The 130,212-nt window shown below is 43.7% G+C and overlaps 1 protein-coding gene and 2 long non-coding RNA genes across 6 annotated transcripts in view; all 3 read right to left on the bottom strand.

Moving 5' to 3' along the window:
• Window positions 1-13,890: 13,890 nt before the first annotated feature.
• Window positions 13,891-94,667, bottom strand: pbx1b (pre-B-cell leukemia homeobox 1b). Of its 4 annotated transcripts, XM_035414909.1 has the most exons (10): window positions 93,998-94,666; window positions 92,085-92,158; window positions 31,580-31,824; window positions 29,940-29,999; window positions 27,817-28,007; window positions 26,362-26,497; window positions 25,239-25,398; window positions 22,260-22,372; window positions 20,790-20,879; window positions 13,891-18,019 (listed from the first exon to the last, which is right to left on the bottom strand). In XM_035414909.1, the coding sequence occupies exons 1-10, from the start codon at window positions 94,183-94,185 to the stop codon at window positions 17,927-17,929; spliced, it is 1,350 nt and encodes a 449-aa protein (XP_035270800.1). In that variant the 5' UTR covers window positions 94,186-94,666; the 3' UTR covers window positions 13,891-17,926. The 4 variants fall into 4 exon arrangements, with proteins under 4 accessions (XP_035270800.1, XP_035270802.1, XP_035270801.1 ...); XM_035414911.1 differs by lacking the exon at window positions 22,260-22,372 and having other exon boundaries at window positions 93,998-94,667; XM_035414910.1 differs by lacking the exon at window positions 29,940-29,999 and having other exon boundaries at window positions 93,998-94,665.
• Window positions 94,668-101,062: 6,395 nt separating this feature from the next.
• Window positions 101,063-116,168, bottom strand: LOC118225228. Its single transcript, XR_004764787.1, has 3 exons — window positions 115,950-116,168; window positions 111,682-111,759; window positions 101,063-102,212 (listed from the first exon to the last, which is right to left on the bottom strand). It is a non-coding gene; the product is annotated as an uncharacterized LOC118225228 (long non-coding RNA).
• A 10,103-nt stretch (window positions 116,169-126,271) lies between these two features.
• LOC118226560 overlaps window positions 126,272-130,212 on the bottom strand; it is a 4,198-nt gene continuing 257 nt past the window's right edge. Inside the window, exons 2-4 of the long non-coding RNA XR_004765057.1 lie at window positions 128,347-128,817; window positions 127,847-127,903; window positions 126,272-126,406 (exon numbers count right to left, since the gene is read on the bottom strand). This is a non-coding gene — a long non-coding RNA (uncharacterized LOC118226560). The remainder of the gene's footprint in view (window positions 126,407-127,846; window positions 127,904-128,346; window positions 128,818-130,212) is intronic.

Genomic DNA, 130,212 nt, shown 5'->3' with positions numbered 1-130,212 from the left:
TGATTGCTGACAAATCTGCCGTCACATTTAGCCCGAAGAAGTGCCCATTTCCCACGAACATCTGAAAGGCGAACCCCAGTTTGGGTTGAGCAGACATTTCTCTGACAGCTAATGTGTCAGTTTCCTATTGTTTGACGTTCCCTTTCTCCGGCTCCACACAAGCATTTGCTGCATATTTGGATGGAATACAGTCATTACAAGAACAGCCAGCCTGAAAGTTGTAGTCTTGTAAGTCAAGTGTTCTTTCCAGTTCTGTAGACGTTCTGCGGATAATGTCTGTAGTTACTATTTATTAATTTATTTACAAGTTTATTCAACAGGGACCACGCATAATAAAACATTGACTTCAAACTTGAAATCTGATGCACTATACAGAGATATAGCTGAACAGCTAATTTTCACCTCCAGTCCCTGGGCAGGTGAACAAATGTACATTAACACCTACACTACAAATAACAAAATATTTTGCACTATATAGTTAATAGTCAATGCAGTTGTGGCCTATGTAGAATGTTTGCTAAACACAAACTGTATGTGTGAAGAAGAAAAAAATCTTTCTTTCAATTGTAATTCAAGGTTAAGGAATTTGCCAGCAGGTAGATATACAGTCTTTCAGTCTCATTACCGATCAGATTTTGAAGGGCACTCAATTACCTTTAGCGCAGCACTGACAATTATACACGGTGTTATACCGTTGGCGAATTTCAAAAGGAGGCACATGACTTCCGGCTGGATGACGGGTTTTAATGGCCATGACTAATATGATTTAGTGGATAATTGTCTCATTCCGTGGAGCACTCCTTCCTCGGCGTGGGACCGCAGAGTGCAACCGGCGTGTGAGAGTGCGCGGGGAGACACTGATCGGGGCTGACAGGGTGTGATCTGTACTGAGCTGGAGCAGCGAGGTCTCGGCCCATCCTACTAATGAGATCAGCAGGAGCCGCGGAAAAACTCCGGGATATCGCCAGCAAGGCTCGCACCACTTGGTAGGCAGCCCATTTATCTTCGCCCGTTGATGGACCAGTCGGCTGCGCGACCACCGTGCTGGCCATTAACCGCTTTGTAACCAACGAATTGAGAATTCTGCCGTTTCCGCATGAAAGTACACTTCAGATTGTACTTCTGGAAATTTCCACGCAGCGTATTTCACAGTAAAAAGGTACAACGTACATACTTTGAAATGGAGGCTTCTGTATATAGGCCGCCTACATTGTTTGTGAATTCCATTAAACACATCAGCGCAATCTTGACATTGCAAATTTCAAACAGGAGAAAACGATTTATAAATATAAATCTTTCTCTTTCATCGCTAAATGATAATGACTCGTCAAACTCCTAAAAGGCTCCTGCTAATGATAATGTATGGGATATGTCTTGCTCATCAGGTAATTACAGCTAATAAGTCTGCCTTGTACACATTGGATCATTCTGTTGTCCAACCTTCCACTGCAGTTTTATTTTCATGAATAATGACAACAACTACCATTTTCAATTATGTAGTTCAGAATTAAGATAAAACTTGTATTGCACTGCCCTTCTTTAAAAATAGTCTCTCAGTTTGCCAGAATAGAACTGCGATGGGTCTTTCAAAATTATTTTCAGGATGAATTTTGAAATTTAAGCGTACAAAATAATCTTGGACCTTTATGTTTATAATTTTTTTTCTTTCATTTAATTTAATTTTATTGTCATTGTTTGTTGTTTATCTTATTGGATTTCTTATCTTTTATTTATTTTTCCATGTTTGCATTTTCACTTTATTATTCAGTTTCCAGGACATGAAGTTCAGATTTTTGTTTGTATCTAATCAGAGCCTAACTGAGTTCCCCAACATCTACATATTTCTGAGGTTGTATACATTGTATATCTCTTTGTCTTATCTTATTATAAACACAGACAAGGGGACAAGGTCTCTGCTATGTCACTGCGTGTAGTGGGATTTCCACTCCTAATGACTGTTCTTATTTCCTATAGTAAGTGGCTTCCCATATAATTCTTTTCCTCTCAATTTCAAAGCCATTGGTTCTTGAACTTAATAGACTTGGGAACCTTGACATGCCTCTCCAAAGGCTCATATTAAATCTAAGATGTCAAAGCGAGAACCCAAAATGCCACACTAGCATCAATTCTTGCCATGAAAGGGAGGGAGGCTCTAGTCTTTGCCATCAATAAAATGTGACCTTGTAAAGGGTACTGTGACCTTCAAAGCCATTTTTAACATCCTCACGAACCAGTTCTCACAAAACAAACAAGTACAGCAACAGATGAGCACAGCCACCAAGGGGATTGTGTAAGAGCAGAGATAGTCCATGTTTTTTGTTTTTTTTTTAAAGGAAGTTTTTGTTTAAATGTCTCGGTTTTAAGAAGAACGTGAGAAAGGCAAAGACGAAACCCAGTGTAACGACATAAAGATAAAAAATTCTGAACCAAATATTATTATTATTATTAAATTATTATATGTTAAAACATTTAAATTAAAACTGGCTGCTACGTGTTCTTTCCCATTGCTGATATTGTACATTCTGACTGAGACGTCTGTGTCCTGCCACACACTGGTCATTTTAATGATGAGTCTTATCCACAGCACACACCCGATTCAAATTAACATTCATAACCACTACTGGCTTTGTGGCAATGCTGTTTTTCCCTCCTCACTGGGTGGAATAAATACTGCTAGCTATTAATAAACTGAAAATAGCATTATCCATGATTGTCTGAATATAAAATTGCATGAAATTATATATGTAATGAGAGGCCATAGTCCTAACCAGCAGAGGGCAATAAACAGTCTGTAATTAGTTGATTACCAAGCTAGAGTATTTTAGCTGTAGCAGATTTGGCACATTAAACGGCTTCAAACGCAATGCCATTTGAGGCTGTAAAATAATAATGTTTGGGAATAAAGCTTGGCTTTACTGTTTTTTGAAATTTGTCAGTTACAGTACTATGGCCACAAAGATTTAAAAGAATTCCAAATTCTATAATACAAGCAGCACTGCTTTGCAGGTATCTGCTTAACAACAAAATAGTTTTTCATAAGCCATTTCTTCTGCTTAAGCTGTCTCAAAAATACAGAGAGAAATGACTCTGAAAATATTATTATGCCTTTAAAATCGTTCTGGTTTTGTTACTATATCTAAATCTGATACTGAACTGCTCTTAAATCTGCTAACTTATATGCTCATTGTTATATTGGTATAGGCTAAACATGTGTCTACTGCTTTTGTCATGTATTGGAAAAATGCCAGAGAACCGCTTGCTGCCCTTTATTACTTCAGAGTTGAGAATGCAGGCCTAATATAGTACAGTAGGCCAGTGCATCTTTCCCCGTCACTCTGAGAGGCCTTTCATTTGCGGTGGGTTGTGCGGGAGAGGCGCTGCACATAATTAGCCGTAACCCATGACAGGTGGTGCGTTCATACAGGAACGGACGACGAGCGGCGCTGCGTAATTAGCTTCGCGGACGCGAGCCAGACGCGGTCGTCTGACACGGCCTGACGTTGGGATCGCGGCGCGGACGCCCTCCCGGAGCGGCGTGTCCGGGAGCGGGACCGTGGACGGATATGAGCCGCGGCTGGCGCGTGCGGAGAGTGGCCGCGGCGACAGACGCACAGAAAGGGCAGACGCGTGCGGGCAGCTCTCCAATAGGCTGCTGTCCTTAGCGCGTGGTCAACGTATTGACTCAGCGCCATGTGACCCACCTTTAGAATGTCTTCCCGTGCTGTCAGCAGGTGCCGAACTTTCCTTTCCCTTTCCTGTCCCCCCCCCCCCCAACCCCTGAACTGACTCCCTTTTTTCAATTTTTTTCGCAAATGCATACATACACATACATTCATGTGGGAATTCTGAATATTGTCTGGTTAATAACAGGTTAGTGCTTACATATATAACAGATGACAAATTGTCTAGATTATGGCCCACCTAAAATTGCAGCCATGAATCATAAGCTGTGTATTATTTCAAATAAAATATTAAATGAGTATATTTAATATCAGGAGATGTATGTTACAGCATTCAAATGCATACATGTACATTTGCACAGTAATATATACTGTAGATCACATTAGCTTCTAATACAGCAAATGTTTTACAATGAAATCTGCTTTCAGCACACCAATTGATATTCTCACTGTACAGTTACATTTCTGCCTGACAAATCATCAAACTAACAGAACCATAAATAGAAGATAATGTCCCGACCGAAAGTGATTTCTGTTGAAGTTCCCTGAAGCTTCCGCTCTCTGTAATGGCTGATAAATTAGCCAAAGTGACAACTGATAGGGGTACGTGGGTATGCTGCCACAACGCAGTCTCACGCTGTTCTCAGACTGCCTGTAGTTGTCCTGCACCGAATTTCAAAATTAATGAAATATACCAATTGTTGATAAGCCTGAGAAAAGATTAGATTAAAAAGCATTAATATGTCAATGTCCATCTGTCTGTCTGGCTATGTTATGTCTAAAGAATGTCCAGAAGACTGCATACCATGTGAAATGCACCTTTGTTAGTTTGGCTAAAAGTGTCTGTTAAATGAATAAATTGTAAATTGTGTCCTCCAGAATTAAAGCAGTATAATTGTAATAAAACAGCACAGTTAACACCTTAATTTGTTACGTTAAAGAGTTGCCAACAAACACAATGCAATAATGCTTAATGACTTAATGAAGTGCTTTACCTACAGCACTTGTAGTTAAATTTCTGTGAATATTAAGTGGCCTACATTAAAGTGGTATCTAGTTTTGGAGGTATCAGTGTATTATTCAGCAGCTGCTGAGCATTAAAGATGAACTCCCTCGCTTTTCAACGAGTCCATACATTTGGATATCAAAAACAGGTGTCATACATTTTAATACCCAAATGTAGTATAATACATGTTTAATACAACAGACATGCATTTGACAAGGGTTTTAGTTAAACACAACGTGAACTGCATAAGTATAGTAGATGCATTATATTTTAGTTTATGAGTACAGGGATGGGATCACTCCAGGCCACTGGACACAAGGTTGATTGACAGCCAAGAATATTAAACCTGCTGTCGGTAAAAATGAGGTTTTATGAGCCTGGCCATTTCAACTAAGCACACACCTGTCCAGTCTACCTCTTCAGTTAGACAAGGTTTCAGATATTAGCATTGCATTAAATCATGAAGCAGACTGTGATTTAACCAAATTACAAAGAGCGTGCAAAAGGTTAAGCGAAATACCAAGTTTCACAACTGATAGCTTGTGTTCTCGCATATATATTAGCCTGGCTATTGGACTGTTTCAAATCTTAGCATTGTATTAGATACAGTTAAATGAGGTGCAGTAATGATACTAGATGTTAATCTCAGTGGACTGGCCATTTGAAGTGGGCACTTTGCTACACTGGCTAAATACCTTGTAGCTTAGATGAGGTAGCAGGCCTGCCCCTTGGGTGAGGTTGCAGTAGCATTGACTCAAGATATTTCATTTTAAAAGAGTATACAGAAGCTAGGTGTTGTGCCATAACAAAATAGGGCCTGGTCACATACCACTGCCACCTTCCTCTCCTGTGGTTTCAGCAGTCAATGGCTAATGGTATATCCCAGACACTGAGCCTTCTTCTGAGCTAGACAGCACATTGTGGGATTAGCTATGAGCCTGGTGTACTTAGCATACTTGGTTCTCTGAAGTCTGTGAATGGATGACCTGTATAGGTCTTGTCTGTTATGAAAGCGATTTACATTTTTATGTTTTTTTACACTGAAACTCTCACTGCGAAAAGTCAATAGATGATGTGTCAATTTGCACATCCACCTCTTGCAGGAGGTTTATGAAATATTACTAAAAAAAAGTATATTTTGTATAATGACATGTTCTGTACATTAATATGTAGTTTTTCCTCTAAGCCATTTAAAACTGCACCGCTAAAAAAGAAAACAAACTCAAAATTCTTCTGGTGCCGGTCTTGCATACTTTTCCCCGATGAATCTTTTTGGGCAACTAAGAACGAGGACACAAACTGTCAGAGCAGTTAGTGCTAACGAGGGGATTTCTGTCACTTCTACTAAGGTTGAGCTTACAAATGAGGAACTAGAGCTACAACATGAACAGACATAACGCCAAACAGAAAACGTGTTTGCCATATTAATGTCAGTGTTTGGAATACAGTTTGTCCAACATTTATCACTTATGTTGAATACATATCCAAGGATCACAGCAATGTAACAGTTTGATTTTAAGTCTTAAGTTCTAAAATGTTTTCATTTAGGCAATGTAAGTTCTGGTGGCTTCTGAACATTTTCACATGTTGTCCTATTCAATCATTTATTGAAAAACCACTGCGGAAACATTTTTGGTGAGTATTTTAACAACAACAACAACAACAACAAAACTGTACACTACCCACATTTTAATTGCAACCAGGAATTCAAGTGACACAACTTGCCATGTCCAACATTCAAAACCAAAAGAAGAAATAACCAAATTGATTTTACATGAATTGTGGGTTTTGCTCAGACCTTCAGTATAGATTTTTTTGAATAAGTCAAGCTTGCCAATTAAAAATGTCTCTTGAGTATAGAGCATTTAATTTAACATTTAGAATGTTACGTCAATGAAATGGGCAACCACAATAAGTAACTGTTTGGAAATTATTATATTTTAACATACTCCAAAGGCATTGTAGATGAGGTGGCAGTATCTTGGATTTATGATTGCATCTCTGTCAACATAGAGAAAGCTTTAATTGAGCCATGCCAGACCGACTCTCGTTAACAATGGAAACATTTTTTTTTATTTAGAATCAATGCTGTCAACCGCAGAAAGTGTATAGCCACACAATTAACTGTTTCATCTTAAACAAGCATGCATCGGTGGTTTCTCCCAGAATAACATGGGGCTCATATAGATCATTGCTATGTTGTGGGAAATGCAACATTAAAATGTTTCAAGTTGTAACTATAAAGTTTGATTTAATGTTTAAGGGCTAATTGTAGTTCATGTTATACCTTTGTAGTTTATGTTGGACGATTTACTCAAAAACAGCAAGAGGAAAGAAAATGTGAGTCCATGTGTACAATAAAGTACACATGCTCACAAATGCAGACATGCATACATTCATTTAACGGCAATCGGGTACATATAAAAAATGTCACTTCAGGTATGCTTACAAATTTGAAGTTATATGAACACCAAAATAGCATCCTTGTTTCAGTTTTGTCGTCGTGACATAAAAATACACTAAAGTGAGAAGCATGCTTTATTTGAAGTCACTCAAATCAGCTACTCTACCAGAAAAAGCATACTCTCATTTTCTGCTGCGGTTTATCTTTTTAACTGCCTTTGAATCGTTTCTTATTTCTTAGTAATTTTCCAGCCAACAGGTTGCTCTATATTTTATGGATCCTTCAAAGGGAAGATAAAGACTACATTATTCTCGAGAAATTTGAGGAGAGTCTCTTATGTGTAAAAATAATTATGCGTACAAGATAGCACGTGATGATAGTCTTCATCTCGACAGGCAGGGAACAAAGCAAAAATTAAACCGGCAAGGCATGCCTCCCTCTTTTCCCCTGTAGCCTTCCCTGCCAAGGTAATCACATGAGCCATGTGTGTGTTCCCTTTAATATTTATACACAGTTCCAATCATTTTTGGATTTGTGTTCTACGGAGATAACGCGGCGACGCTACTTACTTTCGGCTAGCGTCTCCAGGGGGCCTTTTCTTCCCAATCCAAGAGTTATTTTCTCCGCATTTTAAAATTGGTGTGGAAAATATCCATATCTAGCCCATATCTGGCTCATTAGCACAATCACATGAGCGCTTTGGGCACACGTCATACAGTAAAGCCACATTGTAAATCATGCACAGACACCCACACATGGAAGAAGCAACCTTATTCACTATTGGCAAATATTCCCCACGTTTTTTCCCGTGTTTACGGTTGAAAGCGCATGAAAGGCTAGGGTGACACTGACTGATCTGTGAATTCTCACAATTAGCATATCAAAATGACTCGCTCCTCAAGGACATTTTTTTAAAAATGTCAGTTTGAAACTTAGCGGCAATTTCCAATGCACGTGAGAATCAATTCAGAGAACGCAAGCTCAGGGTCTTGCTTAAATTGCTTTCTTTCAGTGTTGTGTACCCAGCCAGGAGTCACACAGAGGAAGCAACGTTGGCAAGAGTCCGTGGTTTGGTCAAACTGATTGTATCCTATTGGTGTTGAAATCATAAATTGGCAAGCAATGCTAACATTGACAGTTGGGATGTTGTGGAAGTAATATTTGTAATTGATTGCTACTTAATATATTTTTATATATCTAAAAACGGTTGCCCCATCACGTTGAAGGAATGTTAGGATACAATTCATTTGTGGGGCAGCCAATCCCCAAATAAACACAAATTCCTCAGTATGTAACAGAAGGGGGTTGAAGGGAAGAAGTACATTTAATCTCCAATGGGCACTGCTGTCTTGTCGTTGATTGGTTGGAGTCTTTGTGTGAGTTGCTATCGCAGTTCTAATAAGCGGTCCTTCAGAAACGAGTCACAGATTGTACCTTGAGATTGTGTGTCCTTTGCTGTTTCGCCCTGCCCGTCTCCTGTGCTGCGATTCCCCCCTAAGGGGACGCTCACCACTGCCAACTTGAACTGCTTCCAAGTCCTGGACCTGTGGAAACGACACCAGCAACTGTTCTCCTACCCAGGCACAAACCTGTGGTTAACTGGATCTGGTCCCAGAGGTAATTAGAGCTCAGCTACTGTGCGTTGATTAAATGAACCACATTCCCAGATTGCAACAGTGAGCACCACAGAGCTTGTTTATGTACATTTTAAAATAAAATGCCATCAACCACAGGATCTTATGCAGTTGCCTAGAAATAGAGAATTGTGCTCAGTGCCCAAGTAAATGTATGAAAGGGTGATAAAACCTCTTTGAGTTAATTTATTGTATTCTAAAAGTATTCAGATGAACTGAATTCATTTTATATCGATTATCCCAGTCATTATTGATTCTGCATGTACATGAAACAGGCCCTCTTCAAAGATGTGTCATGGCCTGGAATCATTCACAGTTTTAAAAGAGGAGGAATATAACAAAGGTATAAGAACATCCTTGGTTGAATGGGATCTAGGCTATGTTATCTTTCAGTTCAATGAGATGTTGTCCGTTCAATTATTAGCCTAGCGTTGACAAGAGCCCGTCTCACAGAGCTGTTAGCCAGATGCTTTGATTTCCATAACCCTTTGCAGCAAGACCAGTGGGCGACATTGATCCATGTCGAACCTCGAAGAGGCCAAAGAAGAGCTGTTTTTCCCCATCTCTACTGACCTCGATACTCCATATCCCTAGAGAGAAACCAGTACAGTGAACATGCTGAGCTGCTGAGCTGCTGTGGGCAATGCATTATGAAAGTTTTTTGCTCAATGCCTTTGTGAGGAGGAAAAAAACACTATCAATATCAATGCTTGTAAAAAAACGGGCTAATTATCCATTTTGAAATGCAAATAAACTGGTGCTTTTCAAAGAGGCCATGCTGCTCAAGCCCCATTCGCCTGCACTGTTCTGACAGCCCCCCCCCCATTGCATTCTTTGTCTATACCCCCCCCCCACACACACACAAAATAAGTGGAAAAAGGACAGCACATATATTAGAACTGAGCTGCTGCAAGCAGTGTGATATTTGACTGCCATTAGATAGGGAGTGTGGGAGGCAGATAGCCCCACAGGTTTGATAAAACACTGTTTGGTTGCACTGATGTGGGGATTTCTCACGAGATGCAGCATTGGTTCATTTCCTGCACAGATGGGAGGCTTGACCATGCAGATATTACTGTGTTATTTGGACTAGGAAAGGTCAAGTACGAGGATAAATAATAATTGACAAAGAAACTGTGGCTAATGGGCAGTGGGAAACAATCACTGGGGATGAAAGGTTCCCCTGAAGCTGTGAACACGACATTGTTTCTGTTTTAACTACTTACTACTTCCACCCCGATGAGATGGCACGACATATGGCCCTTTCCTGCTTGGTATAATAGATCATTTTACACAAGCATCGAAAACATAAAATTTTTTTAGGAATGTGGTTTTTTCCCGCAGATGTTAAAATATAAGAGAAATACTGTGCACACTTTCATAATATTTAGCTATATTTAAAAAAATGACTTTGTCAGAAAATGGAATACCACCCCCCCCCCCCCCCCCCCGAACCCCACATTCTCCTTGTTTTTCGGTACACATTTTTTAAAAAGAGTTGTTTCCCTGTAACGTAATCGGAGGGCATACGTCCCCCAAACGCTCATGTTTGGAATTCATTTCCAAAGTTCTGCTCGCCGCCAGTGAAAAATGTGCCACTGTGGGAATCCAAATGGCCGCCATCAATAAATATCACCGCTGCAGTTTGCATTTATCTTCCTCACTTAATTTGTTTCCCAGATGCCTTTCCCCTGGCTGCTGACCTTTCCACGGAGCCTCCTGAAACAGCAGATATTGCAAAATACTTTGTTTTGTCGGCAATTTGTTTATGAGTCGCAGACTGTAAAAAGGGTGCACAAGAAGAGCTGTGGAAATGTCAGATCATTTTTAACCAGGGGGGGCCTTCAATCTCCCCACCCCCTGTATGGGGTCAGAATGTATACAAGTATTCCTCTTTACGTGAAGCTTTACATGCTAAGTACTGACTGGGCCGTGCTGAAACAGGACCACTTGGCTTGGCAAAACATATCTGTTTACGGAATCCTCTCCTTCAAAGAGATTCCCCCAAGTCGGTTGGCACCAGTTGGCTTGAAGTCTGAATCACTTCTTGCCCAGATGAAGTTGACGTAGCCATGTCACCATAATCTCTGTGGCTTACTTGAAAACAGGTGTGCATAGCATGCTTGAGAACAACAGGGAAACAATTAGCAAGGCCAAATTAACATTTTCCAGAGTGCCATCTCCTATTTGCGGGGTTAAAAGAATGCACCAAAGGTGATTCCAAGACATGAGGAAATCCGATGAAAGTGCTTGGCTGGTTGCAGAATGCATTTACAAATCAGCCATGTAAGGGCTATTGAGCATTTTGCAGATAACAGCGCTGTTTAAGGATAAAGTAATGACAACGGCACACAATACCTTGCCTTTGTGAGGCAACGGTTAAAATATATTAAATGCACATCCAACGGTTCTCTCCTTTCATCTGTCACTGCAACAGGAAATTCCCTTGATATGAACAAGAAGGCATTCCCATGTAATTACACTTGATCATGTTTGCAACTGTCACTCCCACAGGCTCTGTCACGCTCTACAATTTCACTCGTTGAAACGTTTGGAAAGCATTCCTAATTCCAAAGTTGATGGGGTTTTTTTCACTCTCCTTCCCCCCCCCCCCCCCCCCCCCCCCCCCCCCCCCCCTCTGTCTCCTTTTTTACTTTTAGTTCAAACAGAAGGTGGATTGGAAGCACGGAATCGGAAATCCTTTCTCATTTATCTGGGCGTCAGAGATAAGTGAAGCTCCTCACATCCCTGTGAGTGCCACATAAATTGTGCCTCACAGGGGCTGCCATCTTAGAAGGGTGGGGAAGAAAGAGCATCCTCACACAGACTGGCTTCTTCCTTTTGAAAACATTGAGTCACCTCCCCTCCCCTCCCCACCCCTAAAAAATAAGGAAGATTGTTACAATAGGCGCAAAAGGTATATGGAAGGTGTGGTGTGGTAGAAGCGATGTCTTGGAGGCCAACATGACTGTCTAAATCACGAGCTGTCAAATTGCCTGAAGGCTCACTAATTGTCTGATCTGAGGACAGATTTCTGTCATATTTAATGAAATTCAGCAATTAAGCTATTTTCTTTGTTTGCAGTTACTTATAAATATAATCTTGAAAACAGTTGAAACGTCTATTTTGAAGACAATCTTAAACAAACTAAGGCTAAATTATTCCAGACAAGGAAGTAAAAAAAATGTAAACTGTTTGAAGGGCATCCATAATTGTCATATTTAAAAATAAACCTAATGAAACGTGTATGGTTAGATGTAGTTTGCATTTATTAATCTGCATTCTTGATTGCTTGGATTGTGCTGCATGCTTTCAATCTTACACTTTCCCAGATGTTTTTATAAATACCTACTGACCTTTTCAGATAAACTTCATTCACGTTACAAATGTCATGCTTGAGGTACTGTAGGTCACTTTAGCAAAGTAATCTTAAAATCGCTTGCATTTAACTGGTAAAACCATTAAGCCCACCAGAAAAAAGCCAAAGCACATAATGATCTTTTCCTATGTATTTTTTATTGTAAAAACTATGAATATTCACTTCCTTTATATCACACAATACTAATTCCTACTTCCTGAGGGAATAGCCTTCAAATTTCAAACTTCAAATCTATTTTTTTTTTTTGTTTATCTAAAAAGTACAAGCAGCAACCAAATCAATGGAGTCAAAACAATACATGTACGGACAAGTATTGCTTTGCCATCTGTGCAATATTTGGAATTATTTTTTACCCCCCACAGTCGCATTGTCAGTTTTTGTGTGCCAGTTTGCAATCAGCTAGTTCAGAACTACAGTACTCATCAAATCCTGAATTCCAGCAAATAGTCTTGTCTTGTTTTAGCCGGTACCTAGCTCTATCACGCCCTTAATAAAATGCAGCGAAACTTTCTGCTCGGGCTTTTGAATGTGTCAAATTTTTGGTGGACACATTCAATTGCTAGCCCAGTTACGAGTGTTACAAGGTGAACTTTACTTGGTAAATGAACCGTATTTCTCATCAGGCCTTTGATGGCTACATTGTATGCTTTCAACAGGTAACTTGCTTTATCTTTATCTTGCTTTACATTGTAGAGAGCACGCTCAAAGTTCAGTAGCAATGGTTTGAGTTGTAATGTAAGGAATGAAATTTAAATTGGATGTAATTGATTTTCCTCGCAGAACAAATAAAATGTGAAAAACATAATTCTCTGTGCTTATCTGTTCTTTACCTGTGTCAGCAAACCACAGCATGTACCGCTGAAGTGGTTTTAGGCAGTGAACCAGGAGGGTACTGTTGCAGATACCTGATCACTCAAATACTTATTTCTGTTTGAAATTCTGTCCATGTCACATCCTTTTCCCTCCCGGTGTAGCCTATTAAATCAACAAATTGCTTTTAGGAGAGTCACAATTTATCACTTATTGCATTACGTCAGGTGATTGCAAATTGTACTATTAGTCAGGCGATTGCAACAATCCAATGCCTACAGTGATCCCAAAGGCTGGTAATGCAAGATGAAAACATTTTAGTGCACATATGCCCCAGATAAACTGGTGTCCCTAGCTACACGGGAACTAAATGGGAAAATTCTAGTTTTTTTCAGAAGCATAAGTCACAATTATTCACGCTCATGAAAATAAACAAATTATCCTACCGGATTAACACAAAAGTTTTTCTACATCAAATGAAGGCACTTCATGAGTCATCATAATAAACTTGTTTTCTATATAATGATGCCTCTGTTGAAAGCACTTCATTTGAAACAGATCCCATTTTTTCCTCCTTTCATTCAAATTCAACATTGCGTGGGCACTTTGAAGGTATGCGCCCAACGGCACCTTTAGTTGCTGCACACTGAAATAATATAAATGCAGAACATGTTTATATAGGACACGTGTTAATAGGATTATATGCCTGAAAACTTTGGAAAATATAGTGTTTAAGAATAAAAGCACTGATCGTTTGCAAGAATCTGGTTATATTGGGCAGAGGCTGCCTTCATGAGTAATTATGTATACTTATTAACAATAAAATAGTTATATTTAATTAGTTATAGTTGGAATTTCATGAAAATGTTTTCAGTGAAAAAATGTGAAAAATATTTAAGGATTTTCAAATATATTAACATAATATTAAGAAAACATTTATGACTAATTACAACGTTAAAAAAGACAAAATACATTTATGCAACAAAAGAAACTATTTATTTGGAATATGCATTACCAGTACAAATGAAGAGACCATAAAACCTACACCTTGTTAGTTTTTTTTTCTCCACAGAACACAAGGAGTTTTAAGTCGGAATCAAAAAGACACTAGTTTTGTGTTTCCATTTCATATCTTTTTACATATGCAGAGATCGTAAAAGTTAAAACTGGGCCAGAGAACGGCTCACCGATTTCACACTCTGAAATCTTTATAAAAAGAAGAAACATTCAAAAACACTGCAGTATTTTATGAAAGAACAAAAGACATGCAACAAAGAAAACATTTGATGTTTTAAAAATCGCTCAGCTTTTCTTTTTTCGTTTTTATATATACTTTTTCTCTTTTTCTGCAAAAACTAAAAGCATCATTACATGAAGCTTTTAATAATACCGTGATATTGGACAGGCAATGTGAAAAGTACAGTTCAAAATCAGAAGAATGTATTTCCCCCCTTTACACAAGGACCCTATGATGAAAAACAGTTTTAGGATTTCGTTAGAATACAGATAGGGGGAGGTTGGCAAATACTGGGCAGCAAAATATAATCATTTTATTAGTCTGCTACTTTCTGTGAAAAACTACCTTCCAACATTATACGAATGGAGCAGTACACCCCAAAAGTAAAATCTTAGTCCAAAAAATACAGCTGTACAGAACATCTGAGGATTCAAATTATAAATGCAGCCATTTTGAGGTAAAGGATTTCCTGGATGAATTGTAATATACCTTACTACAGGCTAAAAAATGACTTCTTAATAGAGTACATAATATTTCTGTAATCCAATATTGATTATTTATATTAATGAAATTATTCAGAGCCACAATATGTAAAATGTATTTTTTTAGAACTGTCAACAGACAAATAGAAGTTCTTTACATAGACTCCTCCTTTGACCTCACAACAGCTGTGCTGTGATGTACTAATCACCTAGAGGTGGCAGGTTTCAGTTACCTTCTGATTTTGCATAATAATTATGAGTAGGATTTGGTCTCGTTAAAACACTAATACATGACTAAATGTTGAAACTAACTTTTCACATCACCTTGACAAGACAGTATCCATTTCCAGAAGTTCCGATAGATGCACCAGAATGTACAAAGTAAATCTTGTAGATAATATCCCAAATGTGCAAGCACACCCCCTTTCCCCTTGCCTATAAAATATTTAGCTGCATTTATTTGAAAAATGGATACTGTCCCTTTTCAACAAAGCAAAACAAGGACAAAGGTGCACATCTACATATATAGAGCATTCTTGAGCTAATTCACATATGAGAACAAACAAAATGTAGGTAGTCCTGTACTGTAACAAAGCAAATAAAAACATTAAAAAATAAAATAAAAAGAAATATGTGTTGTCGCTCACAGCATGGTGATGTAAAAAATATATCCAAACAGTTTCTGTACGTGTGCCATACGGGTGTTTTTCCATTATTATTTTTTATTTTTTCTATATAAACACTCAAGAACTCTGGCTGTGTTTTTGGTTTTGAGAATACCAGAACATTCCTAAAAAACGTTCCTCAGTATGACAGATAACAAGACGCTATTTTCAAGCAACGAAGAAAGGTACTGCTAATAAAGCTGGCAATGCCGAGAAATTTAAACTTTTTAACTTTTGCAGTTTTTGGTATCAAAGTAATGGTCTGTATGGATATGCAAAACTGCGCAAGGAGGCAATCTGCAGCTGGGTAAACTCGACAATAGTGTACATAAACGTCAATAAAAAAACATAAGACAAAAAAAGAAAGCGAGAGAAAATGCATTTCACATTTCAGATTTGTTTGCTAAATGGACAGATTTGCTGGGAAGGTTTATTGCAGACTGAATTTCTATTTCTGGTGCTGGAATTGGTTGAATCTGGATCCCTTGTTGGGAAAAAATACAAATAAAGTCTTTTATTTCTTGAAATATTATTTCACGGTTATTGTGTGACAGCTCTGCCTTGTTGGTACCTGAAAAAGGAGAGCTCGGAGGAAAGCTTCAATCTAAAAAGTTTAATCGCTTCTGTAGTTAAACTGACTCTGGTAAAACATGCTGCCGCGGATGAAAAAAGCAAACTTGAATTTCCTGACGTAATCTTCACTTCAAGTTCAGTTCATATGATTTTTCAGTTAATTCATAGCACCAGCACTGACAGTGAACAAAGAGGGATGCACAGAGATTTGCGCAACAACGCAAAACAAGCAGTGTAACTAATGACCACATATCTTGTTCAACGTTTTGTAAAAACCGGAATAAAAACACTTTCTCGCACTTATTACATAATTGTTTTGGTTAACAGCAGCATTTTGGCTATAAATGTCTCTGATGTATAGTGGTAATAATGGATGTTCTTAATACAAATGATTCCCTTTGTGATATTGCATAAGGATTGTATGAAAAACGTGTAGTTTAAATGGTAGCAAAATTGCTTTCTAATCACCGAGATCCATTTAAATTAGTTCATTTCAGTCATTCGTGCCCTGCATCACTGATGTGTACAGCTGAATGGACACGCATCCTTTGATTAGCAAAAGCAAATATTGGATGACTTTCATTTCTGTGAGAATGGTGGTCTCTGTTACGGCAGAGACAAAACTAAAGTCATTTTGCAGGGAGATAAACCGATGCACAATTTCAAGGGAACACTTAGTACTTTTTTTTCCCAACTCAGTGACAGCCCAGCAAAATACATAATTAAGAACGGACATCACAGAACTGGACTGGACTGAGGACTGCAGTTTACAATATGACCAGAATATGTGATTACATAATTAATGGTAATGCTGGCTTTTGGTTTTATAGACAGAAAGACCTTTCAAGGCTACACTGGATTTCTCAAATACCTGCGAAAGGTTTGTAACTCATATTTTGTATGAGCACAGTATACTCTACCAGACATTGGTTGAGAAAGGATACCCACAGGTCACTTTAAATTTTTTGTGATTTTTTAACTGTCGGCTTTTAAGTCAAATGCATTCTGGTATTCATGAACAAACGGAAAAATTAATACGTATATCTATGTGGAAATGTATATGTGCACATATGCAGGGCTCGAAAAAGGTTTCTCAGACTTTTAAGCCAGTGGAATTCAAGTGAGATTCCCGAATTTCAGACTTGAGACTTGTGGTACTAGGTCCCACATTCAGAGAAGAGCACAGGAGAATCCAAACTGTAAGCTGGGTTGGGCTGAATGGCACGTTTTGCTTTTGTATTCTTCCTAGTGGGTTCAGTCTAGCCCTCTGCTTTTCCTCTGAAGCCAATGAGAACTTGTGCAGCTACGTATCCTTTGCTACAATAAGCCATGCAAAATATAGAATTGCCCATCTTTCTTTCTTTCTTTTTTCATTTCACCACTACGTTTTTTCGCTCAGGGGGTGACTATGGTCAAATGCATGTTCAGGGCCAGATATGTAATACAGCTTAACAGAAGAGTGTCCATAAAAAAAAAAAATTGAACATCTGAAAAGATGAGGGTGACCTGGTACTATCTGCTAGTGGTAACAAAAAATTAGAACAGAAAAGTTTAATTTTTTTTTTTGTTTTAGTTTTTTTCTTCTTTTTTTAGCTGAGAGGTAGAGTGAAAGCCTTTAAATCTAAAGATAAGGGTTGTCTGTTTAATTATATCTATAGTTTTGACTGAAATAATTACATCAAGGTAACCTTGATCCTCTGTATGCATGGTGAAAAAAACTGTACAAACGTTTTTTTTTTTGTCGTTCTTGCTGTTGTTGTTGTTGCTGTGAAAAACCCCGGCGGGATTGTAAGTCATGATGAAGGAGGGAGATTTTTTATTTGTTTAGTTTTGTTTGTTTTTTTTTTTTTTTTACCAAGAGACAAGACAATAACCATGAATAACTGTCAGTACTGATGATCATCTCATTTTTCTGCCTATCTACAGTGCTCCCGAAACGGAGGGAAATGCTATTTTCGCTATTGGCGGGTTGACCTCCGGTCTGAAAGGATTGCTGGCGAGGCGGTTGCTGTTTGTCGTTGGGGCGTGTTTTTTTTTGTTGCCGCGTTGAGAGGGATCAGTTGGAGGTGTCGGAGTGAACGCTTCCGGGTCCTTCCGTGGGCGAGGTCACTGACGAGGGGGTCGTTGCGTCTTGCCAGCCGCCGTTCGCCTGCGGAGACGAAGGGAGAGGAGACGGGTTGAGTCCGGGAGCGAACGCCGCTTCGCCCGTTCGACTCATCGCGAATATCGCCCGCGTACTGACATCACGGGGGGGGCGGGGGCTCTCTGCATGCCGTCTTGGTGACTCTCTTTCCATGCTTTGGGGGGGTAGGGGGGGGCTGGACAGTTACAGTTTTTTATTCTACTGCTGTCTCACCCACATGTCATTTTTTAAATGTTAAAATAATAATAAAAATACATCTATTCAATTTCTGAGCGCTAATGGGATGCTAGTGACAATATTGGGCATTCCAAAATATTTTCAATAAATTAACATAACACTCCAGATACGAAAAAAAGTGCAAACAATATTTGTGGTAAGAAATTAAGATTCTGTGTTTTAAAAAAAAAAAAAAAATCATCTTAACCAAAAGAAGACGCTGCGGTCTTACACTGCTGGGAGGACTAGCGCGAGTCATTGTTCGAATGCACTGCGCTAATTATAGGTCTTAAAACGCATCCTCGGAGAGATGCATAATTAAAAGGGGGCATTTAGCCGTCCTGTCAGAGAACGAGTTTCATGAAAGACAAACACAAATTACGAAACTGAGAACGTATCAAGCTCTCTCCAAAACAAAACTCGCACGACAGCCAATGGAAGGGGGGGGGGGTGGGGGGTGGGGGGAATCAAAGATGGCAAATTATCACATTGGAGAATGGAATAAAAGTACAATGGGAAACATGGATGCCATTTCAAATCCCCGAGACAGGCCTGCTAAAGAGCATTTGGGACATTAATAGCAATTTTCATGCCATCAGAAAAAGCCAGAGAATGGCCCTTGGCAGCCTCTTATTTCAAAGCCTGTTATTTAAGGTAGAGGCAGACTGTAATCACAAAATGAGAGGGGAAAAAAATCTTAAAACATCTTCAGCTTTTGTGACACTCTACATTTATTTCAAAGCCATAATTACTGTTCTAAGACAGAGGAAGACCACGTAAATACATTGCACGTTAGCTTGGTCATTACCACCAACAGAACAATGGGAGGGAATAATTTTACAAAAAGCACATACTGAAATCCTTACTCTCTTTCTGTAAATTGGTGGACATAAACGAGGGTCACGACATTCCATTTTAGAGCTGAGTGGTTTCACCAACCCTCATGAATATTTATAGGGCTCGACACCGCGGTGCGTGTTATTTAAAAACAGAAAAAAAAATCTTTTACAGAATCACGAGAGGACAGAATGGCCGATCACGAAAATATATCATGAGGCACTTAATTTTTTTTGACATTTCTAAGACAATAAGCCCGTGTTTCTGTAAGTATTGAATTTTAAAAATACTTTTTTTTGAAGGGTAACTAGTATTGAGGAAAATCTAAATCTGAAAGAATGTCTATGAGGCTTCTTTTCATGACAGGAAGATAATCACCGAATAACATAAAAAAAGGAAAAAAAAAAACACTTCATATTTTATCCAAGGCTTACTACTATAGCCTAATTTAATAATAAAATCAGCCTAAATCATAAACATTACAGATTATCTCCCCTTCAAAAATAACACTGTAATACTGACAACAAAAAATACAAAAAAGTGATGACAATGGTGCCCTTCGTACACGATCATGCAAAAAACACAATCCCGTCATTGTATTTCCCTTAAATGCCCTTTGATAATAGTGAGACATAATTTTCTATATCAAACGCATATCATTTGAATAATCTCGAGGCTTTGTTGCCAAATACATGAGGGTAATTTGAAAGTGCCTAACGTGAAGGGGCTTGCTTACATCTAGGGCTAACAGTATCTATGACGACAGTCGACTGCGGCTAAAGAGCCCGCATACGCTAACTGTTCCCTCAGGTCTATCAAAGGCGGCCTTCTCCTGGACGCAGGGTAACAGAAGCAGAACAGAAAGGTAAAAGAAAAGAATAGGAATACAAGCATATTTTTTTTTTATCCAGGAGAAATCTCCTTTCGTTTTGGTGCAAACGGTCAAAGCGAGCGAAGAGCGGGGCGGGGGGGGGGGGGCGGGCGGGCGGGAACGCATCCCCGTTTGCGGCCGCGCTCTCGCGGCGGCTCGCTGTCAACGCCATTACGACGGCGGGCGCCTGATCTGAGCGATGCGCTGGGATTGCTGTCCCGAGCCCGCGCTCAGATTTCCTTGTGTCTGTCTTATCGATTTCCCTCTCTGCGACACAGCTTGTCGGCGTGAATTTCCATGCTAGCCGCAGCCGCCGGGGTCCCCCCCGGATACACAAACGGGAGGACGCCCCCCCCCCCCCCCAAATCCCCCACCCCACCCCACCCACCTCACCCCCACTCCCCTCCATCCGCCCCCCGTCCCCTTTCCGCTGGATATTTTTTTATCGCCACTCCGAGTTTGTCCTCAGTGCTTCGTAGCCATCGGTCCCCCCCTTCGGAGGGAACCACAGTCTGGCTCTTTGGCGACACGCGCGGGACTGGCGTCGCGCTAGGTGTCACCTGTTTGGCGGCTCCTCCCGGGGCGAGGGGGGCGCGTGGCCGCAGGTGGCGCGCGAACGCTGATTGGCTCTGACAGGCGTGGACGCCAGCTGCCTGCGTTAAAAGGCCGCCCCATCTCCGCGCCGCCCGCGGCGCCACCGAAACAGAAGCAATCAACTAGCCGACCGCCGAGCTAAGACAAGTCCGACTAAGTGGCACTCCGAGCCCTATGGCTTTGAAATAATTGGTAGGATGGGGGGGGACCGGGGAAAAGAAAAAGAAAAAAAAAAAAAAAAAAGCTTATTTTTCTTACGTTGATGCCCTGCGGACTGTACATCTGGCTGGCCGCGAGTCCGTCACTGTATCCGCCTGTCTGACTGATAACATGGCGAAGGGTATCCACCTGAAACACAGAGAAACACCGACAGACTCCCGATTACAAGGGCGTCAGAGAACGAGAAAGGTTGCAGCAGACAGGGAAGGTGACGGAAGATGGTGGATGGCGAGCGGCACCATGAAAACTATACATTTTGTTCCACAGGGGGGAAAAAACGAAGAAAATCACACACAGATCTCACTTGGACCAAGCTTGTTTTTAAATGGCAAGCACATTTTTGTTTTACTGCAGACTCTAATATAAACACAAATAATAATTTTACTCAATATACAATAAGTTTTACAACAAAACTTTTTTGAGGCATCAGTAAAATTGAACAGATTCTTTATGACAATGAATAAGACAATGAGCGTTGTCATTTGCTGCTGCATATATAAACACCTTTGATTTATCCAAAAAAAACCAGAACATGTTTCATTTAGATGCACCTGTATAGTAATGGAACTTGCACCTGCATAGTAATGGAATATCCACTGCTTTCAGACATTTATCTAATTGGAGCAGGAACATCTGTGCAGAAGTGCATGTTTTCCTTTGAGGATAAACATCAAGAGGTCCACCCTATAATGCCTTCATTTAATGTTAAAGCAATGTCAGATGATCAAACCACAGCTGCGGCAAGCGGACCACCTCAATGCACACTCTGTTACATTTTCTTTTTCAAAGTGCGGTTCAAGGTGCTCAATAATTTGTTCTGTATTACAGAACTAGCTTTATTATAAAATAACCCTCATATTCACTATTGAACTATATTCGCTATTGAACCCTATATGGGATAACACTTTTACCAACTGCCTTTGCGGTAGACTCCGCTATTAAAAGCTTATTGCTCCTAAGTTCGTCTCTTTCTGCTAATCTTACATTACTAGCCAACTTAAATGTTTATTTGATTAATGTAATCATGTTACCCTCAGTCATGACTCACATGTTGACTGGGAACTGTGGTCGAGACCATAATGACCAGTTCCCTAACAGGTAATGCACAAACTTTGAAAACATTAAGTCACATTAAAGGCATTATAATTTCACCCTTCACTCAAGCCTGTGACAACAATTCATACAAATGTCTGGCTTGAAATCTACAAACCCTAGTCTTGACCTTGTTCCGTTTGTAAGTTCGCGCCTATTAGCTTGCAGAATTTACTGAGAACTCATGAGATGAAAATACAAGGAGTGTAGCATTTCAAAAACTTCTGGTTTCCTTCAAACATTTGAAGTGGAGCAGCCAAACCTTCCGTTCTCGTGCTTCCATTCATTTGCGTCCTCCACCTGTGATTCAATGGTGAGTCGATGGTGGTTTTTGGGGAGGGGGGGAGAGGCGTTTGTCCGAATGGGGGAGGGAGGCCCGGCCTTGAGCAGAGCAGCTGACCTGCAGCGGATCCCTACCTGCGACTGCACGTTGGCTCCAACCTGGGCCCCTTGGTAGGAGTCCCCATTGAGTGACTGCACGCTCATGAACAAGTCTCCGGAATTTGACATGTTAAAAGAACCAGCAGAACCTGGAAGGAGAGAGAGCGAGCACCGGAATCACAGAGAGAAGGAGGAACAGTCATGTGGCCCCGCCCGAGGGGAGGGAGGGGGGGGCGGGGGGCGCAGGAGGCCGCCATGCACAAGCAAGAGGGTCTGGTGTCAGCGGTTGGCAGGTAGCGGTTAGTGGGAGCAGATCAGAGAGAAGGCCTTGGCCAAGTGAGAAATGGAAGAGGCTAAGAGAGGCACCCACTGCAGGCGCAGGTGAACCTGTGCCGATCTGCACAAAAAGCTAACAGCCATCATGACAAAGATGATAATACGAAATCAATAAAAAATCATAATACTTCCTGAAAATAGATAAATATAGATATGCTACAGTCTGAATAGGTATGATGCATCAATGCAGGGTAATGGTATAAAATACCAAAATAGGAATACAGATGATATTCCTGTTATTAAATGATGCACTATATACTGAGCATCAAAAACTGACGACTAGTTGACGATGGACTAACTGTATTTTGTGAAAAAAAATATATGTATATTCAGAAAGGCAGTTAGGGGCAGGTGAAGTAAGTTCTAAACATTTGACATGATCAGGCGGGAAATATTCAAAATAAAAAAATGACGCAGAAATCAATATACCCTGCTGATAAAGAGAGCCAAACTAGTAACATTGGTGTGTTAATGGCACTTGCTGTCTGGGGGATTCATAGCCAAAAACTGACACAAATTTTAAGTGAAACGCAATCCACCAATGACCAAGGCCACGAGTTATGGCCAATGTTAATGTTAACTTGCGTGGTGAATGAGACTGGTGACAGGTACTCTTCAGATGATCTTACTGACAGTGGAGCTGATAACTCATTAGTGAAGAATCAAGGTTCTGTGTTGGCCTCCTATATAGAGGTCAGTGAGCGTGGTGCAGAAATTCAGAAAAATAAGCCGTTGTGAGCAACACATTAATCAATGGGGAGGTCCAAGTGCGACAGGTTGAGCAGGAGTGGCTACTCGGTACACAACTCCTGTCCTGTGACCTCACATCCTGCCTTTCATGTAGCTCTTCATGGCGTTGGTGTGATAAAAAGCAGTGACTAGCATTGCATGCTGACACGATATGACTGGGCCTTCCAGATTGGGGAGAAAAAGACATTACTTTAAAAAAAAACTTTAAAAAAAACGATGTACCGAGGGACCTAAACCTAAATTTTTCATTTTTATTTTTTATTTTTTATCTTTTTATATTCATTTATTTCAGTTTTTGGAGATTGCTTTGCATTTAACAAGCACATTCCTTTTGATGCTCAGTTTATATTTGCACACTGAAAACAAACAACACAAATAAAGAAAAGCTGACGATCTTAAGAAATTTTACAGAAACATTGAACTCGATTAATAACCAAACTTTAAGTGGAGTGAGGGCCACTTCCACTGCTGGTGGCACAAGTCTTTACTAAGCAGCTGAAAACAATGGAAGTTCACTAATGGTCCAAAAAAAAAAGAAAAATCCACAGGTGCTAAGGAACTGTAGCCAAACCTAACATAAAATGCCAACAAATCCATAATAAAAGGCAGTTTATGTCTCCCCGTATGGCTCGCCATAACACAAAAGGCTCGTGCCTAATCATCAATTTAATGACGTGCGGGAGACGGACTAGACAAAGGGAGTATTTTCCTTACAGACGGCTTCGATGGCGAAGCGCATTACGAGGATGACTGCACACATACGTCTGGGTACGCGCAAAGAGCATCGCAGGAAGTTAAGTCAGCGTTAGAGAAAAGGCTTTATTAGTGAAGAGTGAAGGATTCATTAGAGGCACATGAAAATACAAGAGACTTGTTACTTGGCGCGGGGCCCAGGTTAGCTAATCTTTGATCATAGCGCGTTTTTGATAAGACTACTGAGCCGTGAAGGCAACCGTATAACGAAGTCGGAGCACGACGCGTAGAGCGTAACGGGTTTGAAGCTGTTTTGATCGTAGCGTAAGAACTCCGCTTTTCATTTCGCAGGATTCCGCTGGTTCAGTGTCGATTTCCGTGTGCGCTGTAGAGCGGGAAGCTGTGCGAACGCCAAAGCTAACTCATTTAAAGGTGGACTTGGTTGCTCAGCACACGGATGCCCGTACATGACCAGGCACACAAAGTTATCATTTATCGTACAAATCATTTCTGAGATATCAAAGAACACATGTATCAACGACTGTGAAGTCCTCTCTAGGCAGATATATACATGTTTTTCTTCTTCTGACGATGTAGCATAATATTGTACGAGAGATTATTAAAGTGTTTCACATACACTGACTTTATTTGGGCGGCCAGCCCACACAGATTTGCCTTTGCCCAAATAGACTCTGTTTGGTGTTTTTCTGACCGTAGACATAATTGCCAACCGCCCTGTCAACAGTTTCTAGTTTACCGCAAAGCAAATGCGGTCCTCCCACCATCATTCCCCTCAAGAAGGTCAACTTAAACACAGAAACTCCTGAAGACTGCCATGAGAGCTTCAGCATGGAGCTTTCACACGGTTCGGCAAGGACCTACTGTAGATTAACCATTGTTTTTTTAATTTCACCCGTATTTTCCCTGAGCAGTATGCTCACCAAGAGCTGCTGTCTCTGTTGATTCGGTACAAGACTACTTGTATACATCAGTGAATTTGTCGCCAGTGAAAACACCACCGCCCGCAACCCTAACCCCTAACCCCCCCCCCCCCCCACCACCACCACCCAGCTGGGTAATTCCTCACCAATGGCAATGTAAATCTCTCTGGCTATATTTAAAATTTCTAGCAACACTCACAACTATGAGTTTGAGTGCATTCCCATTTCTCCAATGTATGGAAATACACAGAATTCACTATTATTATGACCGGTCTGTTGTGGTCCTTAGACTCACCGGCAGAATTCGGGGTAGAGGGCGAGTTTGCTTGACTTCCATGTGCAGACACATTCGCAGCGCTGACTGCAGTTTTGGCAGCATACATGTTGGCCTCTTCTTGGAATTTTCCAATGTTTTTCTTGTACCGGATTCTCTTATTTCCAAACCAGTTGGATACCTGTAAACAAGAAAACATGTGAGCTAATTTGTTATTGGTTTCCCAGATATCTTTAGTAATTTGATACAAAATGCTTTGCGCTCAGCTATCTGTGCAGATTTTACACCCAAAATAGAAAAAAGAAAAATCAAAAAATCAAAAGAGTCAAGCGTGGAGATATCCATTCTTAAAATTAAAGGTATCTCTAGTTAATTATCTGGTAGCAGCTAATGAAATAGATGGGTTGTGGTTTTGGATGAGAGAACAAAGTGATGCAACTGCAAAGGTTCCACTCATAAGAATACAGGGGTATGGTACGCCTACACCATATTCAACCTAACCTATCACCTAAAGTCAATGAGTGACATTTGATCAATAATTAAATTGAGCTCAGATGTCATACCTAGCTGATCATCCTAATATTTATAATGCATTTTCCCCCCATAAGACAGACTTTAGGGACTGAATGGAAATGCTACTGTGGATTTAGCATCATGACTCTGGAGTGGCGACATCGTCAAGATGTCTCTGAGCTGAAGAACTGTGGAATTCAGGTAAGCAACCACGAATCACATTTCAGAACTAAAGCTAATACCCACTCCCACATGATGAGGGGACGTTATGAGGAAAACTCCCAAGATTAAATTGATAAACGCCATCAAAATTAGATTAGAAAATGGTGCGACATGCATACTTTCCAGACCAGGAAGGAGGCACACTTTTTAAATGTCTCTCTAATAATATAACAATGGGGCCCGATTTTAATAAATTCTTAATTGCTATTAATACTCAACATGTAATGAGCACTTAAAAATGATGATTCAGAAAGGTCAAATCTGAACTAAAACCGTTTGATTGCTCTGTTTGTGTGCTTTACTCATTTCCTCATTGTGCTGGAAAACTTGTAGCGTGTAAATAAACTAGAGCCCGTTAGCGCATGCTACACAATCAAGGCCTGGCGTCCTAGATGACGTGAAGGCTTACCTGTGAAACGGTAATAGAGCACTTCTTGGCAAGCTCCTCTTTGGCCTCCTCGCTTGGGTACGGGTTGCTGAGGTGGGAGTAGAAGTACTCGTTGAGTATCTCCGTCGCTTGCTTGTTGAAGTTCCGTCTCTTTCGTCTGCGCGGGGAGGACGCGGGAAGACAGAGGAACACCCGTGAGGATCAGAGCAAAAAAATAAATAATAATATAAAAAATTTACATCTTATGGGACCACTCTGTTAAAAACTAGAACCCAGACCTCGAAATGTCATTAGGGCGAGCAGCCGTTTGAAATTTTGACGTCGGCATTTCGAGGACGAAGCGGCGCGGCGGCTGGTGTGATCCTGTTACACCGAGGCGCCGTTACCCAGAATGCATGGCGCACATTCATAATCAAAAAGCCCAAACTCATTTTAATAGCGAAATACGAGGAGGAAAGCGGCATGGACGCCTGCAATAACTCAACGCCCCGTCCGTCTCCAACCGTCCGCTTGGGCAGGGCCGGGGGCGAAGCCACACCTAAATGAGGGCTTTCTACATTGCCCTGGGGGGGGGGGGGAGACACTCCGCTGGCCCTCTCGACGGATCAGCGCGTGGCTGCAGAGCGTCTGTCCCCAGCCCCGAAAGGCAGAACGCTTCAGAAATGCAAATTTGCGCGCGGCGTGGGTTTCCCCCCAGCCAAAGGATTAATCGGCTCGGCTGAGCCAGCCAGCGCTCGTCACACAGGGGAAGCCGTTCCCCGGCATGCTGAAAACACAACAAAACAAAAAAATCCTCCGCGGGAGAATGGGAAGGAAGAGCTGAAAGGAAGCGAGGCCCTCCTTCGAACGCTGCGTCCTCCAGACTAAGACTCCGAGCGAGATTTGCCCGCGCGTAAATTTATGCAAATCCAAAATGTGCGTCAATGGGAACGAGCGACTGCATTTTAAGAAGAGAAAGGTTTTGGCGAAGGCGAAATGGTTTGTGGACTGCAGACGTGGCGCAGGCAGGGTTTCCTGCAGCCAGCGGCAGCGCTAGGTGCTAGCCAGCAGGCCCCGTGTAACCCCGTACCATGAGTCTGCCCTCGCATTCGGATATTATGAACATTAACACGCTGGGACGGACAGACAGACAGACAGATGGACACACATGTGCAAACATATCCACACACAGAGACAGAGTCACACACACAAACCCACACACAGACAGACAGACACACACACAGACAGATACACACAAACACACACACACACACAGACACAAACAGACACACATACACAAACATTGACACGCACAAACACACACACACACACACAGACACAAACAGACACACAAACAGACACACACACACAGTCATAACGAAGCCACAGGAGGCTCACCCCCACCCCATTTCCTTCTGACCGCCAGACGGACAGGCAGGGAGCTGGACCAATCGGAAAGGCAAAGGGCCGGACGGACAGACGGACGGACAGACTGACCTGGCGTCGAGGAAGCGCGAGCGCAGGATCATGACGGCCTCGCAGGTGCTCTGCTTGAGCTGCATCTGGATGGAGCTGAACTTGCGGTGGATGATGCCCACCATGCGCTCGATCTCCTTGGGCGAGATGGGCCGGGTTCGAGACTGCTCCCGCAGCAGGTTCATCACGTGGGTGGTGAACTCGTTGCACGCCTGCGAGACAGAAGCACAACCGCGTCACACATCGGGGGGGGAGCCGCCGGTGGGGGGATGGGGGGTTGGGGGGGGGTGCGGGAGAGGGGTCTGGGATGTGGGGGGGGCGGTTTGGGGGGGGGGCGGTGGCGGTGGCGCAGACTGCCAGGCAAGCTAGAGAAATCCACGCGGGGCTTCCGCTGCGAAACGTTGAGCGGTATCTGGCTCGCGTTAGCGGGCCCATCTGTGGAATTAGCGCCGACGGCCCAGTCATAACAACGTGGAGGTGGCAGCCGCGAGCGCGAGTGCAGCTGGCAACGCTAATAAGATTAGTCGCTTCCAAACGCAGGCGAGCGACACAAACGCGAAAGTCGTCTGTTTGCGCGCGGGAAGGGAAAGCGGTAGATAAATACGGGATTCGGCGAGAATCGCGCGGTGGCGGCGGCGGCGGCGGCGGCGCACCAATCGGACGAGCCGGCATTGAAATGCGGAGCGCGGGGTGCTTTTAGCCAGGCTCGACGTGGGCAGGTTTGAATTCCGCACGCTTATGAAGTGCGCTCCTCCTTGAACTCCGCGAAGCGCGCGCCGCACATAATAAAAACGTGCGGAAGGCGCCGCGCTGGAGCAGACGCAAGGAAGTGACAGGCTTTCATTCCTGACGAGTGCGCCCATTCACGCTTTGAGACTCTCTCTCTCTCTCTCTCTCTCACTCATGCTCTCTCTCTCTCAGACACTCACTCTCTCTCTCCTGTTTCTTTCTCTCTCACGCAGACTCTCTCTCTCTCTCTCTCTCTCTCTCTCACTCATGCTCTCTCTCTCTCAGACACTCACTCTCTCTCTCCTGTTTCTTTCTCTCTCACGCAGACTCTCTCTCTCTCTCTCTCTCTCTCTCACTCATGCTCTCTCTCTCAGACACTCACTCTCTCCTGTTTCTTTCTCTCTCACACAGACTCTCTCTCTCTCTCTCTCTCATGTTCTCTCTCTCTCACTCATACTTTTCTCTTTCTCTTTCACTTAGACCCTCTCTCTCTCTCTCACTCATACTTTTCTCTTTCTCTTTCACTTAGACCCTCTCTCTCTCTCTCTCTCTCTCTCTCTCTCTCTCACTCACTCATACTCTCTCTCTCTCTCCCTCAGAGTCACCAGATGCTTTGGGACAGGGACTCTGTCCTCTGTCAGAACGGAGGTTTCGCCGCGGTTCGGATGCAGAGCCCGACAGCTGGGCGGCGAGTATCGATGTGGCAGACGCGCTGTGACACGTGCGCTTCGACGCACGCGCTCCAAATCAGACAGGTACGCGTGCACACATGCAAAGGCGTGTAATAAAAGCAAGAGGCGTGCAGACATTCTCCCCCCCGTCTGTTGAGGAACCTGTATGACTGTGAAGGATGACTGTGAAGGATTTCTCATAACCGTTGGAATGAAGGAGCGAAGCAGGTGACACAACAGGAAAAGGCCACAGAGAGGGCTTGCATGCACTACACCAGAGCCAATGCCACCTGCACCTGCAGCCTCAATGCCCTTCATTTCATATTAACAGGTAAAACCAATGCTATTCAGAAATGTATACTATGACACAATGAACAAGTTACATAAAATTAGACTTACATTTTTTTTTAAAAAAGCTAACTTATGAACCCTGTAAATCCAGGATTTTTTTCCCGTTTTTCAAGTTTAAAAAAAAAGAATGGCATTCGTATTGTCATTTTTAAGACACTGATAATATGCTGGACACGTGCAAAGATGCGTGTTTTTATTTTGTCTCCTCATGCAACGCTACTGAACGTCACCAGAGTCTGGGTTGCCATCCAGTTCCCTGCCCATTTGCACTGAGCACTTGACAGGGGGGAGTCGTTCCGTTAAAAAAACGACAGAGCAGGCATTTCTGTTTCGCCCGTCGTGAGGGGCGCGCTTTTCTGAGTGTGTGGAGAACGAGTGCGCAGGGAGGAGTACCTGGTTTCCGCTGCCGCGACTCCCTGTGTAACTCTGACTGCCCCTCCATCCGGATACCATCTTAAATACAGTATATACAGTGTCAGCATGTGGCGCCGGCCGGGTCACGTGATCGGTCACGTGACCCTCCGCCTTCATTTAAGTAGCCCTTCTCCACTGACACGGCTGTGAGGGGCGATAAGAGATCGATGGCAACCCTGCCTCCAGACAAATGCCATGTTACTCTCAAAACAGGATATCCAAAGTCAACAGTTAAGAGTTTGCTGTCGCTACTTTTATTTATTTATTTTTTTTTTTACACGCAGGGATTACCAGCCTGAATGCTAACAGTTCTCAGCCGTACACGCTAATTCATATTTCATGAGACAGGGCATGCATTCATGACAAAGCCACAGCATACAGCACAGTTAGTTTCAGCATGCGTTGGGTGGGAGGCACAGCACATATTTGGTGTGTAATCCAGTCATTTAAGGTTTGCTAATGAAGTGGCGGAGGATAAAAAAGCAAGAAAGATCTAAAGGGATTAAGTGCAAAGAGACAACAACGACGACGACAACGGTGGCGTTTCTTTAGATGCACGTCGCGAGAAGGGGGGGGGGGGGGTTTGGGGGGGCTCTCCGGCGGGTGGGCGCACAGCGAAGCCGTAAACACCACTCGCCGTCGCGGCGCGCGATTCGTTCCGGCCGCCGTTCTCTCTCGGCGACGGGCCGCCGCACCTCGCTGTGATTGGCTGCGCTCGTAGCGAGGGCCAGCCAAAGGGAGCTCGTGAAACCTTACGGTCCCGAAGGTCAACGGACCCACCCAAACACACGACCAGTTAAGAAAGCAATAAATAAAAACAACCCTCCCCGTAGGCCGGCGCCCTTTCTCTAAGCTGACAATCCCAGTATCAGGTACAGATCAGGTGCACTCACATAAAGACCCAGCAGCAAAATAATAAATTATATTTTTCCATTAAAGGTAAATTTACTTACCTTTGATGGAAAAATATATCGGTAAATTAACTATCGCATAGGACGGAGCGTGGTTAGACTCAAGGCCTTCGACCGTGCTCCGTCCAGTGAGGATGAAGGGCACGCCGAGTAACTCCAAACGATAATCATCCCAGCTCTTTCAAGACGACGTCCACCCCGAGCGCCGCATCTTTAATCTCCTTCCCCCCGCACAAACACGAAGGGGGGGGGGGGGGGGGGGGGGGACTGCCGCCGCACTTCAATGAAAGGTTAGCGTGCGATAATCTGACAGCTCGGGAGCAGATAAGAAAATGAATACGAGATAGAGCCTGAGAGAAGCGCGAGAGACAGCTCTCCGAGACCGCTACGCAAAGCAATGAGGACGGGCGGAGCAAAGGTGCGTCTGCTCCACGCGGAGGCTTGACTTCTAAAGAATCTTTTAAGACTTTTAAAAATCCGGCCCAAAAAATCGGCATGCAGACACTGCTCGGGTCCCTTCGGACAGGCGGCATACTTTTTGGAATTTTGGGTGGCAAACGAGACGTGGGATTACGAAAGAGGTTTCTAAGTGGAGGAGTGATGGTAGACGAGGGCACGCGTGGGGATGTGATGTCATCAGGGACAGGGTTGGGGTGGGGGTTGGGGGGGGGGAGGCGGGGGTGGTGTGGCGGGCATGGGGACGCTTACCTGCTCGTACTTCTCCAGCTCGGTGTGGTAGATCTGCCGGATCTGGGACAGCTTGGCCCGGTAGTCCGAGTGCTCGGCCGAGTTGTCGGGGCCGACCGCGCCCGAGGCGGCGGCTGCGGCGGCCGCGGCGGCGGACCCGCCCCCCTTCTCTGGCCCGGACACGCCCTCCGCCAGCAGCATGTTGTCCAGCCGCATCAGCTGGGCATCCGGAGGCTCCTCCTCCTGGGCACCGCGGATACTCAGCACTGCAAACGCACAGGGGTCAAAGGTCACGGGGGGGTGAGGGGGGGGCGGCTACGCGCTCATCGATCACAGGCTGCTCAGAGACGCCAGGCACGTGTCGATGCTCTGACCACGCGTGCCTTCTCTTTTCTTTGCACACACTCCAGTTCTGCATCTAGATATATCATGTTCTACCACAGGGTGGCATGCACTTACATGCATACATTGGCTTGCACAGCATTTGCGCTACTGGATTAGCCTGCATCCAATGGAATGCATTAGCCTGCATTCCAATGCGTTCGCCGTATGTTATTTCAATAACCAGTTTGCTATTATTTGTACAAAAAGAATTAGAACAAAGCTACTTTAACAGACCTGCAGGTTAATGATGGTGACAAAATAGTGACCAGATTCAAACAGGGAAACAGTGGGCAGATAGCAAAAATCTAGTTTTAGACAAAATGTGGCCACTGATATATTTCTGAATGACAGCTTCATGTTAAGATGAGTGACATCACACTTACTTCCCCTTCATCCAGGTTTACAAATTCTGTTTGCAGTTATATAGCTACAGGCCTGTTTCATTTAAGCTCAATTCCCTTTCATGACCAAAATCTACCAATTTAGCTTCGAAAGCTGCACAAACTTTTTATTTTATGTGTTGCCATATCGAACTGCTCAAGCGGTGCAAATTTGTGACCAATCAGCACTGCGTACTGCAGCCACGGTATAGCCCTGTTTCCATAGAAACTCCCTCTGTCATGACAAGAGATGGTGCCCGTGGCACAGTGCAGCTCCGGAGACTAAGTCTGCTAATGCAAACTAAACTAATATGAACGCTAACACGATTAAATAAATAAACAATGAATGATTTGTAAGGCTTCTAATATCAGAAATTTGGAATGTTAGAATTGTAAAAAAAAAAAAGAAAAAAACCCAGACAGCATATGCGTGGGGTACGGGACAAAAAAGGTCAAAATGCAGAACGGTCATGAACTTGCCCAATCGTTGTGCAGGGTGATAAACTCCCAGAAGCGAGCAACTGCATTGCACGCTTCGTCCGCTCTGACCACGACTGCGCAACAGCACCGAGCAAAGAGTTCCGGGAGGAAAGTGTGAGGCGGCATTAACGAAAACGTTACAGGCCAGGGCGCGGGCGACCCCTCCGCGAGTGACGACCGCGTTTCGGCAAACGGAAGCACGGCGGCGTGTCGGTATGCAAAAAAGAACCCGGCGGTAATTTAACGCCGCTGCATAAGATACTCCTGGTGTACCGCCCTGGCCTCTCCACAGACACAATAAGAACGAAACGGGGAAAAGAGAACTTATCTGAGAGGAATACGGAGACTCGTAAAGCACGGTTCAGTTTATTTTTATAAATCTTTGAACACCCTTGTCCAGCTCCGACCGGCGCTAATAATATCCCACCGACCTCACACGCTCGGGCCCCATTACTTCATATATCACCGGACCATTTATAGCTCATTTCTGTGCCATAAAACGCTGGGGCTACCATACTGCGGATCTGGCACCCGCGAGATAATGACATCGTACCTTCATCAATTTAAAACATCGTTTAAAATCACGTAATTATCGATGCCAGCCCCGGAGTTCCATTTCTGCTGCCGCTGGACACGTATCGGTACAAAAAAAAGAAAAGCACTGGTATTGTTAAAAAATAAAATGAAATAAAAAATGGACTAAAACAAAAACCAGTACGCGGCCTCATAACTTTGCTCATAGTATGATTGTGACTTCACTGGCAGACATCCACAGAGCCTGTTTCAGGCAGCTTAAAACTTCCATACTTATCTTTACGGAGAAAACAAGAACGTAAATGAAAATGAAAAAAAAAAAAAGGCCAACCACAAGCATCTGATTTTAATGAGCTTAAAATGGCACAGCGTTTTGTGCATCACTGGTGTATGGAACATGCCTTCAAAAGAACAAAGGCTAATCAGATGAGTTTAACCTCAATTCTTCTATCGCGGCTCCCATTTAAAAAAAAAAAGCCCCCAGAATGGAGCACGCATGAATTGCTGAATTATCATTACTGTCTGGACGTTTGCTCCTGCTTATCCTCCCCGGAGCTGTGCGGTCTGAAGCGCGGACGGTTCCCAGCCACGCACCGAGCCCGGCGCTCAGAGCCCCCGGCCCTGTTTCACACGGGCGGCCCCGCCCCGGAAACCCCGCCGCCACTTATACCCCCCCCCCCCCGACCCCGGGCGCCTCCTCCGGGTTTTCGCCGAACGCCGTGATTTTGCGCCCCGATTGGCCGGGGTCTGGAGCTGACATCACCGTGGTTCGGGGTGGGGGGGGGGGGGGAGATGCTCTGCGTGGACGTCTGTCCCCATGGGGACAAGATTGAAGGAGTCCAGATGCACAGAATGCCATCTTACGGGGAGACGTTTGCAGGCAATGGATCCGTTATGGGCACAGTGCATGTAACTGACTGCGGCTCGTAATACACGCGCTAGGTTACTACATTCCCCTGCTGCTACAGGATGTGGTCAGGGTGACGGACACGATGACAAGGAGACCGCCCTGCTACGGTCTCTGCAAGGCTATCGGGGCTTTCCGCGACTGAGAAAGAGGCTTGTCACCGTGCAACACTGCCCCGCAGCCAAAACCCAGAGCAGAGTCGCCAGCACCTCGGCCGAGGTGAGCAGGAAACGGGTACCGTGCCATTTTATCTGCGCCCACTAGAGGGCTCCCTCTGTGTTCTCAGAGAAAAACAGGGACTTCTTTCATTTCAGGGGTCACGCGCCTGGTGCAAATCCAATTCGGCCCCGATGCTAACGGCGGCCGTGATAACAGTGACGGCACTGCATGCGCACACACACACACGCATGCACACACACGGACGCATGCACACGCACGGACGCATGCACACGCACGGACGCATGCACACGCACGGACGCATGCACACGCACGGACGCATGCACACGCACACATGCGCGCATACACGCACACACATACACGCATGCACACACACGGATGCATGCACACACATGCACGCATACACGCACATGCACACACAAGACATTTGCAAATGCCTACATACATGCATGCGCATACACATACACGCGCACACACACGCATGCATACGCACCCATGCACGCACACACGTGCGCATACACGCACGCACGCACACACACACGCATGCATACGCACCCATGCACGCACACACGCGCGCATACACGCACATGCACACACAAGACATTTGCAAATGCCTACATACATGCATGCACACACACACACGCACGCACACACACACACACACACACTTCTCTAGATACTTCTCTAATGCCTGGCCAATGGCCTTATTCAAAAAACTAATAGCCTATATTTTTCATCCGAGCCACGCTCAGTCCAATAACAAACGACGTCCGTGACAGTGACAAACAGCACGAAAGCGATTGTCCCCGGACTTTGAATATTTTTTTATTTTTTTTTTACTCGCTGCGGCTCGCGAGACGATCAAATTCAGATTATGAGTGGTCATAATTGCCTTCCCGTAATTAACGCTCGTTATCAGGTGTCCCGCCGTTCGGCTGGGTGTCAGTCCCGAGTCGGGGGGGGGGGGGTGGAGCGAGGGGAGACCACTTCATTAATGCGCAGACAACGGGAGCGCTTGGCGCATTAACCCCAGGCTGCGGCCGGCCCAGGCCCCCGGACCTCGGTGGCTATGGATGAGAACGAGGCCTGCTGTCGGGCCAGCGGGAGGGCGTCCGGACACTGTACCCCCCCTCCACCCCCCTACCCCCACCCCGCTTCCCTCTCTCTTCGAGCGGAGTCGGAATGCGAACGTCGGGCCCGCCCGCGAGGGGGGGGGGGGTCAGGAGTTCAGGCCGCAGCAGCCAGGTCCCCCTCCTGGGACGGCGGGACCACGTAAACGTCCCGCTTCGTTAGCGCGTAGCCCTCCGCGCCGCTGACGAGGTACGGGGGAGCAGAAATAAAATCATGGCGCTCCCCCCCCCCCCCCCTCGCAGGGCCGTCCTTCTCTTCGCGGCCCCTCGCCCCTGCCCCCTCGCCCCCTCGCCCCCTCCGTCCGCGACCCTGTCCCCTTTTTCCGGGGGATTCTTCCACCGGGACGCCGCGATATTCGGACACGCCGTCCCGGGGGCTCCCGTGATTTACGGAGGCCCCCCCCCCGCTCTCATTCCGCGGAGCCTTCGGATCGGGCGTATAAAACATTCCTCCCGCGGTCGCCACCTCATAAACACCGCAGTCAACGGAGCGTGAAAATAAGTTCGCGGTTCCGCGCGTAAAATTAACAGTGAAACAGCGGCGCCGCGTTTTTAAAAAAAAATTTTTATCACCTGCGACTTTTTCTTTTCTTTTTTTTTTTTTCTCCGAAAAAAAACGGGTCTGCCTTGAACCCTTGCTCCGGGAACGCGTGTAATTTACGCCGGCGAGCCCAGGTGCGCCGCGCTCCGCGATAAAAGCTTTTCTTTTTTTAGTTTTTTTTTTTTTGCGCCTCACGGTGGCGCGGCTGACGTGGGCGTGGCTGCGACGCCGCGTTCGGGGTGAACGCTCCGGGCGGTCGCGGTAATTTTCCCGAAAGGGCCTCGGACGGCCTCGATGAGCGAAACCGTTAAAAAAATCTGCCTGCGTAGACACATTCGCAAAAATCCAATCCCTCTCGTGAAATGTGATAAAATTAAATCAGAGAAAGAAAGAAGAAAAAAAAAAAAAAACGGCATTGACTATTCTGGACACGGGATAACAAAAATAGGTGACCGGGAGGGAGGACGTTCTTTTCGCATTTCTGAGCGGTGACCACAGTAACAAATTGAAGCCTGCATCCCGCCCCCCTCCCCCCACCCCCCACCCCCCACAAGCCATCAAGTGTCTAGACTGTCACATGGAAATTGAACATAAAATCCCCTGGTTTCATGCAACAATTCAATTGTATCTGCCAGGTCCTGGTTTCACATTCTCCAGTGTTTATTTTACTTGGCCTAAGTACCTCCACCATCACTCTTTTAAAGAGAAGCGGTTCTGGCACGAGCAGCGATCCACCACGATTCATTAATTGTAAGTGTGCTTGAGAGGGGGGAAAAAATACAAATTCCATTACACGCTATGCAAGGCCCTAAGTGTTTTTTTTTTGGTGATTTGTAGTAGTAGACGGATCTACAGAGTCGGTAAGTGGATAAGTTCCCATGGAACGTTACAATATATAAAATAAAACCGGAGAAGGACGCTGACAAACTCGCTCGGTCAAACTTTTTGACTGTGATCGACTGCAAACGTAGCAAAATGGAGTCCAAGAGCAACGCTTCGGCTTTAGACAAAGAGAAAGAGAACGCGAACTCCGCCGTGTGGGTAAAAAAGAAAGAGCGGTGGACTGAAATTATTACTGACATTTAACCAAATGCTTCAACGGTGGTGTTAGACCAGCGCACAGTCTACAGCACTGAAATAGTGTTTACAGTGCACGGAGGGTGATTTATTTTTTATTGTTTTGTTTTTTTAAAGAGGCATGCGCAACCCTTCACTGCCCATCGCCATACGCAGCCTCGGCTGCCTCAACGCCTCCTCGTCCGGAAGCCCCGGAAAGCGCCGGAACGAACCGGCGGGAATCATTTCTGAGCAAACGGGAAGCTGTCACCGCTGAGGCGAAACCCCAAAAATCTCTATCGTCTCTCTCTCCGCTCTCTCTCCGACCCCCGGCCTTTCCAGCGCCTTTCCTTTCGAGAAACCGCGGAAGGTTCCGGCGCGTGCCGCCCTTTTTTCCGTTGTGGCGCGTTCCGAACCCGAGCTCTGCCTCGCCGGGGTTCGTCCGGGCCATTTTTAACGGAACATCTGCCGACGGGGGGGGGTGGGCGGGTGGGAACGCACCCAGAAACAACGCGACAGAAAGGAGGCCGTTCGGACGCGCTGTCATCCGCCATTGACAGCAGATCGTTACGCGTCGAGTCTCGTAAGGTCGCTGCCGGTACACAGCTGCTACACGTACGGCTTCCGCTCATAAGAACAGCCCACTCTCCTCAGTCGCCAGTCAAATTTAAATGAGTCTCTTCACAGATCCCGACACCGATTGGATCAACGTTGCATTGTGTTCCACCCCCTCAGCTTCACCACAGTATCGTTTCAAACGGTCTGGTATTGTCGACCATCACCGTTACTACTAAATTACTGATTACAGCAATTATAATATGTAAATTTCAACAGTGTCCTCATCTTAGTTCGATGGACAGGAATGCAATTGGCCGGCTGAGAGATCCAGCCACCCAATCGCCTTCTGTCTTAAACCCACGTGACCCGAAACCGACAGCAAAAACGCGATTAGCGTTGAGCGGCGAGCAAGACGTTCCCAGCAACCTTCAGTCCTCTCGGTCTGGTCCGGAAAGGAAATCAGACGAAGGCAAACGATGATTTATTTATTCTGCCTTTATCCTCGAGCGCACAATTAAAAGCATGAAATGGATTATCTTAAATAAATACAATTAATAAGGAGAGGAAAGGGAGGGGGAGGGGGGGGGGGTTTCTGGCTTCCGTAAAATTCACTTGGCTGTGGGTCATAATTACGCTAACCATCGCAGACCGCTTTATTTTGATTGGGTAATGGCCAGCTAATTGATTTGTCCTAATGTTGCCAGCCTCAGGTCTGTTGAGCTTTCCCATCCGGAGAGCTGCTGAACTTACTTAGCCACCCGCGGACGAGCGCGGGGAGCGGCTCTGAGGGATAAACAATTATCCGCGAGCCGCCCCCCCCCCGTCTCCCCCCCCCCCCCGCCCGCCCCCCCCCCCCCCCCCCCCCCCCCCCCCCGAATTCTGAGAGCGAGACGCTCGTTGGGAAGTCTCTAATGGATGCCTTTTCCCATTTGGAAGCGTTTCAAAGATGACTCGCCGTTGGACGGGGCCTAATCTGCCTCCCCAGCCACTCGAGTGCGATTCCCACTTGGTAGCCGATTACCCAGCCTCTCATCCGGGCGTTCGGAAGCAGAGGGCCCGGTTACGGTTACACGGCGCTGCCGCGGCAACGGTGCCGACGGCGGAAAGAGGCGCCACTCCCGTTGACCGATGCTCAACGGGGCCTCTTTCACCCCCCCCCCCCCCCTTCACTTAGGCGGTAAAAAGCCGGCCCGGTTATCGTCGTGCATTGTATCGCTTTGTCTCCGGAATAGCATGCAGCGACCCAAACCGCGTAAGGATTCGAACCAGCCTCCCGACTCGACCGTCACCGCGCAGAGCTTGAGGAAAACCGTCCCACCACCCGAGCGAAACTCTAAATAAAAACACAATCGTAGATTTGGGGATGAGGGGGGGGGTATGGGGGGGGCTTCACATCACTTCATCCTTTCACCATCTGGCCTTTTCCGAATCAAATCAATATTTAATAAAAAAACCAGGGCCATCGGCTTTTGCGAGAGGCAGATATTTTCCTGTCCGGCCCTGTACCCGAGCATATTCATTTCATTTCCGGGGGGGAGGGGGCTCAGGGAAACACCCGTTTTTAAGGTTAGGCCCCGAGAACGAAGCGGCGGGAGGATTTACGCAGCCCTGCTGAGCGGGCCGCTCTGGATCCGGGCCTCCCCGCGTCCACGGAGAGGCATTCCTCTTGTTTAACATTCGCTGTCGTCTGTGTTTTTCCATTAACCAGACACTGAGTATGCGCCCAGCCGTAATGCAAGGCTACCCCTGGATGCTGAAATATTAATTGAACCGCTATAAACAGCGATAGAGATCATTTCACCTTAACCCTTGGTCCCTGGCACGGTTTAATTGAACAAGGACAAAAGACAAATCTCGCTCCTCTCTCTCCCTCTCTCTCTCTCTCTCTCTTCATGTATAATTGAACCATGTCCAAAAAGATTGGTGGTGGGGGGTTGGAGGGGAGGGGGGTGGACCTCAGAACACGGAGAATTAACAGTCTGCAGAATTAAATATTTAAATTACTTTAGGCCACCCAGCATGTTAATGGCCGATCGGTAAAAACAAGGGAACTCTTCCCCCGTTTTTTTTTTTTTTTCTCGCGATGCGGCAAAGCCCTCCCCCTCCGCACCGACGGTCGCGCCGCCGGGTCACTGGCCGTCGATAGACGAGCGTCCCCCGGTCCAATCTGGAGTATTACCGCGCTACGCAGAAACCGCACGGGAGTCGACGAAAAACCAGGAGCTACGCGGGCGACCAATCGGACTCGGGGACGCCGCCGGGCCGCAGCAGGGTCGGCCAATCGGTCTCGGGTTCCTTCGGCGCGGTCGAACGAGAGCGTGTTTAATTGATGATGCCGGGAGCGTTCCGTCACAATTAAGAAGACGGACGGTCGAACGGTCGAGCGGGCGAACCGCCACCGGAGCTCCTCCGTCTCGGACGGCCGGACGGTCGACTGACACATCGCAAGGCGATCGAGCTCGACACGGGCCGGGGGGAGGGGGAGGTGGGGGAGGGAGGAGGGCAAACAAAACCGATACAGGATGCCGGACAAGCCGATCCCATACAAAAGAAACCTCTTGTCGATTGCATTCGCGCCATGTTTATTTATTGCCACGTTCTTTCAGAAAAAAAAGCGAAAACCCTTCTCTGGTCTTCGACAGTTCCTCACGCATGCACCTTTCAAGTGCTGTGCTGAGGGGGTAGAACTGCACAGTTTGATGCGCACAGTTAAAGCGGCGACTGACAGGGACGCACAGGGGAGCATGCTCTACTGCACCACAGCGCAGCAGCAGTAGCAGCAGCAGCAGCAGCAGCAGCAGCACGGGGAAGCGCTTATAAACCCTTCTCATGCAGTTCCAGTTCCTGGGGCGAAAAGCACACAACACCAGACCACAAAACCACACGGGGAACGTTTAGCATTTTTGGGGGAGATTAGGGTAGGCCTTGCCAAGCTCTCCAACCTAACGGACACACGCCGTTTTGGTAGTCAGCAAGACGACTGGCGAAAATCGCAAGAAGCCTTCTAGAATGTTGTTTTGAAAAAAATATCGCTCCGCTCCTGATCAAAGCTGGCCTGAAATCCTGAAAGGCCGTTTTAAAAAATCCAGTCAAAGCTTTTCAGCGATATTATTTATCTCAGTTCTTATTTAAGCTGCGACTGGAAGAACAAAAAACAAAAAAAATAAAATGCCGAGATAAAGCAAAGCTTTTAGCCTAAATAATTAACCCTTTCTGGCTGGGCTGCGGTCGGCCTGTCTGGCAGAATTTATAGTGACGACGCGAGCGCTGTTTGTTTGCATTGGTGATTCAGTGGGAGCACTTCATTGTGGCTTTAGCAGTTAATAAATCACGGCGGCGGCCCCCGTGCTCGACGCGGGCCGCGTGCGTGACGGTGGGCCTGTCACACACAGCCGGCGCCGGAGCCCGAGCGACAGCCACATGCTAATTCGGCATCAGCGTCATTCATTACGGCGACGCAGCGCGCCCCGAACGGAGGGGGAACCGGAGCGCGCGGAAAAGACACGACGACGCGGATCGACCCGGCCAGATCAGGTCCCTCTCTCTCTCTTTCTCTCTGTCTGTCTATCTCTCTTTCTTTCTCACTCCCTCCCTCCCCCCTTAGTTTCCCTCACAAAAATCAACCACCTAAATTTCCACATTTTACACCAGGGGGTAAGGCAACCCTGGTCCGGGAGTACCAGAGATGTTCCTGTTTTTTTGTCTATTCACACTTAAATGTGTGTGTAAAGCAGGAATAGAAGTGGTGGTGGTGGAGCTAGCTATCCGTTACATTAATAGCCTTCAAATGCAACGGTATTAAAAAAATCTATTTTAAATCTGGACAGGCACACACACTGCGAGGGACTGATAGCGATGCTATGCTAACAAAGGCCGCGGGTGGCTCCTCTGACGGAGGTCTGCGAGCCTCTGTGAGCTCAGCCCCCCCCCCCCCTCCCCCTCTCCCCCCCCCCAGTACTCTGCGACCAAAACAAACAGTCGGTAAACGGAGAGAGCGGTTTAAAAAAAGGCTATAAAACAATTGAGCTGTCCTTTATAAGGCCTCTCTCTCTCTCGCTCGTCCCCGACCGGGAGAGGAAGCATCCTCCGACCGGCTCGCAGCTTGTTAAGACTGACGAGGGGTTGAGGAGGAGGGAGCGGGTGGAGGAGGGGAGGGGGGGAGGGAGGAAGAGAGAAAAGGAACGGAATGAGTAGACTAAAGGTGTCAATTAAAAAAATGAACCCTGGTGCATTTCAGCGGTGACAGCCGGCTGGAGAGGAGCTGACAGGCGTCACATTAGCCTGCTTTGGTGGCTTCTTGTGTTTCGCGGTCCCCTGAGCTCGCGACCAGTAGCTCCGCTAGCGAGTGGGCAGGCGCCAGCGCCTCGTTCGGGGGGAGGGGGGGATGCGGTGGGGGGCGTTAGCGCACCTCCCCCTCCGGCTAGCTCTAATAATGGTAATTACAATCATCGGACGGCTTAAGCAGGCCAAGCCGGGCCTGAGGGCAGCTTGTAATGAAGCAGTCAGCGCTACGGGAAAGACATTTTCTTATCCCCCGCCAATGGTGTTCATTAAAAGAATGGTATCCCTCATTCAAAACAGGCAATATATTAGGCCTAAGGCCATACGTTGTTTCCCCCCCTTTTTAAAGGTGTCTAAAGATATATATGATATTATACAGTTGATCTAATCAAGGGAAGGCTTCCCATCCAGTAGCCAGGGGCTTGATTACATGTGAGGCAGTATACTGGGAGAATTGACACTTTTTTTTTTGTTTTGGTTTACTCCAACCACTGCTCACAATTTCGCAACCTGGTTCAAACACATTTTAAAACGGGCATAAAACTGACCACAAAATTCTGTTAACTGAACGTCACACAGCCCCTCAGCTCTGTTACGCGTGGCGACATAACCGTCTCTGTATTTATACACATCTCGGCGTCAGCGTCGGGCGCAGACGTTCTGTAGCGGTCGAGAAACGCAGCGCGGAGGAACCGGGCGGCGCGTCGTAAACATCGCTGTGCAGCCGGGCTCCAGACCGAGGCCTTCGGGCCCAGGGGGGCGGGGGAGAGTGGGGGGGGGGGAGGCCGTGATTGGACTGTCACGTCATTAACGCCGCCCCCACCTCAATTCCCGGCTCCTTATTAAAGCCATTCATTCAGGAGGCTAAATGAACATGTCACTCGCTTAAGCCCGGCCCGAATATTGAGATGGCCGGCGTCGCCGCCAGTCGGAGGGGATAAAAACAAAAAAGGCGGGGGGGGGGGGAGGGGAGGTGGTGGTGGGGGGGGGGGGGGTTGTCTGACACGCCTCGCCCTGCGGTTCTCCCGCTCCCACTGAAGCGTGCGCTCGTCCCCCTCCGCCCGGCTTGAACCCGAATGACACAGAGTACCCGTCCGTGTCCTGCGTTTTATTTTAATAGGGCTCGACGTGAGATTGACTCGATGTTTTTTTTTTGTTTTTCTTTTTTTTTTGGGGGGGGGGGGGCTGATGAAACCTAACCACAGCGCTATTTGAAAAGATAAAAAGAACTGCGATGCTGAATTATCTGCATTTTTTGCCCGTCTTGTGAGCCCAACATCGCCAAACCCTAAGAACTCTAAGATCTCTGCCGTTCTTCTCAAAACTTCGAGGGGATGCTTACCAAGGGAGGGCTCAATTTGGGTCTCTGTTCCTGGGGATAATCAGATGGGTTTCATCCTCATTGGACCTACGCCTGTGGCAACCAATAACTGAGTCTAAAGTAGCTTCTATGTTATGTGTTTATATAAAACTATGATGCCCCGTTCAGTAATATGCAAGCTACGTTTAATTCATCTATTGCTATTGGCCTTACTTCATATTCTCATTTAAAAAAGAATACACTCAAGTACAATGTTTCTGAAATCTTTGGCCTGAATGGACAAAAACAAAGAGTAACAAGATGGAGGCCTTCAGTAGCTACGGACAGGAAACGGGCCTGAGATACCCCCGCGCGGGGCGTCTCTCTCGGCTCAGCTCTCCGACCGGCGACGAGTTTGTGTAAAAGTAATTAACAGTAATTAATCCGTAATTACAGTAATTAGCCGAGTCGCAGTAAATTAAAGCACATCTGGAGCAGATGAGGGCTCGCGAGCGGCGGTTTTGACGAGGGGGGAGACGCTGAACTCATCTGACAGCGTTTGCTTTGGTCTACCTGTTACGCCCCCGGCCTCATTTGCATAAACGTTGTTTGTTGTTTCGGGGGGGGTTCCGTTTAACCCCTACAGCACTGACTGTACGGGGAAGGGGATGGGGAGGGGGGGGGGGTTGGAAGGGTGCTCTGAGAGAGAGCGCAGATAGGGGAAAGTTTCCCTTAAGCTACGACGCAAAGACACACACCATATGGCAGCTTATAAACAGAGCACACATCGCCTGTAGTGTTCGGCCCCTCGCCCCATTTTTTATTTCTGCTACACGCACGTGTTACGCACGACGTGATCGCGCCCGGTTACTTTGGCTAATCTGTCCCTCGAGATTACCGAAATTTGCCCTCCGTCCGTTTCACGCACGGGGCCTCCAGCTTCAAAACTTCTCGGCCGGCTAAAAAAAAAAAAAAAAAGACAGGAAACGCGTGGACATCGAGCCGTTTGCGTTTCATTTCCTGTTCGTCGCGCGGGGCTAAATCGCTTCACGACGACGCGTAGTTTCGCTATATTGGATCCAAAGAGCAGATACATCAGAGATGTAGGCCAAATTAACCGCCCTGCTCCCACAACAAGCGTAAGCGAGTGCGGGAGTCAGGCGCTCGAAGGCGCGATGCAGTATTAACGACCGGTCTTCGGCCGGAGGACCCGAAGATGCTGCTGCTAGCGCCGGTGTGAAAAGCCCTCCTCTCTCTTTTGAACACCTATGTTTTTTTTTTTATTTCCTCGCTTTTTTTTTTCTTCTCGAAGATAAATAATGCATCAGACGCCGCGCCGCGCCGCAGAGCCGCCTCCGCCGCGGCAGGGGGATCTCCAGCTCTCCCGCCGAACCCGTTCCATCCGCTCAAAACTGAGCCCCGCACTCTGCTCCCTCCCCGTTCTCCAGCTCTGGATTAATTACACACTTTAATGAGATGAATTATTAATGGCGCTCTTACTTGGCAGTTTAAGGAAATGCAGCGGAGCAGTCAGCGGAGAGCAATGGCTTTCCGGGCCCTCATTACGCCGTCGCGCGGCGCCTGTGGGACTGATATCGCACAGCGATAGAAATAATAGGATTTTGAAATTTTACATAATGCGCGCGCGGTAAGCCGACGCGGGTCTAATACACTGGAAAAGAAGCGCCGCGGCGGCGGCGATGAGAGGATGAAACGATGTCGTCTTAATTGCGGGCCAAAGAGAAATTAAAGGAAGCCCGTGATCCGGCGTGCGCGGGAACAAAAAAGCTTCCCCTCGAGCTCGTCCCGCCGAGAGGCGGGCGCGGCGTTCGAGACGGAAGAGCCGCCCGAAAGAACCAACGGGAGACGCTTCGCTCGCTCACTCGCTCGCTCGCTCGCTCCCTTCTGCCGCGCGAGAGAGACGATCGTTTTTTCTCCGCGGGGTAGCTAATGCGGTCGTCTCTCCGTGCGGCACCTCTCATGTAATCCCATACAGTACGTTTCCTCCCCCCCTGACGTTTGCTGCATATAGCTCATCCGCGTATGCGATCCTGAAAAAAATCATTCACAAGCAGGCCGCATTTGGCATCTCACAAGAAAAAAAAAAAAAGACAGGTTCACACTCAAGCTTTGTGTTTACAAAAACAAAAACAAAAAAAACCCATTATCAGCGATATCACTGTTTCAGATGGCAATAAAACATATACAAATTGATGATGCACTGTGCTCCAGACCACAGAGTGTCGCACTTGGTATCAGGAATCAATGAGCGAGAAGTATGGAGAAAAAAAAAAAAAAAACATTAAGACTGGGGAATACAAGTATAAGCCTGGCTATGGCAAGCCAGGCCCAGTGACAAGTGACAGGAAGCGGCGTCTCCTAGGAGACCGCATATTTGTGTCCTACGGGGAGAGACTCGGGGGCTTGTGGAATGGGAGCGCATGACAGCTTACAGGCGCAAATATCATTTCGTAACAGCACACGTACAGTGGACCCAGGGCCTGGGGAGTCCTCCTCAGAGACCGCACTGTTTTACAAGTCAAAGCTTGAGGAAAGGGATAATCGAGTCCCGTGGCTGCTTGTTTTCAAGCAGAGCAAAGGCCTTTTTGGAAATCACAATAAACGTGTAACGGTCAGCATGTACTGAATTGTTACTGTATCCCTGCTGCAACCCATATTGCACTTTAGTCACACGTAATGTTCAGCTGAAATCCCCCGAAGATTTATTTAAGCTTTGTTATCCGAAAAGGACTGTCCTTTCACAAATGAAATGCTTGCACTGCACTGAAAAGACGACTACTGTACATTGAATTATACGCAATCGTAGTACATTCCCAATAATCTATAAAAGGTTTACTGGGTGATGCCACCATAGTTACTTGTCATTGTTTAGAAAGTTTCACGATAAGGCCATAATAATTGCTTTCTGTATTTGCCAGACAACTTTCACAAAAGATCGCAAGGCCAAAACAAACAGTTTGTTTCATGCAGAGTAGCTAAAGTAAGTTTTGCAGCGGCAACTGCAGTGCAGAGATATCCCAAGGGGAGCCTCCATTTGCAAGTCCTCGTGTTCAAAATGCTGTCAGCGCTAACTTCTCTCTTTAGGAAAAAAAAAACAATGCAAGCCATCAAACAAATCAAACTCAATTACAGTTATTCTCCATGTGACACCACACTTTTCCTTTGTGGTTTCCACAATACCCTGGAGAGAAAGGGTAAATGAATTCTAACTTTTTTTTTCAGTACTGTACCTACAAGCATAAAAAATAACTATGTAAGCCTACACTATATTTAAGCATTAAGCAGAAACATGTTTTGAAAATTTTGAAATTATAATACTACAAAGTACCTGACGTAAACTTATGCTGACATAAAATCTATATGTTTTTCTTAAATCAATAATTGCATCATTCATAAACACATATATGCCAATAACGGAAAGGTTACTAAAACATATTTTAAAAGTAGGCTAAATATGGAACATCTACAATAATGGATGTGAGTATGCACTAGTAATGTTCCGATTTGGTTTCTAAGTTAATTTGGCCAAATAAAATTGAAATGAAAGCGACAGACAGGATGGAGAGGGCTGGGCTGACTGCACACGGCGGAAAGGCAGGCGCATGGGAAAGTTTGGCCTTGCAGCAGCAAGTACGCGGACCCCGGGGCGTGAACGCTATCAATAGGCACCGTCCCCTAATAGATGAAACTGACACAAGTGCCCAAAGGCTCGCAAAGAAAGCCACGGACCCCTCATTACTGGACCCCTACAGTATATGGGTCACGCAACATATGCAAATGTAGGTCAAGGAACCCCCCCACCCCCCCCCCCCGTTGTCAATCAAAATGACAAAAAAAGAAGGGTCAGAAATAAGAGGCTGTCTGGCCAATCTCAGAGCACCCCCTTGGAGGGCCCTACAAAAGAAAATTTAGTAAAGCAGGACCCGAAAGAACAAAAGCCACTGTTGGAGGGCCCAGAGCCTCAGGGCGGGTAAACAAACTGCAGGCCGCACTGAGGCGGGCACCGGGGGCACTGCATTCGCATAATCAATTCCTGAAACTTTCTGTCCCGGTCCAGGACCGCTTTATTCTTAAACGTGTGGTCACTGGAAAAAGATTACTAGGATTACTAGGAGAAATTTTCAGTCCTTTGTCCTCTGCCAGGTATTATGGTGACCCACACACAAATGGGAGGTAGTGTGGTTCGGTAATGCAGGCAACAATTCGGATTACAATGTCCAATGTACACCGATCCCTCCATTTGCGCTTATAAGATGAGCACCATCGTGATACAAATGCGTTTTGTTGAAGTCAATGAAACTCCATATAAATGCGTGTTTGTTCGTCTTTATTATAGAAAAAGATAAATAGGCCTGTTTCCATGGATGAGTTACCGTTGGTGATGTGAACCTCCCCCCCACCCCCCCTGCTAGTCGCACTACGCACCTCCAATCCCGCTGAGCCACTGCTCCAGTATAAGTCCCAGCTGCCAGCAGTATTTTTAGACATTGTTTTATTTGAACACCTGCCCGGGCTGAACCGTTTTCACCGATAAGTTTTTGACTTTTTCCACTGGAATATTCGAGTAAATAGAAACGCGTTCGCTAACCCGCCGCCAGCTTGCTGTAACTTTCTCAACTTTCCTGACTTTGCTAACTTGCCTGTGGCTAAATAACTTACAAGATAAGACATTGTCAGACACGGCTAAGGTAGAGAGGGGAACTTCACGTCTTTCTTGACGTCAGCACTTTGCAGGTGCTTTGAAAGTGTGTGTTTTTTTTTTTTCTTCTAAATTTTATTTTTGCGTGCGTGACATCACTGCAGCACCTGGCAGGGGTGGAACCAGTGATGAGGAGGGCGATGGAGGTAATGCATTGTCTTTTCGTCTGAATCCATTTTCTTCAGAATTTCTTCAGAAACAGAAATCACTTTTGCTTTCTACAAAACTTCCCAAGTTTTCCTCTTACCGAAATTGCGACATAGTGCACTTGAAAATTCAAGAGTAGCTTAAACCTGTTTCTAACGCTTCACCCCACACTGTAACAAAAAAAAAAAAAAAAAGCCAGATTGTTCTCCAGTTCTCCAGGAGTTGTCATTTACTGCAGTATCTGCTAACACACATTTGATTGATATCATGGTTACGTTATCAGCGACCTGGGGTGTTTGGATGCGTTTTCTCTAGAAATGCTGCTCCACAAGCACGCAGCTGGGGCTTGCTGCAAAAGGATTTTTTATACATTTTTTTTGGTCTTCTTCTGGAGATAGTTTCTGGATTACAATATCAGACTGACCTAGTTTCTGAAGACCTCCAGAGACACCAGATTCTAGTTTCTGTGTAGAAGAGTGCTTCTGCAACTTCATGCACTGCACATTTTTGGACAATGAATCTCTCTGAAATTGAATTTTGTGCATAATGCAAATTGGAAGAGGCAAACCTCTTTGAGTATTTTTTGAGAATACTTCATTAATTGCCACTGCAAAAACAGCTTAAAATGTTTCAAAGATAACTTGTGTTTTCTCTCAGTATTAAAAAAATAGTTTTCCATAAAAAAATACATAAAGTGTAATTATGGTTAGAAATTATATTATTTGTCATTTTTCACAAATATTACAGATCAAATGCAACACTACATATAAAACAAAAAGACATAATCATAAAAATATGTGATTGCGGCGATGATATCAAGTTGTGGTAATGACCGGTTGAGGCAGCAAAGACATGTAATTGAAATTAAGAACAGCAAAAATATAATTTAAAACAGTAAAACACAAATGGTGAAACAAGGCCTGTAGAGAAAATACTCTTTGAAAAATAGAGCCTGCGCTCCAGGGAGAGCCAACTAAAGAAATAAATGCAACATATACTGTAGCTGTCAAACTAGGTCTAAATAAGGGTACATTCCCCACATTCATAATAGTCAAAAATATGTAATGTGCATTAGGTTTAAAAGGAAGTCAACATTTTACTGATTCTTTATTGTAAGCACTGTGTGATGCAATATGAATGCAGTACAACGGTAACAGCAATATAAACAGTGTTTCTTAGCCAAAACATGAGCAAAGTTCCTCTCAGACTATGTTGATAAACATGATTTGCCTTAAGTTTACTGGTTTGGGGTTGTGGCACAAAAACAATTACACTGTCTTGCGTATACCATACAATGTCGTCTCTCATTGGCCCAAAAAAACCTATTGTCCCTCACCTTGCTCTTTGTCTTAACCAGAGCACAGTTCTCCATCATTTTGGATGATGCCTGGGATTGGGTAATTTTCATACAGAAGAACACATTGTTTACCAACCAGTTCAATTGGGAACCAAATTTAATAAGGTTGTTGAGGTTATTTCACTAAAGGTTCCTAAACATTAATGTCTATAAAGGGAAAGTTGACCTTTTTAAATCCTGTTTGATTCCACATTGACTGGGAATTATTTCAGGCATGCTATCAGACCCCATTCACTTCCATTAACATAGCTAACAAGTGACAGCAATTTCCACTTCCTGTCTTCCTCATTTTCTATGCTACATGTGTCCTTTCCACAAAATAAATTCTTTACCATGTTTTGCGGTAAGGACATGTTATGATAAGGACATTTGGCTATTTATTTGTTTCCAAAAAAAGGAAGTGGCAGGATCTTCTACTGTACATTAGCTTTGACAGCTGGCTAGTAATACATCTACATTACACAGGAATATGAAATTGTTTATAGTCAGAAAGGTTTAGAGGCTGTTTGGTAAGGAAACACAATAAATACTGAATACAAAAAGCTGAGATTTACCTTATTTTTTCCATAAAATCCGTAAATGAAAATTTGCTTTTGTACAGGCACTCCTCTTCTAAGCTCAATTTTCATGAAAACTAAATTTGTTTGACTTTTAATTGACTTCTGAATTTTAAAGGAATATCCTCATTGTTGGGGTAAGGACCCAGAGGTATGGAAAAAATGTATTTATACAAGAGTATCTACAAAATTTATTAACTTACCACAACATTTCTTTTTCACCTTCCATTTTTATTTTCCAGGAATGCAATTTCAACTGGAAGTACGAAATTATGTCATCTATTGAATTCAAAATATGCATGTGAAAATTACTCGCTCAGGTGTGGGACAAGCAAGTAAATATTTCAACCAATAAAATTCAATACAACTAACATGAAAATACACAATTTAGCTATTTATTCTTATCATTTTTTTGGTAAGATAAATAACAATAGGAATCTTTATTTGATGTTATATTCCCTCAATCTTTTATGTACCCTGGGGACCTATAAGTGCCTGTAGTTTCAGAAACACCCACAATCTCCATGGCCACAACATGTAGTCGATGTGCAACTTTAATTTATCAACCCTACTAGCAAGGAGGGGGAAAGTAGTGAAGAGCTGACGGTTGTTCTGACAGGCTAACAGTCTCCGTGCGGTGCCTGGTATGTGGCCGTCTTAATGACTTGTTGTGTGACCGTGTCAGAATTTCTGATACTAAAAAAGTAGTATCTTTTGCTCCGGGTTAAGGAAGCGAAATGGAAAGAGAAAATTTGGTGATTGAACACATGTTCAAATATGCTCATACAATTGGGGACAGGCTGTTCATCTGTTATAAACTTGTGTTTTCATCGGTTTCCCTTGAAGTTAGAACACCAACGTTTACCCGATGGTGGAATGTTATTGTACATAATGTGGGGTATTAGTATCTCCATGGGCTATAGTTGTCACTTATGGAAATACTCATTCAAATTTACTGAGTGCTGATATGTGAACATACGATGAATGTAAAATTTCCCTTAGAGTGATCATAAATAGTAACATTTGTAAAATATCGTCCCATCCCCATGCATGTGTTTGCATTATTTTTCAATATTATATCAATGTTTCATCTTAAACCACCATAAGGGGCATATATATATATATATATATATATATATATATATATATATATATATCCTTTATAATGGAAAAAAATAATTGAATTCATTTTTGGAGGGGTTTTGGATAGGTATTTGGACCCCTACATACCCTATACTGATGAAAATATAATCCCCACATTAAAGAAAACTAAGGAACACCAGGGTACACTGCTCTTTGCTTCATAGATCTTTAATAGTTATGAATGTAAACTAAGTTAGTATTGTAAATGGTACAAATGGCTTGCTTCATTTAAATGATTTTCCAAGTATCTGTGATGCTCACATCTGCAGTTATAAAATCTTAAATAGAACACCCCCTAAATAGGTGAGGACTGGACAGATTTTGCTTCTGCGTGACTGGGTTAAGGAATGATTACTGGTTACACTACCAATCTATACAATGCTATTGGGGAAGAAAATTAACAACAATTCTGAATACAAGCAGCCACCAGATCTGAAGAATTACAAATGGACCTCAATGTTGAAAACAGCCATGATGTCCCATCTACTACACTATTCATGGCCAGGTTTTTAAATAGTGTTTGTCTGATGGGTACAAATATGTCATAGTCCTCTTTCTGACAAGTGGAAAAACATCAGAATGCTCAAAGGAGGCCAAATTATTGACTGCCACTAGACAATGAGCGAACCACATCACATCGACAGGGCGATGCAGGCAAATTTTGGAACATTTTGTGGGCTGGAACTTCAACCGCGCTGACATTTGGTACACAGCGAGAGAAAATTAAACAAAAAAAAACCAAAAAAAAAAAAAACCCTGATGACGTACCGCTCCATTATTCAGCTGATTGTTTCCAAACCCCGCGTATCTTAAGACGGCTGATTACAGCGCCTTCTCCTCAAAGTCTTAATGCGACTCGGAGGCACAGACGCCGAATCGAAGCGCTCCCTGACTCAAAAGTGAAACATGCTTTCTGTAATTGCTTTCTTTTACAGGATGTCGCTTTGCTCTTTGAGTCATCCACGGATGATCGTCTGAAACACCACTCCAAAGCCTCTGGTAAAAAAAAAAAAAAAACTCAAAACTGCTAAGGGCTTGACAGTTCTCTGAGTAATCTCATGCTAATGCTTTAGGCTACCTGTATTTACCCCTAAGTGCACCCAGCATGCTGCTGATTGCAGGGGAGTGATTTTTCTCTCTCTCTCTTTCTCTCTCTCTCTCTCTCTCTCTCTCTCTCTCCCTCTCTCTCTTTTCTCCCAGACAGCGATGCATGAGAGATGGAGAACAGATGATCTTCTTTGGCTACGAGAAAAGTACAGGCAATTTGGAGCTTGGATGACAATTTTGCCGTCCCCTCTGAAAATAGCAGTTTATAATTGTGTGTAGGCAGAGGAGCGAGCCACTCTGCAAGGACAGAGAGCTGTTTGCGAGATGCACTCGCCCACAGCTGCCAGCCAGCAGTGCTCACGGTGCGTGAGCAAGCTACTGCCACACATGATAACTGTATGCTGTCCTTTACCTTTAATGTACGTTATTTATGTTTTTTTAATTGTGTTCTTCTGCTTAAAATGTTTTTTTTTACGCTTTTGTAACCTCACTTTGTATATGAAAGCTTGAATCTGAGCGTGATTTACCCCTTTTGAAATAAATAAACACGATTGGTTTTCAGCACAGTTTCTACTGCTGCCATTCTCCCAATTTCCCCAATACAAAGGCAGTTACAATCCTAAGCACTAGGCCCACTGTAGTCCAAGGAACACTTAATATCTTTAAGCATGGCTTAAGTCTTGTTTAACAAAACAAATTCTATCTCCATATTTCCAGGTTCTGTATAAAGACAATGACAGACCCTTACCAAAATGGAATATACTGAGACTATATTGAAGTAAAAAGAATTATCAAGATATTGCAACACTTGCAATGCATGGAGAGATGTCACCATATATGCCTGTACCTGTATAACCAACAGAATGATCTTTATTTGTACAGAACATTGCATTAGGATAGAAACCCATAAGTGAGTGTGGTTTAAACTTCACATTAGGTAAACAAAAAAAATGCCAGTTTCCTAGCCTACTGTACATTGCAACTGTTGTGCTTTCAAAATACCAAAGTTGTTTTTAAAGCTGCATTTTACAAGCAACACTTATTTAGATATTCTAAATGATTAACCACTAAATAAATGACATTTCATAAATATCCCTGTCTAAGCAACATCAGCCCTCTAATTGCACCTGACATTGAGGCTGTTCTGTCAAATTTCAACCTCAACCTAAGTCCATTGCTAACAATCAGAAAACTGGCCTGTTGCTAGCCAGATACCAAGTCAGTGTTGGCCAGCTAGCCAAGCTAGCTAATACTACCTGGCCCCCTCCCATACATTATGTTTGGGCTGGAAGTGGACAGTTCAAATTAATGGTAGACTAAATATATATGTGCGTGTGTGTGTGTGTGTATGTGTGTCTGTAGCAGACCTGCCCCTCAAACCACTACTGCAGGACAGCCTTGATGTCAGAAACTCAGGAGTGGGGGTTGTTTAATATATAGGATTAGGATTGGTTAACTAATTTTTAAGGCTCTCGGCTTTGCATGTAAATATTTTAGTTAATGACATGAATGTAGCCAACGCGTGTCGATTACATATACAAAACCTAGGCTATGTTATGAACACAGAAAAGCGCAAAGATACACAAGACAAACTGAAAGTTCAAAGCAACCTAAGGGTGGTCCTTTCCATGGCATAAAATGTCCCCACAGTGAAGGGACACTGAAAGGTCAGCAGGAGTCAGATGCAAAGGCAGCTTTCACAACCTAGCTCAATTTACAATAGCACTGTCAATTAATTATTTCTTGTGCCAATGTTTTGGGAAAACACAGTATTGCAAGAAGTTTTTTTTTTTTTTGTTATGCCATCGGATGTTTTTAAATAGACCCACATTATGATTGGTTAGCTTTCTACTGGTCAGGATTGAGAAGAAAGAACACATCTGTATGCATTATATGTGCATTTCTGAATAGAATATTTTAATTCAGATATACCCCTAGTTTGTACAAACAACAAAAAATACAAACATAAATATTGCCTGTAGAAATATTTCATGATTGAAAGGCTCAGAGACAAGTCCATTTAGCATACATGAAACATACCAATTACTAGTCAATAAAATTCAAGCTGTTGTTGACATGTAAACCTAAAAGGCAACGTCATTTTACTGTAATGCCATGAAAGGGAGAACAAAGAAAAATGACAAAACATTCAAATTGTATATGACAGAGACATAAAAGGACACAAACACTTGAAGCAGATGCATTCAAGGTAATACACAGAAACACACAGAATGTCAGATCTCAAAGCACTGTACTAATGCTGATAGGGAAATAGGAATTTTAACTCTTTAAGGTGTGAGATCATAAACATGCAATTAGAATGTCCTTAACTGAACATTCTAATGCTGATGTTACAATCACTATTGGTAATTGAAAGCAAATGAGTTCTAGAACACAGCCTTAGAAAAAAAATTTCATTTCAAACCTAATCTTCAAAGGATTATATATAATTACTGATTCAATTCAATTTATTGAAATCCCATAACAACAGTGGAACTCAGGTACCATGGAAACAACAGGGACCACAAACATTAATATTGTTTATTATGGGATTTACACATATTCAAGGAAAAGATACTCTCAGATTTGTGATTTGGCCAACTTTGTGATCTCCCAAACTTCAAGTTTCTTTTCTTTCCTCTTTTTAGGCTACATATGGGCATTCTTTGTCATGGCCATAATTACACCATAGGCATTTCCATGACAGTTACCTGAAAGATAAAACCAAGTCAGCTAAACCCAAGTGAAAGGATTCCAGAAAAATAAATTTTAAAAAAATAGCCTAAATAAAAGTCCTGCTTACATCCCAAAAAAATTCACCGGCAAGATAAATTCTGCCAAAATTGGGATATACGGGATAAACCCATAAAAGACTGCCTCGCACAGGGTGCTAATGTGGGTGTTGTTTTCAGGCCCTAATTACCAATATCACCGCACAGGCCAATCTGTTCAGCCGGCGAGCATTTAGCGAAACCGGAGGTCCGCCGCAAAAAAAGGTTTACAGCCTTACGACAACGCTAATGGCCGAATAACGAAGCGGAGCGCGCGCCGCACAACAAAAGTGACACCTAAAATGTTTGTTTTCAGCGCCGGGGCCCTGAAATTTATCGGCCGTTCGCCGCGGAACCAGCCGTCTCCGCCCGGCCGCAATTAACATCCGATAAATCCGCCGACGAAAAAAAAACAAAAGTGATGTTAACGCGGGATGACGCCCCTTTCCTTTTGTCGCGCTGTCCTCCGTGGGCTTTTTTAATGGCGCGAACGAAACCGCTCCGGAAAGGGAGATGTAGAAATTGATTGCTGCCCCCGGTTGGGGGCGAAGGGAGGGGTGGGGAGGGTGGGGAGGATGGGGGGGATGGGGGGGATGGGGGGGAGAGAGAGAAAACAGCTTCTAAAAATAAAGCGGAATGGTGTGCGGGGCCAGATTGGGCAAGGCGCAGCCTCCTCGTCCTATCTCCCTCCCGTGATAAAGCCGCTAACAGCCCTTTATCAGGGAGTCGGGGGAAAATGTGCTCCTGCCAGATTAGGCCCTGCACTCTGCCAAGGTTATAAACAGCCTGTTATCGGCTTCCCAAACAGAATAATCCGCACTGTATCAGCACCGAAACATATGGGCCACACAGAGAAGATAGCCTCTGATGGACACTTCATTTTAATTGCAATGAGTGCCGGCAGTGCACCTCCAAAAAAAAAAAAAAAAAAAAAAAGAACAGCCCACAATAGAGAGAGACGCTGCTCCTTTTATTGTGGAGATTTCCTTTAACTCCGGAGGACGGGGGGACACGGTAGCAGACCTCAGCCTTCCCGCTGCGCCGCGCACCCCGACGTGCCAAATCCGCATTTCTGCGACAGAGGCGCACTGCGTAGAAGGCAGGTTATGAGTCACATATAGGCCTATATATTACGTCCACAAGGCAACGCACCGGTACCACGTTTCGCTGCGCCTAACCAAGTTATTCTTGTTCGTCTGACATCATTTCCACTCATTTGTAAATGAAATGAGCCGGCACCACTACAGAGTTAAGAGGACAGGTGAAGGCAGCGCAGCGGCTACAGACTTTACACGAGTGCTCTCGGGCCACACACTGCTATATCATGTCCTTACCTTAATTCACACTTTAATTCAAGGGCAGGTTGACTGAGCACCCGTGCTCATTTACAGCTACGCCCCGTTAATCCCTGCCCCAAGGAAGCCTAACCTGCATGTCCTTGGATTGTGAGAGGAAACCAGTGTACCCGGAGGAAACCCACGCGGGCACAGGGAGAACAAAAATTTGTATAAAAATAAAAAATAAAAAATAAAAACCGCTTGCTTAAAACCCATTGTTAGGAGCCAATGCTGCGAGTGCACTGCAGGAACGCTGAATAGAGGCCTCAGTTTCAATGCACCGAATAAGAAGAGGCAGGTACACTAGATTAGATGATGAGATCACAGTGTCACATGGGCTTTTCACTTTTCATTTCTATTCCCACAGACATACGGCGAGACTGCACAATGCGCTGGCTCAAAAAAACCAATAGGACAGAAAAATGCAATGTTCTACTATCACACCGGGCCTGCAGACACGCCTGACAAACAGACACAGACCCGCTGGACACACAATTCTAACTCTGTTGTGTTTTTGATATAATATTAAACACACGCACACCCAGCTGCAATCCATGTAACATTTCATTAAAATTTTATAAATAGCCTGTGTTGCATACTATGGCAGTTATCAGATGTATGACTTGATACAGCCTGTACACACACAAACACACACCTACACAGACACAGGCACACACACCTACACACACACAGGCGCACACACACGCACACACACCCAACCAAGAAAAACCTTGATCGCTGTGAAGATGCCTTTGATGGAACTGGAGGTGAAGCCCAACACTAGATTCATGGGGCTGACACAAGTGCCGGACTTCAATAACAGTCCTTAAAAAATAGCATCTCCTCCACAATACATGGTGCTGGAAACCCTGGCAAAAAGCAAATGCACTCAGGCCAGAAAATGTCCACTGGGAACTAAATGCACACTCGATTTCTCAACCGGGCATTTGGTGCAAAAAAACCCCACCATTAACATTAATGATTCAGACAATACAAAATTTTCATTCCAAAGAAAGCATAAAAAACAAATACACAGCAAATATCTATTTTCTGAAAATGCAGAAAATTAAAACGTTTTTAATACACACACATTAAAAAGGCATGTAGATTAGCACAAGGTTGACTATTTTATACATGTACGACTTGGCATTCGTTAATACTATTATTTGCGTATCTGAATCTTTCAGCATCATATGCATTTCAGGCATACGATTCACCGAACCCAGATAGACTGGCTAGCGTAGCACCTCAGCAGTACGCTAGGCTAATAAAGGCAGAGTAAATCTTGTAGGCCTTGCTCTCCTCTCCACCCTGCTCTTATATAACCGGTGGCCAGGTCTCTGTGTCAGCTAAGCTGTGATCTGAATATCTCAGCCTTCATAAAAGATTCAGGCCTTATTGACTCTCCGCTTCCATTTCCCTGCAGAGCTCCTCTCTCCTGCTCTTTTTAAATTCAGCCTTCACAGGCAGAGGACGTTCTGCAGCCTTCCGAGAAAAAAAAAAAAAAATGGAGGCGGTTTAACTAGTGCTTTCTCCCCCTTTTTTAATTTTGTTAAAATTAGTTTAATTAAGTCACGGCGTACGGACACACCGAGGGGACGATCATCATCTGTTTAATTGCGTTCTCATTTCTTTTCCTTGTGAAACTTTTGGGCCGTTTGTGGCTGTGAACTGGATGGGGGGGGAACCTGTCTGTATCAGAAGGCAATTTGTAATTAAAAAAAAATCCCCCAAGGTGACATCACTGAATAGAACGTCACTCAGACAGAATCAAAGAAGAAAAAAAAACCAAAATAAATATAAACCAATAAATAAAAAAATAAAAAACATACCCGGACAAAAGCAATGCAGACCACCTTTCACATTTCTCCTTCGGAAAACAGGTGTCGTCCGAACTCAGGCAGGATCAGACGCGCAGAAACGCCGCGTGCCAAAAAACATTAAACATGGCCGACTACGAAAAACGGCGTGCGGAGCAGCCCGAAAACATGAACGAAACACCCGCTAGCGCGCCGGAAACCCGCGCGGGCCCCGAAGGTTGCGCCGCCCCGGCTTGCGGGCCCGCGTCCCGCTCACCGGGCACGCAATCTAATAAATTCCTCATTTTATATACTTCCTCTAGATTTAAAAGTCTTGTTCAATAAAGTTTAAAATGTCACAGAAGAGCAATAACAGAGATAGTATAAACCTGGGCCCGGGAAAAGCAGCGCAACAAGGCAATGTCCCATTTCCAGCCGTGCAGTAAAGTTTTATATCTTTGAATCGACTGTAAAATGGTTTGGAAGTTGTCAACTGGGGAATAATTGGTCTGCTTTACTGTTATCATAATTCCCTCAAGGCTCTTTTCCTCGTGTCAGTCTGTCTGGAGTGTGACACCTTCGCGCACATCCGCGAGAAGATCCGAGCGTTGTTCTACGGCTCGGCGCGGAGTGCGCTTTCCTCCGCCGCCGCCGCCGCCGCTCCTCTCCCCGTTTGATTACTGACAATACAAATACGGCGCGGGTAAACAAAGCGCGGGCGAAGCCGAGAAGGGCTACGAGCAATGAAAAGGGGAGAAAGCATGTACATACGCGTACGCCATTTCAAAATCAGGGATTATAAAATAAATGAGAGCGGAGCTTTTTTTTTTTATACCTCGTGTCTCATGAAAAAATAACAATCACCCCGAGCTCTCCGTGTGGGCCTCCGCGCTAGTCAGACAAAAACCAAAGCGGACCAGCACCTCGCAGGCGCTCCATTTCACACTCGGGTAGCGGGCGGAGCGCGGGCCGGCAATGACGCGCAGTCGACCGAGAGCGGAAGGCGCGGCGTGGCGCGGCGCGGCGCCGTTAGCCCCCTCAGACTGCTCCGCTCTGACTTCCTCCGCTGGAGTATTTTCATCAGTATGCACATATCCGAGTTCTGATCTTCTCATCGCCTCTGGCTAACACACCAAGCGCACCATGGGAAGCCAGCGGCTTCTGAAGAAATCAGCAACCGATATAATATATGGCTGTTTTTTTTTTCGTTAGTTTTTTTTTTACCCCAACTGAAAGGGGTAAGGCTCATTTGCATAGCCTTGCCTGGAAAAAAATCCACTAGTGCTAACCACTCGCATTAAACCACTACCCCTCAGAATCAGCCACTTAAATAGGCAATTGCTTATTCTCCGGGGCGATGCGGAAATCGGCGCAAACGAAGCTCCGGAAAGCATTCCGCCCCGTTTCAGACGGGGTCGAAAGTGGGGGAAAGGGCGAGGGGGCGCTGTTCGCAGCTTCCGACGTCCGGTACGCCGTTTTCACCGCTTATGCCGGTCGCCTGCCGTGGACGCGCGTCTGGTGAGGCAGCGGTGGCGGGTGTTCCGGTTATGGCCGCCGTCGGAGAGAGAGAGTCTCCCCCCACCCCCCCACCCCCGTCTTCGGGGATGACAGAGGAACGGCAGGCAGCGCAGGGTTAACCCCAGTCTCTAATGAGCTCCTCTGTTCCACAGTGCTGCGTAAACCCATTACCTCCCACCACATTACCTCATTCATTTCTTATATGTGGACGCTTTCTTCTCCCATGAGCGCCCTGCTTCAGACGTAGCTGGCAGTGCACCCTCCCCCCCTCCTCCTCCTCCCATCCACCCCCCCCCCCGCCCCCCCGCTTCTATATATCACATTTAACACTTTGACAGTAACAGTCCATAATGTTTCTATTCTACAAAACCACTCCGTCAACTCCGGGATACCGGAGCAGAGGCTGAGGAAAATGAATCGCGCTCCGCAGTCACCATCCGCAGTAAAAACTGCGTATTTATTTCCGGGAGAATATAAAAAAAGGGGGAGAAAATAAGAGGAGGCGGTCGGGCCTTCCCGCGCTTAATACCGTACCCGACGCGCGCTCGTACGCGTACGCGAGGCCCGCGGCGGCTCCGTCCAAAGCCGCGGGGATTATGGGATGTCGCGCACGCGCTCGCCGTTCGCAGACCTGCGGGCCGCCGCTCCTCCGCCAAGTCCTCCGCGCGCGGATTTCCGCGCGAGATGATTACCGGGCGCGGCGCTTTCATTACGGCTAATACTTGTTTTATGTGCGGCGCCCCGTGGCCACTAAAGGGAAACATCCCATTTTGGAAAGTAATCCCTCTTCAGAATCCAATGAAGGCTATCTGAAGGAGGGAGGCTCGGTCTGAAGAATGTGCGCTCACATGCACGCCGAAAAAAAAAGCACCGCTTGCAGTGGTACGGCCTGCGAGGATGTGGATGTAAATGTACTCGTCTCACAACTGGGTAGTTTCTAGCTTTAATCTTCACTCATTCCACGGCCACTGTTTATAAGGTGTGGACGCTTGCTGACGTGTGCTAAAAATTTCACTTGATAATTCCTGTCACTAGACTGGAAGCCACCTTCAACGCAGTATCAATATGAAAGCACACGTTGAATAAGCACCCTAGGAATTGGCAACAATAACATATAGCGAACAATACAGTTTATAACATTTAGCCCGCTTATTTTATTTGTCAGCATAATGGATTTTTGATGCACTGTAGACAACCGGATCCAGACGCATCCGTTCTCAGAGAAACGGTGTTTTATGAGCTGGCCCTTTTTGATTAATTAGCCTCACTTTCTCCGCACAATTACTAAATCTCCCGTTTGTGCTCCCCGTTCATTTCTGTGTCAGTCGGAGAAGATTTACTTCAGCCAGATTTAATCACGCCTCCATTTATTGTGGGGGAACAAGGGCTTCCTGTGTATTCCGCACGCACAAACAAACATTCGTTTTACTTTCAGCGGTATTAACTTTAATGTATTGTCAGCAGGGCCAACAATGAGGGAGCATTCATTTCAATTCACCGTTTAAACACTTTAGTTTGTCACTATCATTCATCGCAGCACACCCGAAGTCAAGGCAAACAACAGCCCTATTTTTCAATCCGACGGCGCCGTTTGCCTGGCTTGAGAAGAAAGGCAGCTCATTCGAAGGAACGCCTCGAAATGTGACTCAGTTTAACACGCATATCGATGATCCATAAATAAAAATATCTTTAAAAAAATTAAGACGGCCACGGTGCCGCCGTTTTGAATCTGGGTTGGAATTTTGAGTCATCGGAGCTTGCGGCCATATTACACCTGATTAATGCACCAGAGGCCAGACGTCTGGCCCAGGAATCTCCAGAAATGCAAAGATAGATGATATAGTACCTCATCAAATCAAACAAATTGATTTTGGCCACCTTATCTGACCAAGTATAATGGGAATGTCCTGATGGTTTTCCTTTTACTTCAGAGCGTTGTGCATTGTTTATAATGCTAGACCGTCCTCCCCTCTCTCCGCCGAGCCAAATTCAAATATAATGCTTCTACCAGCACTGTAAAGGATATGGCAGGATGCCTTGGGAAGCTACATCTGCAGAGGCCATTTAATAACAACGTTTCAGTCGGGACCATTCGGTTTGGACCTCGCCAGAGGGCAGAGGGCAGGCTTAAGGAATCCCACATCAAGAGAGGGGCCGCATTACAGGACAAACACCGTACCCCAACTTTACCGTTCCAGAAGGATTATTCCTCAGGGTCCACAGTGCCCAAAAAAGCCTCGTGAAGGAAGATCCTCACGAAACAAACCCGCAGCACTTCAGCCCATCATGACGGGGGGGGGGGGGGGGGGGGGGGGGGGTTTCAAGCCCAGAGTGCATACGAGTCTTCTCCCACCCTCCGGCTCTGATGCACGCAGGATGTGATCTTCAGTCAACCGAAAGAGAGCAAGAGAAACTTGGTCGCCGTTTCGTCTTTGTGGAAAGGGGGGGGTGGAACGGCTCGCTGGGCCATCTGTATTATGCATGGGCCCACCTCGTCCCGCTCCTTCGCCGCGCCCCGTTCGAAACCGCCCTTTATTATTTCACCGAGGCGTGGAATCACGACTTTAATAATTGAGAAAGTGGCTGATGGGCTTTTCGGGGCTGCGGGCGGGACGGTGGCCGGGGCCCGTGGGCGTGATATTAAAAAATGCATGCGTTCACGGTCTGCGGGGAGCCCGCAGGGGGCCGCGCGAAGCCGAATTCGTTATGCCTGACGCACGCGTTCCTGAGGGGAGGTGACCTGAAACGCGCTCGCACCCCCTCTCCTCCTAGGACAAGCAGCTCCAGACCGGAGCAGGGAAACTCAGGGTTGGAGTTCCGGAATCGTATCCATGGATCATATCCATGGATACCAGTGCTCTGTATAGCTCCCATGACCTCTGTGCGCACGCGTTATACGATGCTTTGGATAAAAGCGTCTGCTGAATAGATGTAATGTAATGGATAAAAGAGCTCCACAAGGAAGAGGCCACGTCCAAATCCCCGGTTGTCCAAACCCAGTCACTTCGAGGGCCTTTATTCTAGAACATGCCGACATTCGAGGCTGTAGAACTTCATTCGCACCACGGCAAATAAACGCGGGAGAGCCGAATCAGTTTGAGACGGGATCGCGACCGAACAAAACAGCAGCCGAACCCGCGTTCGGAAAAGACCCAACCGCCCGCTGATGTCCGAGAGGACGCGAGCACGCCCTGGTAAAAAAAGTAACCGAGCTCCCCTCGGTCCCAATCAAACGCGCCGCCCGTCATCGGACGCAAGCGGAGGGGCTGCGTGTGCGTTTCCCTCCAGAGCAGAATACGAAAGCGCAAAAACCCGCCACCCCGCCACCCCACCCCTGCCCCCGCCCCCGAGCTTAACTAAAGCCGGCGACGGCTCTGGTTTTTTTATTTTTTTATTTTTTATCTCCGCTGCACCTTTAAAGCCAAATCTCGAGCTCAGGCACATCAGCTCCTCGCCGAACCATTAAGGCCGGGGCCTAAATTATTGATCCCCCCGCCTTTATCAGCATAACAGTCACGTCTCGCCGCCGAGACCTGACTCCGCCGCGGCCTCCGCGCTCCAGCCACTGAAATAATTAGGAGAGATTCTCATTAAGGGGAAGCGAAAGGTTCTGGGGTGGGGGGGACGGGGGGGACGGGGGGGACGGGGAGGGGGACGGGGGTGGGTAGAGGCGGGAGGGGGGGGGTCTTGCAGGGTGTTTAATGTCTCCCCCCCGTGCCGGGAGATCTCTCTGATCAAATCCCCCGCCGCGGCTAAAGATGACAGGTCTTAGCCACGGGAGAAAAAAAGAGCGCACACAATAAGGAGGCAGTAAAAGAATAATACATGAAGACCAGGAGAAAGGGAAGCATAAATAAAGATGCCGGGGAGCGGCTCCACAGAATCAATGATGAATCCTGAAGGCCGGGATCAATAATATCAGCACCTCGGCCGCCCCTTAAAAAAAAAAAACGGGGGGGTGGGGGCGGGGGTGGGGGCGGGGGCGGGTGGGTGGGGGGGATGAAAGAAGCAACCCTTTGCTGCCCGCCCGCCCGCCTGCTCGCCCACCCAACCCCCTCCCCCCCCCTTCACATCGCCTCCAAACATGTCAGATGGTAATAGCACAATGCAACAAAAAGAAGAAGAAGGAGAAAAAAAAAGAGAAGGAAATCACAGCGGCACTCAGTCACTTCCACTGCGCTCAATTATTTTTTACTAATTCAATCATCCGCAGGCACTTTAGATCCCCCGGAATAATTGACAATGTATGGTGTATTTTTTTTCCCCCACCCCCTCGCCTCACGCCCACTGATTGACAATTAGAGAGAGGTGGAGGCTAAGCGGCGTGGTGCTGTGCCAGCGCATGTGACGTGTACCGGCGAATAGAAACACTGTATCTTCCCTGGTCATCTAGAGAAGTTACATTGCCGCTGAAATTGCAAAGATTCTTGCAAATTGCCATTATATTGGAAGACAGAAGCACTGTATTAGATTGTCATTACATTAGGAAACCCTCAGTTCTCAGAGACTTGTCACCTGTGGTCTTGTCTCGTCAGTGAGCTGATACTGTCCTGATTTTTGGCATGCCCGTAGCTTTGGCCACACCCCCTGGTAGTGGGGGGGGGGGGGGGTTGATTATGCAAATGAGAGAGCTGGAACAGTCTGAATGAGGCACATGTCTGTTATCGTTTTCTCCCGCTGAAGCACTTCTTCTCCCCAATCGCTCATACAGAATCATAGCCTAATAGCATCCCATTAACATAATTGCCGACACAACTAGTGTTCCGTGTCTCCGAGCCGTTCCCTTCCATCGCCAGGCAACTGAGAGAAAAGGGTGGGGGGGGGGGGTGGGGGGGAGAAAAAAAATTCAATTAAGCCAAATGGGACCCACCCCCCTCCCCTCCCCTCCCAGCTTTAACATCTTTTTTTTTTTTTTTTGGCTTGTGTTTTTTTTTGTTGTTGTTTTGTTCGTAGACGTAGGAGTCGTTGCATCTGGCGGAGAAGCGAGCGGGACGCCGCCACGTCACGAGGCCGCCTGGCGTTCGGCTGATCGACCGCGGCAGACGCGCCGCGCTCAAATTTAAACCGAATCTGCCAGGCGAAATGAAATTCCCATTATTTTTAATTAATCCTTAATTAAAATATATTACTCCACAGATTCCGCAAATCTCTCTTAATATGCAAATGTGGACCATTCAAGGATATTTACATATCATTAATTAACGCAGCGCATTCTTTTAGTCTAACGAGATGTGGGCAGGAGCTGCCAAGGTGATCTGGCGGGCTGCTCGGCGACTGCTGGAGCCGGGACCGGATTCGCCGGCGGGCCGCGGAGGGGGCAGCAGGTGCCGAGACGCAGACCCAACCGCCAAGTCGGGCGGAAGCAGACCGCTCGCTTAAGCTTCTCGCGTCATAGCGCGGTCGTTCTTTTGGCGCGCGAAAACGTCTACGAAAAACGGCGTTGCTTAAGCGCTTGTTCGGAATTTTTCGGGGGTACGTCGCCATACCGTCGAGGCGGCAACAGGAAAACAAAGAAATTTTAACGATTGCCAGGCCTCGGAAAAGCATCGCTGCGGTTTCGTGCTAGGGCTATCGTGCTAAATCGGCAATGGCCACTGTCGCCTTTTTGCTGGCTGCTAACAGGGTTCCTCCATCACGTGCTACGAGGCTCGCAAGCTTGAGTCATGGCAGTCAACAGCGCCACTACCCCTCCCCCCCCCCCACTGATCCCTCCCGTGGCAGATGGATCATTCCACGGCCCGGCGAGCCGATTGGCAGGGTTCGCCGCCAGCCGTCGCCGTCAGCGAAGCCCCCTCAAAGCGCCCTCATTTCCCCCCTGACTGGGAATCACGCGGGCTTCGCCGTTCGACTGCGACACCGCACGTCCAACCTCATTACTTTCACAATAATGACAACTAAATAACCGCAATTAATACAATTTAGCTATTTTCGTTGCCGAGGATTTCATCAATTAATTATGCAAATGAGACTTCTTAATCTTTGCTCCCGTTGAAAACGCGCGAACGCGACACGACTCCGCGCGTGCCAGAGAACCGAGCGCGACAGGAAATGGAGCCCGGCTATCAAATCGGCCCGGGAGCGGGAGCGGGGCCACGGCAACGGTTGTCGTGGGAAACGTTTTATGATTGAGAATTAGGGTCGTGACACCAGGCTGTCACAATAAGAAGAGCAGGAAATGAATGCTGTGCCCACGTCTATTCCCACAGCCGGCTTCTCTCCTGCCGCAGACACACATACGCGACGTCGGCAAATGCGGCACAAATTCGACCGGGCCGTCGCTTTCTCCTTTCGCACGTTATTTATTTATTTTTTTTTTTTTAAGAGTGGGAAGAAGTGCAGTAATTTCATATGAAAAAAAGTGAAGCCCTTTTATCCAGCCTTTTTCTGCTTCTTCACAAGGTGTTCAGCCCTGAACGGTGCACCTGGCTCTTTGTCTGCGGCTGAATGAAAGTGGAACCGTTAGCTCTTTCTCCCCCCCCCCCCCCCCCCCCCCCCCCCCCCCGGCTCAAACTCCTGCCTCAGACAGATCGCATTCAAAGGCTCTGAGGCGGGATCGCGATAAGATTTCGTACAGCACGGCTTCGCTCTTCAATTAGCATGCACTCCAAGTGCAGAAGGAAACATAAAAGCTTTAGAGGATTTTGAGAATATATAGGCAGCTACTTAGACCTCAGATATAAATTGCACCGGAATGCAACGCTGTAATACTCTAATAAAGCTGTAAAATATTTGTCCCGTCAGACACTTACCCATTTCTCTTATTTGAAATAATGACACATTTTAAGGATATCTGAGCAAAAATAAAAACACCTCTAAGGACGCAGTACAAATTAAAAGCGTACATCATGTGTTCTATTAAACGATAATCACTACGATCACCATTAATACCTGTGATACCATATAAAATGAAGGTCTCGGTACATGTCACATGTACAGATGAATCCGCTCCATGCTAACTGCCTGGCGAAAGCCCTCCACTAGCATGGCTCATTTTTACTGTCCACAAAAGGGCTGCCTTCACCACAAGCCTCACAGTCTGAACACCCTGTCTGCTCTCCCACCCCCACACACGGCCACACTCTGGCATCCCACAAACCCGCACACATCCCCTCACGCACACACACAAACTCGCACACGCACAGGAACCCATACAAACGCACATACATACACAAGCACAGAAACGCCACACACACACACAGGAACACATTCAACACACATACATACATACACAAGCATGGAAATGCACACACACACACACACACAGCTCTACAAACACACAAATGCACATGCTCACACAGACACCAAAACACGCAAATAGAAACAAATGCACACACAGACCGCAAATGTTCAAAATCAAATCTCAGAAACACATACGCACAAGCATCCCCCCCCCACACACACACACACACACACATATATAGACACAGACGCAGACACAATCACACGCTCGCACTTACACCCTGCTCCCTTTCTCTCTCTCTCTCTCCCCCACTCTCTCTCTCTCCTTCCAGGCTGCTTTTAATTTGACACCTTGAGCTGGGGTAACGAGGTGGGGAGCGCGGAGCCGCAGTGGAATTCATTAGGCGCCGCGGCACTGCGGGGTCCGCTCTCCGCGCGTTAATGACATCGGAGGGTAGGGAAACGAGACAGCCCGAACGCAGGATGAAATAAACATGAGGTCTGTCAGCCGGCGACAGTCAAAGCAAAGGGACGGGATGATTTGGGGAAGGACCTTCAATCCTCGCCATCGCAGCAGACGGCCAAGCAGAGCCCGAACGGTATCTCTCGGCCAAAAACATTTCTTTTTGTTTTTTGTGCCGTAATTAATAAATGATGGGGGGAGTAAAAAAAGAGAGGGGGGTGGGTGAAAGGGATGAAAGGGCTCTGGAAAAAAGAGATGAATATCAGAAGGTCCCCACGACTTCAGGCAACCCTTCACTTGCATTACAAACGGTGCTCAAGTGCATCTTCTGGAGTCGTTTGGATTACACTACATTCGCAGGCATCTTGGAAGCCTGCTGCGATAGGCTGGCCGCATGCAGGAAAGCCCTGTCACATGACTCGAGGCATGCCTAGCGTTAAAGATCCGCCAACCTTTGTCTGGCTTCGCAACGGCTCAATTCAAATTAGCTTACGAATATACGCAGTAACAGTTGGATGTGCAGACCGGGGCTCTCAATAGTAATCTAACTCCCACTATTTCACACTGGCTAGGACAGGAGCCACGCACAGGCAGGCGGCAGGCAGGGAACAGTGAGGAATCGACTCTAAAGCGAAGAGCCAGGCTGCTAATACGCGCTTTCATAATCCCCGTTTACTGAAACGCGGGAGGCCCGGATATTCCGGTAACGCTCGCTCGTCCTGGCGGGTGACTCAAAAAGCTTAAGTCTTTGAGCTGGAAACGTCGCGCGTCCCCGTTCGCTCCGACAGCGCTCCGTTTGGGCGGGAAAGCCTCTCCTGCGTCGACCAAAGTCAGGCCCCCGGAGACGGGGTCTCTGCAGAGACGGAGCTGACGTGAAGACGCATCGGAGAGGAACGGGCCGGAGGCCTTCACCCGCTTCGGACCGCGAGCCTCGTCTCACTGGCGCGTCGTCCCTCAGAACGAGCATCTGACACGGGCGGTCTCGCTCCAGGGCGAGCCACCGAGCGTCTTCTTCGAGAGGGTCGGCGGAAAGACGGCAGAACGTCCGCCGTGACGCGGGTGTCACCCGTCTCTCCCCTCGGCCCTTGCTTTGGCACTGGCGCTAGGACCGGAGCTGGCAGGGACAGGGGCGCGACGGGAGTTACAGGGCGAGCGACGAGACTCGCAGCACTTGGCGAGCGAACGTCACGTACGTCGTTTTGGCCCGAGGCTGAATGTTTGGCGCGTGTCCACCCACTTCAGTTTCTACATTCCGAGCTTTGATGAAGCGATGCTCTTTCAGCTGCAGGAATCACGAACGCTGCAGCACTCTAAACCCTGTCTGTAGCCGATCAGTCACAGACGAGGGCGAGCTAAACGAACACGGACGTTCTCTCCGCGTCCTCGCCGACTGCGGCTTACCGGCGTTGCGAATTAGCATCGTGCTGCGTGGCTAGCAGCGAATTTCGCGCCGTGTCCACGTCCTCTTCGGCGGGCCGCACCCCCGCACGCAGAACCGTGCCGCCTCAGTCCGCGCAACGAGGCCCGGTCGCGACGTCCGCCACCCACGCCCTGCACGGACTTCAGGCCGATAGCTTAATACTCGGCATACCAAAAACGGGAAACCGACGCCCTAAAGAACACGCTGTTTAGCGCGGGTCGATGTCGCGGAAGCGGAAAGGCGGAGGGAATGGACAGAAATGGCCGACGGTCGGGGGAGGACGCTTAATTAGCGGCCGCCGGTAGCTGTTGACTTGGCCCGCTCTGGAAGCCAGCGAAAACTCTCGGGCCCTTCTCGAATCAACTAATTAGGAAAGGAGGGCCCAACTTGCGTAGCGCAAGAACTCCTGATGCCTCTCTTTGGATTTCGCTGAGGTGTAAGCAGAGCCACCGGTGCGGTGGCCAGGGCTACGGAAATCCTGACAAATTGCCACAAGTTTTCCCTCCAATTAATCATACAGGCTGACAGGTGCTCGCACAACATATCATCATTAGGGACCGGAGAGGAGAGACATGCACCTTCTTAATAAAAGAAGGATTGATTTAACAGTTATGTTTAATTACAATTGTTTAGTAATGTGTTTTTTTTTTCTTTAATCCTAGATTTCAATCAATGGCGTACATAGCTGTTATTAGTTATTAGTTTCTAGTAGTTACAAATATCATATGTTTTAACCACCAAAACGCAAATTTCAAGTTAGACCAAAACAGTAGATTACTACTAATACACATCTCTTATTTTCATATGTCATCTATCAGTGTGCATCATTAAGCTTGATTCTGTAAAACCGACTACCTGAGATTACACCTGAGGAGCAAAACAGGTGAATGCGATGGCTAACCAAAGTAGCCATCTAACTCCGTCCGCTCCACAAGAGCCACCCGCCAATCAAGGAAAATCCCCCACATCCTGGCGTCACAAAGGGGTTGCCGCCTCCGAGCAATAACTGACGAGCCTCGGTGTCGCTAAATAAATCATAACGTTTTACGGCACGCTGGCCTCGTAAAGTTTCATTCGCTTCGGCTCCACGTGAATCTTTAACCGGTCTTCATTAATGTTAATATTTTTAGTGGCACTCAGCGGTTTGGGCTGCAGGCTTGTGTGAGGGGCTCCAGACAGAGATCGATGGGCCTCCCTGCCCAATAGGCTCCGGGAGCCATCAATCTCCCTCAGACCCACCCACACAGCCCATATTCAGAGGGGACCCGGGAGAGAAGTGAGTGATTGACAGCTATATCTTTACAGTGGCTGTCCAGTAAAAAGACAGACACGGACTGTGTTCCCACCCTCGCTGGAGGATGTGCTATGAAATGAGTTGTGAACTGGGGGATAAAAACGGCAGAAGTAAAATCAATCACTTCAGCGAGCAGGAGATAAATCACAGAAGTCAAATATTTTGCGCCACGTTCAGTACTGCCGCCCGTCTTACAAAAACACGGCAAGTCTGTTCAAACTCCAAACATGCAAATAGCGTGTTCTTGGTTCTTCTCTGCTTCACTGTATTGGCGTAATAATTTATCTTACATACATATCATGTACGCATACTGAAACGTTGCATTACATGCTTAAAAGACATGTCCAATTACATCAGTCATAAAGCAAAAACTGCAAAGCAATGATCACAGGGCCTTTATGCAAGCAAGCTGCACCTGAAACTGTATATTTCATTAGCCCATAAACAAATAAATGTCATAATCACGTTTAAAAATCCCGATAAACACACATCTCGAGTCAGCAACCGGCTAAATTAACAGTAAAACATTAGGGGCAATATTCACAACATGGACGAAAATATGACACGGTAAATGGGGAAAACCCCGCACCCTACTAAATTTGTTCTGTGCTCTGATATAACAACGAACGAAGATGAGCACACAGAGACAGTCCTCCCCCCCCCCCCCAAAAAAGGAAAAAAAGCGACAAAGCTGCATGTAATTTTTTTTTAAATAAAAAAAAACATGACCACAATTACACTGAAAAAAAAGTTTACCCCAGAAGTGTAATTATGCAGTCAAAGGTGCGGCGGCAATAATTTTGCTGAATCCTGAGTCAAATTAAATTCTCCAACACTGCATACTCGAAAACTTTTTTTTTTTTTTTTTTTTTTTTTAAGAGGTGTCCATGGTGTACAATGATACTGATCCTGAAGAGGTGAAAAACGCATTGGGGGGAAATAACATCGTAAAACCCGCATTAAAATCCGTACAAACGGGCATAGATAACCGTTTCAGTTTGTGCTGACACAGTTAAAAGACAAGAATGCTCCTGCGCAAAAAATAAAAAAAGAAAAATTTTTACCTACTATCAATATTTTATGAGTCACCACATTTTTTTGACGTTATGCCGTACATCTTTGATATGGCGTGAGGGGTGAGGCTTGGGGCGATGGAGGGGGTATGGGGGGGGGGGAGAGAGAGAATTATTGAAGATGCACTAAATTTGGAGAGTAAGTAGTATGGCCCTGTCAGTGCGGTACGCAGAACATTGGAAACGGTCCATTTAACCGCACTGTACTCCTATCAGCCGGCCTCATTTGCATACTTCAGCCTCGCCGTGATGGATGAAGACGGATGGGAGAAAATCAACCTCATTGAAACAACTGTTTCATCAAGGTTAAACTACCCTCGAAGCTCTTAACCCTCTTTTTTTATCGCGCCCCTCTTTAGAATATGAAATTATCGCCAGCGTCGCGTCGACGCGGTTTCTGAGGGAGCGCCCTCGGCAACAGAACAGTCTGCTCGGTGACTGGTAAACAAAAAAAGAGAGGTTTGCGTGCGAATATTTTGAGGATTCGAGCGCATTGACAACTTTTCATTGAAACGTCCCATCCTTTGCCCTCAGATCAATTAGTACAGCGCCATAACAAACAGAAGACCGAATCATTCGGTCAGGCAGCTATGACCTGACTAGGCATGTAACGGTATGAGATATTGACGGCACGATTATAGTCGGACGAAATATCACGGTTTCGCGGTTTTACGATTATTACGCGGTAAGTTATTGTGTGACACTACCGACGTTTAAAAATTTAACAATTAAACGTTTTATTGTATTTTTCCACGTCGTTCTTACAGTCCTGCACATAAAGCATGAAAGCCGACTTTATACAGAAAACATACAGGCTACGTAAGGTGAGGAAAAGTAGGTGCATTTTAGCGATGCCGCATCACTGCAAAATCAGCTTGAATGAAAAGGAAAGTAAGCTTGCACAGAGGTCTGCTCTGCCATGGTGAGTTTAACAGTTTTGGGCCAGCCCTAAACTTAGCTAAGGTTAGCCAGTTTGCATGCCCATGCATGGTTTTTTTTACCATGCATGGGCATGCAAAGATGGATGGTGATCGCTAAGAAGCTAAAGCATGTTAGACGTGTTGGACCCTTTGATGGCCATTTTTGTCGGTATGTTTTGTAAATTGGATAGGCGATCCGTCTTCTTCAGCATCTCCCTGTTCAATTTTTAGATATCTAAAATTTTCTGCCATTTTCACGGTCTCCTCTTGGTACACCGACACGGTCACCATATTTGGCACTACCAAGCCGCTACACAGCCAGGCACACAGCACACAGAAACAATGTGACTCGCAAGAGGAATTTTGACAGGGCAGTGTCAAACGGAACGTTGAATGCTGTGGCTAGAAACCGTAACTTGTAAAATTCTTGCGGTTTTTGAAACCGTGACGTTTTCAATCGCCGTTAGTAGTACACTTGATGCATTTTTAATTAATATTTTTTTTCAGTGTTCTTTAAAAAGACATAGGCCTAACTCATGGGCTCTGATAAGCCCGATTTGTCTGTGGCCATGAGATGAGAAGGCTACGCTTTACAATTTGCGCTGCGGCTCTACGAATTTTATTTTTAGCTTGACCATTAAGCGCTGTTCAGGTACGCGTGCCTTTCCAAAACATAGACGTGGTCGTTGTGGACGCTGAGCCTGCAGTCCTGTCAGACTGAGAGGAAATGCGTTTTCCTGTTCCCATATTTACCTCTGCAGCCTTGTGTGTGCATGTCGTATCCATCTCCAGTCCAACCCATTCGACTGTAGTCGGGCTCCTCAATCTAGAAAAATGCCTTTCCGCTTTTGCCAGCTATTAGCCCCAGCGCTTAGAGAGCTGTGACGGATTAAGAGCGTCGCGGAAAGAAGGCCTGAGCCAAAATGGAGCCCTCTGAACAGACACTTTGCCTCTCGGCTGAGTCTTCTGCTATGGAGCGGGGAGCCTGACATACACGGGGCAGTGGGTCACAGCTTGAAGGACCGCCCCCTCGCAGAGCTCCAGCTCCGAGTCCAGATGTGATTTAAGCGCGCGCCCCCCCAACCCCCTTCTGTTCCCCCGACCCCTCCCTTCCCAATCTCTGCATTCCGAAAGCATCGCCCGCGAGCCAAAGGTGCGAGAGAGGAGACAGCTGAATATAACGCTGATTATGCAAAAGAAAGAAAAAGAAATGACAGTCATTTATAGAATACCGGGAGGAGTTAACTATGCATAACTAACACTGGCAAAGACAATCTGGCAAACAGAAGGGAAGAGGGCTTAAAGCTGTCAATGCAAAGGTACTGGGGAGGGAGGAGCCATGAAATATTCAATCAAACCATTGTTAAAATGGTTTTTTATGCTCCAGAATGTGAGCCAGAGAAATTCACACAATGTTTTCAAGGTCAAATTCCGTATTAACCTATATTTTGGAACCAAATGACAAAGATAAATATACTCTTTGTCCTTATTTATAGTTGCAAAAGGCCTGTGCCAAGAAAGTGTACACTAGGCTCTCATTGCATGTAATTTATATAGTATTTAACCTGCATATCAAAACATACAGAAGAACCTCAAAAACACAAACCTCAGAGTTAGAGGCTGACCAAGACACTAAACACAAAATAATACAACACGACACTGTCAGAAATTGAGGGGAAAAAAGGGTTTGATTAATAAAAAAGAGGCAGGGAGCAAAACAATTTCAATACATGAAAGATTCAAATTTTTATAACTGGCATTTTTTGACCTTATATTAAGAATTACATTTTAAAAACAAATATTTCAGGATTCTGAACAACCTCAATTTCTATTGTGTTTGCATCACAGAGGTGCTAATGTATCCATTATCAGTCTAATATTCACAGTATTTACAGCAAAATTATTCAATCGCATAAATCCTAAACTAGCAAATAAATACAACTGAACAGCACTAGAATCTGAGAGCAGCAATTACAATCCCCTCTGGGTGTCACGGGTGGCTCCAGCTCTACCCTCTGCCGTCGCCCCTGCGCTCTTTTTATGTGCCTCCGCTGCCAAGCGAGCGTGCCAAGCGCTGACCCCTGCAAGAGATCCTGTACTTCGCCCCGCTGCGCTAAGAGCTACCTGCGATGTCGCTCGTGTCGGCGCCGGGAAGCGATCCAAATCGGGCGACGCGCTCCCTCCCCCCCCCCGGCGGATTTATCCGGTTTCGCCGCGGAAGGCCTGCGCGCTCACACCGGCTCCCCGCGCCGCGCTGGAGCGCTCTATTTAAAGATCCAGAGAGCCCACCTGAACTGCCATTCCCCCCACAACGCAGCTAGAGATTGCTCCGGTTATGTAAAACAGCCCCCCCCCCCCCCCCCCATACACACACACACACACACACAGGATGGCACCACAGGGATTAATGACTACACTGAAAAGTGTCTCAGAGCAAATCTGCCGCTGCGCCAATCATCAACAAAAAAACCCCGCCTCCGATGCACCTTTCCCTTTTCTTAAGTCGGACGAGGCCCTCGCGTGATCTCAGACTTTTCGGGCCGAGTGCGTCGGGCCCCCCGAAAAACGAATTCTAGGAAACGGGACGGGTGAAACGAAGCCGCTCGTCTTCCGTCCTGCCGTACGCACAGCCGGTGTACGGGTCAGAGCGCCGCGCCGCGCGGTGGGAAACGCCGCGAGTTCGCCGTCTACAGTAAGGACAGGAATTAACTCGGCTGTCAAAAAAAAAAAAAAGAAAAAACAGGAAGTCTGCTGTCAAAAAAAATAGGAAGTAAGTGCAGGCAAATTTTTTTGCCCTTTCCTGAAACAAGAAAGAATTACGATTTATTCCACTTGGAAAATTGTCAATTTCTAATTTCATTTTGCAAAATACTCCTTCTTCTCTTTTATGCTCATAAAAGTGTTGCAGAGAGTAACACTCTCATGGGCATCTAACCACTTACTGCAGCAATGCATTTCCAAAAGGACACACAAAAAAATTACCAACAATGACGGCTCTCAAAGACAAGAAAACAGTAATTCCACTGTCATGCCAGGATGCGCATGCATTTCACATCTGATTATGGATTTCTGTTTCCACAAACGAAGAAGGAATACCACAGACACAGTCTGGAGGTTTAAATAGTCAGGGGGACACTTTTATCCACAAAATACCGGCAAAAGTGCTCAAACGTTTTTTTGTGAAAATACATGTAATGGAAACCTTTCTGATAACAAAAGAGATTTTGGTTTTTCGGCCTGGTGGTGACACAGGGAGAAAGCCACACGTTTTGTTGCGAGCGGAAGAAATGGGTCTAATCAATGTGACACGTACATATTCACTGCGGATGTCATTTCCAGCACTGACAGCCACTGACAAGCTTGTCCCCTTTCTCTGGGCACCCAGGGTCGAGAGGTGAGCCAGACCAATACAGCTACCTGTGTCTGTCATCCCTCAATCAACTGACAGAATAGAACACCTCTTCTCGAATGACATTCAAAGAGCCGCCAGATTAGCTCGTTTGCAATCCTTATTTTTAGCATTCTGTCTGTGAGTACAATGATCCAGGGAATCTTCTCTTTTCTCCACGGAGATACATTATCCCGGACGAGGCACGGTTCCTTTTTTTCCCTCTCTCCTCCCAGACACAATAGGGAAGCGAGAGGATGTAATGAGAAACAGCAGTTCATCACTACTAGACATTAGCATGTGTAATTATGAAGAATTTGCAGAGGCAGGCAGTACTGAACGAGCAGGGGGGGGTTGAGGGGGGGGGGGGGGGGGGATGTGATATTTGGTGTCATTTCCAGAAGAGGAGGCCCTGCATGAGCGAGGGGGGGGGGGGGGGGGGGCAGGGGGACGACAGAACGTCCCGCGGCGGAGGACGGAACCTAAATTTATTGCCCTCACCTCGCGTCCCGTTGCTGCCGGTCCTGGCGTCGGGACGCGGGGGAAACCGCGATGGCCCTTTGTTTCTCACCCCAGCGGAGAATAAAAAAAATCTGTAGCGCTGACATTCATTAACATAAATTAGCATACGGCACGGTGAAACACACCTCATTGCGATGCATTGCTTTCTGTTATTGACACCCCCCCCCCCCAACTTACAACATCCCCCCTCACCTCAACAGTGCTGGAATTTTAAAATCTTTGCTCACAAAATAAATTTTTTAAAAACAGCCATTTTCCTTTTGGATCCTAGAAGCTCTCACACAGGCTCGATGCTGATATTATTTTATGGCAACACAAATGAATAACATTATAATTATCAAATTAAACCTCATTTTTTACTAGTGCGCCACATTCAGCCGAACATCTCCCAGAGACTCAAAATTACGTGGTCAAATACATAATTGCTGTAATCGGCCACATAGATTCTGCTGGGGCGCTAGCAGCGGCTAGCCGTGAATAGCACGTAATTGAATTCGGTACCTGCTGAAATCTGGGAAGCGCTCCTTTTTCCGCGCTAATTTCAAAAATAAACGGGGTTTAAACGGAGGCACGAGGATCGGGAGCCGGTGAAAAGGCGGCGGACGACAGACGCTAATCCGGGGGTGCCAGCAGGCCCCAGGTATTCTGCAAACCGCTCGCATTGTTTTCCCCTTAATGCTGCGCAAGCCCCTGTAAACACATGGGGATTTTCAGCCTCCCAGCAATATAAAAAAGGAGCGAATGAGGCCGCTTTGAGGGGGAATCTACTTACGTATGTACATAATGTATGTGTGCGCCTGCCAACATAATGCACACTGATACGGCTAATGCAATGGGAGGCTGAGGACAGAGATAAGAGAATACTGTAGGCCTCAGAATAAGAGGGGGGAAGTGTGGTGGTGGGGGTATATATGCGCACACAAGCTGCATGGTGATGGGAGGGAACACTTACTTTACAGTGTAAAATATCAAATGCAAATTAAAAGCGAAAATCTATCAGGGATCTAATGCGCCCTGATGGAAAGAAGCTCGTTTTTCTACGAGGAGTGGCGCGGCTCGCCGGGGGTTGATGTATGGCGGCGCTGGATGAGAGGTGAAAAGCGTAGCGAGACGGACGGGGGGGGTGGGGCGGGCGTGCGCGTGCGAGCGTGTGTGTGTGTGTGTGTGTGTGTGTGTGTGTGGGGTGGGGTGGGGGAGGGGGGGGGGACGATGCAGTCCCGCCAGCACTCCTCTGAGCCCAGGGCAAAAGAGGAATAAATGTTGATTAGTGTTGATTTTGTCCAACGAGCACCCGGCGAGTGACAGTTGGACTAAGCTGCCGCGAAAGAGAGCCATTAATCTTGGTCTGGTTTAAGTAGTGTATATTAATTTGTGTCATTTCTGCTAAGTTGTGAAAGGCCCCCTCGCAGCTCCGGCGCCGGGCCGCATCGGTGGCCGGGCCCCTTTTTTTCGGCCGGCGTGGCCGCTACGCCGCGCTGCTGCAGCCTGCATCCGGCGCCGGGCCCGGGGAGGGGGGGGGGAAACACGACTCCAGCCCTCGAATTAAGGAAGATGAACTCCCGGGGTGTTGGTATGGCAACCACCATTTCAGAGTGGCGCTGGCTGCTGACTCTAACGGACGCGACACATTTGTGGATTTTAATACATTTATGAAATGTTTAGATTAGGAGCAGGGGGGGGGGGGCAGAGAATGTGTGTGTGTATTTGTGTGTGTGTGTGTGTGTGTGTGTCTGTTGGGAGGTTATCTGAGATTCCGCAGCCTGCATGGATCAACAGGAATTATCACACACAGCTACAAGGCCATAAACCAAAAGCCGAAAAAAAAATAAAAAATAAAAATAAAAAAACAATAGAAAAATAAATACTCGCTCCGTCACTGTCTTACGCTCTTGCAGTTGTAAGCTGCAGCTGTGTGTTCAGTCTGGGCGGGGATCGCTACCAGTGACTCAAACACCAACACAGAGCCTGCAGCTGATAAAACCTCTCCGTGTTTGCAGGCAAATTTCAGTCCTAAGCAATTTCTTGTACACTAAGTGGCGGACCATTAAAGTGCAACCACCTCAAATGTGATCTGTCAAACAACTAACAACAGAAGCCATTTTAAATCACAAGAAGAAAAAATATATTCTATCGTTACACGATAACAGACCAGTGCTTTATAATTGCGGCGAGACCTAAAAAAAGGTCTTGTTGTGACAGTAATAAAAGCAAAGATATATTTGCAAACGAGTCATATCGGATGACTGGATGCGAGTATGTGTGCGCTCTCTCTCTCTCTCCCTCGTCTGAACTCAGCAGACACTGTTTTCACACTGCTACAATAAGACACCACCACCGATCTTTCATTACCTTTTCAAGAGAAATCGTGTACCTTGGCATATTTGAACAGTGCCACAGCTGTGCGGAGGTTAAAAAAAAAAAAAACACCTTATCTTGAACTGCTGTACTTCACATGGCAATTAAAGAAGGATTTTTCTTTCGCCACCCTTTCCTCCTTTATTTGTAAAATCAATTCCCCCCGCGCGCACGCGGGTATGAACGAGCGGGCATTCGTACCGCGGGCCGCTGGCGTTTGCGAGCCACGGCGCTTATTATTAGACGCCGTCTTCCTCGTGCTGTCATTGAGGTGATTACAATTACAAAACAGGAAACGCCGAGCCCTCCATTCACACGTTCGCACGCCCATTAAAGCTAATTTAATACAGGCCCGCAGCCAGAGTTGTTTGCACATGAGAGAGAGAAAGAAAAAGAGAGAGGAGGGGAGAGAAAGAGAGAGAGAAAGAGGGGGAGAGAAAGAGAGAGAGAGAGAGAGAGAGAGAGAGAAAGAGGAGGAGAGAAAGAGGAGGAAGAGAGAGAGTGAAAGAGGGGGGAGAGAAAGAGAGGAAGACAGAGAGAGGGGAGAGAGAAAGGGAGCGAAACAGAGAGAGAGAGAGAGAGGAGGAAGACAGAGAGAGAGAGGGGGAGAGAGAAAGAGAGAGAGATACCTCTCTCTACGTCGTATACCGTGCCTTAAAAGCAAGGTCATGGGAAAGGTGCGCCGCTCGTTCTCGGACCCCTTCGCGAACATACGCAGGTAGTAAACGCGGGAAGGGGACTCCTCTACGGCACAGCCAGGTCGTTTCGCTCCAAACTTGTTGACACAGTTAATTACCAAATCACGCCACAGCTATATTCCCCTAATTAAGCTCTTAAAATATGATTAACACGTCTCAATTAGGCCAGTGATCATTTGCATAATTTATAAGGAGCCTTAATTGTGCTTGAGTTCAGAATTTAAGCCTGGTAATAACGGTGAGCAAAATGCATTACGTGGCTACTCAAGCACATCCGACTGGCTGCCAATATATGGGTTAATAATTAAGATTTAAAATGGAAGGGGGGGGGGGGGGGTTCTTCAAACCTGAAGAAAAACATAGCCCTGACGGTGACGTTTTTGACACTGCCGACGCTGTCAGTTCACCAACGGAATTTAGCTTGTCTCAGAAGTTGAATAGGCAGCGCAATTGGGGGAACAGCTGTAGATGCTGCCGCATATTTCGCAATTGCTGCTGCATCAGCATGTAGAACCCCGGATAAACAGAGGCGAAGCTCCACTCGCACGACAGAGCGAAACATTGCCATTCAGCCTCCGATCTTCGGAAAGACATCAACAGGAAGGGCACGTAGGCCTGTACCACGGCGTATTTTATTAGAGCGGACACTTACATCAGCTGTATTGATACAATGTAAAATAAACTGTTCCGGGCTGCTAGTTTACATTATTTTTTAAATGAATTCTGTGTTTTCTGGCTTTAAAAGACAGTCTCGCTGAAATGACAAAGAAGGCCTTTAAACAAAAATGGCAGCTCCTTTATGTGACAAAAATATGTGCTAGTTCTACGATGTTACTTTGCACCCAAGAATACAAGCAAAGGGTGAGTGTCAAGTCATTTTCTCCTGGTTCTTTCTCATTTTGGCTATATGCAGTTAAATTTTCCCGACAAAAAATATTATAGATTCAGTAGTTTAAGCTGACCTGTATATCTGCAGGTTCTACTAAATTCCCACCACAGTAAAACCCCTTGCCCATAGAGAGTTGCTAGGTAATAGGATACTGTCAAGACTTTTGTCTAGCAGAAATGGACAGGTGCTAAACATCTCATTGGATTGATATGACTCTTGACAACGCATTCTGTTCTCTAAATTAGATCTCCAGTCCATTCCAGCATTATCACGCCAACCTTTGTAACACACCATCTTTCCACTCTTCAAAAATAACATTACATCATGCTGCTAGTCATATTTATAAATGGGTCATCCCCAGGGCTGAAACATAACACTGTTTAAACACAGGCTAAAAAATTGGGCTTTTGTTGAGGAATAGTTTAAAAAAAAAAAGAAAAAAGCTGAGCTCCCAATGCAAGTGCCTCTCTTGAGGAACCGTTGTGTTTGACACCAGTAAAAATTTATAATGTTTGTAAGATGTATACACTAGCCTATACAAGTCCTCATTCTCAAAGGCATTTTGTCATGCCTTAGTTTACATTGGCGGGGCAAAGGGCATTTTTCTTCATTTCTTTTCGGAAAACTGTTGGCTAAAATATTGTTTTTTTCCCGTTATGGAATAGTGTGAGTTTTCATAAAATGGAACAAATAGCCTAGTGTATCTCCCAACTTGCAAGCTGAAAGTCAGTTTAGATAATTGATAAACAAAAATCAGTGTTTGGGCTTGTATGCCTTGGTATTAATAGCTGAGCCCTTTCAAGTTTTTTTGTCAATGAAAAAATGTTGCACAATACAAAATGATTTGTATTGATAATGATGGTTTACAGTAATGTGAGCAATAGCATGCAAAGCACAATATTCTTTTTTTCTATATGCTCTGGTCAATTACAAAATATACCCCAAACTGTTTTTCCAAGTATAGTATGTAGCCTACGGTTAAGTGAAACCATCGTCCTGATGAGTGACTCCTTGCATCTTTTTGAAATTAGAAATTAAAACTTTAAATGAAAAATAAGAAATCTTTTCTTAAATATTCTCCTGTTCATTTTTTTCATAGTTACAGTGCCGCTTGCTTTACATATCATTCCTCTAAAAGACAATGTTTGTTTTCTTTCCTTCTTCCATATAATTATCGTACCGTTTTTAAAACTCTGCTAATTCAAAACCCTCTCTTATACTCTGTTGCCCTTTAACAAACAATAGCCAGTTTGGCCACTTTAAAACCCTCCTGTCCTCCAAAAAACAATGGCATGAACTCTGGAATGCAACAAACATTCAGCAAATGTCCAATCCCAAATCTCACAATATAGGTTTATAAACCAGCGTACTGGCACAAAGTGAATTATATCTGAAAATACTTTCATGCTAACTTGCATTAAACAATAATGGCATTAAAATTGCCTAATTTATGGAACAATGGAGACCTATTCAGAGTAAGATTGAGCGTAATAACTAGCCTTTGGATAGACTTGGATTTTTTCTAGGTAAAAGTTAAGCTGATTCAGTCATGCGACTCTTCGATAAACAAGGGCACATTCAAGGGATTTGCTGGAAGACAGAAATGAACTCCACAGGTACAGATTTATGAAAGAGGCCATTGTTCTCGGGGTGGTTCTTCAACTGCAAACTTGACGCCTAATTATATAATGACAAAGAGGTGAAAAGTACACTTCAAGTTGAAACAGAGTCTTCGTACAGGTAAGAGACACAGCTTTTCACTTAAATACTCTGCACCACCAACCCTATAATGCAGCTGCTGAAGCCTTCCCTCACAGCTAAGTCTTATCGCAAATAGAAAATTGTGAGATTGTACAACAACTTTACCAAACAATGCGAAATCTCTAATTTCTCAAAATGGCTGCTATGATAACCATATAAACCTCTGTCAAATTGATAAGTTAACAGGATCCGAGAGGAGCCAGGTATTAGAAAAGTGAAAGGTTTGGCTCAATAGTGGCCCACAGCCACTGTTGTATAAATTCTACCTAAGGAATGGTTTGAATCAAAGACGAGAATCAAGATTAATTCAACATTGTGGTACAGAAAAAGACGATTCACAAATGAAATGCACTTACGCACCTCATCTAGAATCAGGATGACCTGATACAGCACTGCATAACACTACATTCATATTTACACTGATGTGTGGGGGATGCGGGTTCCAATCAAAAACAGACCTTTCCGAATTCGATTATTTTGTTAATAGAAAGAATGGACAGTCCACCCTCTCTATGTTTTTTTTCACATTAGCCAGACATGGAAAGCAGAAAGAGTTACAGAGAGACATGGCACAACATTACAGAGAGGGCAATCAAACACCCGGGATTTGCAAACAGCCTGAAAGTTGGCCACCCTACAGACAGAATCACAGTCTCCCCAACCCTTTCCTAATTTTGTAAGGAATTTTGTAAGTAAGAAATATGGTTCCATGCATGCAGTCATTAATATTGCCAGTATATACAGTTCAAATGTCATAATTCCTACAATTAGGTCTGTCAGACTGTCTCATTATAGTAAATATCCACTTCATGGGTAAATATTATACTTTTACATTTCATGTATTTATGCTCTTTAGCCCTGGACACAACCTAAATGCTGCCTGTTCAAAGAGCAACAGTGATTTAGCCATTGCCTTTGTATCACAGGTCAGAGGATAGGATCCAACTGTGGCAACCATTTATTTCCTCTTTTCAAAAAAAAAACAAAAAAAAAAACAAAAAAAATTTTGTAATTGCATACCACAGAGTGCTTGTGGAAAATTGCAAGAAGTAAAACATCAAGCAAAATTCACAATAACATTTCTGGACTATATTAGACACATCGAAATGAAAATGCAGCCAATATGGAAGAAAATCTGGGAAAGGAACAAAATTGTTTAAAAGTACAGTAAAGTAATAACAGGTTATTAGAAACATGAAACCAAAGTCAATTTAAACCATTAAAGAAGTATATTTAAAGAGTAGGACAAATGCAGACTCAATTACTCCTGAAAGATCAGGTGCATCTTTAGTTGTGGAAGGTTGTGCAATTTCACCACTAGTGGGACACAGAGCAGAAAAAAATGAGATAAAGCAATGGACAAATGGATGTTATTTGTCTACAAGTAGATGAAAACAAAGGGGGTTTTCAAAGCTACATGATCATTCCGCAGCATATCCCAACAAAAAATATAGGCTACTGGAACCTCTCAGCCCAGATGATTTTGGAGAGGGGTCAGGGGATGGTTAACAAGAGGGCCGCCCAGCCCTGTTCCTGAATTTAACGGGTCCTGTAGGTTTTCATTTCAGGAACAGGGCTGGGTAGCACTGGCCTGCAAGGCTACTGATGGGACTCCTACCATTCTGGTTAGAGGTCAACAAGGGAAATGACAAAAATTTCATAAAGCTGGGGCAGTCACACAGAAGGGAAAAAGTTCCACAAAGTCAGAATGGGGGGGGCATAACATGAGCACTGGCCACGATGGAATGCCACTGTATATTTTAAAAACCAAGAGAATCGTCCGCTGGGGTGCAAAGCATGTAAAACCGTGCCAGAGAAGGAACAAGTTTCTGTGCGTCATGAAACTTGACAATTCCTATGAGTAATGGGCTACTTCATTCCTTTTCAATGATGTCATTGTAAAATTGTCAGAAGCCCCTACCTTAAAATGACCTTCCATCTCACTTAATGTTTGTCAGTCCCATCGCAAATGATTATGTTTATTAAAAAAAGCTCAGCAACAAAACATACACAGATATTCACACACAGAAATATTTATTGATTGCCGTTCACTTTCGCTTATCCAGTTCTGACGAATCCTGCAGTAACACACTAAATCACTACGCGTATAGGTGGGAGGGTCTTCAGACAGTTGATCAAGCCTTAAAGATCATACCCTATCAGAATTAGGATGCTGGTTAACCAAACTGAAGCATGCCGAATGGTGTGGACTATGTTCCGACAGGGCCAACTGACTGAGACAACAGCAGCTGAACTGAGCCTTACTATCTACCAAAAACTGCATGTACCATTACACAAGGAGGACAACGATTAAACCAAAAGGGAAACAACAGAGCAATACGAGGACAGCAGAACAAGCTAATTTAAAAATACATGTGCTTGAGCTTGCCAGGTTCGATCTTGCTGAGGCTCATTGTCTGAGTGTATTTTTGGAAGTGTACTGTCGGTGTCTGAGACGTTACATAACATGGATGTGGGTGCAGCCATGAAGACACAGCCTTTTCATGGAGGGGAGGGAAGAGGCCATACCATTGTTCACAAACAAACTTATTTTTGGTATGAAAAAAATCACTCCATTCAGAATAAGGAAAACCAAAAGCTACACTAATTGACGTCATACATCTCTGGTGCTTAACAGGCTCTTTTAAATATATATCTTAAAATATAACACACAATTACCGATCAAGAAAAAATAACTGTCTCAAAAGCAATTGCACAGTTGTGACAAGTGAAGAAATCTGACAAAAAGCAAAGACTTATTTTTAATAATAGCTATATTTTTGTGACTCCGTTTAAATAACAGTCTACATGAAGGCTAACTAATAAATGTGACAACCCTATATGGTCCATATTAACAACATAAATACATTTAATGTAATTTAGGTCTGAAATTCTGTAACTATCCAAACCTATCCTCCATGAGTTAAAGAACCAGTATTTCCAAAAATCCTATTTAATATTTTAGGCTCCTAAAAGTCAAGGAAAGTTTCTACAGGCTGTGGATGAGATCCAGTCTTTCTAGAGGCTCCAGGGGAGAAAGTGCAGGCCTGAAACCTGACACCCAGAAATGCTTAAGTTGATGTCTGGCTTCCCTTACCTACCCAGCCAACCTGTACGTGCCAACCTCTCTGTCCAAAATGGTTCTACTCAGACATGCTCATGCACACACATAAGGTTAACTCATACTCCTATGCTTACACTTAAAGGCATTTACACATAAATACGCAAGCACAACTCACAGCACTATGAATGCACACACACACACACACATGCACACACACACACATTCAAATTCATCCCCACACAAACAGGAATACACACACTTCTAAAGACACACCTACGCACACGCACGCGCGCCTCGTCAATAACCTGAACTCTCGAGACGTCTCGGCATTCCCTTTCCCCTGCAAGAGAGAAAACCGAACGGAACGAAAGCGAGGGGCGCTTTAAAAAAAAGAGGAAAAGCAGCGTTTCGGAGAAAAAAAGAAACCCCCGGCCTTGCACAGAGGTCCCTCCTCCTCCTCCTCCTCCTTTCCTGCAAGTGGCATACGCCGTTGTGCTTGTTTATACAGTGCGGTATTCTACTTCATATAGCTCAGCATGCTTCAGTAAAAATACACACTGGGGGTCACGAGTTCAGGCCCGCTCAGACTTGGCAACGCGTCGGCAGACCCAGTCAGCTGCTCCCCCCCGGCGGGGTGAAGCACAGCAGCAGCGGAGACCACAGGGCGCATCGCCGCCTCGTCCACGACAGCCACGCCGGCCGCCGGCGCGTCGCGGCGGACGAACGACGCGTCGAGGACATCGATACGTCGCGGGGCAAACCGGCCCCTCGCCCGTGACTCTCTCCACCCGGCAGACACCCGACGTTCGATTTTGTCGCCTGAAGCTAATGCGCTAACGCAAAGAATCTCGAGGTGGCGGGGCCCCACGCAAACGTGTTTCCCAATGTGCATGTGTGCTCCGAAGTTTAAAAATTTAGGAGCTCACTAATGCATGCCAATTTGTAAATGTACTCACAAATTATTTTTCCAGTTAGCACACATCAATTTTCAGGAGCAAAAATGGAGGACTGCAGAGCCCTGAGTGGGATGATCCACAAGCTCCCAGAACGATTTAAAAATTTTATACGGAGCAGAGCTGGCCGATATAAAAACATGTTCATTTTACTTTTCTTTCTGTTAGTGATAGAACATACCCTCCTAGTGACCATTGTACTAAAAAAGTTATTTGCATGAAGAACAGGAAGAGAAGAACATTTATATAAATGAAACAAATATAACAAAAAATCAAAACATTTTTCCTTTGGAAAAAAGGGTCAAATTATTGTTTTTAAAAATTACAATTAGCCCACAAATGACTAATCTGATATATGTGTCTACTTAAGACTCATTATATAACAAATTGTAATTAAGAGCATGATCAGGCTTTTAAAACATAAATAATTCAGGTAATGTCATACAATAATATTTCCAGGTTATGAATGTATTTATAGTTTTACATTTATATAACTTTTTTGATGTAAATCAAAAAGCTTTTTCATAGTTTCCATTTTCTAGTAAACCGCATTCTCTGCGTTTAACAGGAAATAAAGTCAGGGGTCACGCAGGGGTGGCAGACAATGGCGGATTCATGGCTTTTCAGGGCCGTTACGACGATGCAGTGAATGCGCGCGGCGCGAGCAGCGCTGGGCCGCATCCCCTCTGACAAACGCGGTTGGCGGGCGACTCCTTTGCTATACACAGGGGATGCGTCCGCAACAATGTAAAAACTAGAGGGACAGGCTCAGCCTTTAGAAAACGGGGAAAAGCCTCGACCGCACGCCGCGGCGGCTCTGCACCCGTTTCGCACGGCGCGCAGATCGGTAAATGTCACAGGGATTTTTTTTTCTTTTTTTTTTAGGCCCATTTTCACTCCCGCTGCGGAAAATAATACCAGCGCTGTCTACCTGCGGTAGGAAGGCCGCAATATTAATGCAGTGGGTTATCACGTGCTGCTTATAAAAAGGGAAGCAAAAGCCTACAGGATACCTCAACTACAGGATTCCTCAAAATCATATTATTATTATTATTATTATTATTATTATCATTATTAACACATTTTGCAGGGCATGCTGGTGTTATCATCCATATTCCACACAAATATATGCAACTGAGGTCCACTGAAATAGAAACTGAACAGTATTAAATAAAAGTAACCAATGTACAATGTACAAGCTTTATATATACAGTATATATGTAGGGAGAGAGAGAGAATATCAGATTTAATTAATAAAAATAACAAGTACATAAATGTAACAAGAATCTAGGCCTATTATTCAATGTCCATTGTCATATGACTACAGAAAGTGAAGGTGGGAAGCTACTCTAAATATAAAGTCTACTCTAAATATAAGTATAAAGTCCTCCTGTTATTTTACAGTGTCGTGAAAAAGTATTTTCTGATTCCCTCTATTACTGCATATTACTGTCACACCGAATGGTTTCAGACCTTTAGACAAAATGTAATATTAGACAAACGGAAACTGAGCAAGCATACAACAAACTGTTTAATTATTATTTCATTTATTTAATGAAAAAGTTATCAAACACTCATACCACCAATGCTCCCTTGGTTACTCAATCAACCAATTAACAAAATTTAATTGATAATTAGATTCCGCTGATTGAACACAGCCAGGCTTGATTGCAGCCAGCCCTGTTGAATCTAAACATCACTCATATTGAACCTTACCATCAGAGTGAAGTAGTCACCACAGAGTTACGACAATGACAGTATGCCAAAGGAAATTCCAGAAGAGACAAGAAAGAAGCTTGTTGAAATATACAGTATCAGTCTGTAAAGGGTTACAAAGCCACTTCTAAGGCTCTAGGACTGCACAGTGAGAGCCATTATTTCCAAATGGAGAACACTTGGAACAGTAGTGAATTTCCCCACAAGTGGCCAGCCTGCCAAAATTTCTCCAAGTGCCCAGTGGCAACTCATCCTGGAAGTTACAAAAGATCCCACAAGAACATCCAAAGAACTGTAGGCTTCTCTAGCCTCAGCTAAGTTCAGTGTTCATGACTCCACAATAAAAAAGAGACAGGGCAGAAATGGAATTCATGGGAGAGTAGCAAGGCACACACTGGAAACCAAGAGAAATATCAATGCTCATCTCACATTTGATAAAAATCACCTGGTTGTTCCCCAAGCCTTTTGGGATAATATTCTATGGACAGAGGAGTCAAAAGTGGAACTTTTTTGGCTGACACAGGTCCCATTAGGCCTGGCATAAGGCAAATATAGCATTTCACAGCAAGAACCTTATACTAACATTCATACACGGTGGCGGTAGTGTGATGGCGTGGGGATACTTTGCTGCCTTGGGACCTGGAAAACTTGCCACTATTGAAGGAACTATGAATTCAAAGGACCATCCCTGCGAGAGTTGAAGCTGACGCGTAATTGGGTTAGGCTGATTAGATACACCCATACAATAATAATAACAACTGAAAATATTGAACTGTCGGTTATTTTGAGTTTGAAAGTCATGGAAAAGGGGAAGCTCAAAGAATATAGACACATTTGTATAAATAACAGCTGTGCACTGCTAATTAGAAATGTACTGAAAATTACACCCGAGGTCATCAGAAGACAAAAATTTGTACAAAACATTGACCAGACACCACATCAAATAGAAGAGAAAGATTCAGCCTCATCTTTACTCAAACCTTTTATTACAATGTAGCCTAGATTTTAGCTGGTAGATCTAAAAAAAAAAAAGTTTGACCTCAAACAAATAATTCTAACAGATCTTTTCTCTGTCATAATGATTAGGCTATTAAATAGTTTGTACTAAGCTACAATTTGCAAGTGTATTTACTAAACTAAATGTAAATGTAAACAAAACTGTAAATGTAAATAGAAAAACACAAACACATGCAAACATACACACAGACGCACACACACAGACACACACAAACACACACACACACACACTCACTTCATGGGCAATTCTTCCAAGACATTTTCTATATACATTTAAAAATAGGAAAACAATTTGCACTCGTTAAGACAGAATGCAAAGCTCAGAATTACATTTCATGCTCATCTTTCAGATCCACGACGCTTTTCACATTCAGGGTAGGTTTCAGCCCAAACTGTACATTTACAATCCCCTGAACAATAAAGTGTCAAACGCTGCCGTTTTCATCCATATTTGATGTTTCAAAACGCAGCATGGAGATTTCAGAGTGGCACGCGGCTTAGCACTGCTGGCACGATGTACACACATTACCGATTCTAATCTCGGCGATGTTCGCCAGTCCGTTACAACAGGCTGAATGGCCCTGTAAAAAAAAAAAGCAGAGGCTCTAAGAAAGCCTCTCTCTCACTAAAGTACGCACAGACTACCCAGCACTTGGCAGTTTTCAACCACAGTGAACAGAGGCCAAGGAAAATAAGGACACTGCCCCCTTTTAAAGGAAACTTGCCTTTACTTTAAAAAAATAAATAAATAAATTTTAAAAAACACTTTTGGCAGTCAGCCTAGAAAGTCAAGTCATTGTTTACTCAACAAAAGGGATTTTTCCAGGCTTCAGCGGCTCACAGTTCCATTTTGATATGAAATTTTTTGAAAAGTCTCTCAGTAACGTGTCTCATTTCAACCCTCTTCGTTTGATGCACTGCTACTTAGAGACCGCTGTAGACTTCACCTTCATCGAATGGTGAGGTTCAACACAATCCAGGGCTCTACGCTAGAATTTTTCCAAAAAGCATACATGCTCCTAACTAGACAAATTTAGGAGCACACAAATGCACCCCAATTAGTAGATGTGTTCCTAAACTATTTTTCCAGTTAGCACACACCAATTTTCATGAGCAAATGCTCCTAAAATGGGAGCACTGCAGAGCCCTGCAATGCATTTATTTTTTCCCCAAATGTAAAAATATATAGGATCACATTTGACAATAACACGCTAAAAATGCTTCAGCTCAGGTTTAGCAGATTTATATCCCAGTTAGATGAGAAAAGTGACTCAGAGAAATGAAAACATTGGCTTTGATGGTACAACTGTGGCAACCTACTAAGGGACAATACGACAATGGTACAGCTTTAGAAAATGAATGTCATCCCATTCAAAAATGGCAGGCATATAGTTGTCTCGTAAAACAAAACCTTGACAGGGGTTCTCATCTTCTATGTCACAGGGATTCCCTGCAGTGTTTTTATCTCGTGGCCCAGAGCAGGGACAACCCAATGGAAGGCCTTCTCCAAGTAGGCCTGTACAGCCCAGGCCAATAGCTCTCCCTCCTCAGAATACTATACGTCATGTGTTAGACTGAAAAATCTAAGGTAAGAAAATTTCTAAGGTAATTTTAAGGTCTAGATTTTTTACTTATAGACAAGTTTTTTTTTTTTTTTTTTTTTTAATGGATGAAACACATAACCCCGTGCTCATTAAAAAAAAAAAAAAAAAAAAAAAACAGGAAGCCTCATTCTTAAAGTGGTCTGTTAACTCGGTTCCTGGTTTCCAATAGAAGGAGAGAGGAAAGCCAGGAAAAGGCCCGAGTCACTTTGTTCCTCATCTGGATACGAACTTTGGATGAACTCAGGCAAACGCCAAGGAGTCAAACACCATGCATAAGTCTTTCACTCCTCCAAAAAAAAAAAAAACAACCCAAGTTAAACAACAAAAAAGAAGAGAAAACCACAGGCCAAAAGGTCCCCTGCTCTCTTGAGACATGCTTGATCCACTGTAGGTTATGGGAGGGGGCCTTCAATAAACATCAAACTAACACCACCACATCACAGAAAAATAAGTGGTAGGCTCTGTTCCAGGGTTAACCGCAATGGAATCTCAGTAAATTAAACTTAAAGCTTAATTAGGAAGGCACAATTTCTTCACCTTGACTCACTTCACGTTTCACTCATGTGATAATAGCTGAAATAAAACGAAAACGTATCTGCATCAAATGCAATGTCTCGGTGTCTTAAAAATTTACATTTAGGGGAGCCTTTCCTCAAGTCTCGAAAAGATGAAAGGAGAAAAATAAACTGTCTCGCTCCCAGTAGCGGTGACTTTCATCCGTGCCAATTTCAAAAATGTCATCATAAAATGGTTTAGAAATATGACTTATGCCTTCTTCATAATGTCAGTAAGCCTGTGTCATTACACCAGCCACACAGACACTCATAACACACAAATTGAGGGATGCAACACATGCAAATGAGACAGACCACGCAGTTTTGACAACCCGCATGCACAATAAATGACATTATGTCGCACATTGTAATTTAGGCCTACACATTTCCTCATCCTCAGATTGAAGTCGTACAGTTTGCATTTCGCTTGGCAATTGATTGCAACTTTGAGTTAGGTACAAGGTTCCTTCTGTTTATTTTTAAAACTGAACAAATGAAGGGATGCACAGCTCAAGACGAAAGAGGAAAAAACAGACATTTCGAGCTCTTCCTTGAGCCAATGTGCAGAGTGGAGATAGAGTCAAAGTTGAACGGAAAAATTCTAAGGTGAATTTTGTGCTTTCCACATAGTCAAACTTCAGGTGTCCATACAGTATAGACGCAAAATCCCACTGAACCACCACGTCAAGAAAAAGGAAGGACAGCAAATCCTTGAAAAATACCGAACAGCCACAACGCACCACTTCAATGCAAGGCCTGATCACTCAGTAAACATGACCTCTCACCACAAGATAAAAAGGGCAAAACAACAGGCATTAGCACTCCTACTCCACAGATAGTGAGCATATGGCGTCGTTTTTAAGTGTTGCAATTGCAATTTTTATTATTATGGCATTTTAATATTTTATATATTTTTTAAAACTTAACATTTTTTTCCTTCTAGGTCTCAAGCCCTCAAGATATGAAAAACCCAAAATGGACACGGTAATGCATTCTGATCTCTGCGTAGAGGTGCTGAAATCCCATTACTGCAGTGTCAATTTCAAACCACTATCCCCCTCTAATAAATGATGACATTTCTCTCTGATGTTTTAGTCAATATCAGTCATCCTCATCTTTGTGCTTACAGTATATTAGATCCGCAAAGCGCTTTTGCATGTTCACGTTTAACCGTTAATGGCATTTAATTTTCATTTAATCACAAAGCAGATTTAATTGTTCTCACCTTAAGTTTGCAGTTATTACTTAACACTCACAACATTAAGCAGCATTGTTCCATACAGGAACTAGTGTACAAATAAAATATATCAAAAAACATTCAAATAAACATGTCCTCAAACTGTTATCGCTGAAAAAATGTATGAAAAAACAATTGTCATTCCACATTCGTATCTAATGTGGATGTATTGCGAGCAACTTAAGTGTCAAGACGTGGCACCTGAAGTCGAAGATTTCTATAACGTTTGCATCCTCAAATAAAGAATTCACATTTCGCTATTAGAAGTACAATAGGTAAAAGCGTTTTTCTTTACCTGTTTTTTCTTTAATTTCACACAAGACGTTGAAGAGAGCAGGTTTCATTCTATGGCAATTCAGTGCGTGTTTCCTAGAATAAAACAAGGAAGTCCATTTTAACACACGCAGGAAAAGAAAATATTAACTGCAAATCATCTCATTGATAAGTCATTTTTTTCAGCAGGCGTCTTCACGGTAGGCACTATACAATATTTGTTATTTTACAAGCTATATCATAAATCCGATTTGCTCAAACAGATAACTTTGTTTCTGTATTACATTTTAAAATGCCTAACATTATTTCACGTAGGCCTAAACTACTATTAACGTAACAGTCATTAAAAATAAATGTCCATGAGCAAGATATTCTTTTTTTATATTCAATTACAAAAGAGTATTATAAAAAATAATCAATCTAGACTTGAAATTGAAGTCAAAATATAAAATCCGTGACTCTTTGCCTTATGTTCTATAATAAAAACATATCGATAGAATTAAGATATTATTCATTTAGCAGTAGATCGAGCATTTTAACATAATTTCCAATTTGGTTCGGTACATACGTTTACACCGTGATTAGGTAACAATACATAAATATTATGAAACAACACTATTATTTTTTGTTTTAGCGGTGGTATACGCGCGCAGCATTTGTTTCCCTACGATTTGCGGGCCCAGTAAAGCGCTTTTCTCACATTGTGAATGGTAGTTTGACAGCAACATATACAGTACTAGCAACTATATCATACATTTTTTATAGATTTATCATGTAAAAGAACATGAATAACATTTGGATTTGTGAATATGTTCAATTGATGACCTGTTAATGTGCATCTTTTATGCGCAGTATTGACGCAAAATGTATATACAGCAACAATAACTGAATAAGTTCACTCAAGGTTTTTTTCGCTTGCGTTTTGAAAATGTTAACTCATGTTATTTTAATTTATATTCTCATTTGATTTATTTGGGACAGTCTATATTTTGACCGTGTTTTCAGTAAGTATTATAACGCACGTGCAACGACACGTCTGAACATCCCGCACAGCACTGGTCTGTTAGGTCTATTTCTTAGGCAACGTTACTGCTGCTGTTGCATAAAATATTGTATCACGAACATGATTTTTTTTTCTGGTGTTATAGGCTGGCTATAAACATGCGGGAACGGAAATCACAAAAAAATCCCCTTTCATGCACGTTTTTATGGGGTTACTTTTTGATGTAACCTACAGACCGCGTTGAGCCCCGCTTCATGGTTTATTTTTGTTAACAAACTTTAAAGCTTCACCTGCTGAAATGAACTTGCTGTCAACTTTGAGGCACCAAATTTTGTATTGTTATCTTGCCAGTTAGATGCCTACTCGAGTGCAATTAAACAACGCATGCTTTCACGCCAAATCCATACTGAATTACAACTGAGCTTGATTACTATAACGATAGAAAAATTTTCAGATGCATAAATTAAACGTCATATACTGCATCCATATCACTTTAGTGTGTAATGCGCCGCTCAAGTATGTTTACTTCTTGCCAGCTAAATAAACAGTTCAGCTTTAATAAACATACATGCATTCGCATTAAAACTAGCCAGCAAGAAATGTGGGGCACAACAAATATTATTTCAAAGCAAGTATCTTTTTATATTTAGAAAAGTTCCATGAATTGGTGACCAAAACTGTTTTCTCGGTGCCTTACTGCAGTTTAGGGGGCGTTTGGCACGCGGGATCTTAGCTTGCAAGCAGGCTAGTTAGACAGTCACAGCTAATTATTTAGGTCCATCATTACCTCGCTAGCTAAAATGTCATCTCAGAGAGCTAAGTTATCTAATTATCCGCCACCCACCCACCCCCACGAGATCGATAGGCAACTATCAAAACATTTGTGATAGCTACACTGTAGCAAGACTGCGAGCATCGTTCTGACACCTTACCTGGCCTGTGCCTCGTCCAGACTTTGGTCTGTTATGGTCATTATTTGCTGTAAAATGTCTCCTATGTCCTGTTTTCTTCCATCTCCGTCCGCTCCTCCTGTGCCATCCTGCATATGTTGAGCCAGGCCGGGGTGTCCAGCCATCCCTACTCCAGCGTGAGAGTGCATCAACCGGGGCTGCTCGTCCATCTCAGCCTTCTTTTCCCTCACCTCCGCTTCAAAAACGCTTCCTTCGGGCTACAGGGAAATCCTTGAAAATTCCTTTGGAGCTCTATCCGTTTCACTGTCTCATTCGCTCTCCCTCCCTCCCACCCTCGTTGGTTCTCTGTGCTCTTCGGGAATAGAGACGGAAAGGAAAAAAGAAACAAGCCCTCTCTCGCGCCTTCCCAGCTTGTCTGAGAGAAATCTGAAATATGATCTGAAATGCTGCCCCTTAGCCACTCCGGCTCTGCAAGAAAAGAAAAGCAGGTTCAACTTTAGATCTGAATGCTAATCCTGCGTAATAACGGTGACCGTGGCCTCCAATGAATGCAAACTTTTTCCCTCAGAGATTGGAATGCGTCTGGGGAAGATTTCTGACACCCTCTGAACAGATTATTTGCCTTGTTTCTTCCTACTGCTTTTGTTTAGCTCAGGACTGGCAACTGACACACAGCAAGAGTATGACGCCTAAACTCCGCCCGCGAGACATGATTGGAGAAAGAGAGAATTTAGCCCCGCCTCGTCGTACCTCTTATGAAACGTCAATCACCGGACGGAGAAGGTGGGACGCGGTAATAAGCTTAAAGATGTGGCGTTAGCACTGGGACAGTTCGGGGTGGCAACATAGTGATGGATTGAACCTGAACTTGAAATAAATAATAGTCCATGACACGAGAGGTCTGCTCTTGTCTCCTAGTCTGACCAGAGGAAGACCTCCATTTTCCCTAAGCAGTCCATTTAATTTTCCCAACTGCTGCCAAAAAATAGATTTGTTCCAGGGCGGTTTATAAACTCAATCAAAACAATCGACTTTTCCTCTCCATTTATTAAAGTTATTACATGGATACGTTGTTTAATTTGAGATTAATGCAAGTAGAATCCACCTATAGACTCAATGTTGTCATTACAATGAAAAACGTTGCCTTTCATGCATTGTGATATTGTTCATATTTTTTTTTTTAAATCTGCACTTTGTCCAGTTGTCAGTTTTAATTACATTGCATTTATAGTTTGACATATTTAAAATTTTCAGATAACTGTGAAGATCTCAGCTGAGTGTGTGTGTGTATTCCAAATGTTCACTACACACACACACGTATATAGTCAGCACCATAATGTTTGGGTCAAAGTCTTTTTTTTCTTGATCTGGACTCCTCCATTGTACTCCACAATTTTTACACATTTTGGTTTCACCATGTAGAACTTACAGCCCTTTTTATACATAGCCACCCACCTTTCAGGACACCATAATGTTTGGGACAAATGATTTCACAGGTGTTTATGATTAGTCAGGTGTGTTCAGCTGCTTCAGTATCTAGCCTTTATTCTAGGCTTTTGATTGCCTTTGATGTCTGTTATTATCATTTGTCAACAAGAAGAGTAGAGTTGTGCCAAGGAAAGTCAAGGAAGCCATTCTGAGGCCTTAGGCTTATCCAAATCAACAGTTTGGAACATCAAGCAAGAGAACACTGGTGAGATCAGTAGTCCAAAAGGGCCTGAATGGTCGAGGAAGGCCTTGATGACCAAAGAATTCTCACTAAAATGAAGAAAACCCCTGAACACCTGTTTGACAGATCAGAGGCACTCTCCCGGAGGCAGGCCTAGATGGACAGAACTACAGAGGCTATATTGCAAGATGCAAATCACCAGTTAGCTCTAAAAACAGGATGGCCATGTTACAGTTTTCTACAACATACTGACAAGAACCTGCAGAGTTCTGGAAAAAGGTCTTGTGGACAGATGAGACCAAGATTCACTTGTATCAGGGTGATGGTAAGAGCTAAGCGTGAAAGCCAACTGCCTTAGATCCAAAGCATACCCCCCCTTCTCCTCATCTGTGAAACATGGTGGTGGGGGTGTTGTAGTTTGGGCATGCATGGCTGCCACAGTTACTAACTCACTTGTCTTCACTGATGATGTAACTGCTGATAGCAGCACCAGAATTGATTTAATTTAATGTAATTTAATTAATTGAAGTGTACAGAAACATCTTTTCTGCACAAGTTCATGCAGATAGATGCTTCCAAACTCATTGGATGGCACTTCATCCTACAGCAAGACAATGGTTCCAAACATACAGCTGAAGCAACAACCACATCTGCACTTTAACCTCATGTGAATTGTTTGATTACAAATCTGAAATTTTGGAGTACAGAGTCAAATCAAGATAAAATATGTCTTTGTCCCAAACATTATGGAGGGCACTGTGTATTTGTATACAGCATACTGTATGGGTAATAGGGCAAGCAAGGTGTAAAAATGTATTTAAAGTAATCCTGTTAATTCATTAATTTGGCCAGTCACCAATACATGACCATCACAGATTTAATTAGTTATGTTGTTACAGAGAACGAACGTTAACAGGCTAGTGCACTACAGGCCTAAAAATCAAACACACAAGCAGTAAGGACTTTACAAGCCCATTACTGAGAGTTCACATGGGTTCACCTATCTCTCATGTCAGTAGATCAAATGAGAGAAACTGCATTTGGAGCATGAAAATTTGGTAAATGGTTAGTGAGTTAATATTTGTTTTATGTTTTTTTTTTCTTCATTTTATTTCTATTTGATTTATTTGGCAGCATTGTTGATATTCTGTAATGTAAAACCCCCAGTAAATTATATTTGTTTTGACCTGATCTTGAGCAGGTGCTTAGAGATTCATAAATACTTAATTTGTGAGGGGAACGAAATCTGGATGGCTGTGAGCTGTTGATGTATTTCAACAAAGCAACTGCATTCATAATCTTCTGCCTTTCCTGTCAACTATCCTCATGAATTGTTAAATATATTTTATTTGACAAATATCTTTAATATATCATATGACAACACAGTTTCTTCAGAATCCCACAATAAAATTCTTCAGCTCAGCTGGAGTCAATACCAGTTGCCACAAACAAATCAATACACTCTGATGACTTTGTAGAGAACAAAAGAAAATGGTCACGATTTGAAGACAGGATTGTTTTTAAAATGAAATTGTGGTTAGTTTTGTGAGGAAACAGAAAACAAATAGCACTTATTTTCATTACAGCTTTGTTTTTTGTTTTTTTCTTTAATATGGTACAGCACAAAAATGTCCTTTGTGTCCCCATTTTCTATGATACTGATTCACTTATTAAAAGTAACAATGGTGACTTAACTTTATAAAATATGGTACCTCTGTGGAGGGCAAACTCTCCCCGCCCTCTCCCGGTTTCCATATTGAATATAGGATTGGAAGCAACGCAAACAACTATGAAGCTGACAGTATTTAATATGTGGATGAAAATTATGCTTCTCTGTGTTCTGCTTTTCCACTTAAAGTGAAAAGTCACCAAAGAGTAGGAAATTAAAAATATACAATGTATCTCTCTCTCTCTCTCTCTCTCCCTTTGTGTGTGTGTGCGTGTCTGTGCGTGTGTGTGTGTTTAGCTATGTGTATATGTCAGAAATAAAAAAGAAATAAACACTTCAAATTTTACAAATATATATTATATATATACTGTATATTAAACATCTTATTTAGTCCAAATGAAGTCATTGCAAGATGTATTACTGAAAAAGTCCCTATTTTGGGGCTTTCATTGAGTGATATGATATGTTTTTTATGAGCATCTCATCTGTGCAGGCCCTTTCTATAATCCATTAAAAAACTCCATTTACATGACAATAGCAAGAACAACTACTCCCCATTTAACCCCAAGTGAAAGGATACACTACATGCATTACATTCAGCACTGTAGGTCTTCAGCAGTACTGGATTTGAACAAATCTGAGTTGACAATGTTGCAGTCAGCAGTGGATCAGTTGACATTCCTTGGTACTGAAGACAGGACTCCATGCTCAGTGCCTTAGGTCATTGCTTGTGATGGATTGAACTGCATCTGAACAAATCTGTGCTTTCTTTGCTGAAATTGTGCACACACTAATGTTAGAGACTTCTTTTGGGTGTTTTGTTCTGGGGGTTGGGTGACACGGAGTGAGAGAAATGAGGAGCGTATCTTTTTGACCTTTGGGATAGAATAAGAGTTTTACAGTGAGCAGGGAGAAAGAAATGAACAAATCAAGAGCCACTGTTCTGGTCTGATAGTGGTAATATTGAACAGGGAAGCTACTGTATAACATTCTTAAATTACTCAAATTGATAGATGTTTACTAATAAAATAGACGGTATTTGCATTTTATTGCATTCTGTTTGACAATGCATAGCATTTTTTTTTTCTCTTTATAAAATGAGATTGTACCCCCTTTGGGAAATCACTGTGGTTTTCGTAACATTTAGATATTTTTGGTATTGACAGAGGAACAACTTATCCTAAAGGCATAATATAATTTGCATTACTGTATATACTGCGTATGGGATTTTACATACACAGTATATACTGTACAATAGGGGAATATACTGCAGGCAGGGGTATAGTGGATATACTGGAGGAACACATCACTGTTTCACGGAAGTGTCAAGCTGTGGCAATAGCTCAACCATAGGGGCAGCATTAAATGGGCAAGTCTTATTTGGATTGAGGCATAAATGAAAAGACTCAGCCACCTTTTCTGTTGAGTGCCATGGGACATTGATAAAAGAAAAATACTCTGATTACTTACTTTCCTTGGATGTAAGCTGGACCAGTGTATGTCAGATGAATCTATGGCCCTGTCTGTTACTGGGAAGGTCTATTCAAAACATTTTGGCAAGAATATTTGTGTGTGAGTGTGTGTGAGTGTGTGTGTGTGTGTGTGTGTGTGTGTGTGTGTCTTGATAAGGAGACCATAAGATCATCAGCCACACCAGTTGCTCACAGTTGATTATACCTGCACTGCACCAGGTTTAGTGGTGTAAAAAAAGGGGGGAAAAAACGAATTAGAGTAGTTCTTAATTCTTAGTCAAAGAATGTACATCAGTTCAAACCATTTCAATGAGTTGAACTGGCTTCTGGTTGATTTTAGAATTCTGCCATAAAAACATATTGCGGTTAACAAGATTTTACTCAGCCTCCGTACAAATCAATTTTCTGGGTATTTTAATTTTGTTAGTGACTCTCGTGGCTTGACCATGAGGGCTAGTTTGTAAAATCTGAAACTGCCGAATCTAAGTGACAAGTTAGGGAGAAGAGATTTCTGTACTCGAGGAGGAATGCAATACAATAAAAATAAAGCAACTATAGACTATAGTAACTATAGTATATAGTAAATATAGACTGTAACAATAACTACTTACTTAATATGACCAAAGTGACAAGCCTTGTAAGATAACCTAAACTGGAGCAACAATATTTACTGTAATACAGTAACATTGTGTAATACAGTAATATTTGCAGTACTGAGAGACTGCTAGTGCTAATTATGCATTGTGTTTGCTTGCCAGTTTGCTACCTAACTGCTTGAATTAGCTGGAAAACCTATTATGAGGATGTCAGCTCGCTAACTATAGTGAATACATAGCTAGCTGTTAATTTGAAAATCTCGCTAGCCTGCTTTTTACCTCGCTGGCTACTATTCTTGCAGCACTGTCCAGGTGTAATGACACTGTAACATACAGGTATATTTCTAGTTTAAAAAGCACTGTACAACAATATCTTAGTGCAGTCAAGGTATAACAATATGGTATTGTAAAGGTATAATTATACTGGTGCTGTGCATGTATAATAATACAAATTATATAGAGTACAGGTCCAATACTGTGGTGCAATATTGGTATAAGAGCATGATCCATTCTAGTGTTTAGTCTAGTATTTGTTAATTTATTGAATTCTTCATATGGTTAGTATTTAGTTATGGTTTAGTGAAGGCATCCATCAAAAATGAATTGAATGAATGACTGAGGTTGCTGCATGACTGTTTTCCTGTATTTATGCTGACAGACTGCTTTTGGTTTTTTATCGGTAAGTAGGGCCCTCTGTAGACAAATTTTGCCTTATGGCCTTGTGATATTTTCATCCAGAGCTTTGGCAGAGGTTACTTGTCTTGTTAATGCTGGGTTTATGTTTTGACATTATTGATTTTTAATTCTGCAGCAAAGTGCCTGGAAAATGCCTCAAAGTGCCTCAAAATTTACACTATTTTGAAGAACGCGCTCCTTGTCTTGTTATATCATAATCCAGGCACATTCATAATTTTTTCACATTGGAGTACTGAGGACAGAAGGAATAAGTATGATTATTTTGGATGCAAGAGTATTTGTTTTGGCCTGGCTGTGGATTGGGGACACTGAATTTAAAAACCACAAAGAAGCCATTTAGTTTTTTTTCTTTTTTTTTTTTCTTTATCTTATTATATGTATTAACCTACATTCATTTAGAAGCAATGGTAAGGCAAACCATTTGCATCAATCAGTCAGCCAACCAACAATTCAGTACTGTAAGTAATTGATCTATTTATGCAATTAAGAAGTATGTATATGAGTATTTTATCAGGGACTCATTGGCTTTGATTATAAGTACTCATTTTTTTGCCCAGGCCAGGTAGCCATAGACAGTCAAAGCTAGATAATCCTGTTAATCGCAAACTGCCAATCAAAAGAACCAAACCAATCTGATCTGACAGCAATGATTAACAACACAGAAAAGATACAGTGAAATGACATTAATAGCTATTAAAACAGCTCCCAAGAACTGACTTGAGAGAGAAGTAAATTGATAAAAGGAATTTCATATTCCAGAATTAGTCAAAACTCTACCTAGGTTGATTTAGCCCACTGTCATTTATAAAGGTATTTTATGAAAAAGCAAGGTACACAAAACAATATATGTGCTTTTAAAATTTCCTTTTGTTTTTTATTGTAACACAAGGAAGACATAGAAAGAGGACAGGAACTGCAGACGTAAATATTAAAAGCTTGCTTTTATATATGAAAAACCACTAACGCTTTCACATTGCATGTACTAGATTTTCTCTTCAAATCAGCAGTTTTACATTCCCTGCAGAAATCACTGGAGCAAAATTTGTTAGCAGCTCAACGCTCAGTAAATTTTGACCCACATTTCTTCATTTAAGAAATGTGCTCAGAGGAGCCCCTCTCTCTGGTTGCGTAACGTGCTCAAACTTTGTGCAGACAGAGGGCCGCTGTTAAAAGACCTTGGTGAATTCCCATGTAGTGCGTAAGGGCACCGCTCCTCAAAGCTAGGATCAAGCAAGCAGGATTGAATAAACAAGATTGTGGGTAAATTAAATCCAAAAAAAAAGGTCAAATTATTACATTTCCTCTCATGTTTTGATAATATTCACTCAGCGCCATTCAAACCAGCGTATGTCCTTAATGGCAAAATCAAGTAATTTTTTCTGAAGGACTCTTGACCCTTGGCACAAACAGTCTCGGAGCTACATTTAAATGCGGTTGCTCACGGCTCCCCAAGGACCACTGACCAAAACTGATTTGTTTCCTCTGATTACTTGTGAGAAGGATGTGAAGAGCACAGCAGCCAAGACCTCTACCTACACTATACAGAAGCAGCTTTATCTACAGAAATGCCATGTCCTATTTCCTACTCCTAACGGCTTGAAGACCTGCTTGGAAATGTGATTCAGATGTATAACGATGTGAATGGTGCCTGCAATGTGAATCTAGAGTATTAATGCAAACATATCTAGAATGTCTGGTATTCTATCTTAGATATAGAATGAAAATAGTCACTTACTCACTAAATTTTAAATGATGAAAGCTTACACACTGGAACCTGACTAGTTAGTGCTGATTGGCTTTTTGTTTGAGGAGCTCAAATTCTCTAAGCTACATTATTGCAGATTGGTTGTATACTGCCCTGTGTATTTTTTGCCTTTGGCAGTTTTCCACACCAAAAGAAAGAAGGAAAGAAAGGAGTAGAATAAGGGAGCTCCAAGGACATGAAGTCACGAGGAAGCTCTATGGGCTGCCAGAGAGAAAGGGGGGTTACCAGCTGGTTTAAAAACAGTTAGCACAACTAACTAACTAATTGGGAGGAAGCACTGAGAGGATCAATACAATACAGAACAAAGAGAAACTACTCCAGTGGGGTTCTGAACAGGCTGGCTCATCCCTCTGCATTTGCTGCATATCCCTATAGGAGAAGGGCCAAAAGTCAAAGGTCAAGGCTAAAAAAAGGACAACCGAAGTATGTCCAAATCATATTTCCTGGCACCTCAGACCTTTAACATTCTTTTTGCTTTGCATACAAATATTCCACGTCATATGTCTGTGATAAGGCATTGTTACATTACATTACATTACATTACAGGAATTTAGCTGACGCTCTTTCACAACTTTTTTTTGACATAGCATTTACATGTATACAGCCGGATATTTACTGAAGCAATTCATTTTTAGTTACCATTAGTCATTTACCATTTACAATTCAGGTACCTTCCTCAAGGGTACAACCTGTGACCTTTAGGTTACAAGCTGCTTACCCATTGTACTACACTGTCACATCGTCATACAATTACGGTGAAATCAAATCATTCTTTTTGTACACAGAAAAACGATTTGGAAAATGAGCTGAGGAAGCTTTAACAGTGTATGGTAATTGATGTTATAATTAAATTATACAGTCATAGTAGGAAAATATGCTAAACTGGCATTGCAAAATAGCCTACTGTATGAGTGACACATTCAGGTTGAAGGGTAATGGGACTGGTGAACTGGCCATTTGCGACGTTCTTCGGGGATCAAAAGCGCACACTTGACCGAAGCTCTCAGTATTGAGCAGGGCAACAGCCTTTTTGGTGGCTCACTGAATCAGGGCAACTTTTGTTTTCTTTCCTCTAGTAATTAAAGTCCAGGAATGTCTCCGTGAGGGAGCTGTCACATCAATCATGGCCTTGTTTATTCGCCGTCCTGATTAGGTTTCCACGGAGGCTCCTTCTTTCCCTGCAACAGGCACGGTTACAAATGCCAGCGAAAAAAAAAATAAACAGCAACAGAATCTCCCCGGCCAAAAACGAATGCTAGCTCGCAAAACGATGTCTGGTGAGTTCCAATCGAAAGCGCACCAGAGAGACACTCATTCATTTCAGGGACCCAGCCCTGTGGTTTAATGGAACTGATCCACGACGTTCGCAGATGCAATCAGATAGGTGAGCGTGATGTTGGTCTTCCGGTGTTCTGGCAGATGTTTATCCACCTTTTATTTATCTTGATATTGAGATATCAAGACTGCCGTACAATGAAATGGCTTTGACTGAAAAGCTGCCGCGTTTGTAGGATGTCCATGACGGTAGAAGCAAATGCCCATCATGCTCAGGGAGAAAATCCGCCACCACGTTTTCTCTGTGGATTGAGCCTGCAGCACGTGCGGGCTACGCAGAGCTGGAGAAAGAAAACACGCGTTCCAGCGCCTGCGATCCCAAGAGTGGCACCATCGCATTACGGTGTACGGAGAGAGGCCCCGCCCCCACAGACAACACCAGGCCTCCATCAAGAGGCCCCAGTGCCTGGGACCAATGTCTCTGGCTCCAGGCCCAGAGACAGGGTGACGCTGCCGGCATCCAGGTCAGATCCCGCCAGTTTGGAGGAGAACGTGGGCTCTAAACCTCAAGTGACGGAACTCCCAAGGGGTAGTCCCAGGACAACCAAGCACACTGAGTTTCCATCAAACTCCCTTCCCTCCATGCCACCCCTGGCAGAGAGTTACACAAGAGAAACAACCTCCAGCCCTTCAGAATATGATTGCAAATAAACTGCAAAAACCGCATGCTTCCATCCCAGCCTATGGTAATAAAATGCACAATTATGCACTGCAGGCATTTGAATTATATAAACAAGCAAAAATATTTATCATTGTTTTGAGGGTTCTTGGTTTTTCTTTTTTTCTTCCATAGTACATACTGTAACTAAAAGCAGTGCAGTTATTTCTTTGGGTTTCCTAGGGGTTTGACTCCAGGGTGCCTGGTTTCATTGAGTTGACAAAGAATAACAGACTCATTTCCTCCAATCAGAATGGCAGCTTGGGGGTAGGAACACGCAATCCCATTCTCTCTCCCAAGGGGAGTTCTAGCAGGCCTCTGACTGGGGTGAAATGGATGTGTCTCTACAGAATAATTTGGCCCAGAATTTACAGTAGCTCAACTGCCAACCCACTGACAGATAATGGTAAAAATGGTAAATGGAAGGAGGAGGGGGTAGTTGTGAGGGGATAGATGACATACATATTCTTGTCTGCGCTGAGGCAAAACAGGTGGGAAAATAAGACTCTTGTACCTAGCATCTGTCTAATAAGACCAAGTTCATATATTTGGTTGTTTATGTTATACTATATCTCAAGCATGACTGAAAAGCTGCAAATGACAACCCCCCCCCCCCCCAACAGAGCCAGGAAGCAGAGCTTTTTGTGCCATTTGCTGTCTGAACTTTAAGAAGCCCCCCAGAATTTGGCAGTGTTAGCAGAGGAGTCAGAATTAAAGCCTTAATCAAACCCGAGATAAATTAAGAGGCAGCAGTTGACTCAGCGTTTCGTTGCCCCGGCGATCCATTGACCCTGAGGCTGGTGCAGAGAAATTGAGAAATGCTCGTTTTAATGTCTATTCAATATATACAGCATCTAACTCGAGATGGGCCGGGCAATCAACTACCAATCCATTAGACAGAGATGTTTTTCAAGATTGACGTGTCGCTTTTGCCGGTGCCTGGGCTGGCTCGCATTCAAGGTTAACCTTTTAGAGGCGGCTGATTGTTGCGAGAAGGTTAAACAACACATTAACATGCATTAAAATATTAAATTATGGCTCCATTTGCTATATGAAAGAAAACAACGACGTAAAAAAGGCTTTTAGAATTATGAAGGCAATTGATGAAGTGGACGAGGAAGCGCGTGTGTTTGGCGAGGGGGAAGAAGGAGGGAAGTGGGGAAGACGCGTTTCAGAAGGCGGATCAGCGGGGACACAAGCGGGACTTCTTTTAATGTCAAGGTTAATGAACTAGCAGACCGGGTCACGTATTGATGGCATTCACATCACGCTGCCTGTTTTCCCACACAGATCCATGGTAATAACAAACGCTATTGACAACACAAAGGTAAAATGTTAATCTGAGCTAAATATAAAGCGTTCGGTACTTAAACATGTAAGGCTAAGGTACATTATTAAAATGTCTTTATGGCCTTCTACCAGCAATGTAACATCTCTCAGACATTGTTAGTGAGGAAAGCCACTCTACAAAGGCAGCATTATAGCATTGTAGCATATTAATATAAATGACACAGAAAGTTGTGAGGAGAATGGTCTAGTCATAAGAAGACCTATCATAAATATGGCAAGGTAAGTAAGCACACCAGGCATCCAGATAAACACACACACACACACAAACACACACACACACACAGGTATGCATATAAATGCATAATCACCTATTTGCATGCACAAACTGACATGCACGCATGCAATTTAACACACACACACGTGAAAATGAATCACTGAAACCATCAGCTTCTGGATAACTGCATATGATTTTTTTTTCTTATGAGAGTCTCCATTTTTTGGTCACAATAGCTTGACTATGATTATTTAAAATTCTGCATCCACCAATTAGCCATCCAGACAATCGGAATTCCGCCAAAATCCGAAGCGTCGGAGGGTTCCCGGATCACTCCTGCAGCCGTTGTCTCGGACTGGGCCTGATTGAAAACGACTGCATTCCTCCCCGTCCTCCCCGTATAACACCCCCTCCACCTTCCACGAGATACCCCATTAACCCATTTGAGCGACACTGGATTGTGGGGAAGGCAGCGGGCCTTCCATCCCCATCTCATCCATTTAGGTAATTGAAGGATTGGAAAAGCCATCCCACTTTAAATCTCGCGGAGAGCACTCCCATCTCCCGGGCTATCCTCCGCCGTCGGAACTTTTACTGTCCCTCGCTGACTGACAGCTTTCCATTTTAAACGATCCCGCGTCGCGGGCTTCAATTAACGTTATTGCGACATGGCCGGAGAGCTTCGATGTTGTGGGGGAGGGGGAAGGAATGAAGGGGGATTGGGTATTGGGGGGTGGGGGATGGGCAGTCCCTTCACATGGGCCGGTGTGTCAGGTAGCCCTTTTCACGAAAAGGCCCCTCTCCCCCCAGAGAGGGTCCGTGTGAGCGCAGAGCCGGGAGGCCCGGCCGGCAGCGTAATGCCCAGCGAGGCGAGGGCGCCGCTGGCCGGGGGGGGGGGAGAGGAGAGCCTGTCACATGGCATTTCACTCAGAGACTGCAGATAACAGGTGAGGAGAGCTAAATGTCAAAGGACGCGGCGCGAAAATAACAGGCCGCCCGCCCTGCCCCCGACGCGTCTCGCCCGCTCACGGGCGGGCGCTCCCGGCGCGAAGCGGGCGCGGTCACGCGGATCCTGCCTTTCGCGCGAAACGAAGCGAAAAGGGTACGTCGGTCCCAAACTCCACTCCGCCGGTGAACCGAACAGGATAATGGGACTTAAGCATATCAGGTCAGATTTAATTCCCCCGATTTTATGATTCCTGTCGAAGTTAGTAGGACTGCTCGGGTCGAGTGCGACTCCTCAGGACACTTCGTTATCGATTTAGCCTGACGGGGTTTGGCCTGCTTTTACAATCCAGACGGAAGAAGATCAGAATTATGGCTTAATCACACCTGGATCTGAAAATGGCTGAAAATGGCAAGGTGAAGGGGCCAGAGAATGCAGTGTCTCCACCACATCTGTGGGGACGTTGCTGCACTGAATCACACTTCCCCTCCGGTTGCACTTGTCAAGCCATAAGGTTGTAATAGACACCAACTTTCAACATGCTGCTTTAATGTTCAAATATTATTCTCTGTTGATTTATAGTTTTTCTCAATTGTTCAGATGCATCGAATAAATAGGCCATTTATTTACTACCCCATATCTTTCTTGTCGTTTGCATTAGGCCATAGATCTTCCTCCACGTCAAACTTAATATTCACCCTGGCAAGACACCTGAATAAGAAATCTTTGTGACGAATCCAACCTTGGCAAGCTTATGCAGTGTTGTCATCACAGGTTAATTTCATAGCCTCAATGGCTATGAAGTATGGCTATAACCTGAGGGTTATGGTCAAAGATTGTATATCGCCACACTGAAAAAATTTCCTCTGCTTTAAGGAATGATGAGTGTCACCACTGATATCTTTGGTGGGCTTGGAACGACACCTGAATCCCTGAACTCTGGTGGAACCTCACACTGTTCCATATGATTATGAATTCAGGCAACTGTTGCCCCTCCATCACATCTCTCGCCATCCACTGTTCTGCAAGCACATCAAAGAACCTTAATACAACCCAATCACCCCAAAATGGGGTCATTCACTGGTGGTGGATCAACCCATTTTGGCCTATCGCCACACACCTTGTAATGTTCCCACCATGCTATCCTGGAGCTTCAGTTGTAGCTTTCTGACCAATCACATTTCAACCGTATCTTCTGTTCTTTGTCAGGTTGAGGCCAGCTTCATCCATGAAAGCATATTGGACAGCACCGGCCTCAAGCTTCATTCTCCCTCTTCAAGACATGTATAATTGATCCTTCATGACTGCTATCATGGTCAACAATCATTGGACTTATTTCATCTGCCACATATTTTGTTCTCCTTTATCGACCAACTCTTCCAGCTCACATTCACACATCCCTTCCCCCACCTCTCACAGCTGGCTCTCCCTTTCCCTCTGCGTCCATTTTCAGTGGCATGGGTTACCAGTCTGGTGTGTCTTTTTATGTATGACTTCAGACTGATTATCCAAACAAAAGCTTCGTCCCTCTGCGTTTTCACACGCAGTGAATGGGCCAATGCAGCTGCAACAGATTTTGTTCAATTGGGAAAAACCTTGAGAATATCGTGAGAAGGTCTCTTGGGTGGAACTGCACTCGCAGGCTATGTTTGTGTGAAATGTTTTGTAAAACATGTTTTCAGTGCGACAACTGCATGAAGTCTGAAGAGAACTGTGCGAAGAGACCCAGAAATCATTACAAATTTAGTGATTACATTTGAGGATGTGACCAATGGTGTATTGCAGTAATGCAGTCTTTGATCGTAGAATTTGGCAGAATTTTATCCAGAGTGAAATTAAATACTGTATATATCACAGGTGGATGAGAAATACGCCAAGTGCAAGCTCGGAATATTTGAATTTGCAACGTGACTCTCATGATATGGGGGACTCACAGACTTTTCTGTGGTTTCACACCAACAAGCTCCTTAAAACCCACACGAGGAATTATTTGTTTAGTATTGTTCTTTTGGTTGAGGGTGTGTGGGGTTGTTTATTGGTTAGAAGATGATCTGTTGCAGATGATATTATCCATACCAGAGAGCCAGGTATGGATAATACGGGGAGGGAAAATACCACAGACAGCCTGTGGTATGTTCTATCCTATAATTTGTTTGCCTTGTGGTGTCACAGCTGTGGAATGGCCCCTAGAAGCCTGCAGAACCCATAAATGCAACCACACTACCACACGCTTTTTTTTCTTTTTTTTTTATTAAAAATGAAAAATATCACTGATGCTGAAACGCAGAGCCCAATAGCTGTTGCTGGCATTTTTCTGGGGTAATTTGCATTAATAAAGAGGCTGTTCCTTGTCGGAATGTGTTTTATCCGGTTTAAAATCCCAGGGCGATCCCCCTCTGAAGAGCGCTGGGAGAATCCGACTGTCAGAGACGACAAGACAAATGAATCCCGGTGTCAGCGGTGTGTGGTTCAACGATGACAGATTGAGAAGAACTGTCCCTCCGTCGACAGGCATGCTTCATTTTCAAATTAATAAATCTGAATAAAATATTTTCCCCTTCATTATCGGCAGCGTCTCGCTGACAGCTCCGCTGACAGGGGGGAGTGGGGGGCGCTGCTGAGAACAGCTTGCTCCAAATCCACCTGGGCCTCAGCTGCTGCGCCTGTTTGTAATGTCGCGTGAGAGCATGTGTGTTTGTCTTTGCTTTTCTCTCGCTCTCCTCAACCGCTGAATCCACCTGCAAGGTCTCTCTCTCTCTCTCTCTCTTTTCCTCTCTCTCTCTCGCTCTCTCTCTCTCTCTCTCTCTCCCCACCCCTCTGTCTCTCTCTTCCTCTCTCTCTCTCTCAAAGACAATGCAGACCAATGTCACCACGGTGGCATTGTAACGCCTGCCGTCTGCGGAGAGAGTGAAAAATACACGGAGGCCTCATAGGAACTGGAGATGCGCCATAACTCCTACCGCCTCCTGCTGTTCCCCATTACCACAGGGCTCAGAAAATAGCACAAATGTTCTGGTCAATTAATCATTCTAAAACTGATTAGCCAATTAAGCGGAAAATACTTAGCTATCTCTTTGAAGTCCAGCTAAATGCGAAACCCGCCGCTTGCTTACATTTGTGGCCCCCGCCCATCCGCGCAGCCTACGGATTCCGACCTGATCCATGCAAACGTGCCGAATGCGTGTTTTAAGGCAGCAGTCGGAAGCGCCTGATATGCCTTGTAAAGACAATTAGCACAGGTCTCGTAAATGCCTCACGCAGCACCAAGCTTTTTGGCGTGCCATTATCAAACAGCAAGCGCAGCATTCTGATAGAGAGGATTTGACTGTTGCAAGAGAACTGTTAACGGGATGCGTGTGTGTGTGTGTGTGTGTGTGCGTGCGTGTGTGCGTGTGTTTGTGTGCGTGTGTGCACGCACGCATGTGTGTGTGTGCTTGTGCATTCAGGTGTAAGTATCTATTTGTTTATTTTTACTTTATTTATTTGGCTAGATGAAATGAGAACGCGTGTAGTCGTGGGGATTCTGGGGAATGAAAACAGATAGATGTGTGTGTCTGTATGTGTCACTGTTCTGTTCAGATACAGGATTTGTGAGATGATGAGAGCAGTACAGTTACAATTTACTGCAATAAAAGGATGTAGATTAAGATTTTAAAGTAATTTGACGGTTTACCCACAGGGTACTGCGCTTGGACAAAATTACTGTTAGTTATTTCAGTTTTTACTATCATAAATTGCAAGTGAATCAAAATGTCACACAAATATATCTTAATGTAACTGCAGGGCATCAGTGCAACATTAAATTGACACTAGCCTGCATACAATCTAGTTTCAATAGCATCTTATTCCAGTATAACACTGTAATTATAATGTAACCAGGGTCAAATAATCATTTAGAATATTTCATGGCCAGTCAAACACATTTATTTTCATTATTTATGTGGAAAATACACACAATATTTTATTATTTTATTTTGTAATACTCTATTGCAGTATCATTTCATGTCTCACTACAAAGATGAAGCATTAACTATGATAAGGTTGTATTGAAGCTATGAAAATATGAAAGTATAAATTTACAGCATTCTTGTCTGAGTTCACCCCTCACCTCTTAATTCAAGATACTTCCCCCAGGTTTGCAGGTACCCCAGATTTTTGATTAACAGTTATACTCATACCCATAGCTTCTGAATTCAGAAATAGAGGTGTTGTGTGATCAGAGTGTTCATCGTTGTTCTTGAATGACCTTGAATATGTTAGTGGGGTTTGCTTAAAGGACTGACTTTGAATATGTCAAAGGGGTTTGCTTATACAGAAAACCTGACTTGTTTCATGTCTAACTTGAACTGTTGTATTTGGTAAATATTCTATTTACCAAATATTTCTAATAAAAGGTTCTCCCTGGTATTTTCCAATAACTGAAATATTTTAAAAGAAAATGAACTGAAAAGTATCTGCATTTGACCCAGGTCTGGTGCACAATGAATATTTTTAAATAATATATTTGGATTTTGAAATGGAAGAAGATTTTATATATTTTTTCTTCTCCAAACAACTCATTTGAATTGTCACTAACGCTGGTAGCCCTTTAATATACAGTAACATCAGAACAAACTGGAAAAAAAAATCAATTTCACACAATAGATCCCTTGAACATGTACAGTACCGAGCTGTGATGTTCTCTCAGAAATGGACACATGCGGTGCGCTAATAAGATGATAATATATGTGAACATCTGGGATCGAGCATGGTGGCAGGACGGAAGACAAAGCCATGCATTTATGAATGGGTCAATACAGATCCCCTGTGCCATAGGTTCACCTGGCTGAGAACCTGGAAGACATCTGGGAAGAGACAAGGTGAGCCAAGGGAGGGGAAAAAAAGCCTTCATGAGTCCACTCACTGCATTCAAAACCAACCTCCTGCTCAGCAGTGACAAAAGGATAGAAAAATTCCAACGGACTCAACTGAGGGTGAGGGATTTTTTTGCTGTCGTTTTGACGTAAGTGATGTCAGTACATTTTTGAAAGAGAAAAGGGAGGAAAAGAAAGAAATTGTGGAAAACAAAAGGAGCGGAGAGACAACTAGATGAAATCAAAATGAAAGAATATATGTCATGGCTGCAGGGCAGGACCTTATAGATGGGGCAGCCGAAAGGACGCTGTCCAGTCGGAATAATTTTGTTCGCTCGCTCACAGGCGAACTGAATGAATATGCAACAGCAAAAATAATGTGCCCTTCGAGCGGAGCGCTCTCCGAGACCGTGTGCTGCTCGGAGCGTTCCCGGCAGTCCTAATGCAAACGGATTTAAATGAAATAATGTAATGCGGAATACCGGAGAAAGGATACACGACACATTCCGTTCTTCGGCGATGTGACACTCGCAGTCAGTCTCTGGCAAGGCACGTTCTATCTTCGGTGCGGTGGAGGAAGGGGAAATATTGTGATCAAATCACTGAATAAGCTATGATGAGACCACAAAACACGCCTTTTACTGTCAAACAAGCCTTACCTTAAGTGCTGCCTTCTAAAAACACACACAGCATGTCAGATTATGATTCCTGGCAGGCTGACTACGCCACAGATATTTTCATATGTAGCAGGGTTAATGTAATGTGGCAAAGCGTAATCTGCAATGTTAAATATTTACACGGCACGACAATGTTCACGGCAAAATAAAATGTAATTCAATGATAAAGCAAACAGAGAGTCAGTTCTATAGACTGCAGTTCTTTTGTCCAGTAAGCTCACGCCCTTTTATTGCAATTCTTAGTCAGCTCTATGACAAAGATTAAAGATTAAAACGTACAAGGGGTCTAAAAGACATGCAAAAATACAAATTTGAAGCATTTCCCCATTTTTCCTTCTCGCTAATTTGGTTCCAAGCCCTCTGTGATCTAATTACTAAGGGATTTTGAGATTTGAGTGATTAATTTACACTTTGTGCCAAACAATCTCCGTAACTGCAATCAAATTGCTTTAGGTGTTACTCCTGTTTCATGCATCTTAAATATTTAAAGACATAACATATTTTTAGATGGAGGTATGACAGCACGCATCAGTAAAAATAATTTAAAAAATAAAGCTTTGTGAAACAAATTTGATCCCTGAAGGAAAGGCTTTGCCAACAAATGTGCTTTGTCCAGGAATACCAATTAATAATAGAGCAACGGTACCAGCTATAAGACTGGTGTGACATTGCATCTCCAAACAGAACTTCAGATTAGATTTCTTATATTTGATATACTCCAATTAATCAAGGAGGAATGTGAATTGTATGGACTTAATTTATGGCGATAGACTGAATCACCAATCAGCAGCAGTTGCTATGCAAATATTTATGTATGTTATTCCCGGGTCTGATATCCATGAATGTGTGCTTCATGCATCATAATGTTCAGTACGATATGAGTGTGTCTGAGGACAAACCTTTTCACTGCTTATCACACGAAAACATATTCGGCGTCATTTTAAGGAAATCGCATCCAGAGCCAATGGATTTTTTTCGTTTCGAAATATAACTGTTGTGGGTTCATTACACGGACTTTCTCATCTATTTTTGTTAGCGTTGTTGAAAATAATTATGAGAAGAGAATGCAGGCTTACAACTTCTTCTGAAAAACAAAGTGTGAATCCTACAGGGAACGCATAGGACATACCGTGGCATGCGATTATTTTACTCATAATGCTTTTCCGATGTGCAGGACAAAAAACTAGACCGTCATCACTTGGAGCAATGCAAACACCGCAGAGGCGTAATATTCAACAAGACGATGAGGTGCATTGAGGTGTGACAGCCTACAGTGCATGCGTGGTACTCTGGACCTGAAGAAGGGTGGTAGGAGGAGGGGGCGGCTGGGGGATTAGTAACCGAATTTCGACCAATAGCAACGAGACCCATCCATCCAGTCTGAGTGCCTTGATTGGAAAACACTTGGCCATCAGGGGGGCGCATTGAACAGAGAAGGAGTGACAAGACACTGCTTGTGATCTTGATTGGACCTGGCAGACAGGGCTGGGGTGCGTGTACTACGTGGGGGGTGGTTGGGAGGGGGTGGGTTGACTGCCCATGGTCCGGTGGGGTGGGGTGGGGGGTGGGGGGTGGGGGGGTGGACAGGAAAATGAGCACAGCACAGGGAGGGGTGGACAGACACACCACACCAACTATGATGAAGAGAGCAGGGGAAATGTCAGTACTGTGCCACCACCCCTAATGGGTTATGGCAACTAATGCGCAGCAGATGACACAATATTACATGTCAGGATAGGGCCAAAAAGGCCCTTTCAGCACTCTCTCTCTCTCTCTCTCTATATATATATATATATATATATATATACACACACACACACACACACACACACACAGTGAGCTCCATAATGTTTGGGACAAAGACATTTCTCTTTGTGATTTGGCTCGGTACTCCACAATTTTACATTTGTAATTAAACAAGTTCAACGTGGTTAAAGTACAGATTGTTAGCACTTATTAAAAGGTATTTTTGTACATTTTGATTTCACCACGTAGGAATTAATGCACTTTTTATACATAGCCCACCCATTTCAGTGCACCATAATGTTTAGGACATATTAATTTTAGGCAAATGAAAGTAGTTATGTTTCATACTTTCTAGCATATTCGTTGCATGCAATGACTGCTTGCAGTCTGTGACTCATAGACATCACCAGGTGCTGAGTACCTTCTCTGGTGATGCTCTGCAAGGCCTGCACTGCAGCTATCTTCAATTCCTGCTTGTTTCAGGGGAGAGTTGCCTTACATTTTGTCTTCAGCATATGAAACACATGTTTAATTAAATTCAGATCAGGTGACTGACTCGGCCAGTCAAGAATTTTCCAGCTTTTGGCTTTGAAAAACTCCTTTGTTACTTTAGCAGTACGTAAAATATAAATAAATATATGTACATGCACACACAGTATATATAGATGAAATTCACAGTGTCATCAGATATTGATTAAATGTCAGACATCCACGTTAGCTTCCACTGTTGTGGCATTACTAATAAATGGATGGGCATGAATTAAATGTTAAAGGTATGTCTACCATAAAAATATTTTGGACAAAATTGAGTGTCAACAGCTTGGAGCAGACTATGAATTATTTGAGATGCAAGATTGGCTTGGCTGTACTGAGCGAACTGAGTTCTCTTATTCCCTGAGCAATAAACTTGAATAAATCTAATGTTTAACTTTGCTGGGTTTTAACTATCAAAACAACCAAATATACTTCCATTTAAACCTATTTCATATGAAAAATATTAAGACTGTTAAGTGTACCTCGCGCCTTGTTCTTTTTTACCCCAACCTCGGGGTGAAATGTAACATTTCACTGTCTGTACTTTCGGTCAGATTGCTAGTGAATGGTATGTCTCAAAGATTTTGTTGTGGTGTGTAGTCGTAGTCAAGGGATGTAGGGATATGTTTCTATTATTCTCTATTATATATTATAATTATAATATATACTATATTGACCTTCTATGAGTATTCATCAAAAAAACAATGATGCTCAATATGACATATAGATAGGTAGATGAATAAATGAGTTCCTCACATACATTATTCAGTGATTATTATTATTATTAATTATTATTAATTATTAATTAGCAAGCAAGCTAGCTTTCACACAAAACAAAGATGGAAACCACTAAGTTGTAAAACAACATGTTCTGTTGGCTAAAATAGCATCACATGTGCACGTCCTTATATGCCCATTTTGCTTGTCTCTGAGTATCCATCAGTTGGCTACTTTGATCAGATTACTTTGATGTTGTTAATGGCAGATGTAGCTAAATGTCCAATGGGGAGAATTATTGATTGTGGGACTGGAGCATTTGTGATGACAAAACTGTAAGGAAAAAGAATAAGAAAAATACAAAATAACCCAAGTTTGAGGCTTTATTGTGTGGATGTGTGAAGTTGTATCTGAATTCTGTCTGTTTACATGAGGTCAGAAGATACAGATGTTAATGTTTTCAAGGGCTGAGAGTCTGTGGTCATTGTGGTTATTTCTGTAGATAACCCTGAAAAGTGCCAAACTCTTAGTTCTATATTGGTATGGGGCATGCCTGCCATCCCAAAATGATAGATATATATAAAATGATAAATATGTGATAGTGCTTAACAAATCATGTTTAAAAAATAAATCAGAATTTATTTTATTATTAGTACTAGTATTTTTGCTCTAATGTTGTAACTGAACCATTTCTGAGGGTTCATAGACTAGCAGACAGTCTTATGTCTCATACTCAACCCAATGTTCTTTTTTCCCAACTCAGTTTGGTTGATATCGAAACGTGAGAAGACTCCTTCGGCATTTGATGAAAAGGTCAATTTTTATCTATGAAAAGGTTCTCTCCTGAATTTTCGCTCACAAAAAAACTCACAAAATATCCACAGAAAATGATCACAATTATATGCAAATTTGTCACATGTCAGATAATTTGGCTGTTGCAATGCAGAACTGGAATGCAGCCCCTCTGCTAAAATGGAGGTGGACCGGTTTAATTCAGGAGAAATCGTATTATCTCCATTTGACAGGTTCCTGAACAGTCGGAGGTAAATGAGACCTTCGGACGCAACAATAATTACCCTGGTCACCCGGTGTCTTTCCACTGGGTGAGTGAGACGGCTCAGCTCCAGTTCAGAAACAGTTAAAGCTATAAAGATGTCCCTCAGCCGTGACCCCTCGCACTCTGCGGTGTCTCCCCTGTGCAGAATTCTTATTCAACTCCAAACTGACAAAGTGTTTTTAATCTTTTCTTTGCTTCTCTCCTGGAGATTGGGAAACAAAAATCAATACTCGCTGGCAGGCCATCTAGCAGGCTGTGAATTACAGGGCTGCGATTTGGCCACGGCGCGCTCGGCAGCCTTGAGCGGGGGACCATGGGAGCGCCATTCGAGATGGAGAGGTCACGAGTTCAGCCCAGGACCACAGTCTGAAGAGCAAGGTATTTACTGCCAAGTGCACAGTAATGAAAAATAACTTCCACGTGGCACCGGGAGAGACGATAGGCGCCCAACATCTCTGTCTCTCTCGCTCCATTTTGGACCGTCCGTTTTTCTCCCGGATCTCCGCCGCCTGGCCGGTGATATATCAGCGGGAGCGCCGGCGATTATGCCCACGCCACAAATCTGAAGGGAGAACATATTGACACCCAGGGCTGTCATTATCTGTTAATCATGTCGCCGACGTACATTCCAATCCAACGGAAGCTGGCAGCTGCTCAGGCAACATAAATGTTCCAAAATAAATCCGCATCGGCTGGGATGCGCGCTAAACCCTCGGCTTCCTCGCGAGTGAACGGTGCAAATCTGCAATATTTATAATTTTGTTTCCGTGGCGAAACACTCCCCTCGAAGACAAACACTGTTCCACGGGTATTAAAAGACACAGCGGCTCGCCTTTTAAAATGCAATCGTGTATATAGGCCAGCCGAAACGGAGACTGAAACGCTAGCTCCTTCTTTCCACTTCAAGTGTTTTATAAGTAGCTGTAACACCCTTTCTTTATTTAGTCTTGCTGTCTGTTGGAAAATTGGATTTACACAATTTTGGCCGTCTGTCAGCATGAAAGTAATGTTCTGTGCATTTTTGTACCATTCCACTCAAGCAAACACACACCACCCGCCTTCTCCTTAATCATTATGCTCTCTTCCAGTTGCTGGTGGTTGTCTCCATCAGATCTCCTCCCATTAACCAGCAAGCTCTCCTTGCTCTATCCCTGGGTGTGTATGAGCCCAGCTTGACTGCAGCAAATTACAGGGTTCATCCCATTCTGAGCACCAAAGCACTATTCAGGAAGAAACAAAGATTTCTCTCTTTCTAGCTGTCAGCCAAACACGCTAGTACATTCGTTCAGGACATTCCAGGACCGTGTTAGGAACACAGGTTTTTGCCAATACTTACTGCTGGCTGTTCATAATCAGAAGATATTTCTGTGTTCTGCATCATGGAAAAATCATCGTTTTTATTATAATTTTTTTAAACTTTTTTTATAGAGGGGTGTTAACGCCAGTGCCCTGATCAAATTCCCATGAAACTGGCTCTCTACATTTGGCCAGTATATCATTCCCTACACCTGATTAGCTACACAATCCCTTGCATTTGCTGTCTGCTTTAGTTCCCCGGTCATTACCGCCGAAGAGAGTAGAGTTCTCCTTTAACCTATCTGGTTAAATTAAGTTAAAAAAAAAAAAAAAAAAGAAGAAAGAAAATGTCACAGCTGCTGTTGGAATTGTGATGCATTGGAAAGCAACTGACTCTATGAGCACATTGACCTGACACCTGATGAAATGGCTCCACTTGTGTTAACATACTGTTAATTGAGGAGACGGGCAACATAGCACAGAGAACATTATCTCTGCTGCTGTCATTCTGAATGATGAAAAAGCGTAGCTTTGGTCAAGAACTTATCACCACCAATAAGGCTATCAGCCGTGCCGTACTCCAGACAAAACAATGTGCTGTCTTTTGTTCAAAGGGGGACTAGGATGGTCGTAGTAAGGGTGTAGCATTTCACAGATTTTGAATCAGTCAAAGGAAGGGGCTTATCCTGTGATCAGTAATTACTGCTCGCACTGTCTCGTGCATACAATCTGATATCAACCCCAAGAAAGCAAGCACCGCAAAAAAAAATCCTCAAGGCTGTTTAATTTCTTTAAGAATTATATTATCAGCCACATTCAAAGAGATTTCTCAGGGAAGGTAATTGCAATATTCAGGATCTGTGCCAGGAGAAGATAGTATCTCATAAAATCATTTTCTTTAATGAGGGCGAGCTGCATGGTAGCTGCCCTTAATAAACCTGGCTCCCTGATTAGATCATTAGCTTTGCCTTTTAAAATCATAAGCACTTTCTCTCCGAGCTCAAACAGGCACGGCCTACCAATTTAGCCGCGGAACTAAATATCTCCCGTAACATTGAGCAATGCAACGCTGGTGCTGCCCATGAAATTAGCAGCCTACTCGTCTATCAAAACTTTGAGGTATTTTATCATCTATCTGTGAAACAAAACGACACAAAGTATGAAATTCTGCCAAAGGAAGATTTTTTTTTTATTCTGGGCAAAAATAATGTTAAATTAATGTTGCATTAAACTCTGACGGTTTTATTTAATCGATATCCATGTGGCCACCTGTCAATACTGGGGTTTCTTTAAGCAATTAGCTGATGTGCTCCAGCGATCGAGGGCAGAGCCGGTGACTGGAATGGAATTATGTGGGTTAAAGCTGCTGGGAAACGGTCGCAATGGCCTTCGTTCAAACGATGATAAATTAGAAACCGAATCATTCTAATTCAAATAATATTACAAATTTAATATTTTTAAAAGGCCTCCTTTTAAAGCTCTCACAGTATAGAGCCCATTCACTGACTCACGTAATATTTGAGTCACAGAGAATCGGCCAGGCCGGTTCCCATCCTAGCAAGCAGTCTATTACACTAAAACCCTATTCACCTCCTAATGGCCAGGGCAGTGTTTCCTAATAAGATGAGAATCAAAATGAATGAGGAATTGTTCCCACTTTGTATGAGGGAACTCTTTACTTGTGTGCCAAAGAATATCGTCAGAACTTGTTAGAACCCACTAATGTAACTTTGGCTATTTTTGCATGGAAAGGTAGTCAATTCATAAATAATCAATAGCTGTACGACAGTATGGATTCTTGTTTTTAATAAGGAACTTTGTGAAATTAGCAAATACATTGTTCATATAACTTGAGAAACATGTATTTACAAATATATTTATTTGTTATGTTTAATTTTGATTTCCTTGAATGTAATGTGAGAATGCAGTAGGCCAACACCACAGTCATTTACATTTACAGTGTCAAATAATAATAAAACGATTGACAGGCGAACATTTGGTTTCTGTGGATGAAATGGGAGAATAATACAGGAAAATTTTCTTTCTTGTGTGTGTGTGTGTGTGTGTGCATACATGTGCATGTGTGTGTGTGGGTATGTGTGCACGTGTGGGTGCTCATGTGTATGTGTGTAAGTGGTTTGTGTGTGTGCATGACAGTGGACGCGCGTCTATTTGACGATCCTCATTAATCTCACCAGTGCACCAGATCACACACAGTCCAAGTCATGAGTTAGAATGTGAGTGTAAGAAATGAGATGTGATCACAATGAAGATATTATGATGGAATTACAAATTGCAATAACAAGGATTTTGGGAAAGTTCACCTGATCTTTCCAACAGCCAGGCAAGTTCTAATCTTAGCAGGCAGTCTTTGGAGGTCGACAACCTCAGGTGTGACCCCACCCTCAGGCTCCTAGTAAAGATTAAATGCTACCAATGCAATGTCTCAATAAAACTCTTTTCTTGCAAATCTGTTATATGAAAATTTTATTTCACTGAGTTTTTGTTTTTAAAAAACAAAGATTTAAAACAAAGGAGATACATTTTTTGTCAACACCTCAGGCTATTACCTTAACCCGCTAAGCTTTCTCAAATCTCTAGTGTCAGCTGTTTCTGCCAATCTTCTCCCATTTCCCACCTCCACCTCTTTTCCATGTTTAATTCTGTTTTTAATTAGTCTTCACTACCTCTATCATAGATTTCCAAATGGGATCAACAGCCCCATGAGACCAACAGCCAGGCATGACCGGTGAATTTTTCCATAGTGGACTACTGAACCATTATGACCACTATGATTGCAGGTATATGTATTTTCCTGAAATGGCTTTATCATGACTGAAACAACAGTTTGGACCTTGCCACTAATTAGTGCTCAGATTTAAAATGCTGACTCAATTTGCCAAATTATAGAATTCTTTGAGAAGAAGGAATATTGCAACATCAAACAAGAACATTGCACAGTTCTACAACTAACCCTCCGGAAATGCTGGACTGGCCCTTCAGAGACTGCTACGAAGCCCACATGGGGTCCTGCACTTGAAAGAAAAATATTTCTTCTCTGTAAACAATATAGTTAATTAGGATAGCATTTGCTCAGTGCTACTGTCAAATGCATGCTAATGAACAGCAGTGTCTATAGATAAAAGTAGATTTGTGAATTTTCCATATTAACAGAGCTTTAATCATGTGTCATCAGCAAGCGGTGTATTTGCAGGATATGGCTCTGAATCACCAAATCAGAAGCCCCTTTGAAATGAATCCTAATTTAGGAAAACAAGCATGGGCTTGTGATGGGAGATTGTCTGGGAATGCTGTCGTGCAATGTCAAATTACTCAATTATCACAACTCCAGACAGATGGCAGCCAAACAATTAGGACTGTGAAGATGATAATGATGATGGTGATGAACAGAATCCGTAATGGTTTTTAAAATGGGGAAGAAAAATTCTCTGCAGAGCAGAGGCCTAAATGTCAACTTTGTGTACAAAAGACACCCATCACTTCTCTGAAACTTGGAATTGTATGTTTGAAAATTGTTGAATAACCAAGGATTTATTACAAAGCCCATTTATATCCTCATACGTTTTGTGTACTGTGTATACAGCTTCCTGGTTAGCCAAGGTCGACACAGGAAATCCTGATATTCTCAGACTCCAGCCAGTCTATCAGAATCAAATTCAATAACAGCTGTTCAGAGAGGCCAGAATTGGTGAAACTGTATATATCTACAGAGAGCTGCGTAATTTTTGAGACAAACACATATTTTATTTTATTTGGCTTTGTACTCTACAATTTTAGGTTCATGATCAAACAGTTCCCATGTGGAAAGTGCAGATTCTCAGCTTTTATTAAAGGGTATTTCTTTATACATTTCTACTTTGTAGAAATTTTATGCATAGTCACCCCATTTCAGAGCACCATAATGTTTGGGACAAATTGCTTCACAGGTGTTGATGATTAGTCAGATGTGTTCAATTGCTTACTTAATGCATGTACAAGACAGCTTTGCATATCTAGTCTTGATTCTAGGCATTTAATTGCCTTTGGTGTCTGTTATTGGTGTTTGTCAATAAGGATGGGGCTGAGAAATAAATTTTAAAAACTGTCAGAAATATATGCCAAACCTTAGGCTTACCAAAATCAACAATTTGGAACATCATTACGAAGAAAGAGAGCACTGGTGAGCTCAGTAATTGCAAAGAGGCTGGTAGACCAATGGAAGACATCTACAGTTGATGACTGAAGTATTCCCACCATAATGAAGAAAAAACCCCAAACACCTGTCCAACCAATCAGAAACACTCCTCAGGAGGCAGGTGTGGATGTGTTAGTTACTACTGTCCGCACAAGACTTTATGAAAAAAAAAAAAACTGAAAAATGGCATTATCTGCCTTCTTCATTTGGTAAACAGTGGATAGACAAAAAATAAAGATATTCTGTTCAGCTTCACAGCATGAATGTAAGATTTTTGAACGACAAAGATGAGATAGTCAGCTTCCACCCAGCCCATTATACCAGCTAGAATATTGCAGAGGAATTCAATGTGGCCTTTAATTTCATCCACAAAGCCCTAATTGAAACTTTCTAGCAATGTTTTGCTGCTTGATTTGGCACTGGCTTTTCCCATTGTCACAAAATCAATGGGCCTGCCTGTCTATGCTCCGGCTGGCCGGGCACTTCTTCTCATACAGTTCGCTGGGGAGATCAATGGGGTTAAGTGATCTGTTTCTAATGCCGGGCTGGTCTGGATGCCTAGCATGCACGCCCTCGCCATTCCTTTCACACGTCCTCTATTAATGACATGCTAAAGGAGGAGTCGGGGGCGCAAAGCATCTGATTGGATTTCCCTGCCATTCGATCTCTCATTATGGGCGGGGCCAAGCACAGGCCGCCCTTTTGACACAATAGTCAAACCCCCCAGATTCTGAGACAAAGGGAGAACACTAGAAAAAACAGGGGTGGAAACAACAACCCTTTCAGGAGTAATCTTGGATGTTGACTATCTGGAAGCTGATCCCACCCCTGTTAGTGAATTGGGTATGGCCCTGCTGAACGGCAAGCCGGGTGTGACTGCTATGCAGACCTGTTGGTCTGAAACCAGATCCGGATTGGAGTCGCTTGCAATCTGAGCGCCCACGTGCAGTCAGCTTCCGATATGACCCCTTATTCTATTTGCTTTGGCACAGACGGACGCACATGAGTAAAATGGAGCGGTTACTCATTTAACAGGCTCATTTAGAGCTCGAGGTGAGGTCATATTTCGCAGAGGTGGAAAGGTTTCCTCGGAATAATGGGACGGTAAGTGAAGGCGCGCTATCCGAGACATCGTGTCCACCCTGACCCCTCGTATCCGGCCGTGTTTGAGTGTCGCCACACAGAACATAAAGCCCGAGAAGGAAATGAGCCCAATATCAAGCGGGCAATGAAAAGACAAGGTGGCAGGGAGAGGGGGGTGTGGATGATGTGAATCTGTTTTTTCCGTTGTCAAACTGAAGCACAAATCCAATGAGCTGCTATTCCTTCAGTTAATGCACTTAAGCAAATAAAGAAAGCAAAAGCCATTTGGGTAAGTAGGGATGAAATTATATGCAAAGATGATTTAGGGGGAAGTCCTGTCAGTGTGGGGGAAAGCCAGGACCTCTCGGGAGGAAATGAAAATGGCTTTCGTAATGGCAAAGGCGACAGAGTGACCACTTCGGTCCGGGGGACTATTATGACTTGTCAACACGGCGAAGAAAAAGAGGAAAACTATGGGGATTGTAATTAGAGTACATGACAGAAAATGGAATGGGTGGCACCAAGCTGCGCAAAGCGCTCTGGAAAAGGACTTTTAAACAGGTGCTGGCGATCAAATTTATTACATTTTACAAAGTACCTCACGGTATAAATTACACATGTATTAGTTGAGGCATAAATCACTTTAACGAGATCGAGTACAGTCATGACGAAATGTCTGAGATTGGGTGTGAACTACCTTGGGCGTTTTAACCTGGCTGTCCCCTCGTAGGTAATGTCACGTAACAGACTTTGCTCATCCAAGTCCATTGGGCATACAACATTGTATTGACTGTAACAGTAACATATATGCTTACACCTGTTTTCACTGTCATACGTGTGGAACCAATCGCAATGTGAAGCCTTGCCAGAACAAAGGCTAAGCTGAATGAAGGAAATGACAAGGGTCATCCAAGCTTGAAGATGACTTGAAGATGTCTTGCACGAAGCACTCGTGCATGACCATCTCCCCCAAAACTGAAGACCAGCCTCAGCAGTTGCCATTGCAGATCTACACGATAGCGCAAAGAAAATGCAATAGCAACATTGTCGCAGTGTTTAAAGTTAGCCGAGGACATCTTCTTCTTGCAAAATTAGGCAAGCGAGAGCTGCAGAAATGACAAGTCCCAGTTTTTTTTTTTTTGCTCGCAGTTCCCTGGGGAGCAGAAAAGGAGATTCAGCATTATGTTGATCCAAGCAGTTATATCGGTTCTCCTTTCCCCGGCTCGATTAGAATCTGTGCACTGCACCCCAGTGCAAGCCGGAAAAATTTAAGGCACGTGCAGTCCACTGCAGGCTTAGGCTCTCATTTGCATTTGCATATTAGTGCATTTTCTGAAAATGAGCTATTGAAATTAATTCAGGATTAATTGGTGTCTTTATCTCATTAGGACAATCTAATTTGCGGATGATGAAATTGTTTAGACTCCCGTTTGCATAATTGGATTGCCATGAATTGCTGTGATTATTGGCTCTTTAGCATCATCTGTAGGCCCCTCTCTCAGCCTCGGCCCCATAAAGACCAATCATGTGTTGAGGCACTGTTTAGTTAACCCTTGGAGTGAACCCCGAGCAGCCAGCAAAGCGTGCGGCTAACAACACAGCAGCGATTAGCCCCTCATATAAAACCATTAACACGTCCCCTGAATGGCCTTTCTACGCTCTCTTAATTATGGATGGTTGCTCCAAAGTGAAAACTTTAAACACTCACGGTGGTAAAACATGCTGCGTGTCACACGGTGGGGCCTTGCAGGCCTGTTCTGCCTGGGCTTTCTGTTTTTCCCCACGGCCTGGAGCTGTCTCACGGCATCGATTCTCTTTTGATGTGTAGTTGAATTATTCCTCCCCGTAATTAATTAATTAATTAATTGGAGCAGATGAATGTAATTCAAATGATTTGTGCCTGATTGTGGTAAACACTAGAAGGGGGATACCAACTCAGAGATTGTGTTGTTTGTACTGTATTGATGTGTATTACAGCATTTCTGCCTAATAACGTGGAGTTTCAATAAGATGACAGTTCTCCAAAAGCATGACGATGTGAAAACAGGTGATCAGCAGCAAAATCTTTCCAGTGTACTACTTTGTTTGTTGTGCTGATCACTAGCAAATATGAAAAACAATGCCTTATGTACCAGTCTGGCCATTAAAGATTTTTCTCATTTCTTTTATTACTTTACATTAATTACTTTACATTTTCTTTAATTTTGTGGTTGAAATGGAAATTTATAGCAAGCTTACGTTCCCTGACTATTGTTTTTCTGTTGTTTCAGTGAACACATGTACTAGAGCCTGTCGGTTCAGTTTTAATATTTTATCCAGAGAAGGGTTAGAACTGATGACCATCAACTGCCAATGTGCCTGTACTGGTGTGGATAAGATTAATATTGTGTATATGAAAATATACTGGTGTGGAATATGTACTATTACATATTATTATGTACTATTATGTATAACAATGTATCTTTCAGTATATGGAAGTATACTGTACTGTTCATTGCATACAAGTATGGCTCTTATAGGTATATATATAGATAATAAGGTTGCAATCTATGGCTAGTAACATCATAAAAAAAGAAACAACACATTGGTATTCTCTGTAGATTTCCATGTCAGCATTGAATCAATCTTGTGATAGACACATTTTGTCCTCTTCAGTCCTTGTCTTTTTTGCTCATTTTACTTTATTAGCCATATGTAAGAAAAATCCATTTGCTTTCTTCTTCTCCTCTCTGTTGAATGCCTATCAGCTTTTATGTGGAAGCAATTGATTTAATCTGCCTTATGTATATCAGTTGTTGTTTTAATTTAATCATTTCTCCACTGAGATTCTGCAATGATTTATTGTCAGTTTCCCAGACTGCTTAACAGGGCCTTTAAAAATGCCAGGTCTTTGGTGGCTAATGAATGCATTTCAAACTAGAATTTCCTTTACATTGATGAAAAAACTGAAATGTGCATTGATTCATATTTAGTTTATAGGTTATTTTACAAATAACAACATTTTAACACTGATGTTATAGTAGTGAAGGCCTTTAAGTGCTGGTTGTAAAATTAGGAATACGATCGGTCATTTACTACAGCCCTTTGCAACCCGACTTTCTTTACTGCAGTATTTCAGGGTGATGACGGGGGAGGTACCTGGAGTATTAATTATATCTGTCAGTACCCACAATTCTCCTTCTCTTCTCCACCTTTGTAACTATGGAAACAACTTAACAAGGCCCGCTGTGCCTCAGGTGTGGAGGAACTTCTGTATTATGACTTGAAAGATGTATGAGAAACATGAGAGTGGGAAGGAAGGGGAAAGACAGAGAGACGGAGATGTATCTGTTGAGACGGAGAGACATAAAGAGCAAGAGATCGATTTTGTGGTGCACAAACTTTATACCAGCCAGTAACTTCTCTAAAGGGACACATCAAGCTTTATGTGCACGTAATTATTTCACCTCCTCTTAATGTTAAGAATTGGACATTCAAAGAATCGTTTTCCTTTGCAGCCTCGTAGGCTAGGTGTGCAAGGGGGAGTCGTACCCACGCGGTTTTACAGGATAATAAAATCATAATCCATTCCTCTGAAATACAGATCCTAATCTTGTTTTTTTTTTTTTCCTTCTTCTTCTTCTTCTTCTTCGTCTTTGACAGGCACTCTCTTTGGTAAACAACAGACAGCAGAATCAAATTTACTGTGCTAATACCCCAGGAACGCAAGTCAATGAAGTCCTGCAGGAACCGTTTAAAGCACGAGGGCAGTGATTCATTCGGCAAGGTATGCAAGAGATGCCATCGACGTTATAAGATGGCCTGCAGGATGCTTCTTCGCTCATTTGAAGTCGGTACAAATCGTGAGGGAATAATATGGATGCTTTGGAGTCGGGGTATTTTTGGAGGCAGTGAGACAGCATCTAATGAAAGATAGATGAAAAACCGAATGTGAGTGCATAAAAGTTTCAAATGTGAGCATTTCAGAGAGGCACTTGCAATGTCCAAACATGCAATATGCTGTAGCAATAACAAGTGATAACAAACAATGCATCTAATAATGGAGGTTGTAACAGAATTAGTCTGCAACTTTGCAATGAAATTAGGACTGCGGGATTAGATTAAATCCTCTGAGAGGGTTGTGTTTTGGTTGCAGTGCTGTATTTGTATGCTCAGTAGGGGCTATAATCAGTGTGATTTTCACAGCTAGCATGCTACCTTTTATCTGTTTATATAGCTGGGTAATTGCTGAAATGATCCAGGGTGAGGGCTCTGCTTTAAGGCACAAATGCAGTGTTCTGTGCAGCAGTTGGTGATGTAACCATGCATACCATCTTGTTCACTGTCATACTGCAGACCTGCATTGACTACCAGCCAGGCTATATTGAAAAGGTTAGAACACATGGATCTCAGCGCTGAATAAGGAAGGTGGTTGCTAGCAGCTTCTTGTCTTCCTGATAGCAACATTTCTCTTTCAATTCATGGCCAGAATGCATTTCAGTATCTTTTTAGCTTTCGTCACCATTTCTTGAACAATTTTATAATTCAGTGGCTTGGGAAGATATTTGTGATTCACGGATAATACACATCCCTGTTGACTATCTTTAGGGATGAGATCTGAACATAGGCAATCTCTGGAATGAAAAATATTAGGTGGCGTCAAACAGACAGAGACAAATATCTATTGAACAACATTTTTTTATTATTATATTTCTAATGCACTTTTTCTATCCTAGACATCACTGAAAAACTGTATCCATCATTGCTTATCCAGAGAATTCAGAGATAAAGAATGCGTGTTATATTTTATATCTTTGAATAGTGCTTATTAATCTTGATATTAACCTATATATATATATATATATATATATGTGTGTGTGTGTGCGTGTGCGTGTGCGTGCGCACCCGTGTGTATGTCTGTGTATACAGTATATATATATATATATATATATAAACAGACATACAGTACACATACACTGAAAGGTGTTGAATGCAAAGCAAAATTCCAATTGACTGAAAATTGTCAAGACAAAATAGCTTTATGTTGTGCAAATCACTGTCAAAGGTTTTATGTATGGTGTTTGATTATCTGCTACACTGAAGGCATGTTGTCTTATGTTGACAGATGAAGAAATAGATTTAGAAAGGAAAGCAAAGGAATGTGGAGGGATAAGAGAGTATTGTTCCTGACACTGCAAGATAATTATATGGCATGTGCAACTCCTTGCTACTTTAGCTTGTAAGCAAGTAGCTAAGGAGCTTCGTCATGAAAACCAGATCATATAAGGGCCAATACCATTATGGATATGGATGTAAATGCATGTAAATCCTCTGCAGGATTCAAATGCAGAACCATAACTTACTTCCATTCGTTTTGGAAATTTGGACATAAGAAGCCTTTTTGATGGACCAAACAAAATCTGTGAAAGCAAATGGAGAGCTGTCATTACTGTGTCCAGGCAAGAACATTAAATAATATCATTCTTTTTTAGGGTGAAATGATATAATATCCCTTTAAGAGGTTTATACTGAATTTTGCTTCTGTCCAAATAGCCTGCCATCTTGTTCACTCTACCAACACGTGTTCAGAAATCACTCATAATAATATGTTATGAGTTTTACTTGTTCATAAAAATAAAGTTTCACTAATTCACTAATTTGGTACGGCAGACTTTCAGTTAATTTACATAACAAATCAATACAGAAAACAATATTTGTCTCAGTCTATTCTTCCACAGGAGCAATCATGCAGGAGTTTTTGTCATCCTTAATGAATACTCAACTTTGCAATCTATTTTCAGGCTTCTCAAAACAGACAAAGCTTTCTGTCAACCGGATTCAGAAAACCCGGCCCGTTTCCCACCTTGTCCATGTGAAACCATCTGTGCTGTCCAGAGAAGTCCCTGTTTGAGAAGACGAGTTTGGATCCAGGGTGTTTACGCGACTCCGTCTTGCGCAAGCTGTTTGGGGTCGGAGAGACGATGCCACTGCTGCTCAAAGAGAAACGCAAGTCTGGGCTTCTCCGTTGCTGCGGAGCAGATGTGTGTTTGTTTACAGAACCGAGAAACATAAGGCAGCCCCTAGTTGGAAAGTCAGAATAAAAGAAGAGTTGAATCTCTGTTGAACTGCTCAGCCACAAGCCAACTGCTAGGTTCAGTAGGAGGAGGAAGAACATATTGTTCTGGATCTGTTTGAAGCTTTCTGAGTTTTGGCTTTTGGTTATTTAGGCATTCGCTATCTGCTGTCACTGTGGAAGATCTTCACATGCATTCTCAAGTAGTGCCACTTCTCCATCGATGTAACTTCTGGCATACAGCATCCTCCAAGTAGACCGCTTGATATAACATATAAAACATTTTTACTTGGTTTATGATTCAATTTTTCTAAGACAATATCAAATGTATTAAGTCATAATTGTAAAAAAAAAAAACCCTAAATAAATAAAATGGGAAACACATAATTGCAAAACACTTATGATTAGAATAATGACATGCATCATTTATTAATCTGTACAAAAGTGGCCTCCTAAAAAGCTTCCTTAAACAAACATCAATGCACTTACGGGTAAAAGTAAACCATTCCTGATGCAATATTTATTGTGTTCCACGTCAAGTTTAAAAATGAAAGTATCTTGCGAGAAAAATGAGGGAATTTTCCTTGTCCCCTGTTGAGTCTTGAATTCACACATGTGAATGCATACGTACATGTGCACAAAAATGCAAATACACACACACGCATGCACACACACACACACACACACAGCTTTTACTTTGTCTTTCATCAGCCTTCCTTCTCTTCATCACTGCTCTCTCATGCCATTAAAAGCTTTAGGTACGGCCCGTTTTTTTCTTGTATGTGCTATCATTTTCTAATGTTTGCCCAAATTGAACGGTTTCTCCACACGGCATCTTGAGAAAGCTATGGGTAATTAACTTCCCCCTACCTTGATTAAATAAAAGCTGCTGCATGAAATCACACCTTACAATAGCAGAGTGAGAGACTCACATTATATGGAATACTAACTGATTATGTGGAAAATCACTTACTACAGCAACAAATCCATTCCTTTTCATAACTCTATCTAAAAGCCAGACTTTTTAAACTAGCTGAACAGTATCGAAACAAAACACTTATCTGAGCCACAAAGACCATTGCTTTAGCCGGTGTATTGAATGAGCAAAAGCAAGCCTATGGCAAATTTTGGCCAACATGCATAACTTGGTACAAGCCAAAGGATCCAAGTTCTTTGTGGAGCCGTGCAATTTCATAATAAAAGCATTAGTTCATTTGTATTTTGATTAGGAATCATCTGTACGGGGGCAACGCCTTCCCTCACAGAACCTCTTTGTATTTCTTCAAAAGAAATCAAATAAAATAAATGAATAAAAACATGCTGGCGTTTTTGTACCAGTTATTAGAGTCGTAAGCATCACACGAGCAGCTGGAGGGTTGCCAGCTCTCACGGTTTTGGCATGAGACACGCATTCGGGCTCTGTGTCACACTCTCACACTGGCCAAGCACAACTCACGCCGAATAAAAAGCCGATCCCTGAGTAAACAAATTATGCATCAGCTCTCCGGACAAAGTGAGTTTGGTTCATTAACATTTCAGGGACAACGCTACCTATCTTTGACATAACCTGCCCCCACCCCCCAGCCACAAATGCAGTAAATCTCACTCCAGCCAGCTGACCAATGTTGGAAACTCTGCAGCTAATTGCGAGCTCTT

This window comes from Anguilla anguilla, chromosome 4, assembly GCF_013347855.1.
Source record: "Anguilla anguilla isolate fAngAng1 chromosome 4, fAngAng1.pri, whole genome shotgun sequence".
Classification (NCBI taxonomy): Eukaryota; Metazoa; Chordata; class Actinopteri; order Anguilliformes; family Anguillidae; genus Anguilla; species Anguilla anguilla.
Note: the sequence above shows the minus strand (reverse complement) of the source record. Positions and strands in the feature narration are given on the sequence as shown.

Coding starts and splice junctions, on each gene's coding strand:
- pbx1b (XM_035414909.1), bottom strand. CDS start 94,185: ATGGACGAGCAGCCCCGGTTGATGCACTCTCACGCTGGAGTAGGGATG. Junction 92,159..93,997: donor CTGGACGAGGCACAGGCCAG/GTAAGGTGTCAG, acceptor GTTTTATTCTAG/GAAACACGCACTGAATTGCC. Junction 20,880..22,259: donor GAGCCAACGTGCAGTCGCAG/GTAGGGATCCGC, acceptor TCTGTGTTTCAG/GTGGATACCCTTCGCCATGT.